At 42.0% G+C, this 144,179-nt stretch overlaps 1 protein-coding gene across 1 annotated transcript; it reads right to left on the reverse strand.

Annotated features, from left to right (window-relative positions):
- Nucleotides 1-32,611: 32,611 nt before the first annotated feature.
- On the reverse strand, nt 32,612-77,713 carry LOC124709100 (vasopressin V2 receptor-like). Its single transcript, XM_047240749.1, has 2 exons — nt 77,618-77,713; nt 32,612-32,905 (listed from the first exon to the last, which is right to left on the reverse strand). The coding sequence occupies exons 1-2, from the start codon at nt 77,711-77,713 to the stop codon at nt 32,612-32,614; spliced, it is 390 nt and encodes a 129-aa protein (XP_047096705.1).
- Nucleotides 77,714-144,179: the final 66,466 nt, after the last annotated feature.

The raw sequence follows: 144,179 nt of genomic DNA on the forward strand, positions 1-144,179 counted from the left end.
AAATCATGACTTCCACTGATAGATTTTGATGTAGTTCAAAAAACCAGTCATTGCTGTTGGTTCTTTTCAGTTGTTTCGTCTGACTCACTATCGGCAGCTTTCTCTTTAGGTTAGCGGGAGGTTCACCGCTACGTAATAATTGATCTTTGTATGGGAAATTGTCAGTATTAAAGCTTTTTGTGCGCTTTTTCATAACCAGGCCTCCAGTGATATGGCAGCTTCGGGAATAGGAGAAATGTCTGCAAAAGAACAGCCAAACGACTTGGTCTAGAAGCATTTTTTTTTTTCGATGTCCTTTGGAACTGTTGGTGGTCTATTGAGATTTCCAAGCGTGATAGTGAACATAAAGTCCCTTCCATCACTGCTGGTGGTGGTGCCGCTGTCTCTCTCACTACTGGTAACTCTTCATTGGATGGATCAGATTGAACCACATTACAGGGTAGAAAAGTAATGATCCTTAAAGTCATCTATATCCACCACTCAGACTCCAGAACGAGAAAATCGCTTAATTGTCGTCCCTTGAGCTGTTTTCCTCCCATGTACTTTACTAAAAACTGCTGAAGCATAGAACAGGATCACTACAGGTTCTGAATGTGCTCGTAGCCATTTTTCCATTTCATCTACGTAGTAAATCCTTAAAGGTTTGTAGAAAGGCACATCTAAAAGCTATAAACTATGCTTGATGTGCCTGGGAAGAGAATGCAGTAACACTCCATTCTCCCAGCTAGGTGCAGTGTTTCCAGATTTTTTTGTGTGGTTGTATGGCCACCAAAGAGGAGAAGAAACTGATGCCCCTTCGAAGGTTTTACTTTAGCAGTAATATATTTCAGGTATTTCAAAATTAATTGTCCATAGTAATAAATCTATTTAAACACTGTTTCTAACTCAACTTGCTAGAATAATTTTAAAGCGCTGGAATTAAATAATAATAGTAATATCATTTATTAAATATTTAATTGCAGTTATTGTTTACAACATACAATATTTTTACTTCAGTTTATATTTATGTACCGTTCAGAGGAACAAGAATTGCATCTTGCACGTATTTACTGTCAGTAAAATAAATAACTCCTAATACTGTGTGGACAGATGATATCCTTAAGTAATTTTACGGTATTTCCATGAATGGATCAGCGTTCCTTTCATGTGAACTAGCAATGGTTCAATGGTAGCTATGCTCACCATTAGATAGGAAGCTGCGGCAAACAATACAAATGTAAATATATCCATGAAAAGTAGATAAAATACAATTATCAACAGTGTACGCCAAGTTCACCTGGGATAATCAATCATCTGTTATAACCATACAAAATTCGATTTTAACGCGACGCTACATCAGATAACACAATTTCCTTCATGCTTTTACATCAGGTCTTCACTGTGACCTACAACTTTCGCACTAACATGATGGCATGTATGGCATGGTAAATATATTCAGCTTAGCCAGATGGCAGCAGCTATCAACCAAACAAAAATATAGCGATGGTCCATCCACGGCACTGGTATGCTATTGCCAATCTTACTCTATGTACAATACTCAAACGTTATGTTAACAGTCGAATTTATTGTACATCTATGAAATTAAATACTGAAGAACACTGTACTAATAGTGTAGGAACCACCGCTAATACTGTCTATTTTGATTTCCTTATGCAAAAAATATTTATTAATTATTGAAGCCGATATGTCGATAGAGACATGAGACTAAATATATACCCTACAAATATGGGCTATTGTTTGGAATCAAAACAAATGGAGAAATCAGATAAAATGCGAAATTTATGAAGATATAAGAAATTATAATGAAGTACATAATACATTTAAGTAATATCATTGAAGCATGCATGAAATTCGAAAAATCTTGGAACATGAAAGAAAAAATTTTTTCAAGTCAGTTATAGGTTTAGAATAAACGGTGGAAAGAACTGTTGTAATTGTTATAATGTTTTATTAATAAACTAATTACAAGCATACAAAATACCAGTGTAAAAGTTTAAATTACAGTTTTCGTCTAAAGTATTTGATTTATAGAGTAATTTGTAAAATATCTCTTCCTCATCAAACTAGATCTGCAAAAGTATGTAAATGCCTGCCTGTATGAATTATATTATTTTTATTGTTCTTAAATTGTAATATGATGTCACATCTAAAATAAATCTGAAAGTTGTTTTTGGATGAATGAAACCAATACTACTACTAACACGATCTGCTTCTAAGAGATGGGAATTTCAGTTGTGGTTACTATTTACTCATAAAAGTCTGGTACAATTATTAAACAGTTTTCTTTAAAAAGATCTGTCACAGCTACTTCTTCACAGTTCTGTCTGTTCATTGAGCAGACCACAAGAAGAAAATATCTTACAGCTAAATAACGTGCCCTTATTGTGCCATTTATAAATATTTTATATGAAGTGAAAATGTGATTTTTTAAACATGAAAATCTATTTAAAAATTTACTCTTCAGCCACTGTCACAACTTAAGGTCCAAAAATTTTGTCATCACGAAATCAAATAAAAGACCCAATTAACTCACTTCTGGCCTGATAGTAAAATATAAAATTAAAGGATAAATTTAATTCAGCATTTAATATTGAAATCTTTAGAATCTAACTAAAAGAGGCTTTCCAGTTTCCAAGTAAGCTCAGTGCAAATCTCCAAATCACTTGCATTAACTGAATTTCACAAAATTTTTTTACAAACATTAAGACTCAGAGTTTCTTCAGTCTTAGCCTTTAACAGTATAAGACAATAATTGCAATCAATAAATGACAAAAGTAAAACGCATAGTTTTATCACCTGGTCCATTAGGTTCTACCAGTTGAGTGAAAAGTACAAATTCAACTTTTCTATGAAAATGCAGTGGCTTCTATCACAGCTACAGACACGCATAATCACGCTCTGACTCCACCCACCTGTTGGTTCAACAAATCAGCGAGTTCAACGACACGTTAGCCTGTAAATCTCACCTGCTTCGCTTTCACTGCGCAAGCTCAGAAGCTTCCCTCGTTACGACTACTCATTCGTACACTACAAATGACATTAAATGCCAGGGAAGTGGTTGGTTGGTCAGAAAACAAAAACTAAACTCTTTTCGCAAAACATACTGTATTTTTGAGGCTTTGTGCATTTCAGTTAAATTTGGTGAATGTAAATATCATACTCATAATAAAATGTGCATTATCTGAATTAAAATAAGCCATTAATTCAGAGTAATCCTCTTCTCAACATACTCTCTAGGATCACGCAATACCAATGGTAGATAAAACACCCACGCGAGCATTACTCAAAGGCATTTGACGACGCGTTTATGGGGTATTCGGAAATTCCTGTTACAGACTTCTAGGACATGTAGAGTGGAGTGAGTACATAATATAATACTTTGAATGGGAACCTACATCTGGAAACTTAACGCTTCCGTTCAACGACTGTTTCAGTTCGGATGTTTAACTCATCCACTTCCGTTTGAGGAATAGAATTGGGTGTGACATAGCACAATTATTAGGCAAAAACTCGAAGTGAAACACGACGAAACATCCATTTACCACTTAAGCTGACTCATTTGTATTAACACCTAAATATTACATGTTTACATTACTCCAAAACAGGAAAGAACCCACCATTGTGTACAAACAGAACGTAATGTTTAAATGTTAATACAAACAAATCTGCTTAATTGATAAATGGGTGATTCGTGGTGTTGCCTTTAGAGTTGTTACCTAATAATTGAACTGCGTCAAAACTAATTCAATTCCTCAAGCAGAAGTATATGAGTTAAGCATCTGAACTGAAACCGTCGTAAAACCGAAACGGTACGTTTCCGGACATGGGTTCCTATTCAGACTATTATGTACTCACTCCCTCCTGCAGGCTCTAGAAGCTTTTAACGGGAATTTCCGAACACCGTGTATAATATTCTGCCACGTTGGACTTCGTGCACTAAAATATACTGCCTGGCACCGTTCACCTTAAGATTCCTTGGATTCTCCTGCTTACCGACTAAGTCGCAAGCATAAGGCCATTCGCAATTATCCAAAACAACATCGTACCAACAGCACAAAAGCTGGCGTACCGCTATTTATCTTTGCAGTTTATATCCATGATGCAGTGCAGCAGTATAAGCTTTGTTCATTTAATTTAACCGCGTCTAAGTCTGTAATTATTATCACCATTCAAAATAACACATTTAGAACCATCTGAAACTACTTCCTACGCGATTGTTCCTATTTCATTGGGCAAAATAGAACACTAATTCATCTAACAGAACCACTGATGTCATTATATAGTCTCCGCCTAAACTCGTCTCGATCTCCTCGACAACTGACGGCTTCCCCTAGAGTTAAACTTTTTCCTTCCTGTGATTGCAGATACGTCAATTTTCGTGATAACCGTAACCAAATGTAACGTAAACTTTTACCCACTGGGACCATCTATTACAAAAATTTTAGTATGCATATTTTTCATCCGATCATTTCCTTTAATGACGGATTGTTTCGTGTCTCCCTCTCTTCAAGGACATGGACAAGTCAGTTCCTCTGAGTCCAAGAGTTCTCCCTCCACTCGAACAGCACCTTACATTTCTTTTCGTCAGAACTGTATTCATAAGCCAACCTTCTAGAAGGCTCGAGAAGCCACATTGTCCCCTCCCTCCACACGATACATCTTCCGTCGACACCCAGCCTCCTTATAGCTCACCTTGCTGCTTCGCCTTTCACGCTCCGGAACAATGACAAACAGGGCTCTCTTCCAACCTCTGCAGTTCTGCTGATCGCTATATTTAATACTGCATAAAATTGAAGTCGTAAGTTCCATTTGCAAGCGAACTGCATCAATTGACTGGAAATTTTCCATTGCAAGTTTTCCAGTGTAGTTATCAGTGATTTATTTTTTGCCTTAGCTTACGTTATTACGCAATCTTATATTCGGTATTGAGCTTGGGCAGGGATATGAAATAACACTCCCACTTTTCAAGTAACGTCGATGAATATCTAAATCATAGCGTGTGTACACGCTCCCTGTAAAATTTTTATAATTCTACGGCTTGCGGCAATTCCTTGCAAGATTAGTAGATTGGAAATACTGTCATGTCCAACTGAGTGATGTTAATTTGACTTTTGTTGTTGGTTTACTGTGATCGGCAATTTGTTGCATCAAGTATGAACTATGTCTGACAACGTTTGGTACAGTGATAGTTGCTTAGTATAGATGAGAGTGAAAGATCATAGTATGAACACCTGCATCTGGTTTGAGAGTTCCCGAAAACTTCATAGAGTGATTTCAGTGCAGAGAATGACATTCTGAGTTGCTGGACGTGCACACCCAGACACGAAAATGGTCATTGGCGAACATCTGAGTTTTATTTACGACAAAGAACACTGACTGCAGAACACTTGTAAGGGTTAACTTAAAGGGTGAGCTCACACTCCGACTTGTAAACTTGTCTGATGGTTTCCCTTAGAATTACTGCAGTATGGCACCTTTACGTATTTGAATGGTACTCAGGTATTTCCAGTATATAAAGTATCGTACGGCCTTCATTTCTCCCCATCTGTTATGTACTCCTATTAACATAAACAACCAAACTTTCTTCTGTCAATGTTTATATCGTTTGCAATACATTTATCTGTTGACATTTAGTACTTAAACTGCTTGAAATTCTATTTACACGTAACTTCACTTAACTTTATTATTCATATTCGCATTTCAAGTGTTATAATTTCATTTAGGTAGTTAGTTTTCATCAGGGCACAGTTAATTAGAAAATGCAGTCAACAGATGCTAGCACATTAAATGCTTGTGAGCTAATTAGAACAAACCCGTACAATGAAAAACACCAACCGTAAGTTAAGCATTACGACTTTCGTCTAAACTTCTTTAAATTACCTAAAACTTATATCCTCCGCAATAATTAACATCTAAGATCACAAACAGACTTATTTTACATCGCAGATTTTTGTAATAACCACTGTTTGCTTCCGAACGTGGAGTACCAACTTTCGCTACCTTAATTTTTCTGTAGAGTATGACATAAACCATTAGCTAATTAACTCGCAGCGCTTCAGTCCAATTTAAAAGATTTTCCTCTGTATCAAGAGTAACACATATAAAATTGGAGCTTCAGGTACGCTTAAGAGAAATATTATTTATTTACTTATTTATTTATACAAACATCCATGTGATGCAGCGCTGCATGAACTTTGTAATTATTCCTCAGATAAAAAATAGAGATACATAAGAATGTGAAAGTCGTATATGAAGCCATGTACTAGAGTGGAAAGATCTCTGACTCGATGGCTCACCTGTTCTGTTAGTATCTTGTTCTCTTACGCTTTGTTTCTGTTATCAGTAGCAATACGAGGTTGTTGCTGTGCTGCATTAGTTCATGTAAGTGTCGTGAAAATTGGTTCACATTAAAATATTTAAGAAATAAATTTCCTGCGTACAGACTACTTTATTTAATCACCCTTTCAATGAAAAGAGTAGTGAAAAAGATTAACGTGAGTAAAAGTGAAAAATCTTAATGCGGATACTTTTCGTTTGGTTCGCGATCTCTTTAAATTTCATTTTGTGCGTGATTGCAAGTTGTCAAAGTCTTAGATCCCGAAATCATATTTATTTTGCGAAGTCCAATAATTTTTCCGGATAATATTCTCCGAAGGGAAAAATTTCTGTGTTCGCGGTCAAATAAAAACTGACAAACGAATCGCTCTGCAAGCAAGCTGTGGGCCGTAGCTATCTTCAGATATTTAGAAAATGAAAGCAATAGTGTTGCTAATTATTTTTGACTGATATGCAAATTAATGACGATAAATCAAAGAGAGAAGTTTCATTCTTCATATACAGTTACCACAAAAGGTATAATTTTTAATACCTTAAGTGGTTCACATAACTTCAGCTTTTACGATTATTAATTTTGATAGGTAAACTTGTAGCAACAACAACGCTGTACTATTGTACATATAATATTTTTTTCTTCTGATTTTCGATAAATTAGTGTAATCGATGTTCTGATTTCATTTCTTTTTTTTTCATGTCGTTGTGTTAAGAAAACTGTAAACAAATTTCGATGTGAGTATTAATGTTTATGTCAAATTTCAAGCAATATTATAACAGAATTGAAATGTAAGAAACGTTGAAATTATTGTAACATGTTTAAAATTGTAACTGTGCGTCTGGTCCATACGTAGGCAATGTATTAGGATATGTAGAGTGCAAAACCTCGGGTGAATACCCGGCTTCTAAGGGAGCGGTAGAAGGTGGATGGCAGGCGAGCGCAGGAAAATGCACACGGGCACTGCACGGCATAACGGGCTCAGCAATAGTAGTCGGAGTTGGGCATTGGTCTGAGCAACACGTTCTGGATCGAGGAGGCTCTCCTGGAAGACGTAGTTTCATTGAGCCTCGGATATGCCGTTCCGACGCCTATACAGCATGGCAAAATTCCATAGGCACTAAATGGAAAAGTATTGCGACGCTATGAAGAAGTAAAGTGCCGATACATCAAGAGCCATTGCTGTGGTTGTATGTGTGCTCCGTGCCTCGCCATCTAGCCGCCCGCCAACCGCCGCACCGATACGAACAGGTTGAAACTTTTAGTACTGTATTCGTGTGGACCAGTGTTACTTTTGTTCCATACTGTTCAATAACAACTTAAATTTTACCAGAACAGTCCTATCATTTAATTACCCTCACAACTAACCTAGACAGGGTCCTTCCAAATATTGCGCAATCCGAGTGTCACGAAATGAAGAATTAAAGTTTATGATAATAACAATTACCTGCAGACCTAGCTATGTTAGAATGATGTTTAAAGAACTGTTTTGTTAATGAATCAATAGAGGAATAACAAAGGTCTGACAAAGTTGGAAGATAATTTTGATATTGATTGAGTAGTGAAGTTTAACCAATTCGAGGCAGGTATAATGATATTTAAATGAGCAGGAAATAAGATTAAAAGAGTAGTAACTCATATATTGGAAATCTTGAGTGCATAATGATTTCAATAAGTAATAGTTTTAATACAGTGAGCATAACAGTTTCAAGGTTCCCCCCCCCCCCCCCTTTCTTATTCATTTGAATTCTGAAGTGTAATGAACTGATTTGACCAGCAAAGATAAATCCAAAATAGAAACCAAAATTTATCAGTGTTTTACCTTAATCAAAATTGACATTGTGTGTGTGTTTCGAAAGTGCTATTTCTAGGGGAACCTATGCCCGATTTTAATCAGATCAATAGACAGTACGAAATTTTGTAGTAAACATTATAGTGTAGTGTTATGTATTTATGGTTTATCCCTATCAGTACAGAAAGCGAAATTATCAGTTCAATAGATTTTCTGGTTCTAAAATGTACCATATTATGCTGTGTTACTACGTGTTGTTTTGCTTGAACGTACATCAACTTGTACAGGGAAGAAACTCAGTTAATGCCTAATTAGGCTGGCGACCGTATTATTAACAAATTGGTAGCATCTTCTGTTTTGTTTCTTGTCCGTCCTGACGTGTAGTTTCATTTCGGACTTGCTTGGCGTATCATTGTTGTTACAGAGTGGGTGTAAGTCTGATTTGCCTCCATTCAGGTACACGCGGTCAATTTCTATACAAAAATCCTTTCTCACATGGTGAAGCCCGTAAACTTACCATAGTACAGGCTTCAAGGAGTATCGTGTGCCCCGAAAGCGCAGCGTTACGAATCCAAGTGTTACTCCAGATTAGAGGTGCTAACGTTAGAAACTCTCTAATTAGTAATTTGAAGTAATTTATCATGATTGCCAATGTTGCGCTCATTGCTGTAACCCAGGTGGATTCATACTGCGTAAGCATGATAGTGACCATATGACTTTTTTCTAAATTTCTCACCAAGAACATTTTCTGTAAATGAAAATAACGTTAGTTCTTGCAGTTCATCAGAAACAGTGAAATCCAGCATAGCTAAATTATAAAGCATTCTGTAGTTTCCGAAACGGCAGGTTTTTTCAGCGGTCAAACGTTGGTCTTTACACGACCACCTTAGTCATGTCATTACCAGCACACGCGTGAGAACTTCAAGCAACATCGATGCCGGGTCCGCTCCCTGTGTTGATTCGCACCACATTTGTGAAGATTTTTCATGCAAAAATTCGCGCACCAACAAGTGCGAATCTTAAGCACTTTTACCTGTAAAAACATTCCTGTGATTTTGTAACCTCACTTAATGGATATTTTAAACAGAAATTTAATGTAAGCAGCAAGAGTGGGGAACCTAATTGTCATTCGGCTGAACAACTGCTGGACTCAGTGATTCATGAATGGTTTAAACGTACAAACAGGAACTGCAATAGGTGTAAGTTGTGTGGTTTTCATATAAATTTAAATTTTGTTTTGTACCACAACTGAAATTCAGCTTCACCACTACCACTTAAGTACTGTGGGTCCTGATTTGAATATGGTCACTAATAACTTTCTGTAGTGTACGAACTGGTCACCGTAGTTAATAACTGAACTTCGAAAGGAATAAAAGGTGAGTGTTACTGTCATGCAGTGCACGGTGTTGTGTAGATATTTGAGCAAACACAATCCCGCACTCATTTAAACTTTCGACTTATAGGTGAGCGAGACTGGTGCTATTGGAAACGAGACTACGAAATCCACGTCAGATCCGTCACTGAGGAACTCGAGATAAGCATACGCCTGTCCCTACTGGCGCAGGGGAGCTTGCAAAATTAGGTCACCTTTTTTTCCGAATTCATACATTCTTACTTCATATTTAAAGTGCGCCGATTGCTTACGCCTCATATTAGCCATAGAATATTCATGTTGGCGTAATGTTTTGTGAGACTGAATTCATTTGGGAAGTTTAGTTTTTGATACTTTACTCGTTCGTATCAGAACGCGATTTACCATTATGCTCTTTTCATTAACGTTGGCACGTTCAGTCATAAGCTGGATTATTAAACTGTGGTGCAATGCACGTCAGTAAGACGGGGCGGCGTAATAGGGAAGAGATGAGGGCACCAGCTGATGGGGAGCAAGCAAACGCAGGGAGGCTCAGTGGGAGATGTGAGGGATTCGATTTTTACCCTTGAAAGAATGAGGAGCTTTACTTTCGGGACGCTAGATTATGAAGTTTGAGTTTGATTTTCTTCCTAAGCGGTAAGTGGCTGCATAGTACAAGACCTTATTTCTCAAGTCCAGTTGTCATCCTGAATTAGAAATATTTTGAGTGTTAGACCACAGACCAATTTTAGAGTTTATTTACGTAAATGTGCTGATATACATTGAAGACTCAACAGTTTGGATATTTTATTCACGAACTGCGAAGGACATTATGACCAGGTAACTTTACTGAGAGAACAAGCGACATTGCATCAGAGTTATGTTTTAGTGAATAAACTAGTGAACTTTAGAGGCATGCGGTGATTTAGCAGCACATGGTACATTTGATGTTTCGGTCCACATCTCTACATCTACATGAACGCTGTGCAAACCACTGTGTAGGGTATGGCAGAGAGCACGTTCCCCCGCGCCAGTCCTTAAGGCTCTTTCCCATGCCACGTATGTATCGAAAGCGAGAAAAATGATTGTTTAAATGCCTCTGTGCCCGCTGCAATTAATCTAATCTTGTCCTCAAGACCCCTACAGGAATGATGCGTAGCGAGTTGTAGTAGATTCCTAGACACATCAATTATAGCTGAATCTTGAACCTTTACAAGTAGTCTTTCTCGGGGAATCTTACGAATATCTTCAAGAATCTCTCAGATCAGTTTATTCAGCGTCTCTGTGACACTCTCCCTCAAGCTGGACAAAATTATGACCATTCGTGCTGCCCTTCTTTGTACACGTTCAATATTCTCTCTTAGAAGTGTTTGCTACAGGTCCACTGGAGCAATATTGTAAGGTGGGTTTCAAGAGTGATTTGTAAACCGTCTCCTTTGTACACTTATTTAATTTCACCAGTATTCTACCACTAACGTGACAAATGGTTAAGCCTATGTGGTCTTTCCATTTCATATCCCTAAGAAGTGTTACACGCAGGTATTTGGCATCTGTGTATGTGGTGTCTTCCTGTTGTGGCAGAGAGTGCATTAGCCTTCAAAGTACTTAAACAACACCACTGCGAGGCGACGAGTGGCCGTGAGTGACAGTGGGAGTTAGACTGTGGTCTGACAGTGGAGCGGACACAAGTTGGAGCCAGCAGCGCGGGCCTTCGGCAGCAGGTGCAGGGCAAGACCTCTTGGGTGGAGTTGGTCCATGGAGGACACGGCGTCCAGTCCTGTTTACATCCTAGAGTGACTGCTCCCTGGAGTTGTCCTGCGAGCAGCAGCAAGGCCTGGTCTCAGAGTGGATGCTTGGACAGACATGTCATTGTAGCAAGCTTGCAAAACAAGCAATTCGCCCTATACGCTAGAGGCATGGACCAATTTGTGTTGTTTGGTGGCCGGGCAGTTGGTCGGACAGCAGTGGAGCTGCAGAGTTGGGCAGTGAGACGCGTGTGGTGGTTTGTTGCTGTCAGCTGGAGATGGTGGCCACTTATATATGCAGAAAGGGCAACTGTTGTTATCGAGTGTATTTTGAGCTGAAGTGTGAGTTAGTCTGTGGAGAGCTACCAAGGAATGACAACAAGGGAACAACAAAGCCGGCCGCTGGTGGCTGAGCGGTTCTGGCGCTACAGTCAGGAACTGCGCGACCGCTACGGTCGCAGGTTCGAATCCTGCCTCGGGCATGGATGTGTGTGATGTCCTTAGGTTACTTAGGTTTAAGTAGTTCTAAGTTCTAGGGTACTGATGACCTCAGCAGTTGAGTCCCATAGTGCTCCGAGCCATTTAAACCATTTTGTAACAACAAAGATAGGTCCGAGCAGTATGGACAGAGCTGTAAGTTCATGTGGACAGCAGCGGCATAGCCTGCTGGACTCAGGGCCTGAGATAGCATCTAATGGCACTTGTTGTCAGATTATGCACTTGCGTTCCTGTTCTGGATTCGGTGACTGTCACTGGTCTTTTGACTATAGAGGACACCACGCCAACTATGCACAGGTGAATGCGATATCTACGAAGTCGTCCTGAGTTGTGGTGTATAAGATCTGTATTAGGCCAGTGGTGCGTCACGAAAACATTCCTTGTTCAGTAGCTTACATTCTGGTTGTGATTCACAGTCAAACTAGTCGTCCGACTTACTGTTTTCCTCATGGTGAGAGACGTGGCAGTTTTATGACTGTCCATTGTACATGCTCACTGTATGTCTATCCAATGACTAGATACAGTAAAATAATGAAAGAAAGAACTGAGAAAGTACAAGCAAGTTTAGACGTATAGAGAATTTTAGTAGATTAAGTCTACCGAAAACCACAGTGTGAACCGAGATCGCGAGATATTCAAGTTTCACTTCAGCTGGTCGATCTATATTCTCGTGTGCCAAAGAAAGCAGACTCCTCCCGTGTCACAAAGTGTGGTGCTGTTGACTGAGGAAGACCAAGACACTGGGACCTGACTGAAGCCAAGGTGTCGACGAATTTTCGATGGCTGACTGATGTATGTGAACTGTTACCTAACTGAAAATAATGCATAGTTCGCAGTAGCAGACACCCTTTTTTTCCAAAGGGGTGTAAGAGTCAAAAATGACGTAAAAAGTCACATGACAATTAGAGAATAATAATGTTGAGAGTGGTAATAGGAGAAAAGTAAGTTTCTGTCAGGTATGGTTATAATAGGAAAACATTAGCAGTTCTTAAAGGTGGTGGTGCGATGCAATTGTTGTCCCGGTTGGGGAGTAATGGGGAAGACGCACCACTGTTCAGGAGAACGCGACTGCAGCCTGGATCTCCCGGACCTGTTGTGTGAGGGGGCTCCGCAGTTGCGTCAAAATACGTTTTGTCTTTGCGCCTATTACAGAAATAACATATTTTCAAGCCAAATGTCGTAGCAAGTGACTTTTTTTATTTCACGACAAATTCACACAATTTGACAATGCGGGACAGAGAGCCAGGTTTACGTCACAGTGCCATCACTACAGTATTCGTAGGTAAATTCCGGGAGGGGCTGGTCTTTACTATCCCAGTGTCTACTACTTCCTTGTTGTCATTTTAGCGTTGCTGATGACCATTTTGCAGCGACAGGGAAATAATATGAGTATATTGTGTTTGTTCAGAAAGTTACAGTATTTCCTAAACTATCCTGGTAGTGTAGTAGCAAAGCCAGCATGGCAAATACTCGTTTCGGAATAGTGGAATTGTGCAGATAACGATTGACTATTCTGGTACAAGTACAGTTCTCTTACTTATCGGTAGACTCCGGGAGTGAGTCAAACGTTCGCGAGAGCACTGTGACTTTTGATCGTCGCAGCAGGAACTTTTGTTCAGCCGCCGTAACGATTGTACACACACAAATTGGAGGACGCTGGGCCTCGACAATACATCATCATTTCACCAGATTTGTGTGTCGTGGATTTGAGAGTATAACCACTTCTCCAGAGTACTATTTTCGTAGTAGTTTCGATCTCAGAATTCAGAGGCTGCTGTGCGACGTGCACTTGGCAGCGCTATTGGTAAGATGAGGTGAGTCTGTCAAGCGTGGATGGTACAGCTGAAAATCGAAGATGCAGAACCGTAAAGGCAGGCCTGCTATGTATCAGATCCTAGGATTCCTGATAGAGTATCGATTCCTGACACAGGCAGTTCACTTTTGGTACCTTGGTCGTGAGTGTTTGGATTGTCGCTGTCTTCTGTCGTAGCATACCAATTCTTTTGTCATGCTGGACACTAAAAGGGAAATAATCTAAGTCACGTAAAATACGACGGGAGGAGCAAAAAGATTACAGTTGGGACCTTTGCTAAGCCCAGTTCTGTCTGGCTGAAATAGTTACAGTTGTTGCACTTTTATTGAATTTACCACTCGGTGTGTGTTGTTATATTACTCCTGTGTTGAAATAGGTGATCTTATACCTAATTGGATGACCTAGTGTTTGAATTTACTGGTCCTGTTTTTTTGTGTACATACCGTCACGGCCTTTTTCTATGTTTCTGAGCTGATCTATTTCATGCTTCCTTCAGTTGGCTGGGAGAGTTAACATTAGCTTTAGGGGTTTTTATGTCAGTTTTCACTTTGTAATTTATTGTGAACTGTGTCCTCAAGTCCGCATCTCGTGGTCGTGCGGTAGCGTTCTCGCTTCCCACGCCCGGGTTCCCGGGTTCGATTCCCGGCGGGGTCAGGGATTTTCTCTGCCTCGTGATGACTGGGTGTTGTGTGATGTCCTTAGGTTAGTTAGGTTTAAGTAGTTCTAAGTTCTAGGGGACTGATGACCATAGATGTTAAGTCGCATAGTGCTCAGAGCCACTTTGTGTCCTCAAGTTATGTCTTTCTATCCTATTCCATTATTGTCCCTCCCATTTCGTATAGTTGAGACATTATAGGCTTGTTCACTTACCTTGTGCTCTCTTGTTCTTGAAAGGCTGCATCTGCTTCGAAGGCAAGCAGTTTTGATGAGTTGGCAGTTTCTGTCGAATACTAAGTTCGTGTGTCTTTTTTGGATCTGAAAGCAAGTAATGTTTCAGTACGTTTTTATTATGCCCGTGCTCTATGATTTGTTGGACTGTGCTATTGAGACATGTTTTTAAACTCGATAAGTATTTCATCTGTCACAACCCCGAATTACTTACCCCTCCCAACGTTTCACTGCGAAAAAAAATTAATTCCTTGTAGCACGTAGCTCATTTGATCCATAAATTCCACCTACGATAATTAATTAATTCATTCATTCATTCATGTTGTACTTACCAAGTCTGTGAACAACACTTCAGTCTTGCTACTGTTAAGAGGAAGTGTTCCGCAGGTACGTGTAGTCGGTCTCCAGACGGAAACTGATGTGTCAAATAGTCGTACTACTTCAAGTAAATCCGATTTTGAATATACACGGGGGCTGTTCAGAAAGTAAGGCGACTTTTCAAATTGCACTGGAACTTACATTCGATTATCGATCCTTTCTTTTATGTTGGTACACATGCCCGAACATATGTTGACAGTTTCAAATGTACAGCATACCTTGTTTCTGACAGATAGAAAGGTTTTATGTGTTTTAGTGAGCTCGGTGTTATTCGATTATTATAAAAACGGAGCAATGAATTTGCATCAAATTTTGTGTGAAAAATGGAATCAAGTGCTCTAAAACACTTGAAATGTTGACAGTGGCATATGTTGAGTCTGCTCTAAGTAAAAAAAAATGTTTACATGTGGTACAAGCTCTTCCAAGATGGCCAACAGAATGTCAATGACGAACCTCGCTCTGAACGCCCCAGCATATGAACAACAGATGATTACGTCGAAGCTGTGAAGAAAATTGTTTTGGAAAATCGTCGAATTACCGTAAGAGAAGTTGCTGAGGATGTTGGCATATCGTGCCATGCATTTTTTTTCCAGTGTTTTGGCATGAGACGTGTGTCAGCTAAGTTTGTTCCAAAACTTCTCAATATTGATCAGAAGAACCACTGCATGAGCATCGTTCAGGAGTTCTTGAATGACATCAAAGACGGACCTGATTTGCTCAAAAGGATCATAACTGGGGACGAAACATGGGTTTAAGGTTATGATGTCGAAATCAATGCCCAATCCTCGCAAAGGAAGCATCCCGGAGAGCCAAGACCGAGAAAAGCACGCCAAGTCCGATGTTTTTCTCACTGTTTTTTCCATTTACAGTTATGTAGTGCACCATGTATTTTTGCCTCAAGATCGTACGGTCAATAAGGAGCATTACCTCGACGTTTTGCACCATTTGCGAGAACCAATACGCAAAAAGCGTTCGGAATTGTGGGAAAACAATTAGTGGCTTTTCAATCACGACAATGCACCTGCTCATTCATCGTTGCCTGTGAGAGATTATTTGGCCGAAAACAACGCGACAATCATGTGTCAGCTACCATATTCATGAATTTGGCCCCTTGAGTCTTTTTCCTGTTACCAAAACCGAAGAGACCTATGAGACGAACATCTTCAACGATTAAGGAAATGAAAATTGCATTACTGGAGGGACTCAAGGCTGTACCAAAAAAAGCATAAGAGAAGTGCTTCGAGGATTGGGAGAAGCCTTAGTACAAGCGTATTGTATCTGAGGGAGGTTACTTTCAAGGGGAAAACATGAATAATGATGAATTAATAAATATTTTTTCATAAAAATATAAAGTCCGTTTGCTTGCAACACCATTATTGATAAAGAACACTTTGAATTTTTCAGAAAAAATTGCAGATATCATAATTCAATAGGCAGATTTCTTTATGCAGGTGCCATTCGAAGGCGAAGGATGTAGATCCAATCGTACTAGTAAATACTGTAGAGCCGAAAATTAATTTCATCTCGTCATTATACAGTAAGCCTATTACATTGTTCGGGATTGAACTCAAAATTTATGTACAGTGTTTCGATAGGTACTTCGGCAGATCAATCACAGAGGGTTGTCGAAATGATTTTATTATCACCTTAGAATAAACCATGCCTTAACCAAGAGCTTGGTACTGTTGTAAGTCACTCTCTACGCGTTCATTCGTCAATACGTCACATTTACCCGACGGTGGATGACTTAGTGGGGGGCTTGAATGAAGACGTCTACTGTTCGGATGCTCAGAAAACGTTCTCACTCGAAATTCGACTTGTCATCGTTCTGAAGGTGACTGCCACGGAATGATTCCATCACCCACGGAAAAAGGAATTAGTCACTGGGCGCATTGTCAGGAGAACACTGGCTTGGAACAATGTTTGCCAGCTCAGGCAATAGGTCGTTCGTGTGTGTGTTCTGCACAGAATTACTTGCAACGTTGTCATGGGGAAAAAGTACTGCCCCTCCCTCTCCCCCTCCCCTCCCCCTCCCCCTCCCCCTCCCCCTCCATCCCGGACATCCCGTGAAGCTTCGAATTTTCAAAATTAAAGTAAATTATTTCTAAGGAGGAGAGATACAAATAGACCAATATTTACGACTTTTAATATTAATAAATTGTCGATAGGTAAAGTGATCGAAGAATTATGCATTAAATCTAATCTAGCAAACCTTGCTCGTGAAACGCTCACAGACACCACTTCAAAAGTAAAGTTTAGGGGTGAGATATCTAGGCATTCAAAATAGAAACAGGTGTAACACGAGGTTACAGCCAGTCTCCACTCGTCTTCGCCTTTGTTCTAACGAAAATAGTAAGAGAATGGAAATAAAAGCTAAAAGAACGTAAGCTTTCACCGGTAAGAGTGGGGACTAATACCAAAGATGTTGAAATTCACTGTCATGCACGTGCGGACGATTTTGCCATTCTTTCTGAAAACACAACAAACTCAATGATATAAATCAATCTCTTCGAAAAAAATAGCCAACAAGGCAGCTTTAAGAGACTGAAAAAAAATTATAAGCTTAAGAAATGCTCCAGAAATTCTTGTAACAGATATTAGACAGAAAAAGAGCGCTGATAAATTTAAATATCTGCCAGAAAAGATCAGGAAAATTGCTTACAAAAATGGAAAGAGCATATGGTATAACCAGGAACTTTTACAACAAAAGGTGTCTGTCTAAAAATTTGATAAAACAGCACTACATCACAATAGTACGACCAGAACGTAGTTTTGCAAGTGAATGTTTAGTATTGAATTACAAATTACACGAACCTAAAGTCCTAGTATGAAGAATCATACAAAAAATACTATGTCCGTTAAGAAAGACAAAGGTATGGAAATTAAGTAGTAATGAAGAAGTATATCGCATCATAGAAAACGTAACAGCAACGCTACAGAAGAGGCGACTGCTATTTTTGGACATTTATACAGAATGAACGGCAACAGGTAAACCGAACAGATTTTTAAATATCTTTGGGACTAGAAGTCAACAATAGTCTGGATTCATGAATTTAGGAAATACTTGGAAAGAAAAATTATAAGTGAAAAAAATGAAACAAGAAGAGAGATTTTTAGTACGAAAGTCTTAGAAATTGGAGGCGTCAAAATGGTCTGAGGAAGGAGAACGGATACATAGTGAGAAGATCAAAGAATACTGGAAGAAGAAGAAGAAAGAAGAACAAAGGAGAACACTGAAAATCGGGCGTGTACCTTAGATGACCGGAAAAAGAAAAGGAAGAAGAAGAAAGAAGAAGAAGTATTGTCTCTATCTGTAAACAAATGTAGCACTAACTGACTAACACCTTCCCGCACCCGTCCAGCCTCACTGGAAAACAATTGGTACGGTAATGGCCGTATCAACTCATCATTCATCATACAGACTTGTCTGACCACACTGGAAGCATCTGCGCCACCTCAACATCGTGTCACCCAATGATGGTGCAGTGTTACCGTGCTCTATTGCCAACTCGGCATGGGTTGTTGTAGTGTTCATTAAATTCTTCGCGTCTAACAATCCGAGTCTTTTCGAATAGAACACTCGAGCTTCCGACGGCTGTCTCGGCCACTACGAGGTGCCAAAAGCCACTGACTGCCGTGTCTGGCACGGATTTCCCCTTAAAGGGGGACTATCTCGTCATTTGGAAGCAATCGGACAGGGTCGAAGTGACGAGTGCGTGCAAGACCAGCTATGCAACTTTAGCACCTACGGTCGGCCGCAGACGAGGTCCACGAGAAAGGAAGGCCGCGGTGCGTGCGTCACGAAGGTAGACCTGAGCTCGCTCGCTCGATCAGTTCATTAGAGTAACTGCATTTCTAAACCTGGTAACTCGCAGCTGGGCGTGTACTTACTAACGCGAATTACATCTTGTACTGGAATCTGCTACTATAAAGTCTTACTGATTAACAGTACTACACCAAAATTTGAGATCTATGCTCGATATGAATGGTATAACGGCTTCTTTATAGCGTTTAATGTCATCTGCTCAACAGTCCTCATTTCATACAAGAAATGGTGCCTTATGCAACTGATAACAATTGTTGCATGATTTTAATTTTATTGTACCCCAGTACAGCCGTGTGAAATTATTAGTAGGCCTACGGACTTCCGTCTATACAAGGGCGAGGTACTTGAGGACAATATTATAGAAATGGAAGAGGATGTAGATGAAGATGAAATGGGAGATATGATACTGCGTGGAGAGTCTGACAGAGCACTGAAAGACCTAAGTCGAATCTAGGCCCTGGGAGTAGACAACATTCCATTAGAACTACTGACGGTCTCCCAAAGAAATCAGGTGTTGACAGATATGAAAGTTACCGAACTATCAGTTTAATAAGTCACAGCTGCAAAATACTCACGCGAATTCTTTACAGACGAATGGAAAAAGTGGTAGAAGCCGACTTCGGGGAAGATCAGTTTGGATTCCGTAGAAATGTTGGAAAACGTGATGCAGTACTGACCTTACGAGTTATCTTAGAAAAAAGATTAAGGAAAGGCAAATCTACGTTTCTAGCATTTGTAGATTTAGAGAAAGCTTTTGACAATGTTGACTGGAATACTCTCTTTCAAATTCGATAGGTGGCAGGGGTTAAATACAGGGAGCGAAAGGCTATTTACAATTTGTACAGAAACCAGATGGCAGATATAAGAGTCGAGGAGCACGAAAGGGAAGCAGTGGTTGGGAAGGGAGTGAGACAGGGTTGTAGTCTCTCCCCGATGTTATTGAATCTGTATATTGAGCAAGCAGTGAAGGACACAAAAGAAAAATTCGGAGTAGGTATTAAAATCCACGGAGAAGAAATAAAAATTTTGAGGTTCGCAGATGACATTGTAATTCTGTCAGAGACAGCAAAGGACTTGGAAGAGCCGCTGAACGGAATGGACGTTGTCTTGAAAGGAGGATATAAGATGCAATTCAACAAAAGAAAAACGAGGATAATGGAATGTAGTCGAATTAAGCCGGGTGATGCTGAGGGAATTAGATTACGAAATGTCACCACCAAAATTGTTTTGCTGTTAAATCTGATCTCGGCCGCCTCCTTTATGAGGGAATCTCAGTATGAAGGCACATGAGGCAATACTCTGGTCTTCCATATTGTTTTCATTTTCCACTCAATGCTAATCAGCTGTGGCCGACTTCTCGAACTCTGTTTAACATGTCACTTGTGCTCAGTAGACCATTTCACAACAGTGGGAATTGTTTAAACTATATAGATGCTAACGCATCCGCAGGGGAAACTATAGTGCCTTCAAATGCACAAAACGAATTACCGCACAGTACTGCACTGTATCAAATGGGTTGCACCCTTTCATTTTCGATGTTCTAGAGCCGTTATACGGTATTATGCCGCAGGGATGACACTGAATACTAGGAATGTACCTGAAAACTAACACCGAAACAAAATAATTGCGTAACTTTAGTTTTGACTCCTATAATTAAAACCTTATGACTACACCTCGTGGTCTTTTAAAAACTTATGACTACACCTAGTGGTCTGTTGCAAATGTTTAATCAGCTTTATTTCGGAACTTAGTTTTCTTTGATGAGCACACCCTGATTGTAACCGTTTCTTGGACCCCCATCCCTAATGGAGAGGCCGGTTTTGTGTACCTTGGCAGAATACTTCCCCTATGAGGCGATCACTCCTCGTTAGGTTGATCTCTGATAAAATTTTCGAGTTACGGACTGGGATAAAACCAGTGATCACCCAACTGTTAAACATCCGAACTGCTATGTATAAAACACCTTCAACTTTGTGATTTCTTTACAAATGAGTGAATGTGTTAAAACACTTGACGTTAGGCGAAAGAAAGCTTAGAGAACATTTTAAATTATGTTTAAATTGTGCTGGAAGTTATTATGCGCGCTGTTCATCAAACATCGTATGCGTACATAGTTTGGGTAATTTGCCCTTCGTTTTAACCCTTTTTTACTGATCATATTGAGGAGATCACTGATTACGCAAGTAATTATCCACAAAGTTAATGTAACGTACATTTGAGTTTGTACTATTGCTGCTATGAGTGATTTCGAAATGAAACCATTTATTAAATTTTAAGGCAATTTTTTCTCCTTATTTAGGAACATAATTTGTTGCAGGAAGTACGATTCCATGGAAGTTTCGAAGTGTGTTGTGGTTTTTAGGCAAAATGCAAAATTTCTTTCGCACATGTAGCGTGAATTGATGAGTGGTTGAAAACTAAACGCTCCAGTGGTTCTAAAGTCAAACCACAACTTTAAAATAATTGATTGTTTTCTTTTTGACCATTTGTTCTTCTACTCTTTGTGTACTATGATAATAAGAGTTAATTTTGTGAAAATATTTATTATTTCAAAGCGAAACTACCTCCTTACAATAATTGGTTGTTTCGTTTGTGCCAATTTCTTCTTGTATTCGTCATTTACTATCAGGGTAAAGGTCGGTTTTGTAAAAAAAATTTGAAGTTAGATATTTGAACTGTTAGGACTCATAGGGAAAAGCAAAAGCTAATTTATCGCGAATGTAGTTGTATCTCCTGAAATTGGGGAAAAAAACACAATTCGCACCCACCTACAAGCAGGAAAGTAGAGGCGATCCAAAAAAAACTACCTTTCAGTATCATTGACATTGAGTTGTTGTACAGTCTTAGAACATATTCTGATCTCAAACATAATGAGATTTCTCGCACAGAATGACCTCTTCCATGCCAACCAGCATGGATTCTGGAAACATCGATCATGTGAAACATAACTCGCAATTTTGTTACATGTGATAATGAAAGCTTTGGATCAAGGTAGGCAGGTAGATGCAATATTTCTTGATTTCCGAAAAGCATTTGACTCAGCAGGACACCTATGCTTACTATCAAAAGTGCGATCATAAGCGGTCTCAACTGAAATTTGTGACTGAGTTGAAGAATTTTTGGTAGGGAGGACGCTGCATGTTATTTTGGATGGAGAGTCATCGTCAGATGTTGAAGTAACTTCGGATGTGCCCCAAGGAAGTATATATTAACGACCTTGCAGCTTTTAATAGTAATCTGAGACTTTCTCCAGATGTTGCTGTTAACTGTTATGATGTGCTGTCTGAAGGAACTTAGCATAAATATTCACCCAGAACTTGATAAGACGTCAGTGTGGCGCAAAGGTTGAAAAATGTGAGATTTTGCACTTCACAAAACGAACAAGCGTAGTATTCTATGACTGTAATATCAATGTGTCACTGTTTCAATCGGCAATATCAATGTGTCACTGTTTCAATCGGCCATTTCATACGCATACCTCGGTGTAATACACTGTGGTGACATGAAATGGAATGATCACACAGGCTCAGTCACGGGTAATGCAGGTGGTAGGATTCGGCTGATCGGTGGATTATTGGAGAATTGTAGTCAGTCCTCATAGGACCGGTTCTAGGATATTGATCAAGTTTTTTGGAAGCATACCAAACAGGACTAACACAGGACACTGAACGTATACTCAGAAGGTCAGCACGACTGGTCATAGGTTTGTTTGATCCGTAGGTGACTGTCAGGGAGATACTGAAGAATCTGTACTGGCTGGCCCTTTAAGATAGGCATAAATTATCCGAGAAAAGTCTACTAATAACGTTTCAAGAACCGACTTTAAATGATGACTCTAGGAATATACTACAACCCCCTACAGATCGTGAGGTTATACAGGGTGTTACAAAAAGGTACGGCCAAACCTTCAGGAAACATTCCTCACACAAAAATAAAGAAAAGATGTTATGTGGACATGTGTCCGGAAACGCTTAATTTCCATGTTAAAGCTCATTTCAGTTTCGTCAGTATGTACTGTACTTCCTCGATTCACCGCCAGTTGGCCGAACTGAAGGAAGGTAATGTTGACTTCGGTGCTTGTGTTGACATGCGACTCATTGCTCTACAGTACTAGCATCAAGCACATCAGTACGTAGCATCAACAGGTTAGTGTTCATCACGAACGTGGTTTTGCAGTCAGTGCAATGTTTACAAATGCGGAGTTGGCAGATGCCCATTTGATGTACGGATTAGCACGGGGCAACAGCCGTGGCGCGGTACGTTTGTATCGAGACAGATTTCCAGAACGAAGGTGTCCCGACAGGAAGACGTTCGAAGCAATTGATCGGCGTCTTAGGGAGCACGGAACATTTCAGCCTATGACTCGCGACTGGGGAAGACCTAGAACGACGAGGACACCTGCAATGGACGAGGAAATTCTTCGTGCAGTTGACGATAACCCTAATGTCAGCGTCAGAGAAGTTGCTGCTGTACAAGGTAACTTTGAACACGTCACTGTTTGGAGAGTGCTACGGGAGAACCAGTTGTTTCCGTACCATGTACAGCGTGTGCAGGCATTATCAGCAGCTGATTGGCTACCACGGGTACACTTCTGCGAATGGTTCATCCAACAATGTGTCAATCCTCATTTCAGTGCAAATGTTCTCTTTACGGATGAGGCTTCATTCCAACGTGATCAAATTGTAAATCTTCATAATCAACATGTGTGGGCTGACGAGAATCCGCACGCAATTGTGCAATCACGTCATCAACACAGATTTTCTGTGAACGTTTGGGCTGGTATTGTTGTCTTGATTGGGCCCCATGTTCACCCACCTACGCTCAATGGAGCACGTTATCATGATTTCATACGGGATACTCTACCTGTGCTGCTAGAACATGTGCCTTTACAAGTACGACACAACATGTGGTTCATGCACGATGGAGCTCCTGCACATTTCAGTCGAAGTGTTCGTACGCTCAACAACGGATTCGGTGGCCGATGGATTGGTAGAGGCGGACCAATTCCATTGCCTCCACGCTCTCCTGACCTGAACCCTCTTGACTTTCATTTATGGGGGCTTTTGAAAGCTCTTGTCTACGCAAACCCGTTACCAAATGTAGAGACTCTTCGTGCTCGTATTGTGGACGGCTGTGATACAATACGTCATTCTCCAGGGCTGCATCAGCGCATCAGGGATTCCATGCGACGGAGGGTGGATGCAAGTATCCTCGCTAACGGAGGACATTTTGAACATTTCCTGTAACAAAGTGATTGAACTTACGCCGGTACGTTCTGTTGCTGTGCGTTTCCATTCCATGATTAATGTGATTTGAAGAGAAGTAATAAAATGAGCTCTAACATGGAAAGTAAGCGTTTCCGGACACATGTCCACATAACATATTTTCTTTCTTTGTGTGTGAGGAATGTTTCCTGCAAGTTTGGCCGTACCTTTTTGTAACACCCTATATATATATATATATATATATATATATATATATATATATATATATATATATATATATATGTGTGTGTGTGTGTGTGTGTGTGTGTGTCGATGGACTGTATGTCGTTCGATGATATAATTTTGCATCTTCGTTCACTGGTATGTGTGTATACCGTCTCAGAAATACAGATCACTTGGGCCTGAAGAAGGTTACTAAAGCAAATAAGGAACATTGCTGATTAGGACTGTTGTCCTGCTGTAGGAAAAGAGCATTGTGAAGAAAATTCTACTTACCAGGAGTCCCAGTTTACATTACTGTACCCCTACCAAAGTGTTACCTTCCCGTGTCAGCATACAGTGTTAGGGCGACAACCCTGTCACGTCGCCTATAACTTGTTCGCAGTGAACTCCGTTGAGACATGATGATGATGATTTTTCAGCTGTTGACTGCGGTGTGGAGCTGGAAGAGAAAAGGCCGATTTTCGCACAGCTTTTAATGGAAAAACAAGAAAATGTCTTTTCCTCTTGTCGTACTGCGAGCTTTTACACGTCCCATACTTACCTCCAGTTCTTTATGATAAACCTAAGAAACGTCCAGACTTTAAACTTAGACGTAACAGAATATTGTTCTTGGAATTTTATCTGTGTGTGTTTGACGTCGATGTTCCACATATAAGGTAAAGTGGTGCTTCTGGGGAGAAATAAGGTTGAGAACGTAGTGCAGTGATTTGATACACAAGGGTGAAAATGTCATCAACATATATATGCAAAGTTGCACAAAGTTTATGGTATCAGATACTAATATCATGGCGTGACTCACATAAAGAACTGATAAGGTATGAGGAGATGGGAACTGTTCGTTATTAACAAGTTCAAGCATTACTAGAAAAAAATCGTATTTCTTCTCACAACTAATACTTCGCATAAGCTTGCGCTATTCGATTACTTTACTTCGGTAACACTGTCGCGGAAGTACTATTACTATTATATCATAATAACAAACCCTTATAGAGGCCGGCCGGTGTGGCCGTGCGGTTAAAGGCGCTTCAGTCTGGAGCCGCGTGACCGCTACGGTCGCAGGTTCGAATCCTGCCTCGGGCATGGATGTGTGTGATGTCCTTAGGTTAGTTAGGTTTAAGTAGTTCTAAGTTCTAGGGGACTTCTGACCACAGATGTTGAGTCACATAGTGCTCAGAGCCATTTGAACCTTATAGAGACAATGAGTCATTGCTCTTTGTTCTGCAAGGCACACTGATGTATGTGAATGCGATCGTTGAAGATCAATTTACGTTTTGGGAAGATGAAGGAACTCGAGAAGCAATAATAAATTTCGGAATAATGTATGAAAACAAAGTTTTTGTAGGCTCCATTGACTTAGAAAAGGTTTTCGATAATGTAGACTGGTCTAAAATAAAAATGTAATCTACGTTAAGTTGTTCCACTGAGACTGGAAAATAATACAGACTCATACAGAAGTTCTCAAAATTAATCACAGAGTGAATACAGTGTTCGCCAGGGATGCAGTATTTAACCGTTACTCTTCAACATACACGTTGAGGATACAATAAACGAATGCAGGAGACGTATGTTGAAGGAATAACTACACATGAAGGAAACATACAAAGGCAGATGACACAGCAGGGTTAACCAAACTGTAAAGGCAATAGAAGGCCTGAACAAGGCACTTTAAGAAAGATATAAGGTCAAAATCAAGAACAAGGGAAGCGAAGTCTTCGTATGTAGCTAATTTCCAATAGAAACAAACTTGTGTCTATCAGGAGAGATTTTTAAGCAAGTAGCCACCTATGATGGAAGGTCATAGTATGATATTAATACAGAAGCGCAGTAGCTAAGGCAGAGTTCAAAAATATGAAGAAGCTATTAACATCAGCAAATATTGGTTTACGCACCAGGAAACTAAATGTAAAACTTTTGTTTGGATCCCTGTCTGGCTTAGAGACATGGTTAGCGGGGAAATCATAACGGAAGGTGTGTGTGTGTGTATGTGTGTATGTGTGTGTGTGTGTGTGTGTGTGTGTGTATGTGTGTGTGTGTGTGTGTGTGAATTCCTAAGGGACGAAACTGCTGAGGTCATCGGTCCCTAGACTTACACAGTACTGAAACTAACATACGCTAAGGACAACACACATACCCATGCCCGAGGGAGGACTCGAACCTCCGGCGGGAGGGTCCACGCGATTCGTGACATGGCACCTCTAACCGTGCGGCCACTCCGCACGGCATAGCGGAAGGTCATAGAAGCTTTTAAGAAATGGTGTTGCAAAAGAAACCTAAAGATTCCATGGACGGAGGGAATGGAGATTCCCAAGTAGAAGTAAAATGCCTGGGAAGAGCGTCAAATAATGAGTACATCAGAAAGATTTTTTAAAAAATTGAAAACGTACTCTCGGCTGAAGAGATTACACGAAACAGAGCATGACTGAATACGAAAATTATTGCAGACCAATGCATAGAATGAGAATAGCAGAAGAAGACGATTAGAGTCTCGAAACGCATAGCTATGTAATAGTTGCGCGAACAAGATTTCAGTCGCCAAAGTTTCACATTCACGAAATGTCATTGCGGTTAATTTAACAGAGAATAAAGCCGTCATAACTTACTTGAGGCCGTCCTTGGGGTACTTTGTTACCTGTTGACAGGAACCAACTATTATCCGTGTTGTTCTCTCTGGAATTGTTTAATACTCTGCGCAGCCATTTGAGTGCTTTGGTACAGTACAATAGTTTTGCTCTAAGCGTCAGAGAGTTGAACGTCTTAGTACTGATATAGATTGTTGCAGCATATGGACAATTGCATTTGTGTGTTCAATTAGCCGATTGTAAAGGATGTCAGTCCCTTTGAATGGACAGAAACAAGTACATATCACAGCGATTGGGTTTTAATATGGAAATATCAGGTGGACCAATTATTTCACAAACATTTATTAAGTCTGAATAATATACAATAAATTTCTTGAAAAATACATGTAGTCGGTTCCATATAGCTCTATATTACAGCAAAACGGTACCATCGAAAGACATTGTCGGGTAAAACAGCAAGGAAATGGTGGTAACGCGCTCTCTGAAAACACTAGTACAGAGTACGAAGTGAAAAGTACGTACTGGCACTTCTACAAGCGCATCCGTGCCGTCCTCGATGGCATGAATCGCTTACAAACCTGTGTCAACACTGTTCCACAGGCAGATCTAAAACTGGCGTGGATAAAAAGATAGAAACAAACAAGGTCTGGCACAGAAAAAAAAAGTTAGGTACATATTCCATCACAAGCTACGATATGACTCATTGTTCTTAATGACAACTAGGAAGAGCAAATTAAAATATTGTAAGTCCTCTTTCATTAAGGAAGTGTCTTGCAGGACAGCAAACAGTTGGCTTGAATGACCACGTACTTGGTTTCTATTATTTATTTCGTAGCATTATGAATATAAGCCATCTTTAACAGACCGCTTCACTGAACACTGTGTCGTTCTTTTATGGTAGCATTTCGATACGAGGTTTGCTGTGGCATTGGGGACGAAAACGATGAACGTTTCTTGTTCTGAATAACTGGTCCAGTGAGAATGTAACAGTAGTCAACAGAGACGGACATTATCCATTTCTTTTTTTTTCTTTTTTCTTTTTTCTTTTTTTAGTTAAAGCTACGTCATTTCAAATGTTTCCTTCTGTTCGTGGATACTCCGAAGAGCTGCATTTGTTACAGATAAATGCAGAGGACAGACGAATAAAGGTAACCTCTAGACGGCTCTTTTTTCATTTTGTAGTGATGTGCTGCTGAGTTCACTATCATGTTATACACACACGTAGATATAGTTCATCACACAAAATGACTCATTTCGGTAAAAATTCTGAAACACTAAGTCACTTGGAGTTCTCTCTTTCGTGACGTAAGCCATAAATAAGAACTGTCTGATACAAGCGATTGGGTATCTTAAGAAACATTCTGTGTGTACTTAAAATATTTTATAGGAAGGACACTCTTTCCTCGAAACGTGACATTCAATACACTTATTTTTATAGTAGGCATCACACGCGTATACTCTAGAACTATTGTCACAAATTATTAACAATTACATGTTACCCTTTCAAAGGATTAATTTTGTAGATGAAATATATTTACAACAGTTATAAGTACACTTCCAAAAACTTTCTACCAATCACCAAGAAAAATATTGTTCATCGATCCGTTTCAATGCGTTTCTGCCATCTCCCAAGATTACTTTCATTTTCTTTAAATATAACACCGAGAAACAAGTTGCATTTTAACTTGTTCCGTAAAATTCGACCTTCTGCTAACTGTTGTATAGTAAAACACTATATGATTCATATGACAAGCCAAGACTGGGCTAAAAGGAAATGGAATGAGCCATCAGTCATTTCTTTGATAACCATGCGTAAATGTTGGATTAATAGCTTTTAGTAGCTTTATCAGTATGTGTTTGTATAATGATCTTAAGTGCAGCGGTCGTTCTAAGTATGGTCAGTGACATCTCTGGTACATTTAGTATAACTGTAAGTTGGTTGTATTCATCCCTTGTACAGCCCAATTTTTGGTACGTGTCGATAACAATCCAGTACTGACTCTTCTTTCGGCATTACGGCATTGCGCTACTACATACAGTGGCATTTTTAGTGGCTCTGTTAACAGAGATTCCGTGAAAGATATAATTTATTACTTCACTTCCAGATGAGCGATGCGCTAGTGTGTTGACGCAATTGATACTTATTTTCAGTTTTTGGAACTTTCCTTCTTAACTATGGCGATTCGTATGTTACGTTCTTCTGCAACAATTCACTGATGTATTTTCTAGCGTGGGCTGTCATTCATTTGTAAATTGTCTGAAATGACGGGTAGTTTAACAGATAGTTAAGTTATCCGTAAGTTAACAAAATCGTCTCGTCATACAGCCATCTTGATCTACTTCTTCGAAGTTGGATGGCAAGTTTCCTCACATATTTCCCTTTGTAATACGACACACATATTTTCAGTCTCTGATGTGTCACTTACTGTAGCAACAAAGTGCGTGTGGCACCGTACGAATAACGCCATATAAGCTTAGCCGTAGGCGCTCACTTGTATTGTCGATAAGGCAATAAACATAATCAGTACTAAGAAAAGGACGTTCGCTGAGTTCCCTGTTCTGTAGGACGCCTTGAGCACTGGTATACAACAGCGACTTCCGCTATGTTCTCTTGCATACCGTGTCCGTCTTATGTTATGGAGACTCTGATGCTTGAGAAATTCTTTTTCCTGCTCATACTTCATCAATCTCTGTCAGTAATATTGGCTACATCACCCATCACAATCGCAGATTATTACCTAAAAATCAGAGACCACGGACCTTGCTGGTCACGAAGCACCGACAGCTTTTAAGCCTGGGTAGGTGAGCGCAGGACAGGTGAGTCTAGACGTACCACAGCTCCATAATTTCTGGGTGTAGTGCTGCCACTAAAGGTCTATGTAAAGATATCTTCATGCTCACTCATATCACCAGTAATAGTTATTGTGCGTGGATAAGAATATCCACGGCTTTATTTGCAAATATTCGCAATAATTTGTGGCGAACGAACGTAGTTACGATAAAGGACGTATCATTTAACGGTATGCTACATATGACATTTTGTATCCCGTCTTTATTTGACTTTCCAGTGTCTCGAAGATACTCCACAGTCAATTTCACTCAAGCCTCTTCAGTCATTACGAGATAATGTTACAAACTACGGAAATTACCAGGAGTGTGGCAGGCTATGTTGTATTAAGATGATTGCTCTCGACTTTCTTTTCCTACAAAAGGTAAATTACAAAAGATAAATTTCCGTAAAAATGTTGAAAAATGAGTACTAAGTTACTCATCAATAATGTGCATTAAACACAAATAAGGAATCAAAATTTTTGTAGTAGTCCCAGGCGCAGAAAGACATAGGTGTAAATTTGACGTGAGTGACGTTGTAATATATTCTGGCATTAATTCGCAGCAAGGCTTCAAAGCCGAGTGCGGGATTCAGCACACGAAAATTCAGGCCACACACTAATCTACCATCAGAGAACGTGCGTACCGAACAAGTCCCCTAAGAGCTGCTGATAAATAATTATTTATTCAAAGAGAGCCAGTGGCCTTGCCTCGAACACGCCAGTTCTCGTCAGACCAACGAAGTTAAGCAACGTCAGGTGTGGCCGGTAATTGCATGCGCAGCGACGTGGGCGCATAACGTGCCATTGGCTGCTTTACTTTGCCTTTACGGCAAAGCGGAGGAGTAGTGGTGGCAGAAAGTTCCTGATCATTACACTTTGCGTCCATATCCAGGATTCAATTCAGAACCTCTCTACCCTGTCTCACGAACTGAGCGCATGTGGCAATTTTAACAGCGATCCGACCTTCGAATGGTACTTTTAAGCTCGGTGGACCCCATGGTGTTATTCGTGAGGAGTAGGCTATGTGCGGGAACCGGATTTCACCCTCTAACTTCTCTCATCGATACTGAAAACAAACGCGACACCATACTACGAAAACCCAGTCACCCACACTTATCAGACACGCTTAAAAACATGACACACTTCGTGAAGGGCAGGTGGCATTGTGCGCCAAGGATAGGAAAAAGCTTTCCAATTACATGGCTGCACCCAGCCTTACAGTAAAGAATACCATACGACTTTACATTTACTTATCAGGACACGTTTTTATATTCCGATGATTGCGCTGAGTGCTTCTATGCAAGAAGTTGGAGCACGACAGCAATATGCAGACGGAGGTTGAAAGCGCTGTGACATGGGATGGATTTTATGTTATTTGACGGCAAGGTTTTTAATACTTGCAACTACACCGCTTTCAGTGACTTTAGGAGGCCTGATGACGATATGTGAAGATCGAGTGTCTTGTGAATAAATAACTATTTTGTCAGCAGCTTTTACTCTTCGCAATTCGACATTTTTTACGCTACTAGATCTGGGGTACAACTTTCACAAAATACAGGGTGATTTCGTGACGATGATACAGATTTATAGGTATGATAGAGAACGGTAAATATATCAATTTGAAATGACGGACCCCAGTTCGGAAACGAACAAGTAGAAATTTGTGAACAAAAATAGTTTTGACCCTGGGATACATGTACCGGTACTGATGTGTTGCTACGATTATACGGCAGGTAACTATCAGAGGTAGAAGTGTGATCCAAAACAAGAGGAAATATTGTTGTAAGCATGGTCTCCAATAAGCATACTTAAGAGCTATTAGCACTTGTTCTGGGGTACACAACTCCTCTACTACCTGTTCTACGATGTAATATTTTCGGAAGAAGTAATGTGGACCAAAATAAGAAAAAACTATCCAGTACTGGCGGGTTCTAAACTGCATACCTGAAGAGCAATGAGCGCTTGTTGATCTTTGTTACTGTGAAACACATCTCTGTTACTGAAAAGATGTTTATGGCTCTTAAGTATTTAGTTCACATGTTTTCTCGGCATTTTTTTCCAGTTTTGGTCCATACTATCTCTCCCCAAAATATGAAAAGCCAAGAGATTGCAGTAGAAGGTAATTGCTTCGCAGTATCGAAGATGAACAAGTGCTCATAACGCTTAAGGTGTGAGTTTTAGAAGTTTACTATAAATTTTTTGGTTTATTAATGACTTCCAAGTCAAGAAAAGAGCTGTCTCATTCATAAAAAGCTGTCAAGTAGGACCACGTATGCTTTAGATGCGAAATCAGTTTGCTCATGTCACTACATATCTGCTTTGTGTTAGTTATAATCTGAACCTCTACATATAAGTGATCGTCTGGATTGCCTATCCCACAGCTGTAGCAACGACAGTAGCAGTACACGTGTACCAGAGTTAGAGGTATCAGAACTATTTTCGCTAACAGCTTTCGACTAGGTCGTACCGAGAACCGGGCTCCTTAGTTCAGATTGAGACATTTACTGTCCTCGAACATCCTTGTTCATTTGTAACACCATTACGGAATCTCGGTGTATAGTGGGTTGGACTGCTGTACGGAACTTTAGTATCTGCAGATGCGGGTACAGTGATGATAGCGTTTTTCTTTTGTGCACAGAGCTCTAACTATGAACTGGGGGTCACTTTTGATAGCTTATGTATAGCACTCGGAGCATTTCACTTGCTAGTGACTACAGGTGATAGATAATTGACGGTCCACATACAGTAACAAATATCGTGTACCCAAACCAATCTGGGAATCTCTCAATTACTGAAGTGATTGGAAATATTATCAACAGCTCATTGCAATCTCAGAAGAGCACTGCATCACTGCGAATGTCCTAACAGATGGCAGAGAAACTGTATACAGACTCCAGTCTCACTATCTGACTGACGGATACAGTCGAAAAGGAGAGGAGGCTGAACAGAGAATGTTCGTCCACCGTGACCCGGTCACAAACGAGGCCGACGGGTGACGGCTACGGGACGCCGGTCCGCAGTTGGCGCAGTGGGTGTGTGGACTGCTGGGTCGGAGCCGCCCACACGTCACCACGGCGGCGCCGACGCCGCTGGCGAGGGGCCAGCAGCAGCAGCAGCAGCAGCTACGGAGGACGGTCAGCGCGTGGCGGGCCGGTGGTGCGAGCTGGACGCGGACGAGGACGTCCTGGAGGCGGCGTCGGCGGTGGCGCGCCAGCTGATGGCGGTGGGCGGCAGCGCCCCCACGTGGCGGCGGCGCGGGGGCGGGCGCGTCGCCATCAGCAGCGGCTGCGCCACGGCGGCGCGCTCGCGGTCGCGGCGGCGGTGCAGCAGCGGGCAGGAGCGCATCGCGTACGAGCCGTACACCAGCGGGTTCACGCACGAGTTGGACACCGCCATGATGAAGAGCGCGTCCTGCAGCCGCTGGTCCACCTGCCGGCAGACGGGGCGTCCCGGTCAGCGACCTCGACAGACACTGCATGTTTTACTCAATAAAAACAACTGCATAAATAAAACTCAATGCCGCATGTACGAGAGATCATCACCTGCGAGTAGCATGACAGATTTGTTTGATTTTTCTTCCTTATTATTCAGACAAGTTTATTTGAAAGAAAATATTTGGAAAATGCAACGGAAAAGTCTGAGATTAACATTATTTCCGCATGTATGTGACATCATCAATTACGAATGGCTCGACAGATTTGACTGATTTTTCCTCTTTGTTGTGTTTGTAATTGTCAGGAAAAAGTACACATGAAAGAAATTTTTTGGAAAGTCCATCAGAAAGGCCAGAAAATAAAACCACTAAGAACGTATTGACCGATTGGCTGATTTTGTGTGTTCGGAATCGTGGATGGTGACAGCATTTTTGGAATGAAAATTAAGAAAATCCGTTTAGTTTCACAGTTCTGGTGTCATAAGTTTTCATAAAAAAATAGTTTGACACACACACACATATATACGAGGGCAGTTCAATAAGTAATGCAACACATTTTTTTTCTCGGCCAGTTTTGGTTGAACAAACCGGAAATTTCTTGTGCAATATTTTCAAACATTCCTACTTCGTCTCGTATAGTTTCATTGACTTCCGACAGGTGGCAGCGCTGTACGGAGCTGTTAAAATGGCGTCTGTAACGGATGTGCGTTGCAAACAACGGGCAGTGATCGAGTTTCTTTTGGCGGAAAACCAGGGCATCTCAGATATTCATAGGCGCTTGCAGAATGTCTACGGTGATCTGGCAGTGGACAAAAGCACGGTGAGTCGTTGGGCAAAGCGTGTGTCATCATCGCCGCAAGGTCAAGCAAGACTGTGTGATCTCCCGCGTGCGGGCCGGCCGTGCACAGCTGTGACTCCTGCAATGGCGGAGCGTGCGAACACACTCGTTCGAGATGATCGACGGATCACCGTCAAACAACTCAGTGCTCAACTTGACATCTCTGTTGGTAGTGCTGTCACAATTGTTCACCAGTTGGGATATTCAAAGGTTTATTCCCGCTGGGTCCCTCGTTATCTAACCGAACACCATAAAGAGCAAAGGAGAACCATCTGTGCGGAATTGCTTGCTCGTCATGTGGCTGAGGGTGACAATTTCCTGTCAAAGATTGCTACAGGCGATGAAACATGGGTTCATTACTTCGAACCTGAAACAAAACGGCAATCAATGGAGTGGCGCCACACCCACTCCCCTACCAAGAAGTTTAAAGCCATACCCTCAGCCGGTAAAGTCATGGTTACAGTCTTCTGGGACGCTGAAGGGGTTACTCTGTTCGATGTCCTTCCCCATGGTCAAACGATCAACTCTGAAGTGTATTGTGCTACTCTTTAGAAATTGAAGAAACGACTTCAGCGTGTTCGTAGGCACAAAAATCTAAACGAACTTCTCCTTCTTCATGACAACGCAAGACCTCACACAAGTCTTCGCACCCGAGAGGAGCTCACAAAACTTCAGTGGACTGTTCTTCCTCATGCACCCTACAGCCCCGATCTCGCACCGTCGGATTTCCATATGTTTGGCCCAATGAAGGACGCAACCCGTGGGAGGCACTACGCGGATGATGAAGAAGTTATTGATGCAGTACGACGTTGGCTCCGACATCGACCAGTGGAATGGTACCGTGCAGGCATACAGGCCCTCATTTCAAGGTGGCGTAAGGCCGTAGCATTGAATGGAGATTACGTTGAAAAATAGTGTTGTGTAGCTAAAAGATTGGGGAATAACCTCGTGTATTTCAATGCTGAATAAAACAACCCCTGTTTCAGAAAAAAAAAATGTGTTGCATTACTTATTGAACTGCCCTCGTATATATATATATATATATATATATATATATATATATATATATATATATATATATATATAGATGTAATATATAAATGGAAACCTATTTACCGAAAAATCTCGAAGAGTTCTTGACCGAATGACTATAAACTTTTACACCGCACTCTAACAAATGGACGGACGGATGTTGTTGTTGTTGTGGTCTTCAGTCCTGAGACTGGTTTGATGCAGCTCTCCATGCTACTCTATCCTGTGCAAGCTTCTTCATCTCCCAGTCCCTACTGCAACCTACATCCTTCTGAATCTGCTTAGTGTATTCATCTCTTGGTCTCCCTCTACGATTTTTACCCTCCACGGTGCCCTCAAATGCTAAAATTGTAATCCCTCGATGCCTCAAAACATGTCCTACCAACCGATCCCTTCTTCTAGTCAAGTTGTGCCACAAACTCCTCTTCTCCCCAATCCTACTCAATACCTCCTCATTAGTTACGTGATCTACCCACCTTATCTTCAGCATTCATCTGTAGCACTACATTTCGAAAGCTTCTATTCTCTTCTTGTCCAAACTAGTTATCGTCCATGTTTCACTTCCATACATGGCTACACTCCATACAAATACTTTCAGAAACGACTTCCTGACACTTAAATCTATACTCGATGTTAACAAGTTTCTCTTCTTGAGAAACGCTTTCCTTGCCATTGTCAGTCTACATTTTATACCCTCTCTGCTTCGACCATCATTGGTTATTTTACTCCCTAAATAGCAAAACTCCTTTACTACTTTAAGTGTCTCATTTCCTAATCTAATTCCCTCAGCATCACCCGACTTAATTTAACTACATTCCATTATCCTGCCGTTTTGCTTTTGTTCATGTTCATCTTATATCCTCCTTTCAAGACACTGTCCATTCCGTTCAACTGCTCTTCCAAGTCCTTTGCTGTCTCTGACAGAATTATCTACTCCAAATTTTTCTTTTGTTTCCTTTACTGCTTGCTCAATATACAGATTGAATAACATCGGGGAAAGGCTACAACCCTGTCTCACTCCTATAGGGTATAAATTTTTGTAATATACAGTACATACCTATATATATATATATATATATATATATATATATATATATATATATATGTATGTGATATATAAAGGGAAAGCGCAGTTACCAAAAATCTAGCAAAGTTCTTGACCGACAGGCTTCCAATTTTTACAAGGTACTGTAATGGATACTCGGACGGATATAGGCTACGTATTTTTTGTAATATATTAAATCAATACACAAGTATGTAATGTTATAAACAGGTATGTATTGTTACCAGATATCTCGGAAAGTTTGCGATGGATTCACTTCAGAGTTATAGACGACACTTTCTTGAAGACAGAGACTAGTGGACATAGAGAGGGGGGGTGAGGGGGGAGATAGAGGTGGCGTCGAGGCTATGCACAGAAAGATGGGGCGAGGAGGAGGTGTAGAGAGAGAGGGAGTTCGGATCAGAAGATTGGTATGGAGAGGGGGAGGAGGTGCAAGGAATTTCGAATGTGTATTCCACCCCCCCCCCCCCTCCCTGATATGGAGAAGGGACAGGATGATAGGACATCTGCTAAGACATGAGGGAATGACTTCCATGGTACTAGAGGGAGCTGTAGAGGGCAAAAGCTGTAGAGGAAGACAGAGATTGGAATACGTCAAGCAAATAATTGAGGACGTAGGTTGCAAGTGCTACTGTGAAATGAAGAGATTAGCACAGGAAAGGAATTCGTGGCGGGCCGCATCAAACCAGTAAGTAGACTGATGACCAAAAAAAAAAAATTCCAGTCCTATACATATTTAGCAACTGCGAAACACACCCGTGTTCGCTAGTTTTTATATGAAAAACTTCAACCGCGGATACCGTAATTCACATATACAATTAAAAAACGACCGCTACTTTCAGTTGTGTACAACAACCATCCTCAGATCTGTAAACAAGCACAGGAGAAAAAAAGTAGCGTAAGAAAATTTAGTACAGCAAAGTATAATACAAAACATGTACAAAATCTGAACAAAATATTAGGAGGATCCATAAGCTCCTAACATTTTTGTTTCGCATGCTCCTGTTCCGATTCCTATACGTATATTTATCGATTCTCCTTTTTTATTTGTAGTTCACTGTTGCTATTCCAGTTTACATGTTGACGTATTGTCATTTGGAGGTACTGAGTGGAGCTGTGGACAATAGAAAATAGAGTACCAAGGAGACAAATCGAAACACTTCTGAGATATTCTTCTGTTTGAGTTCAGTAGAGGGGTGACAACAGCGTAAGCAACCAGAAACATTTGTACCGTGTGTGGGGATATTGCCATTAGACAGAGCACACAGCAAAATGATTTTCCCGTTCTAAGCAGCATCGGTTTGACATTAGTGACACTCTCCACCTTGAGGAAGACCTTCGAGGTTTGATGATGGTCGTTTAAGCGCATCACTACGTAAGTGTACTCTAGAACTGGCAAATGTGATGAACGGTGTGCGTTACACCATCGTGCGGCAATTTTGCTTTATTCTGACACAAGGAAAATAAAGGAATGTTTGAGCCCAAACAAAGCAGCTGCGTATTCAGAAAATGTCAGGCATCTGGCGGTGCAGCGGCGAAGTGGTGTACTACGAATTGCTTTCCCTAGGTGTAACCACCACTGCTGACCTTTATTGTCATTAACAGAGACGTCTTGCAGACGCAGTCCAAGAACAACGACCAGGAGGACTGCGTGAAGTGATGCTACACCACCGTAACTCCAGCCCGCTCTCTGCAATTCTAGCAAGAAACGGTATACAGGGGTTGGGAAGTCATTCCGCAACCACTGAATTCACCTGATCTTCTGCCATCAGACTTTCAACTTTCGCGATCTTCCATTCCGGATGAAAATGCGCTCCGAACGCGGCTCGACGCAGGCTTTCACGGCCGGCGCCTCCATTAATTAAAACTTCCGCGCTAAGGAGGCCGCGATCGAACACTAGAAATTCTTCCTCCTGCGCTCTGTACAAAAGGTTCCCCCACAGCCCAGCAGCCAGTCGTTGACACATTTCGGAAGATGTTGCCCGCGGTTGCAAACGAAACATCAGAAAGAAGAATTTCTAGTGTTCGAGCACGACCTCTTAGCCAGGAAGTTTTATTCAATGATGGCTCGACGCGCTCTTCGCCTCAAAATCACGAGATTTCTATGTACAATCTGGAAGTTACCCCAGCTCTGCGAGACTCTTGTAAATAGTCGACGATAATATATGACTGACGACTAAAGACCCAGTAATCTGTATCTGTTTTGTTTATTAAACTTACGGAATAACGCTACGAACTTACGCAACAACCTAGTTTATGACGAGAGCTGATTCCAGAAGTTAAAATGAACGTAATGAAATCCACATTGCAGATTTTCTTTATTTATGCTACAGATATAAAACCCACGAAGTCAAGATCGCACATCAAATCTCCTTTATTTGGATACCTTACTACTTTTTGGTAACAATCTAGCCATCTTAAGATCTAAGACATAAACAGACTTTATCTCATGTGAAACACAAGTACAACAGGTTATAGAATTTCACATTATGTTGCAGCAGGCTTCAAGAGTGTATACACGAATTAGTTGCAGAGCAGGTACCATGAAACGTTCTTTATTAGTGTTGGTGCCATTACGGCGTCGCAAGTCGCTAAAATCTTTCTTAAAATATCAACAACCATACACGACATCATTAAAAACAGCTTTTCATCGTCCGTGGCGAGTACATTAATACAGAGACCAGGTAGTGAAAATAGAACACTATTTGCATCAGGAACTTTCGACTACAATAAGTTAATGTAAAAGATATCGTCTTAACAAATGCGTTACACCGTTACAACTTAGTAACTTACACAATCAGTACCTTTTACATTTACTCATTGCAGTCGATAGTTCCTTATGCAAACATTGTTTAGTTTTTCACTATCTTTTCTCTGTATTTACTTACTGGCCACGAACGATGGAAACTTGTTTTTAATTGCGTCGTGTATGGATGTTGTCATTTTAAGACAGATTTTAACGATGCGTGAAGTTGTAATAGAGCTCGCCGCGTGGAGTGGCCGCGCGGTTCGAGGCGCCACGTCACGGATTGCGTGCGTCCTCCCCCCCCCCCCCCCCCCCATGGAGGGAAGCCTCCCTCGGGCATGGGATTCTGTGTTGCTCTTACCATAAGTTAGTGTAAGACAGTTCACGTAGTGTGTAAATCTAGGGACCGATGACCTCAACAGTTTTGTCCCTTAGTTCTATAAGCTGTTGTATGTTGCTAATATGAGAAAAAGTCATGTTTTATAATTCAGACCTGAAGACGACTCAATTGTTTGCTGAAACTAGTAATCAATCCAAAGAAAGAAGGTTTCATATGCGGACTTCATTGGTTTTCAGTCGATAATATAAATAAAGAATATAGATGTTGTTGTTGTTGTTGTGGTCTTCAGTCCTGAGACAGGTTTGATGCAGCTCTCCATGCTACTCTATCCTGTGCAAGGTTCTTCATCTCCCAGTACCTACTGCAACCTACATCCTTCTGAATCCATTCAGTGTATTCATCTCTTGGTCCCCTCTACAAATTTTACCTTCCACGCTGCCCTCCAATACTAAATTGGTGATCCCTCAGAATATGCCCTACCAACCGATCCCTTCTTCTAGTCAAGTTGTGCCACAAATTTCTCTTCTCTCCAATTCTGTTCCATACCTCCTCATTAGTTATGTGATCGGCCCATCTAATCTTCAGCATTCTTCTGTAGCACCACATTTCTAAAGCTTCTTTCTCTTCTTGCCTAAACTATTTATCGTCCACGTTTCACTTCCATACATGGCTACACTCCATACATATATTTTCAGAAACGACTTCCTGACACTTAAATCTATACTCGATGTTAGCAAATTTCTCTTCTTCAGAAACGCTTTCCTTGCCATTGCCGGTCTGCATTTTATATCTTCTCTACTTCGACCATCATCAGTTATTTTGCTCCCCTAATAGCAAAACTCCATTAATACTTTAAGCGTTTACACAAAATATACGGATTAAACTCTTGTATGAAGGAAAACGCAGATTTTAATGCCCATTGATGGCATAAAGACTTGCAAAATTTTCCCGCCATAAGTAGATGTTCTTCCCCCCCCAGCTCAGTATCGTGGTGGTGTTTCTGAACGCAAGATTAAATCAAAATTGGCAGTCATAGTCAAGTGCACCACTTGGTACCCCCTCTTCAGCATATGTTTTAATGAACATTGAACTATTTAGGCTGATACTATTCCGCCCTGGCCGAGTTCGCTTTCAGTGTCTTTGCTGATTTGCTGAACTTGTTCCGCGTGAGCTCTAGCAATTAAATGTAATAAGCATGGGTTTAGGTATAATTGTGTGCCTGCATAAAATTACATTGAATCCAGGTCTGCGCTCCCCTCTCCCTTTCCATAATTACGTGGCGAAAGTGAATCATGTTAACTACAGAGACCAGTTGTGATGAGGTATATTCCAACAGACAAACGGCTAGTTGTTGAAATGACATCGGTATTGAATAAATATAAATGAATCTCTAGCCTCGAGTGATTATTTCCTCCCTTCATCATAAAGAATAGGTGAAAGTTAGTCACTACCAGAGTCGAATGCTGGGTCGACAAATAAAGAAAATAAAAGCTCTGTGCTGCCTATTAAGCCATGCATACGTGCCTTCTGTAGTGGTCCTAAAATATTGAATTATCCGTTGCATTCAAATTTTTACTGGTTTGTTAAACCTATCCGCTAGAAATTATTAATACCACAGCTGTAACTCGCAGGGACTGTAATTTCGTGGACCACACAGAATTACAGAAGGTAGCTTGCAGGAGCTGTAGGACGTGATAAGCGACAGTAATCTTCCTACTAGGTCATGTTGTAACTATACCACCAGTAGTAGAAGGTTACGTTGCAATATATTGTGTTCGACCATTGTGAGTTATCACGGAGAAAACGATTTATTGACGAACAGCCAACACGGATTCATAAAATATCGTTCTTGTGAAACACAACTAGCTCTTTACTCTCACGAAGTAATGAGTGCTATTGACAAGGCATTGATTCCATATTTTTAGATTTCCAGATGGCCTTTGATGCAGTACCTCACATGCGACTTCTAATCAGATTTCGTTCCTATGGACTATCGTCCCAGTTGTGGGACCGGATTCGTGATTTCCTGTGGAAAGTCATGGAGTAAAACGGAAATATTTGTCGCACGTCAAGCACTATAGGCCCTTTGCTGTTCCTGATCTACATAAACGGCTTACGAGACAATCTGAATGCCACTCTTACATTGTTTGCAAATGATGAAGTCATTTACCGTCCTATAAAGTCATCAAAACACCAGAACGAATTGCAAAATGATTTAGAAAAAATATCTGTATAGTGCGAAAAGTGCCAACTGGCTCTAAGCAATGAAAAGTGTGAAGTCATCCACATAAGTACCAAAACGAACCCGCTAAATTTCGGTTACTCTACAAATCACAAAATATAAAGGCTGTAAAATCAACTAAATTCTTAGGGACGACAGTTACGAATAACTCAAGTCGGAAAGACCACATATATAATAGCCGGCCGTGGTGGGCGCTACGGTCGCAGATTCGAATCCTGCCTCGGGCATGGATGTGTGTGATGTCTTTAGGTTAGTTAGGTTTAAGTAGTTCTAAGTTCTAGGGGACTGATGACCTCAGATGTTAAGTACCATAGTGCTCAGAGCCATTTGAACCATATATAATATTGCGGGTGTATCAAATCAGAGACTACGATTTACTGGTAAAAGACGAAGAAAATGCAACATGTCTGCTAGAGACTGCCTACACTACGCTAGTACGTTCTCTTATGGAGCAATGCTGTGTAGTGTGGGATCCGCAGCATATAGGATCGACGGAGGACTTCGGAAACGTTCGAAGAAAGTCAGTTTGTTTTGTACTACCCCGAAGTAGGGGAGAGCGCCACAGATATGATACGTGAATTTGGGTGGCAATCATTAAAACAGAGTTTTTTGTTGTATCAGGACCTTCTCATGACATTTCATTTACCAAATTTCTCGGACATCATAATAAAAAAGAGAAATGAGAACTCGCACAGGAAGATATAGGTGTTCGTTTTTTCCGAACGCTGTTCCAGATTGGAAAAACAGAGAATTAATCTGAAGGTCGTTCGATAAAGCCTCTGCCAGGCACTTAAGTGTGATTTGCAGAGTATTCGTGCAGATGTAGATGAAAAGTTTGTCAGAAATAAAACTTTTACAATCAAAAAGCACCATGTGCAATGCCGCGAGGGATAGCCACGCGGTCTCAGGCGTCATGCCACGGTCCGTGCGGCCCTCCCCAGCAGAGGTTAGAGTCCCCCAACGGGTGTGTGTGTTGTCCATAGCGGAAGTTAAAGTTAGTTTAAGTAGTGTGTAGGCTTAGGGACCGATGACCTAAGTACTTTGGTACCATAAGCTCTTACCACAAATTTCCAATTTTCTTGTGCACATGGCCATTTCCGTTTAGGTAGCGCTCACAGATGACTGTTAAGTCTTATAAGCACAATATAGAGGAAAATATACAGTAGCATATCTCTTCCCGTCGGCTTTCTCGATTGATGTCGTCGTCTTACTCCCGTCTTCAATCGGGTTACTGAAACAAATACACTGCGCAGCACAATCGAACAATCACTTTTCCGAAACCCCTTAGTCGTCTGCCGTTACCACGCATAAATTTCAGATTTGGATGAGACATATCTACAGTCTTCCTCTGGAAAAGCGTTGAGCCCTGTGATTCCACTCTCCGGCTCACCGACGCTTCAAACAGTGATGTCGGCACATGCGAAAGAAACTCAGTGCTCGGAAGTTCACGGAACATGTTGAATCAAATGTGGGTGAAAGAACGCCGTAAATGGGCCAACTGGAGCATGGGAGCTAAAGAATACGTCTCCAGGACTACATGCATGAGCTAACACTGCTGGAAAAATTAAGTAACATTGAACGACACTTTGACAGTTGATTCAAACCTAAAATACAAAAAAAAACACCAAGAGAAAAATATGACAAAATTTAACATAGCAACATACTGTAACTACCAAATAATGCGTTTTTTATACGTATAAAAAGAAACATGTGTTATAGACCACTGAAAATACTTCACAAATAAAAGAAGCGAAACACGTAAGGCAATAAACAATTAGTTGCATAGACGAAACATACCTTCACGATTTATTGTATGTTATTCATATGTTTAGTGCTACACTGAAATTTGAGGTCCTTTTTCTCAGTTGCAAAGTATTTGTCTTTAACATGTGACATTTTGGTGGTTAACTATGCCAGACAGCTTCCCTGTTTTCATTTTTACTTCATTACCTTGCTATGTGTATAGTTTAAAATTTACTGCTAGTTACGTACAAGCTTTTTAGTCTGCTGTTATCTCGGCAGGTTTACAGTGTAACTCGCTCCCGATGACTTGTCGTTGGCCCCTAATACGTATGCTTATCATTGTATGACTTTTCGTAATGGTGATGTTTTTCAATGCATCTTCCTCTCGTTTTCACAGTTTGAATGGTTAAGTCGTCTTAAACCCAGCAACATAGTACCATTACAACACTGTTAAGTGTTGAGTTCTTTGACATTGTCAGGAGATACGTGATATGTTGTGAATTTTTTATTTATTTTCCATGAATATCAAGAGCTCAGATGGAAACCCAGTTCTAAGCAAAGAAGGGAAAGCAGAAAGGTGGAAGGAGTTGGTTCAAATGGCTCTGAGCACTATGGGACTTAATATCTGAGGTCATCAGTCCCCTAGAACTTAGTACTACTTAAACCTAACTAAACTAAGGGCATCACACACAGCCATGCCCGAGGCAGGATGCGAACCTGCGACCGTAGCGGTCGCGCGGTTCCAGACTGAAGCACCTAGAACCGCTCGGCCACTTCGGCCGGCGGTGGAAGGAGTATATGGAGGGTCTATACAAGGGCGATGTTCTTGAGGACAATATTATAGAAATGGAAGAGAATGTAGATGAAGATGAAACAGGAGAAATGATACTGCGTGAAGAGTTTGACAGAACATTGAAAGACCTAAGCCAAAACAAGGCCCCAGGAGTAGACAACATTCCATTAGAACTACTCATAGCCTTGAGAGAGCCAGCCCTGACAAAACTCTACCATCTGGTGAGCAAGATGTATGAGACAGGCGAAATACCCTCAGGCTTCAAGAAGAGTATAATAATTCCAATCCCAAAAAAAGGTGTTGACAGATGTGAAAATTATCGAACTATCAGTTTAATAAGCCACAGCTGCAAAATACTAACACGAATTCTTTACAGACGAATGGAAAAACTGGTAGTAGCCGACCTCGGGGAAGATCAGTTTGGATTCCGTAGAAATGTTGAAACACGTGAGACAATACTGACCCTACGACTTACCTTAGAACATAGATTAATCAAATACCCGCAGCATCACCCGATTTAATTCGGCAACATTCCATTAGCATTGTTTTGCTTCTGTTGATGTTCATCTTATATCTTCCTTTCAAGACACTGTCCATTCGGTTCAGCTGCTCTTCCAAGTCCTTTTCTGTTTCTGACAGAATTACAGTGCCATCGGCGAACCTCAAAGTTTTTATTTCTTCTCCATGGATTTTAATACCTACTCCGAATTTATCTTTTGTTTCCTTTACTGCTTGCTCAATATACAGATTGAATAACATCTGGGATAGGGTACAACCTTGTCTCACTCCCTCCCAACCACTGCTTCTCTTTCATGCCCCTGACCTCTTATAACTGCCATCTGGTATCTGTACAATTTGTAAACAGCCTTTCGCTATCATATTAATACTATGTCACACACATGTCCAAGTTGCGGTAGCCAACAGAAATGCAAAAAATACGGACATACAAGATTATTCTTTCCGTATAGACTCACCCACTACCACATGGTCATTCACTCGTCTACGATACATTTTTAGAGCGACACTGCACTTTACGAATGTGGTGGTTGCTCCAACCGATCACGTGGCTGGAAAGCAAGTACACAAGGAAACCATATGAAAAATAAAAAAAAAATCCCCAAAATACTACTGTGAAAGAAAGATGATATTAAAATGCATTAACCGGTTAACTTCTGTTAAGCACAGAGCAATAATACGACCTTCAGCTTAAAGCCCACGGTGCATGGCCTGACCAAGGCACAAACGCAAAGTTATTGCTGAAATTTGACTAAATTATGAGACTATACTCCCTTATGACGGTTTAGTGGTAATCTCACGCCTGATTTCAACATCTGGACCTTATTAACGAGCAGATTTGAAACATGGTAATACCTTTGTTAACATTACCAAAATCGAGTGCTGTCCAACGCCGCTATCCAGGAACAAGTGGACCTGCGGCCACATCGCCTAACCGTTGTTCGTTCAAAAGGTGGTGGAGGGGATGGTTCGCCAACCTGACAGAGCCAATACCCGTGCTTTCGCGACCTCTCTAGTCTGACTTGCTCACGTTCTTTGCCAAACCTGTTCGCGTTTACGGGGCTCGTACTATCCTACCACAGAACCAGTCTACTCATGCAATACTACAACCTCTGACCGAAGCTTTATACTACTTCACATAATATTCATACAGTCCAGGTCGCTCAGGGGAAAGGATGCAGGGAAATGTTGCACACAATAAAATCAAAGAAAATGGTTCTAATGGGTCTGAGCACTATGGGACTTAACTTCTGAGGTCATCAGTCCCCTAGAACTTAGAACTACTTAAACCTGACCGTAGCGGTCGCGCGGTTCCAGACTGAACCGCCTAGAATCGCTCGGCCACACTGGCCAGCTAATAAAATCAATCAATAAATGAATAAACACCGCTTGTCTATTCTCTCCTGTTTGTTACCAACTGATCCTCTCCCGCAGAGTGGAATCACTCTCGCTATAATTCTCTGGTACGGAATTTATAGAGAAAAAATATGTAACGGGACAAGTTCCGTTTCAAAATGTTCCCAAATCCCCTTTCAAATTGACGTTAGCGATACGGGTCTGTAATTTAGCGAGTTACGTCTATTTTCATTCCCGCGCAACTTCCCAGTCCTTAAGTACGAGTCTTTCAACGAGTATATGGCTGCTAAATATGGAACTACCAGTATTTAATAAGCATACTGTGACAGGAATCTGACTGGTATTCAGTTACCGGAGGCCTTGCCTTAATTAAGTGATTTAAGATGCGTTACTCATGTTGGCAGCTGTTCTTGGTTCTAATTCTGGAATATTTACTTCGCCCTCTTGAGTGAAGCATTTTTGGAAAACCGTTTCCAGTAACTCGCCATTAGCGGCACTTTCATCAGTAACATCGGCATTGTTATCGCGCACTGGAGGTTGGGGTTGGGTTATTTGGGGAAGGAGACCTGACAGCGAGGTCTTCTGTCTCATAGGATTAGGGAAGGACGGGCAAGGAAGTCGGCCGTGCCCACTGAAAGGAACCATCCCGGCATTTGCCTGGAGGGATTTAGGGAAATCACGGAAAATCTAAATCAGGATGGCCGGACGCAGGATTTAGCTGTCGTCCTCCCGAATGCGAGTCCAGTGTACTGGAGGTACTGACTGTGTCTGTCCACTGGCGTGCTTTACATATGACCACAATCTCTTTGGATTTTCTGCCAAATGTCGAGACAGAGCTTCGAGGTGATATAGTATTAAAATCATCTCGCATTAAAGTTCGCGCTACATTTCTACTTCCTTTAAAAATTTCTCCAGTCCATAGGGAATCCGTCCTTCTAAATTTGGCATGCTTTTTTCTTTGCTTCTGCAACAGTGTTCCGAGTTATTTACTGTACAATGGGATATTAGTACCACCTGTTATTGATTCATCTGGTGTATGACTCTCAGTAGCCGGCGATACTACACTGATCAGCTAGAACATTAACACCGCCGACCTACTGTCGATATAAACCTGTCCAGGTGATAACAGCGTCACCTGGACGAGGAATGACTGCTAGTTAGATGCATGCACGGTGCGTGTAGTATCAGCGAGCGTGCTGTCCGTTTGTAGAATGGGGCAGGCGCCCGTTCTATCTTGAGTTTGACCGAGGGCAGACTGTGATGGCACTGAAGGACTTGCCGGGTGTTAATGTCTTGCACATGTGGCTAAACCGAAGTGAAACCACGTCCCGACGTCTTGTGGTCGGGTTGCCACCCCCCATTACAGACGCCGTACGTCGTAGGCTGGGCAGACTGGTAAAACATCGTATTACATGTCGACTGTGCCTTTGGTTCTCAGGACCAGGAATCATCGTAAAACAAATGAGTCGAAATCTGTTCCACTGTGGGTGAAAGGTATTCACAACTGCAGAAAGATCGCACTCGTTGGTGATCTGACTCACTATTATAGAAATGAAATAAAGTTCCCTTCCTTATCCTTAATCCTTATCTATTAAAAAAACTACACATTGATCTTGCCAAAAGCCGAGAAGCGATTCTTCTTGGTATTGTACCTCTCTGGGACACCCTGGGATGCTCTCTGGGGCGCCCTGGGATGCTTTTTTTTTTTTTTTGTCATCAGTCTACTGACTGGTTTCATGCGGCCCGCCACGAATTCCTTTCCTGTGCTAACTTCTTCATCTCAGAGTAGCACTTGCTACCTACGTCCTCAATTATTTGCTTGACGTATTCCAATCTCTGTCTTCCTCTACAGTTTTTGCCCTCTACAGCTCCTTCTAGTACCATGGAAGTCATTCCCTCAGGTCTTAGCAGATGTCCTGTCATCCTGTCCCTTCTCCTTATCAGTGTTTTCCACATATTCCTTTCCTCTCCGATTCTACGTAGAACCTACTCTTTCCTTACCGTATCAGTCCACCTGATGCTAAATGCTCATTAATATTTGTTGATATCGGCGAAAATCTAGTCTCAAAAGTGTAGCTGGTTGTATATCTGCCGCGCCAGGTAGACGAAGGAACTAACATCAGAATCGTAACGCCGGTGGAAGTAGCGGTATCGAGTAATTGACAGTGTGGGATGTTATTCTGTGCGCCTTATACTGATCTTGTCTTGCCAGAGTCTTTCTGAATGTCATACTATTTCCTACATTCGTTGCTCTAATGCGGCATATGCTACTGTGCGTGGGAAAAGTATTGTGGGTCCGAAAACTTGTACTACTTGGTAGTATAATGACACAAAAATTTCTAAAACACTGCTACTAGCATCCGAGGGGTTTTACTTAATACTGTATGTTATGTACGTACGGCCTTACATAAAGGTACAAATATTGTGTGAGTATTTAACTGATCATCCAAATATGGTGTGAATACTATGATAAGTGAAATCGAGGATGAGGAAATTCTTGTTAATGCTCTCATTGTAATTATCTTGTAACTTGGGACTCGCAGTGGTTATCATTTTTATGCATGACGCCGCCACGCCTTATTTTCATTTTGAAGTGCGGCGTTACCTTAACAACACAGCCCCACAGCTTTGTATTAGAAGTGGTAGACAAGACCTTGTTCATTATTTTTGGCCTACCAGGTCACCAAACCTCACACCGTGCGATTTACTACTGCGCGGCAACATAAAATACAAATTCTTTGTCCCACCTATGGCAGGTACTCTCTAAGAATTGAGAAACCGAACAGCTAAAGCTGTCGATTCAATAAACAGGGACCCGTTTACTCGTATGTGAAATGAAAAGCACTACAGTTGCAATGTTTTTCGAGGTTCGCGCTGGGTGTATGCTATAGGACTGTGTGAACATAAAACTTTGAAACTTTATCAGTCCAGCGACATATGGAATGTGTTTCTATCTTTTATAGCTTCAGTGCAATAAAGAACTGGAGTATCTCCTTTTTTTGGATCACCCTGTGGAATGTGGACGTATGTGATGAGTGTTAAAATTCATTTTTTACATCACCTCACACTGTGTTAATCGCAGAAAGTGTAGGAATAAAATGTAATAGAATTTCACGTTAACGTCTTTGGTACATATAATGTTTGCCACATAAAATGTTTCTTATTTTCATGGGTGGTGAAGTTGTAATTTTCTTTGTTGACCGTTTCGTATTCCAGCTTAACAGTAGGGGCAAATTTACAGTATTCTCTAAGAGAAATTTCTTCCCTGTCTGCTCTAAGAAGTGCCTTTACCATTGCAACGAGACATCAACTTCGTGCACGACAGCATTCCTCCTCGTATTGCAGTTCACACCACTCTATTTCTAAGCAAGATATTCCATGACTGATGGATAGGAAGATGAGGAACAATCCTTTGTCCTCCACGTTCTCCATAGGAAGCAGTGCTTGATTTTTATTTGTGGATATTCGAAAGATCTTGTTTCTAATATAAGGCATTTGAACAGTTAAAGTAAGACAAAGAACTAGAAAGTTCTGTTCCTGGGGTTCTTCTATGGTTAATATACCATGAAGAGTTGTAGAAAAGATTCTTGCATCGAAATAAAGCACTTCTGGGTCCATGTACGTACAAGATTTTTTTCGCATACGCACGAGGAAAGTGTACTGAATATTTCTCCACGTCTGTTTTTTAAACCTTCTATTTCAGAAAGTTTCGAGCACCAACTCATACTGTTCCAGTGTACTGCGAAGAAGAATGGAAGAATGTGAGGTTGGCTAAAGGGAAGGGTGGCATTGCTTTAGTAGACAATGGAAATACGATACTTGTTGTTAACTTGTGACAGCCAATGGAACCTCAAATCTTCTGTGGAAAATGAAATACTCTAAATTTCGAACATACTTAGAAAATAATATAAAAATTAATTCTGTGTTGCTAACTGGAAAGGAAAGAGAGAGCCTATTTTGATGAACCTCACAACTCTACGACTCACGGCACAGCTAATAATTTACAGAGAAGTGCAACCGATTAGCCCTGTTGACAATTCTAAGAACAGTCCAGCTTACAAATTAATAACAGTATGAAATGAAATATTGAGAGCTAAATTAGTTTTCCGATATCATAGTTTGGGTTGCAACACAACGGCAATCCTTAATGAACTTAAAGCGAAACACATAGAGGACGAATTGTAGTTTCTAGCTCCGGATATAAACAACTGCTGCGTACATGTGCCTGTTCACGAATGTGTCAAAGTCATCAAAGTCATAATATGCCGAAATACCGGTTTCAACAAAAGAAAAGATCGAATTTATAGGAGGGGCTAGAATTGATTTTAATACATATGTTCTCATTTGCTCAAAAAATGGCTCTAAGCACTATGGGACTTAAGATCTGTGGTCATCAGTTCCCTAGACTTAGAACTACTTCAACCTAACTAACCTAAGGACATCACACACATCCATGCCCGCGGCAGGATTCGAACCTGTGACTGTAGCAGCAGCGCGGTTCCGGACTGAAGCGCCTAGAATCGCTCGGCCATTTCCCATTTGCTAATAACTTTTATATGCAGTACAATGGTTTAGCAATGCTCAAATTCAAATGGTTCAAATTGCTCTGAGCATTATGGGACTTAACATCTGAGGTCATCAGTCCCCTAGAACTTAGAACTACTTAAACCTAACTAACCTAAGGACATCACACACATCCATGCCCGAGGCAGGATTCGAACCTGCGACTTAGCAGCAGCGCGGTTCCGGACATAGGCGCCTAGAACGGCTCGTCCATTCTGGCCGGCTTTAGCAATCCCATCTAGTTATCTGAAACTATTGCGAACATATTCATTGAGCATGTTGAAGGGAAATTGCGGGAGAGCGCAGCATCAACAAAGTTAATAAATTGTAGATACAAAAACATTTACACTGGGTTATGAAATTAGTTGTCAGTGACTTAAGAGAAGCTCCAAGAAACGAGATGGAGCGTATACCTTCGTTGTGCTACAGCAACTCATTCGGCGAAACACAGAGGTTTATGCAACTCTAACGTCCACGAGGAAGCAGCCTTTAGGCATGCAGCTCATACAGCACCTAAATCACCAATGAGTAATGAAGGAAGACTGCTATATCTATAATAAATCGGGTGAAAACGTAGTAAAGTGTTGCAGCCTGTGACAGGGAGTACACTGAATAAACAGAGAGGGCTTTTAAAATAAGGAAGAATGAGAACAAATATGAACTCTGTCATATAATTTCGACAGATCTACAGTACTGAACCGTATTCGTTAGACAACACGCCGTCTCATGGAACTGAAAACAGATTTCGAGTTGCAGCATAAAGTAACTGAAGGAAAGAGTTAACACTTGCTTAAGAAATTAGAAATCCATACTAAGCAACACCACAGTATCCAGAATGACCGGATCACGACTCACTCCAGTATCTGCTTTAAAAGGCTTACGAGAATTATACCCTGAAGAGCCAAAGAAACTGGTACACCTGCCTAATATAGTGTACTCCCCCCCCCCCCGCCCCCCCCCCCCCCCAAGCACGTACGAGTAGAAGTGCCGCAATACGACGTGACATAGACTCGACTAATGTCCGAAGAAGTGCTGGAGGTAATCGTCATCATGAATTCTGCAGCACTGTACATAAATCCGTAGGAGTACGAGGGGGATGCAGATCTCTGAACAGAACGTTGCAAGGCATCCCAGATGTGCTCAGTAATGTTCGTGTATGGGGAGAATGGTGGCCAGCGGATGTGTATAAACTTAGAAAAGTGTTCCTGGAGCCACTCTGTAGCAATTCTGGGCGTGTAGGATGTCGCATTGTCTTTTTGCCAAGTCTGTCGGAATGCACAATGGACATGAAAGAACGGAGGTGATCAGAAACGATGCTTACGTATGTGTCACCTGTCAGAACCGTATCTAGATGTCTCAGGGCTCCCATATCACTCCAACTGCACACTCCACACACCATTACAGAGCCTCCACTAGCGTGAACAGTCCCCTGCTGACATCCAGGGTCCGTGGATTCATGAGATTATCTCCATATTCGCACACGTCCATCCGCTCGGTAAATTTTAAATGAGACTCGTCCGACCAGACAACATGTTTCCAGACATCAACACTCCAATAGTGTTGACGGGCCCAGGCGAGGCATAATGCTTTGTGTCGTGCAGTCATCAAGGGTACAGGAGTGCGTCTTCGACTCCCAAAGCCCATATCGATGACGTTTCGTTGAATGGTTCGCACGCTGACACTTGTTGATGGCCCAGTATGGAAATATGCAGCAATTTGCGGAAAGGTTGCTCTTCCATCACGTTGAATGACTGTCTTCGGTCGTCTTTGGTCCCGTTCTTGCAGGATCTTTTCGTGCCGCAGCGATGTTAGCAATTTGATGTTTTACAGGTTTCCTGATACTCACGGTACATTCGCGAAATGGTCGTACAGGAAAATCCCCACTTCATTGTTACCTCGGAGATACTGTGTCCCATCGCTCGTGCTCCGGCCATAACACCAAGTTCAAACTCACTTAAATCTTGATATCCTGACATTGTAGCAGCAGTAACCGACCTAACAACTGCGCCAGGCATTTGTTATCTTATACAGGCGTTGCCAACCGGAGCGCCATATTCTGCCTGTTAACATACCTCTGTATTTGAATACGCATGCCTATACCAGTTTCTTTGGGTCTTCAGTGTACAAAAACTTCAATAACAGGAATACGTAACGGTACAGGATGCATATTACTGATAGCTGTTTAGGATGAATATTATTACGTCGTGCTAGGAGCTCACAGCTCCTTGCTTACAGAATCAAAACTTCCGAATCTACGGGTATTTGTAAGCATTATATAGATAATCGAGACTATATTGTGTCATTACTGGCAGAATACTGGCATTTATAAAAGAGTCTAAGAGCCCATGTTGTGACACATCTGGTCATACGTCTCATACACTGCGATTGCAGAAGGCCAAGTGACCAATAAGCTGAATGCCATATCACAAACAGGCGAATAGTTTGTTTATGTTGATTTGTAACAAAATTTTTGGAAAAGAGAGTTTATGTGACACAGTAAGTTGCAGCAATAATAAAACGAGACACCATGCTTGTCATTCCTTACGTCTCTTTAAGGCATTCAAAGGTATGACACATAACAATATACAGCTCTTACGTTATGGTTCTACTGTAACCTACAGATGTCAACTAAAGATTAATGTTTCTTTTTAGGGATAGTAAAGGCTAATAAATGGAAGAAAAGATGGGGCATGAGTTCAGGGAACCAGGATTTGACAGAGCGATGTGGCGCAGTGGTAAGCACGCCTTAGGCTCAAGTGGCTCTGAGCACTATGTGACTTAACTTCTGAGGTCATCAATCCCCCAGAACTTAGAACTAATTAAACCTAACTAACCTAAGGACATCACACACATCCATGCCCGAGACAGGATTCGAACCTGTAACAGTAGCGGTCGATCGGTTTCAGACTGAAGCGCCTGGAACCGCACGGCCACTCCGGCAGGCAGCACGCCTTACTCGCATTCAGGAGGACGAAGGTTCAAACCCGTGTCTGGCCATTCTGATACGAGTTTTCCATGATTTCCCAAAATCGCTTCAGGCAAGTAACGTAATGGTTCTCTGGAAAGGGCTCGGCCGACTTCCTTCCCCAACCTTCTCTAACTCGATGGGACCGATGACCACGCTGTATAGCTCCTCCCGCAAATGAACCAACCAACCAGTTTCTGTACTCGGAAAACTGGTGTGGAATTCTATACCTACACTATTTAAATTACGAAATATATCAGCACAGCTGCTGACGCACACGTGAAGCTTATCAATTATGGGTACTATAGAACAAGTGATTGCATTGAATATAATTGCAGAAGGCACGGACGACTGGAATCAGTCACTTTAAGTGTCTGATCATAGTACTGCGTACGTAAACAACAACACATCCATGATAATAGAAATTTCCCATACAGAAGAAGCTAGCTGCACAGTTGCTTCTGCCGCAGATCTAGAAAAATGAGGCACACAAACATCACAATGTTCAAGATTCTGAAGACAAAGTATTTAGATGAAATAAAATTATTTGTTGTTGTTGTCATGGTCTTCCGTCCAGAGACTGGTTTGATGCAGCTCTCCATGCTACTCTATCCTGTGCAAGCTTCTTCATCTCCCAGTACTTACTGCAACCCACATCCTTCTGAATCTGCTTAGTGTATTCATCTCTTGGTCTCCCTCTACGATTTTTACGCTCCACGCTGCCCTCCAATACTAAATTGGTGATTCCTTGATGCCTCAGAATATGTCATATCAAGCGATCCCTTCTTCTAGTCAAATTGAGTCACAAATTTCTCTTCTCCCCAATTCTGTTCAATACCTCCTCATTAGTTATGGGATCTACCCATCCAATCTTCAGTATCATTGTGTAGCACGAAATTTAGAAAGCTTCTATTCTCTTCTAGTCCAAACTATTTATCGTCCGCGTTTCACTTCCATACATTGCTACACTCCATACTAATACTTTGACAAAAGACTTCCTGACACTTAAATCTATACTCGATGTTAACAAATTTCTCTTCTTCACAAACGCTTTCCTTGCCATTGCCAGTCTACATTTTATATCCTCTCTACTTCGTCCATCATAATTTATTTTGCTCCGCAAATAGCAAAACGCATTTACTTCTTTAAGCGTCTCATTTCCTAATCTAATTTCCTCAGCATCCCCCGATTTATTTCGACTACATTCCATTATCCTCGTTTTGCTTTTGTTCATGTTCATCTCATGTCCTCCTTTCAAGACACTGTACATTCCGTTCAGCTGCTCTTCCAGGTCCTTTACAATGTCATCGGTGAACGCCAAAGTTTTTATTTTTTCTCCATTGATTTTAATTCCTACTTTGAATTTTTTTTTGTTTCCTTTACTGCTTGCTCAATATACAGATTGAATAATATCGGGGAGAGGCTACAACCCTGCCTCGCTCCTTTCCCAACCACGGCTTCCCTTTCATTCCCCTTGACTCTTATAACTGCCATCTGGTTTCTGTACAAATTGTAAATAGGCTTTCGCTCCCTGTATTTTATCCCTGACACCTTCAGAATTTGAGAGAGAGTATTCCAGTCAACATTGTCAAAAGCTTTCTCTAAGTCTACAAACGCTAGAAACGTAGGTTTGCCTTTCCTTAATCTATTTTCTAAGATAATCTGTAGGTTCAGTATTTCCTCACGTGTTCCAACATTTCTACGGAATCCAAACTGATCTCCCACGAGGTCTGCTTCTACCAGTTTCTCCAGTCGTCTGTGAAGAATTCGTGTTAGTATTTTGCAGCCATGGCTTATTAAACTTATAGTTCGGTAATTTTCATATGTTTCAACACCCGCTTTGATTGGGATTGGAATTATTACATTCTCCTTGAAGTCTGAGGATATTTCACCTCTCTCATATATCTTGCTTACCAGATGGTAGAGTTTTGTCAGGACTGGCTCTCCCAAGGCTGTCAGTAGTTCTAATGGAATGTTGTCTACTCCCGGGGCCTTGTTTCGACTCAGGTCTTTCAGTGCTCTGTCAAACTCTTCACGGAGTATCATATCGCCCATTTCATCTTCACCTACATCCTCTTTCATTCTATAGTCCCCCTATATACTCCTTCCACCTCTCTGCTTTCCCTTCTTTGAACTGGGTTTCCATCAGAGCTCTGGATATTCATGCAAGTGATTCTCTTATTTATATGTTGAGAAATAAGTGAAGCGTAATAATGTACAAACATAGACTCTGTGTAGAACTATTCCCTTACATCTGTGCAGAATTATTATATGATAAGGGAAGTGGCTACAATAACAAGATCAGACAGTCATAAAACATCATACAAACGAAGTGAAGAAAGATAACCACTTTTAAAAATAAATATTGGATATAAAGCACTCCGTCTTCAGGCCACGAGTGGCCTGCCGGGACCATCCGACCGCCGTGTCATCCTCAGAGGAGGATGCGGGTAGGAGGGGCGTGGGGTCAGCACACCGCTCTCCCGGTCGTTATGATGGTATTCTTGACCGAAGGCGCTGCTATTCGGTCGAGTAGCTCCTCAATTGTCATCACGAGGCTGAGTGCATCCCGAAAAATGGCAACAGCGCTTAACTTAGGTGAACTCATCGGAACCGGTGTATCCACTACGGCAAGGCCGTTGCCCAAATATTGGATATAGCTACTTAAATAAAGACACTCTTGATTTATTGTTAAATCAGATACGAACGCGATTGGGGGTAAGACTTGGGCAAGACTGAAAGAGAAAAATGTCCAAAGAATTTGCAATTGTGTGAACTTAGGAATCTTTACTATCTAGACTCCGATACACCTAATGTTGATGTACTTAAAAGAATGGTAATGCGCTATCTGGAATTTGGTACGAACATGAGATCCTAAGCTAGAGAATTGTTACAAAATCAATTAATAACAATATTTTAAAAACAGTAGGTAATGAAAATAGGTTTAGTTAAACGCTACCTACTTTTCAGGAAAATAAAATCAAAATAAACTCGTGGTTTATTACAAAAGTTCGACCAAAAGTTCGACCTCGTAGACAGGAAAATCAACAGATTGACACTACGAATCTAACATGACAGACTCGTGATCAGCGCCTTTATGGTGTTCTCAGAAGGATAGCGGATTCAAGCAGTACATTTCTCAACTACATGAATAAACGCCACGGACCTGAATTTTACTATTCACTGGTTGGTTGTCCGAACCAACATGGAAAGAACCTATTCTTATAACTGGAATCCAGCGGCACTGTGGCGACGGTGTACCGTTATAAAGTGGGAAACTCCCGCCTAACGAGCAGCCACTGCGCGATACGCTCACCAATACCTTGTCGTCTCGATGGAAGTGGAAACGTGGGTGAGCACGAGATGTGCACCAGCTCAGGATCTGCGGATCGCTCTGAGCCGTAGGCACGGCGTCAGAGAGCAGAACACACGAACTTAGGCCCCCTCAGCGGTGGAGCACGTGAGGTGTCCTCAGTGACGACCGATCCCAGAGAGATGGCGCGCTTCCGACGACACTTTTAACCTACTTCCTGACGGCCCAGCGCGACATGTACCAGAAAACCTATTACCTACCATTACTATCTTATTCGTTATTATGCACAAGAAAACAATTCCCTGTTTGTTACAAAAATAGCTCCCACAACCAAGTCAGAAACCAAATGTTCAGTGTACTCGGCAGTAATATTAACTATTCCAGCGTAATACTCTTGCCATATACCTCGTTTAAATTAAATTTTAACAGTAACTGAAGAATATATTCAGTATTAAACTGTCTTTGCAAGTGAATAGGTGGTGAAACGAATACAACACCCTTGCAAAACCTTCGTATGAAATTTCAGGACGCGATTTACGTATCGCTGAATATCGATTCTGATTCTTGCTGATGCTTGAAGATCAATCCACTGAAAATTACATCAATGGGTCTATTTTTCATTAAAACATCTTTTTAAATTTACCGATTACTACAAATACGCTTCGCATGACAAGAGTCCACAGAAACGATGCAAAAACTAGACAGAAAAGTTACGGGAAGTGTCGAAGTGGTTACAGCGCAGCTGAGGGTGAAATGAGTTCCGGTCACGTGCCACGGTAACAGGTTTTAGGATTCTCAGGAGAGTACGTCGGCGGCGTGGCGTGCTTCCAATTCCGAGCAGCCTGGAGAAAGTGTCTCCCGGCGATATTCTGAATGCGCGAGCCAGCACGAGGGCGTACGGTAGTCACACAGCGTGACGTCAGCAAATTTCGGTGGACCGTTCTCCACCTTTACTCGGCTTCTGAGCTGTACCATAAAGTAGACAGCATCTCGATTGCATCAAGCAAAGTACTGATGCATGAAAACTGATGACTCTTTTCAAATAGTAGCACGACCACTCCTGCTTGTTGCAACACACTTACAGAGATCGTTTGAAAAATTTATCACACGCATTGTAGCTAGCTCGTTTATTTTTTGCTTCGGAGGGATCGAAATGAAATACGTAAGTTCTGCCTGTCACCGCCCTACCTACCATCAGGTTAGAAGCACCTCAACTGATGAGCTATTGATCACAGCGCAATGTCGTAGGATCCTTCTTCAAGTACCAGGTGATCAAAAAGTCAGGATAAATTTGAAAACTGAATAAATCACGGAATAAAGTAGATAGAGAGGTACAAATTGACACACATGTTTGGAATTACATGGGGTCTACCAGAACCCAGAAAATACAAAAATTCAAAAAATGTCCGACAGATGGCCCTTTATCTGATCAGAATAGCAATAATTAGCATAACAAAGTAAGACAAAGCAAAGATGATGTTCTTTACAGGAAATGCTCAATATGTCCACCATCATTCCTCAACAATAGCTGTTGGCGAGGAATAATATTGTGAAAAGCACTGTAAAGGATGTCCGGAGTTATGGTGAGGCATTAGCGTGGGATGTTGCCTTTCAGAATCCCTAGAGATGTCGGTCGATCACGATACACTTGCGACTTCAGGTAACGCTAAAGCCAATAATCGCACGGACTGAGGTCTGGGGACCTGGGAGGCCAAGCATGGCGAAAGTGGCGGCTCAGCACACGATCATCACCTTACGACGAGCGCAAGAGATGTGTCGGACATTTTATGAACTTTGCTTTTTTTGGCTCTAATAGAACCCCATGTCATTCCAAGCGTGTGTGTCAATTTTTACCTCTCTATCTACATTATTCCGTGTTTTATTAAGTTTTCAAATTTATACTGACTTTTTGATCACCCGGTACTTCAGGGATATCGATTGCTGACTGAAATTAATTATATAATGAAGAGAACACGAAAGTGTGGACTAAAGATTAGTAACAGACAGCTAAAAGAAAAAAAAACCAGATATGTTCTCTTAAACACATTGCAATGAAAAGCCAGTCTCCATACGAGTAACTGATAACCAGCCAGTACACGATTTCGGACTCCACAGGCGATCGGCCAGCTTGCTGTGGGCCAGGTCACAACAACATGGAAAGACACGACGTATGGACCAACATAACGAGAACTACTCCAGTGTCTAGATAAAGTTTTGAAGCAGCTTAACAAAGATGAGCTCCAGGATCCAAATCACAAGTTAAGGTACAGAGCTAAGAGTGGATACATATTGCGAGCACACTAATGGTGGCATCAGGGCGAACATAGCCGAAGTAACAATGATCAGCCTGGGAGGGTGCTCTCTCATGGTTCAAACCGAATATTTACATTTTAAACACACCCGGCTTTGCTATCAATATTCTACCGTGAATGACAGGCTCAAAAGTGAGCTAACGATCGTCGGTTGCATCCAAGGCGGTGGAGACGAACACGTGCAGCGCAAAGCGGCGTATATTGCGGCACTTTCAAAGTGCCATTAGCAAGTATTACACAGTGCCTAAGATGGCATACTGTCGCATTTTAATTACACATTGTCTAATACAACGTGCCTAATAGTGTATTTTAAATACGTCAGTTTGCCATTTTAGGCCTGTATAACACATAAAAAGCTTCATAATGGCACTTGGAAGCCGAAATCATGATCGTGTAAATGTAACACTGCAAATAAAAAAGTATAATGCCGGTACTGACTTTAAAGAAAGATCTATATACGTTTCGTCTGAAACATTTTCTTCATTTCGCCACAGATTGCGCCGTAATCGGAGGAATAGAAATGGGTACACAATCGTAATTTACGACACGCAACTAAATGGCCTTTGACTGTCCTATGACACGTGTGACCCGATCTCCATGCTTTGAGAGTAGGACAGGACAGTATTTCATAACTTCTAATTGGAGCCCATTCGCAACGTTGTATTCCTCCGACATATCGAACAGGGTATCACTCGATGCACCACCATTGCCGTGCAGAGAACTGCGACGTCCCATGACAGTCACTACACTGCGGCCAGAGCTCACGTATCGTGCAGACGCACAACAGATAGCACCGCTAAACGTTACAATACTTGCACAGTGTTTATTGCTCGCATACCTACCTATCTTTTCGGGAACAGACGTCCAAGTCGACGATGAACGCTGCAAGCATTGAAGAAACAACTGAAATGGTTCTGATTTGCGAAGAATATAGGAGAATAATTTAAGTTCCTGTTGTATGCCGAGCGCTTTCCATAGAAAGCTAGCTCTCGATCGTTCTTTCGCAAGACTACGAACAACTACATGTCTGATGGTGACGTACAGACCGGCAGAGGCAAAGGAAGAGTGCATATCACAGGAGAAGCTACTGACCGTGGTAGCGTCAACCAACATAGCACGCATGCATTACTGGAGTGTAGAAAATTCCCGCTGGTTACGGCAAGTTGACCATCAATGACCTTATAAGAATTAATTGAACACCTTCAGTTGCTGATGGGCGTTGATATATACTGGCGAGGACAGGTGAAAATGTGTGCCCCGACCAGGACTCGAACCCGGGATCTCCTGCTTACATGGCAGACGCTCTGTCCATCTGAGCCACATAGGGCACAGAGGATGGCGCGACTGCAGGGACTATCTCGTGCACGCTTCCCGCGAGACCCACATTCTCACCTTGCATGTCCACACACTACATTCGTAGTGTCCCACCCTACTACACTCATTGCTCGTGGAAGACATTCTTACCAAGTCCCGTAAGAGTTCGGGCAATATGTGTGCATCCTCACAGAAGAAAAAGGTCGTGGTCGGTATTTCCAGAACTATAGACTTATATGGATATGGTGTCTGTTCTTTCGGACATGTCCTTGGTCGGTTAATGCATGGCGTGGCATGATGGGGGACAAACTCTTAGGGCTGTATTTTATGGATGGTACGTTGAATGGAATGAAATGCTTTTAGAACAGAAACTACCGGTACTACTGCAGGATGTTGCCCCGGATGTTCGACAGTGTATGTGGTTTCAGCAAGACGCTTGCCCAGCGCATTACGTTATGTAAGCAATGGAGTTATCAGACCGCGTTTTACACTGGTTGGTGGATCGACAGATGTGGCCCTATTACTGGCCCGCTAGGTCGCAGGATTTTACGTCCCGGATTTCTTTCTGTGGCGATATTTTAAAGATAAAGTGTACCAGTAAGTGCAACCAGGCCGTGAACACATGGTCGACCGCATCACAAGCGCCTGTGCTGACATTCCTGCAGATATCCTTCAGTCCTGAGTACGGTAATTAGAACTCGGATCACCAGCTGTATTGAAGTGGTACAGCGTGTGAACACTTCCTCGGAAGAGTTGGAAAAGTTGAGGAGCTCTCGTATCGGGCCACTGAGACAGTTGCGCGTCGAAGAATACAACGTTGCAAATGGGGTTTCCAATTAGAAGTTACAAAATACTGGCGGCTCCTGTCCTCGCAGCATGGGGGTGGTGGCCCATGTGCCATTGGATATTCAAGGGCCATTTAGTAGCAAGTCGTAAATTAGGATTGTATATCCATTTCTAGTGCTCCGATCACAGTGCCATCAGTGGTGAAACAAGGAAAATGCTTCGGACAAAACATTTGTAGGTTCTGCCGTAGAATCGTAATCTGCTATAAATAAACACGTGTTCCCATTCAAGATCTCAAAGTTGCCTCCCCCCAACCCCTCCGGAGAGGGAGGGGGGAGGAGGAGGTCGAATGTGGTATTGTTGGATGTACCCCTCCGAGACAAACAAATTGGAATTATAACTTTTTCTGCTCAGATGTGTAGTTTTCGAGATATTTCAATGTCTTCCGTTAAACCTGTACAACGAGAGACTTAGTCTCTACCAACTCAACATACGAATATCTTACAGGAAGTGAAGCGCCTGTTGTTACATTCGCAATTCCATCTGTCGTACTGTTATTACTTGCCAATCACAATACAATAGGATCTTTTGTTAGGTCTCCGAATGATATCACTGAAAATACACTAATGGAGAAAATCGCAATACCAAATAATATTTCATGCATAGAAATGACATTTCTGGACAACACTTGTCTAGGTAACAGATTTAAATGATTGTAGGATCACAAGTTAATATAAGCGTGAGATACGCCACTCCAAATGTGAAATGCTGGTACATCAATAACCGGTGTAATTGCCAAAATGTTGGATGCATGCATGCAAACGCGCACCGATTGTATTTTACAAATGCTGGATGTCAGTTTGGGGGATGGAGAACCGTGACTGATGCACTTGGTAGGTCAATTAAGGGACGGATAATGCTGGTCGTAGATAACGCTGGACTTGTCCGATGATATTCCTTAGCTGCAGATCTAGTCATCGAGCAGGTCAAAGCGTCATGACAACTCTCTGTAGAGCATGTTGGGTTACAACAGTGTGCGTGGACGAGCGTTATCCTGTTGGAAAAAATCTCCTGGAATGCTGTTCATGAATGGCAGCACAACAAGTCGAATCACCAGACTGCCGTAGAAAATTTGGAGTCAAGGTGCATACGAGAACCACAAGAGTGTTCCTGCTGTCTCACGAAATCCCACCCCAGACCACAACTTCAGTCGAAGGTCGGCTGAGTCCAGTAGGCAGACAAGCTGCTTCGAGGCGCTCAACTAGCCGACTTCTAACCAATACACGGCCATCACGGACACCGAGGTAGAACCAGCTTTGATTAGAAAACACAACAGACCTCCACCCTACCGTGCAATGAGACCTATTTTGACACCACTGAAGACGCAAATGGCCGTGGTGTGGGGTCAGTGGAATGCACGTTACAGGACACTTGGTTCATGGCTGTCCTTGAAGTAACCGATTATAACAGTTCGTTGTGTCACTGTTGCGCCAATACCTGCTCAAACTGCTGCCGCAAGTGCAGTACGATACGACAGAGCCATAGGCCGAACACGATTGTGTTCCCTCTCGGTAGTACCACTAGGGGAGGTAGCGTTGCTCACGTCCGTAGGTTTAACCTTAAAATACCCTACACGTGCCTCCTGGGTGGTGCTAATTGAGCAACAGTGATTACAGGCAGCCAGACTATCCATAGGATCTCCTGGCAATGACATATCAACTAAATAGCAGTAACAGTTCTTTTCAGAGCTCATTAACAAGAAACATTGGACCAACTATCAGACTCCTTCAACTGAATATCGAAAGCATTAGCAGGGCAAAGTGTGACTACCTGTCAAAATTTTTGCTGGACAACGATATCGATGTCGTCGCCATTCAAGAAACTCGTGTTTCCAGCGAAGAAATATTCCGAAGCCGAGTTCGAATTCCTGGATATTCTGCACTTGGTGTAACTTACCACGAGGTGTGTGGAATTGCTACGTATGTCCGTAACAACATAAACGAAGCTTCGCTGATTTCTGTAAGTGTGGAGGCAGATATACATACAGTTGTCATACAATTGCACGGCATTACTATTACAAATGTTTACAAACCACCCAAAACAACATAGCCCGATTTTGTCCTACACACAGCAGAACATCCTGCAATTTACATAGGAGACTTCAATAGTCACCATGAAATTTGGAAGTACTCTCAAAATGATGAAAATGGGAGCATCCTTGCAGAATGGATCGAAGAGAATAATCTTCATCTAGTGTTTGATGCCAAAGATCAAGGCACTTTCAGGTCAGCTGCTTTGGGACAAGGATTCAAATCCTGACTTATGCTTTGTTAGCTGCAACGAAACTGGCTTTCCCATCAACACCACAAGGAAAGTGATAGATGCCTTTCCTCACAGCCAACACACACCTGTAATAATACAAATTGGCTGCACTGTTCCTGTCATACGATCAACTCCGCATGCTCGATGGAATTTCCAGAAAGCCGACTGGATGAAGTTTTCAACGGAACTGGATAAGACCATTCGATGGATACCTCCATCACATAATAACTATCAACGCTTCACTGGTACAGTAACAGCAACAGCTAAAAAGTGTATGCCAAGAGGATACCGAAAAGAATATGTTCCAGGATGGAATGAGGAAAGTGAAACACTGTACCAATACTTCCAGCAAAGTGGTGACCCAGAGATAGCTACGGAACTATTGTCCAGCTTGGACATGTCTCGGAGGCAGAAATGGGCAGAAACAGTCAAAACTATGGACTTTACCCACTCGAGCAGGAAAGCATGAAGTCTTCTGAGAAAACTGGGAGGAAGTGCACCAGCATGCAGAAAAAATTTCGAAGTAACACCAGACCAAATTGCTTCCCACATCATTACCACCTCAAGAGTACCTCCTGACAAGAAACATACAAAACATATCAGACGACAGCTTCATGACCTTAAAAAGAAGGCATCTCCCTCATCTGAGTATACCCATCCCTTCACAGTTTCAGACATTGACTCTGGACTGAAGGACCTCAAACCTCTTAAGGCACCTGGATTCGATGGTATCCACCCAGAATTCCTGATCCATATGGGAGGAAAAGCTAAGAAATGGCTGGCAGAATTCTTCACTGACATCCTGCTGACTGGTCAACTTCCATCTGAGTTTAAAAAGGTGAAAATAATACCTGTTCTGAAACCTGGCAAACCCAGCAACAGGGTAGAAAACTATCGCCCCATTTCCCTACTCAGCTGCTGCTACAAGTTTTTTGAAAGGCTAATATATAACGGAATAAGTAGCGCTATCTTAGAGAACGTTCCAGTTGATCAGGCAGGCTTCAGACCAGGGCGTAGCTGCTGCGACCAAGTATTGTCTCTCACATCCTTCACAGAGTCAGGATACCAAATGAAGCAGAAAACATCTGTGGCATTTGTTGATCTAACTGCCGCCTTCGACACTGTGTGGAGGGAAGGCCTTATCTACAAATTTCTCCACATCATACCCTGCAGAACAATGGCTCGACTGATTAACAGCATGCTAAGTGATCGGAAGTTCCAGGTAATTACTGGAAGCAACATAAGTAAGGAGAGGAAGCTGAACAACGGATTGCCTCAAGGATCAGTTCTCTCACCTTTACTGTTCAACCTATATCTATCTGATCTACCTGACACTTCGTCCAGAAAATACTGCTATGCCGATGACCTGGCTCTAGCCGTCAAACACCAGGAAATGAAGACAACAGAAGAGATTTTAGCCAATGACCTGTCCGCATTAGACAATTACTTCAAAATCTGGAGACTCCAACCCAGTGTGAGTAAAACAGAAGTGTGTTGCTTCCATCTAAATAACCAGTTGGCGAACGTAAAACTGGAGGTAAGTTTCAGAGACAGAATTCTTCGTCACAACTGGAACCCAAAATATCTTGGTGTCATCCTGGATCGTACACTTTACTTCGGACTCGAAACAACATCCTCCATAAGCTATGCGGAACTACCTGGGGATCTTCAGCAACCACCCTGCGAACTTCAGCTCTGGGCTTGGTATACTCAAGTGCTGAGTATTGTGCACCTGTTTGGATGAATAGTCATCATATAAGGCTTGTTGATACCCAGCTGAATACGACAATGCGCATAATATCTGGCACAATCAGATCTACTTCAGTTTATTGGCTTTCACTGTTAACCGGTATAATGCATCCTTATCTACGCAGATGTACTGCCCTTACGAGAGAATTCCACAAGATCTCCAGGAATTCTAACCTACCCGTGCATAGCGACCTGCCACTTTTAAATCGCAAGAGACTGAAATCACGTCATCCAACACTGTGCGATGCTGCTGACATGGTTGCTAAGAATTTCAAATCTCTTGAAGAATGGATAGGTCGGTGGGAAGCAGTGACAGATGTGCACCTGCATAACATCTTCTCAGGTGCTAAACTTCCAAGTGGATTCGACTTACCACGCAAGACGTGGTCTACTCTCAACAGAATCCGTACCAGCCATGGGCGATGCAGGGATGCTGTCTTTAAGTGGAAGAAGCTGCCTGATCCAGCTTGTGACTGCGGGGCTCCATACCAGACTGTTCACCACATTGTCAGTGAATGCAGGATTCGAGCCTATCACGGCGCCAAAGAGGACTTCCTGCTAGCAACTCCAGATGCAGTGCGCTGGATTGAAGGACTGGATATTCAGTTGTAAAGACAAACTTAAGTTTCTTGTGTGTCAATATGTACATATGTATATGCAATTTCATGATATGTCTGTATTAGCCATACGCTAAATAAATAAATAAGTACCACTAGGCTGTCTGAAGCCCAATCTTCTTCTGTCAGTACATTCCCGTGACCACCGCTAACAGCAGTCATCATCTACAGAGGCTACATTCCTCTCAAATATTTCGCCAAAATCTCAGAAGGAACATCCAGCTTCTTGAATGAGATTTTCACTCTGCAGCGGAGTGTGCGCTGATATGAAACTTCCTGGCAGATTAAAACTGTGTGCCCGACCGAGACTCGAACTCGGGACCTTTGCCTTTCGCGGGCAAGTGCTCTACCCACTGAGCTCCCGAAGCACGACTCACGCCCGGTACTCACAGCTTTACTTCTGCCAGTACCTCGTCTCCTACCTTCCAAACTTTACAGGAGCTCTTCTGCGAACCTGCAGAACTAGCACTCCTGAAAGAAGGATATTGCGGAGACATGGCTTAGCCACAGCCTGGGGGATGTTTCCAGAATGAGATTTTCACTCTGCAGCGGAGTGTGCGCTGATATGAAACTTCCTGGCAGATTAAAACTGTGTGCCCGACCGAGACTCGAACTCGGGACCTTTGCCTTTCGCGGGCAAGTGCTCTACCAACTGAGCTACCGCAGAAGAGCTCCTGTAAAGTTTGGAAGGTAGGAGACGAGGTACTGGCAGAAGTAAAGCTGTGAGTACCGGGCGTGAGTCGTGCTTCGGTAGCTCAGTTGGTAGAGCACTTGCCCGCGAAAGGCAAAGGTCCCGAGTCCGAGCCTCGGTCGGGCACACAGTTTTAATCTGTCAGGAAGTTTCATCCAGCTTCTTGTTGCCCCATAGCACCACCTTGGTCAAACTCAGTGAGGTGTTGATAATTCAGTCTTTGTCGTCTTAAAGGCATTCTTCACTAACATCAACTCAGAACGTCCAAGGTCAAAGTAAAAAAACGCTCAGGACCGTTACAGCGTGTGCTTACAGCAAACCTGATTTTCATCCCCATTACGAGATACTAGCGCCAGTCTTATGGGACTGGAGCGAAATTTGAACAGAAATAGTCTTTTATATGTAAAATATGCCTAATAAATTCCGTATACGTTGCAAAACCTCTTCTTGCTGTCGCCATTTCTTTTTCTGTCAGTGTATTTCGATAACGGACAATTTAGAACAGTCCACTTCTTCAGTTATCACAGTCACTTCTGAACTAAAGCTTCCAATGGTGTCTAACTGATATAAGATCTTTAAATCCATATCTGAAATTCCAGTCCGTTTCGTCTTCTGCTCACGATTCAAACAGCGAGCGACTCAGCGCTAAGAACTTTTTCTCTTGTGTACATTAGACGCCATTAAAACTAATTAGGCTGTCCAGCGATTTGCAGGGATCTGAATCTAATCTGGTTTAGAACAGCGGAGACTTTCAGAATTTAATTATGAAACTGGAGTAATATAATATTACACAGAAATGAGCCCGAGACGGAAAAATTAGTTGTCTGGAGAGCGTTTCACTTGGCCCTCTGTTTAACATAGTACGAATGTAACTGCTAATTAGCTCTAGCTTTATTATTTAGGCGGCATTTAATTAAATATTTTACTTGAATTTTGTGTTGCCGTCTTCCCCGGAATCCCAGTCCTCTTTCAACATACACGGATCAGCCAGAAAATTATGACCACCTACCTAATATCTGGTATGTCCGCCTTTGGCACGGATAACAGCGGCGATGCGTCGTGGCATGGAAGCAATGAGACGTTGCTAGGATGCACCACACCTGCACATACAAGTCAACTGTTTCCCGTAAATTCCGGGGAGACTGCGATGACATCTGACGCTACGTTCAATGACACCTCAGATGTGTTCAAAGCGGTTCAGATCTGGCGAACTGGGAGACCAGCACGTCAATCAAAACTAGCCACTGTGTTCCTCGAACCATTACATCACACTTCTGCCGTTGTGACGCGATGCATTGCGTTCTAGAAAAATGCCACTGTCGTTGAGAAACAAGATCGTTGTTACGCGGTGTACGTGGTCTGCAACCAGTGTACGATACCCCTTGGTGGTCATCGTGCCTTGCACGAGATACACTGGACCCATGAATGCTCACGTGAATGTTTCCCGGAGCATAATGGAGCCCCCGCCATCTTGCCTCCGTCCCGCAGTACAGGTGCCTAGGAGCAGTTCACCTGCAAGACGACGGTCTAAAGTACTCATCTGTAATTTTGATCTAGATTATGCAATTAATAACGACGAGAAGCCTACCAGTAATAAATAGACGTACCGTAGATGCCCTGCAGAACCAGGAGCGAAAATCGCCCCCATCTCAAGTAGAGATTTGATGAAGATTTGTCATCAAAGCACAACTGCCAGGGGAAAGATGTTCCCTTACGTTCTCCGATGTATGCAAGGACCACACTGGAAATTTGGTTGGATTCATCAAAAAAGTGTTGATGAGCTGATTCATAAATTAAGGAAATGAAATTCTGGCCTGCACGAAATCAGGGAAGTTGACGAAAATGCCGTACGAAGAGTCTTTAAATCTGTCATTCTTCCTTACGCAGGACAAGGGAAATTACTTTTCATTTTATACACATGCGGAGGGAGACTGATAAGACACTCGGCGATGAAACCTTTGCAGATGCAAGGTGTGAGTTAACGAACATTGTACTCTCATTTCAATATATGGCCCAAAGAGTCAGCCTACAGGAATTGTGAAACGAACCCTGTCGTCCAGGACCGCGTGCCACAAAGGGCGCACATTCTCCATTAGATGGGGAAACTTACAGGCGTCTATTGTCTATTGAGGCCTAAGCGTTGTAGTGAGCGAGTGAGACAGATGAGAACTTAAGTCATAGGGAAACCCAGTAGAAGGCGTTTGTGGCCACGGAGACGTAGCAGTGTTAAATATGGCAGACCTAAGATCGGTCATAATGGGAAACATTTATGGAAACCACTTAATTCTGTAGCAGTTGAGGGAATGAAGCCACAGTAATTTTAATCTAGCATCCTCCATAAAATTTCATGGTAATCCCAATAAAACTTCAATATTGTTCATATCTACGAGGGTTATACCAAAAGTAAGGTCCGATTGATTGCCAAATTGAAACCACAGTGAACATCAGAAATGTTTTACTTGTAACAATTAGCTACACCTTTCAGCTACTTCTCTACGTAGTCGCCGTTCTGACTTAGACTTTTGTCATAGCGTTGTACCAACTTTTCAATAGCCTCATCATAGAAGGCAGCCGCCAGTGCTTTCCGCCAATTCTCCACGCTGGCCTACACCTCGTTGTCTGTGCCAAAATTTTGTCTTCAAAGACAGCGGTTCATGTGACCAGAGATGAAACTCAGGGGGAGACAATTGTGGAATGTATTGTGGGTAATCTCACATTTCCATTTGAAAACGATGCAGGAGCATCTTCATTGCCCCTGCAGAATGCGGCTGAGAATTGTCGTGAAGACGAAACAGCACGACAGTTATGTAATGTTGGCTGCATAGCTTCAGGCGAAATTTCTCACCAGGCCCTCGTACTTGGCGGCAGACACTATTTTCTAGACATCTTTACGCACTCACTGCGAGCTCAGAAATGAGAAGAGCGACGTGATGCTAACTGGGGTTATACTAGAGACACTACCCAACACATCTGTGCAAAGCTTTATCGGATTTTCATAGTCGTTTCCATTTCGCGACCGATCGGACCTTACTTTTGGAATAACCCTCGTATAATAGCTTAGGATTTTCTGTTAAAGTGAAATTAACAAGTTTTGTAACAAAGACGTTAATGCTAAAATCTGAACCCTTTGATCGACCTTAACGATCGGTACTTCATATAGAAGAGCATCATTAAAATGACAAATGTTGTAAATAACAACTCTGTAACTAGTGATGGGGAGCTCGTGAATGAGTCGTTCAAATGAACGCTTCACTCCAGTGAAGTGTGAACTAACCACTCAATTTCAATGAACTGGTACTTCAAACTCTTCACAGATAACACACTCCACACTTCCTTCAAGTTCACTCACTCTCTTCCCCTCTCCCTCATCCCATTACATCGGCGTGACGTCACTCATTCTCCCTTCACTTCAGTCCCCCCTTACTGCCTGTCGACGAATCGCGCGGCGTTTGTGGGAAACTATAGGTTTGCGATGGGTTGGGGAGGTGAGGGGCGATGGGAAGGCAGCGTCAGCTGCTTCCTGCGGTGCTGACATCATTACCCGTGACTATTTGTGCAGTTCAGTTATACTTCGCGTCTACCGGTAGCCCACCGTTGGCAGCGCTTTCGGACAAATTAATATTACAGATACAAACGAGGAGGCTGGCTGTGTATGCACGCACAGCCAACATGAAAATAAAAGTTTTGTTAATAACACTGAAAGAGGGATTTTACCTGAAATCGTATCAATTACTACAGGTGACAGTTTACGTTTTGAATTTGGAGGGTTATATTATTCTCAACAAAATAAAATCTACAGGAAAACTTCTGAATAATTACTTAACGTAGATATATAGACTTTGTGACAGTGGTAAACATACTCACTCTATTTTGAACTAAATTTTAAAAGGAACATGAAATTGGACTGCATTTTGTTGGTAGCCCTAGTTTTTTAGTCCATGAATACAACAAATAATGTTTCACTTGGCTGATAAAGACTTTTTTGGGCGTTTCATGAGAAAATGTCGAGCAAGATTAAATGTAATACCTTCTTTATATGTGACAGGCTTCTCTGTTTATGTTTCCTTTGTCCTCTTCCACCATGCTCTATTTATGTTAACTCAGACGCTGTAAGAGCGTAAAACATTGCGTGCACGTTACTGCACAGTTAGCCATCTGTTGGTAAAATTATGAAGTATTAGGAACCTTTATTGTACAAGCGAGGCGAAGCGAGCGTAGCCGCGGCTGAGCGGCGAACTGGGCAACTAAGCCAGGCTTCCGTACTTCATGAATGATCTACTTCATTTGAACGCTTCACGGCAAAGGGTGAAATGAATGAAGTAGTTCACGGGAATCAACGAGTTCGACCCATCTCTATCTGTAACTGTAGTTGTTTAAAAAATTATCAGTATTTTCAGTTAAACATTAGATCTTCATTTCCTCCACACAAAACACATTGAACGATGACAGCATGACACCTTCTTGAATCATTAGGTAATAGGATATTTCTTGTAAAGTTTAATGCAGAATAGTCACTTTTATTCCTTATTTATTTATCAGAAAGAACATTGGTGCAAGGCTACTGACCGTGACATTCAAAGTTAAGAAGGAAATTGTATTGGTTTTATGTAAAAGAATTTAACGTTTATTATGTAATTGATATTATTGTTGTTTTATTTAGAACGTGAAAGTGGTCAAGCTTTGATTATTGAAATATGTTAAAATGTAAAATAATGTAGAATAAGCTGTAGCCAATCGGATGGACGAACTCAAGGAAGGCAACAGCCCCAGTCAGTTGAACGAAGATGTTCGGCGCGCGGGAGAGCATGGCCGGGAACGGCCACAGATGAACAGTTTGGACTGAGACGCGAAAGTGGACAGTCGGTCTTTAGGCAGCCAGCAAGTGAAACGACATAGAAAGTTTCGCGTTGTGTGGTATCGCGGGACTAAGTCTCTGAGCGGTGAGCAGCCGCGCGCCTGGTGTGAACTCTAACTTGTCCCGTAGTTAACGAGGCGGAATATTGGACTTCTAATTCGCGACGAGATTGTGAATGATCGAACTGTGTCAAATGGATATGCGCTCGAGTGTAACAGTAACTCTAAATACGACCACTTTCGCTATTAGTTTGCTTTCTTAATAAACATTATTCTAGCCAAATCGCAACTGAGTGGCCTAAGTCATTTATGGATCGTTAATTTAGTTCCCGATATTATTATTAATGTTATTATATGTTGTATTAACTTTGAATTTCGCAAACTTGCCATCACACAGACAATTTATCCAAGGGTCACAAGTGTCTAATTTAGACGGGTCTGAGTCAAGACATTTCGATGAAGGGGAAACGCATGTGAGCCAGAACATGTTTGGGATGTTAGCTCGCAAAGAAATGCAGGCAGCTGCAACATGAAAGTTATCCCACCAAAATTCACTGCACTTAGCCATTTCTGTGATTTTTATTTTTACAGATACTGTAAAATTTTCACGAAAAATATTCATAATTCCCAAGATTAATGGAGAAATAGCTTCATGGCAAGACCCACAAAATTCATTGCTCAATTCTGCATCAGTTTTGTTCACCTGCTTTCACTGGAATGATCAAATACACGTGGTTCGCACGATGTTAATTGAAGAAACAAAAATTTTTTCGAAATTAAACGAATATATATATATATATATATATATATATATATATATATATATATATATATATATATATATATATATATATATATATATATGTGTGTGTGAAAAAGAACCAACACGCTGTATCTTGAGAACGTCTTTATTCTGTCACACACCTAGTTTCGGCAGGACATTGCGCCCGTCCTCAGGCCCCACCAATACCAAAAGAGTATTTGATATCCCTGGCGCATTTACTCGTACTATGGGATCCTTGTTACTAGCACACGTGGGCTAGTTTTCGTCGGCAGTCTATACTCACTGCATTGCAACAATACGGTGTCGAGTATAGACCCCTGATGAAAGCTAGTGGACATGTTCTAATAACAAAAATGCCACTGTAAATGAGCCACGGAAACCCAATACTCTTTTTACAGATACGGGACTTGAGGATGGCGATAATATGCCGCCGAAACTAGAAATGTGATAGGTAATAACATTCTCAAGATATTGCTGTGATGGTACTTTATGTCATATGTATCACCAGCTGAATTCCCTCGCCCATGCAATGAGATGTACATCCACAAATTAAACTAATGTAGTTCTCGCTTCTCAAAAATCCGTGTGCTAGCAACACACAAGCTTTCATTAAATGTGCTTGGTGCTCTACAAATTTGTATTTCGGTTGCTTCTACGACAAATCCCATCCGGAAGCGATAACAAGCAAGACGATTCTGCAATTTCAAGAGTGAGCTGTAACGATTAATAAATGAATGAAATCACCACGGGGAAACGTCTCTTTTTGAGTAATTTTTCATGCCATGTAATATTTAACGATCCTCTGTACGATAAAATAGAAAAAAACCAAAGAAAAAGTACGTAGGCAGGATTGGAACACGTACCGCCGGCGGGGTAACTGGATGCTTTACCCACTGCACTTCGCTCACTTGGTCGAATCGTGATTAACCTTACGGGTATAGGAGACACGCATAAAACTTCAACCTCGATTTGCTCGGACACCAGAGGCTTTCACACCTAAGACTTACCAGAATTCATCATTAACATATCTAATGGGCCCCTTGTTAGTTTATTAAATGATAGGTAGGGATTACGAAGCTTATTGTGTGAATTTGTTTTTCAGTATATACTGAAGTGCCAAAGAAACTAGTCTAGGCATGTGTATTCAAATACAGCGATATGTAAACATGCTGAATACGGCGCTGCGGTCGGCAACGCCTATATAATAAGTGTCTGGCGATGTTGTTAGATCGGTTACTGCTGCTACAATGGCAAGTTATCAAGATTTACGTCTGTGCGGCTAGTCCCGGCGGAGGTTCGAGTCCTCCCTCGGGCATGGGTGTGTGTGTTTGTCTTTAGGATAATTTAGGTTAGGTAGTGTGTAAGCTTAGGGACTGATGACCTTAGCAGTTAAGTCCCATAAGATTTCACACACATCTGAACAAGATTTAAGTGAGTTTGAACGTGGTGTTATAGACGGCGCACGAGCGATGCATCTTCGAGGTAGCGATGAAGTGGGAATTTTCCCGTACGACCGTTTCACGAGTGTACCGTGAATATCAGGAATCCAGTAAAACATCAAATCTCCAACTTCGCTGCGGCCGGAAAAAGATCCGGCAAGAATGGGGCCAACGACGACTGAAGATAGTCGTTCAACGTGACAGAAGTGCATCCCTTCCGCAACCTGCTGCAGATTTCAGTGCTGGTCCATCAACAAATGTCAGCGTGCTAACCATTCAACGAAATGTCATCGATATGGGCTTTCAGAGGCGAAGGCCCGCACGTGTGCCCTTGATGACTGCACGACACAAAGCTTAAAGCTTGCCTGGCCACGTCAGCACCGACAGTGGACCTTCGATGGCTGAAAGCATGTGGCCTGGTCGTACGAGTCTCGTTTCAAGTTGTATCGACTGGGTGGACGTGTAGGGGTATGGAGATAACCTCATGAGTCCATGGACCCTGCATCTCACTCTTCTGAGTATAAACACTTCCGCTGGCCGCCAAATTCCCCAGACATTAACATTATTGAGCATATCTGTGATGCCTTGCAACGTGTTGTTCAGAAGTGATCTGCACCTCCTCGTACTCTTACGGATTTAAGGACAGCCCTGGAGGATTCATGGTGTCAATTCCCCTCAGCACTACTTCAGACATGAGTCGAGTCCATGCCAAGTCATGTTGCGGCACCTCTGTGTGCTCGCGGGGGCCATACACGATATTAGGCACATGTAGCAGTTGCTTTGGCTCTTCAGTGTAGAAATCTTACTAATCGCCACCAAAAGGCACCCAAGAATTCAACATTCGACTTCGGCGACAAAAAATTGCCCCCCAACCAAACGTCAAGTATCTTGCAATCCCTCTAATCGAATTCTTAAATTCGCAGGAAAACACGACTGAAGCATACGAGGCAATGTTGTGCAACCTTAGCAGGGACAAGATCCGACTATTCGGGAGTAGGATCTTACAATCTGAGACAGTGTCCCGAGACAAACTTCCGTCACAATGCCCGCTAACGTGACGTCAGATCCGCCAAGCAACAGCGATCTGAACGCCCATTGGCTGTGTGTGTGTGTGTGTGTGTGTGTGTGTGTGTGTGTGTGTGTGTGTGTGTAGAAGACGAGAGAACTGTCCTTATTGGCTGAGGGAGAAACGGGGGTCTCTCTTCTCCTTCGGGAAGACAGGGTGAGTTAGTAGGGAGGCGCCACTCAAACCACACGGTCGAGTAACCGGGGCGGCGATAAAAGTATGGTCGCGAGAACACATTTCAGCCGTGATACAAGATATACAGTGACGTTATTAGTTACCAGAACGCCACGTGTCGTGGGCAGGATCTATCATTATGTCAAGTCGGAAAATTGTGTTAATGTGTTGTAAAGGGTCGAATATAACGGCGTAGCCCAGAGCCGCCATATTGCAAATTCTGATTCTGTGACGTGTGTGACAAAGCAATTTCTGTATTTAAACAAGTATAGCACAAACGTTGTTGACAATTAACAACTGGAATCCCTAAACACTCCACTTCAGCAGGATCACCAGCTACATGGAATCTGGAGACTAAGCGCTACTACTGTGCTACGAGGGACTTACCGAGACACCAGGTTAGTGATACCGTTCAGAGAAGTAATTTCTTCTCGCTACAATGCCACTGAGGATGTTGTAAACTGCTACAGAACAAGACAATATTCTCCACATCGACTGAAGAGTGACGTTTTTTCATCTGCCACGGGATTCAACGGAAAGTTTCTACATCAACAAAATTCCTAGATCGGACCACTGAGATAATATGAAGATACATGACCCGAACAACAGACAACCAATCCCGGCTGGGGTTTTCTTCGACCGAGAGGTTTCTACCTCGGCCGTAAGGCAAATAACGGGATTTGGAACAAGGGAAATTTAATGAGCAACACCTTCCTCTCAACTACCCACCTACATGCAATCAAAAATTCCACAAAACTAAATAAGCACCCACATGCCACAAGAACACAAACTATAACTCTCTGCAGAAAATGGTTATGCTCTCCTATACCCCACGGTCTCCTTCACAGGTGCAGTGAAAAATTTAAAAAAAAGTATGTTGTCCCTTCCGTACTGGCATCTCTTTAACAGCAAAGTGATGAGCTTCCACAGCAAGACAACCCACCTCGTTATACGGCTGCTCTAACGCAACGTCTACTTTGTGGTGTGCAGCAACTGGCCAGCTACTACTGGAGCCATTAAACATGTACGGGAAATGATGGGGCGGAAACTTACTCGTTCTCCCCTAGCTGGTGTGCATCGTAGCATATCGATACTGCCCGGAGGCTGCGCCTCGACAATTCCTGCGGGCGCCGCAACTGGCCCTTTGAACATCGCCAGCAATGAAGAACGTCCAGGCCGCCGAACAATGAAGACCATCAGGAAGATGTTATAAGTCGAGGGTAGATAGTCACCTGTCCGCTAGCTCAAAATTTCTTCCAGTTGCTAGTTGGTGCCGGAAGTTACACTGAGTTGCCGATAGTTACCTCTACAGGCAAACATTGCGTGTACTGAGACAGAAGACCGCGTTGGGCCCCAGCTTCTGGCTATCCACATGTTGTCAACAGTGTAGCGTTCTTCCCCCAAAAGTTGAGTACAACAATATTATTAACAGTTTACTTGTGTCAAACAATCGTTTGCCTGGCTGTTCAGGTTCCTACGGCAAAAGGTTCTTTGGGCACCTTCCATCCATTTATCACTAGCAGCGAGGGCGTATAACATTTGGGTCCTCAGAACATAATGGTTACCGCATCGCATGATAACATATGGATGAAGATGCTTGGAATAGTGTATCACAGGACGCCATTCGTGACCTTTGTGATCGTTTGCATGTTAGACTAGATGCCTGCGTAGCCTCTGGACACGGATACACTGTGTATTGCTATACTGGTACACTGATGTACTATTTGTCACATAACTTATCAATAGAAAAACCTTGTCCTTCAGTGTGTTGCTTCTTTTTTTTCAGTACTGTCTGTTAGCTATGAAGCTCTCAAGAACAGGAGTTTTAGACAGTTAGAAGGGAAACATACAACACATTCAAAACCTGTTAACCAGAAGATTCGCCACAGTCCTTGGCGCCAGATGTCATTTCAAAAATTCATCTTCATACAGAATGAGAAGGGTGTAAGTGAAGAAATTTTTATATTTGGTACATCAATATCTAAACACATCAGTGTGTAGGTTGCATTTTCTCTGTGTGAAACAGTCTTCACACAAACGCATCAGAAACTTTACGACCTGATGTTTTCTGCCCAGCCGTACTGCACAACTGAGTGGATGACGCCGGTCAGTATAGACTAACCGCTCTACTTCCATTTGTCCAGACTTCATCACCTCACCAGCTGCCCAGGCGAAAGTAAGCATTAAAGGCTTGACAACTGAAAGAAAAACAGCCTTCGGTCACTATTTTTAACCAATTAACCAGGTTTCGACACTTCTATGAATGTATTCCTCAGAATTTAAATCAAAGAATGGTCTATATTCTATAACATGGTCACAGAATTATGACTAAAAACGTATGATAGAGTATAAGTACGGAATTATCGTGAAATACTCTATCATACGTTCTTATTCATAATTCTGTGACCAGGCTATTGAATATAGACAATTCTTTGATTTAAATTCTGAGGAAGATACTCATAGAAGTGTCGAAACCCGGTTAATTCGTTAAAAATAGTGAACGAGTGCTGTTTTTCATTCAATTGTAACTATTCACGGTCTCTGAACGTGCAGCTAAGTAAAAAAAAGTAATAAATAAATAAATAAATAAAATTAAAGGCTCGCTCTTGTCACGTGTACTTGGAGGTACTAACCAACTTAAAAACATACGACTTGCGATAGCTACAACTATTAGTCTCCCTGGTCCCGCCGGAGGTTCGAGTCCTCCCTCGGGCATGGGTGTATGTGTGTTTGTCCTTAGGATAATTTAGGTTGAGTAGTGTGTAAGCTTAGGGGCTGATGACCTTAGCAGTTAAGTCCCATATGATTTCGCACACATTTGAACACATTTTTATTAGTCTCCAAATGACCTAAGTACTGATGTAATATTGTCCAAAACACTATCCCCAAAAACCAACAGAAATATCAGCACTTCTGCCGCTTCATCCTGTATTAGGGAGTTATTCTGCAGTCAGGACGTGAAGGGCTACACTGCCACTTTACTTAAATACAGTTGGTGCCAAGCTCGCCGGCACAAACACCTGTCATCAGCAACGTACATGCAGCCAGACGTGTACACACACACAGACGGTACGCAGAGTGGCGGCTTACCTTCTTCGCCGACTCCCGGTCGAACATGTACCAGAGCGTCATGACGACGTAGGGCGTCCAGCACCAGATGAAGGCGGCCACTATGGTGATGGTCATGCGCAGCGTGCGCGCCCTGGCCCGCTCTATGCACGAAGCGTCGCTGCGGCGCAGGCGCATCCGCGTCGCGCTGCCGTTGGCGCTGCCGGCGCCGCCGCCGACGCCGACGCCGCCGCCCGCCTGTGACGTGTGCAGCGGCGCCTGGCTGAGCGGCCGCCGCAGCGGCGACGCCGCCGCCCCCACGGCGGCCGCGCGGGGCAGCGTGCAGCACGACGCCGAGCGCGGCGCCACCTCCACCGCCGGCGGCGTCGTCGTCGCGCACGACGACTCTGAAACACACGGCCGTCCGTCGTCTACCACCGTTTCTCATGTGTGCACTGTCGTATCGGCCGCCGCACAGCAGCCGTCAACTCGGCGCGGCGTGGTACAACACCCGCGGCACACAGCGAGTACCACTGGCGCCGCACACGATGTCGACAACTGGCGCCAGTGAATGCGTCGTCGCGGGGTTAGCGGCAGCGTACACACCACTATCGATAAAGATTACCCTGGCGGCGCTGCCCTCGCCACCAGAGTGAGCAACCGTATAAGGGCGCCACCTACCAACACTCTGATTGGCCGGACCTGCGGATTTAAGCGAGCTCCCTGAACCCGTTTAACGGCCGGACATGGGGGTTACACCCCTCTACCATCCTCCACACCTACAAATCCTTCATCCGTCCCATCCTCTGTTATGCCAGTCCTGCCTGGATATCTGCCCCCCCCCCAAATTCTATCAGTCCCTCCAGATCCTTGAGCGTCATGCACTCCGCCTCGCCTTCCGTATCCGCCTCCCGTCCCCCACGCGGATCCTCTATGATCTCATTCCTTTCCCCCCATCTGCTCCTATTCCTCGAACATATCCGCATCCTCTACACCTCCCGCCGTCTTGAACCCCCTCACCCCCTGGTTGCTCCTCTCCTCTCCCGTCCCCGCCCCCTGCCACGTCTTCACCGTTGTGTCCCCCCTACCCTCCATTCTACACCCTTCATCTCCTTTCCCAAGGTGGCTTCCGTCACCTCCCCCTCCCGGATGATGCCCTCTCTCCCTCCATTTATCCTTCCTATCAACTCTGATCCTCAATCGCCCTCCTTTCCTCTGTCCTTTCCCTGGGCTCCCTCTCCGCCCCCTTCTGTCCTGTTTTTCGCCCCACTAAACCTCTCCCTACCTCCCTTCTCCCCCCCAGTCCTTTTGTATTCCCCTCCTCTGCCTACCCCACTCCCTGTCGCGTCTGCCCCCCACCCCTCTTATGGGTCCTCATCCTCCTTCAGCCCCTTTCCTGGCTCCCCCCTTCGCTTTTACTCTCCTTCCCCCCCCCTTTTTTGTTTTCCCATCTTCTGTCCAGTTTCCCCCCATCTGCTCTCGACTGTGGTGTCACATTTGCCAACTTTTTAGTGCAGTGTTCCAGTGACTATTCAGTGTTGTTTGTCTTTCTCGTGTTGCGAACAGAAACCATGCTGTCGCTCGGTGTGAATTTTATTTCCTTTGCGAACAGAATCCAGACTGTCGCGCGTGTTTTTTTTTTTTTTAATTGTCTATTGTTTTCCCTGTCTACTTCGTATGTATTTTTACTAGCGTCATCATCCCTGTGTTGTTGTTTTAAGTTCCACGATTTCTTTTCGCCTTGTTACTTTCTAAGTCTCCGATTTTATCGCCTGTTTTTTATTATTTGTTCTCTTGATCTTTGTCACAAAATCTGTCGGCTGAAGAGCGGCGTACTAAGCTGCTGCCAGCCCGCCCCCGTCGGGGGGGAATTGAAATTCAATAAATGAAAAAAAAAAAAAACCATTTAACCAGTTCAACCTTCGCCGATGACTATGTTACTACCCGGCTGCTGGATTCACGACGGCCGAACCGTACTGTGGCCTCCCTGGCTGAGTGACTCTGATTACTCCTTGGCGCTACAGCCAGCGAAGTGTTGAGGGGCAGAAGGTCAAATAAATTTGGCTATCACGGAATATTTGTTGTGTTATAGTGCGGACATAACATGCACCAACAAACTGGTACTGCTGTGGACAATTAGTCTGTCAAGAAATTATTAGTACAGCCTTCGGTGAGCTATATAGCAAGTGGTAATCTACGAGGGCGACAGTCAAAGTTTGTAGAAAGTCAAACATGGACAAGTTTTTAAAAATTTAAATGATTTGAAGGGTCTTGAAAGTATTACTCTTTAACAACAGTTCATTTTTTGCATTATACGAAACCAGTCCTTAAAGCAATGATGCCACTCTTCCTGAAGATCTTAAGGAACCAACTTTCAAATGGTCCAATTATATACATGTGACCACCACCTATGTTCGATTCCAGCAGCATTAAAAGGTATGAGAGTTTCACTCTGCAGCGGAGTGTGCGCTGATATGAAACTTCCTGGCAGATTAAAACTGTGTGCCGGACCGAGATTCGAACTCGGGACCTTTGCCTTTCACGGGCAACTGCTTTACCTTCTTTTTTTTTTAACTTTGCCTTCGTGGACCAGTGCTCTACCAACTTTTTTGTTTTTTTAAATATTTAAATAAATAAACCTCTTTTTTTAAATAAAAGAAAAATAAAAAAGCGGTTCCTCCGCTTTATGGTCCATCAACACGACCACTATTTTTTTTCTTTTTTTGTGGAACAGGAAGGCAGGGTAAACAAAAAATCTTTATTCGTACAATTGTGCTGTCCAATGGAGAAGAAAAGCATCGAGACAGCAAAAACAATTTGGAAACAATAAAATCAACGTAAAGGCCGCCCTCTTATTGTTATTTTTTTTTTAAACATGAATAAAGTAAATGACAATCCTAGTCACTGGCGGGAGTGAAAATGAAGTTATCATCTGCATCACAATCCCTGCAGCACGCGGTGTCGCATCACAAATCTCGAAGAAAGCCATACAATCTTGACCATTTCTGCCATTGTGGGCGGTATGTATTTCTCCTGCGTCGATAATTCATTCGAAGGACCATTATCTGAGGTGGTTTCGGTGTTTACCAACGTTGTGTTTTTTTTCCTACTTTCCAAAGAAAGGATATTGCGGAAACATCCCCCAGGCTGTGGATAAGCCATGTCTCCGCAATATCCTTTCTTTCAGGAGTGCTAGTTCTGCGAGGTCTGCAGGAGAGCTTCTGTAAAGTTTGGAAGGTAGGAGACGAGGTACTGGCAGAAGTAAAGCTGTGAGGACGGGGCGTGAGTAGTGCTTGGGTATGTCAGATCGTAGAGCACTTGCCCTCGAAAGGCAAAGGTCCCGAGTTCGAGTCTCAGTCCGGCACACAGTTTTAATCTGCCAGGAAGTTGCATAAACGCTCAAGGACGGCGGTTGGCGCCACTCGTTGTGGAGAGTACATAAAGTGTGTTGTGGGAATGCATTAAGCAGTGCAATTGTTGTAACATGGAAACAAAGTGATTTATCTGACGCCCGAATGGACCTGATCACTGATTTCCAGTCCAAAGATGGAAGCACTTCCTACATGACTAAGTTCGTAAACTGATTGCATGCCGCTTTGTTTACAGTATAGCATGCATAGCAAAATGGCGCTATCAATACCCAGTCCTGAGACAATTGTGGTGCACCATGGGATAAAGATGACAGGCATGAATGTCAGCTGCAGAGATGTGCAAGTACTGATGATGATGATGATGTTTGGTTTTTGGGGCGCTCAACTGCCCAGTTATCAGTGCCTGTACAAATATCCAACCTTTGCTCAGTCCATTCTCGCCACTTTCATAAATGATGGTCAAATGATGAGGACAACACAAACGCCCAGTCATCTCGAGGCAGGTGAAAATCACTGACCCAACCATGAATCGAACCCGGGACCCCGTGCTCGGGAAGCGAGAACGCGACGGTGAGACCACGAGCTGCGGACATGCAACTACTGAGAAACACATCATCCAAATCAACGAAGGAGCTACCAACAGTGTTTCCTCAACAACTGTTCTGCCATCATTGGTGTGTATGGGTCTCCATAGCACACGTCTGGTTGATGCTCCCATGCTGACTTGCTTATCGACGACGAAGGCACAGTACCGTAACTGTGCACCCACAGAGTGGCGACAGGTGACCACTTTGAATGTATCACGCTTCATCTTCCATCAGACAGGTGGCCACTGTGTCTATCGCCCTGCGACAAGGTATGAAATATCCAGGCTGGAGGAAGGAGGGCTGTGATCTGGAGAACGTTTTCGTCGCATTCCCTGCGGGATCTGGTCATCAAGGAAAGGAAAATCGATCAACACAAGTATACATCTATTCTCAGGGACTACTTCCACCACCAAATGTCCTTTACTTTTTCCCCAGCATAACGGCTTCTACCAGCAGTATAATGCTGTGTGCCACACAGCTCGCAGTGTACGTATGTGGTTCTAACAGCATTAGAATGAGCCTATTGTTCTTTCCCCCTGGCAACCAAATCCCTGGATTTAAATCTTGGCCAGAAGCTGTGCAACCACCACTAACATGATGTCTGTGCCATGGAACCTCGTCCAAGAAACCTTGCGCAGCTAACCACAGCACAGGAGTTGGCATTGTTCCACATCTCTGTCAGTGTCTCCCAGAACCTCAGCGATGCATTTCCTGCAGGTCCATTCTGCAAAATATAGTTATTTAGGTTTTTGACAGGTGGTGACATTTATGTGACCCGATCATACGCAGTATTCCGCTCCTTTACCTTATAAGGGAAAAGTTATTCCACCAATTTGATGTGTAATTTCTCGAAACAAGTACAAATCAGAATGTGCGTGGTAACTGTAAAGTAGACAGTCCACGGTGCTGCTCTAAAGAACATCCACATACTGGGTTGTTAGTTTTGCTCTAAGAAATGATGTCTTATAGTGATGTAAAAAGATTTTTCATTTGGACAGTAATGCTGCATCTACCACCTAATACCGTAGTAGATAGTAGCAGTACGGTCCATTCTAAAAAGGTGAATTTTCGAGAATCAGCAGATGTGACATAAATGCCCGTATCTTTTGATTATACTGACTCAGAAGCATAAATTTTTAAACTGCCAAGGGACCACAGACCTTGGTACTCGACGTAAGTTTCAACGTGATACCTACCCCCAGTTCTTGAGAAAAGGGTGTATTAAGAGATGGACAGAAAAGTGACCCTGTAAGGGCACGTTTATGCTGCACCCCAACTGCTGGCTCCTCGCTGCTAGCGCATCGCACTTCGCTGCTCATCGCGTGCCTTGTTGCATTTACGCTACAGTCTCTTTGCTCGCTGCTCGCCGGGTGTAATTATCCTGCAGCTGTGTCCGCCTGCTTAGCTGGGTGGTACCGTGCTTCCCTCTCATGCAAGCGGGCCCAGATTCGATTCCCGGCCGCGTTGCATATTTTCTCCGCTCTTGGACTGGGCATTGTGTTATCTTCATCCCCGTCGCCGAATGTGCCGTCGAATAAAATACGTCTTGCACCTGGCGGCCGAAATTCCCCGATGGGGCCTCCCGGCCATACGCTCTTTTCCACTTTTTTTAAGCCTGCAGCTGTTCACATATCGAGCAGAATGCCAGCAGCCTCAAACAAGGAACTGCTGGGGTGACCTTGAAGCAGACAATCATGGCTCAAGTTTCGGGACACATAGCGATAGTCACAGCTTGAAACAAAAACCAGCCTGAGATCTTCGGCAGGTGAGAATTGCAGCGAGCAGCGACAGTGAAGGTTAAATGGGCTGGTGAGACTGAATGGGCCTGATTCTTCATTGCCCGGCCATGCTGTTGAGCAGCAACCAGCGAGGTGGCAGCATAAATACACCCTAAACGTACTTTTTTTTACTGATTGAGGTGTAGAACAACAGAAATTGCAATGCACTGCAAATTCGTACGACCATCGTAGGCTTTTGTAAAAAATGGCTCTAAGCACTATGGGACTTAACATCTTAGGTGATCAGTCCCCTAGACTTAGAACTACTTAAACCTAATCAACCTGAGGTCATCACACACATCCATGCCCGAGGCAGGATTCGAACCTGCGACCGTACCAGCAGCGCGGTTCCGGACTGAAGCGCCTAGAACCGCTCGGCTACAGCGGACGGCGGCTTTTGTAAGGTTCGAAACATCCATTGAGCCAATTGACTTTTCTTTTAAGGAGCACAAGAATAAATCCACGACCTATAACAAGTAACGTCATCGTAAACCAAACTGGAGCCTTTCCTCTATCTTTCTACGCCGCTAAATGTGTTGTTTGCTGTTGATCAGGAGCGAGTTTATGTGTAATTCGTCGACATATAAGTGTGCTCACAACTAACTGTTGAAATAAAAGATTGGATTTTTTAAAATTAAATCATTCCACTTTAATCTGTTAAAATATAGTCTGTTGCGATTGAAATTTCGACTCATGGACATTTTCAAGTATTATAAAATTGACAAGCGTTCAAAAGTGAAAAATTAGAAAGATATCTACGTGGGATGTTGTAATCCTCTTAATAATGTAAAGCTGTGACAAACTGGAACACAGCTTCCAGCAGTGTAAACACAAATACATGTGGTAGAGTGTAATTATCATCTGTTCCATACACAATGTGAGCACGCTTTAGAACGTCGGTGAAATGACAGCAGATACATTAGTAAAAAATGAAGTAAAGATTTTCGTGTGACTTGTGTGGTAGATGGAGCACAATAGTGGAAATATGAAATGTGTAAATATACGAAGATCTTGAGTCTTAGAATGTAAAGATGTTAGTATATAGAGTCGATATTTTTGTAACATGTGTGCGCAGAAAGGAGGAAAGTAACAGATATATGTGTTAAATAAAGCCGAAAGCAACAAATTACACTGAAAATGTAAATTAAATGCGGATAAAAAGATGAAGTGACTATTGAGTCACAATAAAAGCTACAAAAATAATAAAAGAACAGGGTCTAATACCTCAGATATAGAAGAAAGCAGCGGTTCGCAAACGCAGGACAAGTGCAAACAATCAGACTGTGATATAATTCATACGACCGTCGATTTTCTTCAAGCACTTCTCACAGAGTCCCACTATTTTAATTACTAACAGCAGCTCTTGGACGACGTTCTCCAAATTCATCAGTAAGATAAAAACTGATCTCTCTTGAATTTTTTGTGCCAGATGTAAACTGTTAACTCAGGAGAGGGTAGTTCACCAAATAAATTTCTAAGTAGATCTTAACATTATGCAGGTATTAGTGCCGATTTCAAATGCTAAAAGAATCACAATTCGGAAATGTTCTCTATTCAAATTTATTTCTCGGTGTACCTATATATCTTACCCCTTAAAATTCCAACAATACGAAAAATACAAATTTAAAATGTTTCACAAAATTAGCCTTCGTTACCTTAGTAAGCAACGATTCAAGAAAAAACACTTGTGTCATTGCTCTCCTGTCGATCATTTTCGTCGATTCAGCAAGTACTGATGGCGTTCTGGGCAACATAATACATACAAAAACATACTGATTCTTCACACAGCATGGTACATTTTATTAACTATTTCTTGGTTTAATATTTTTAAATGATACACTTTTTAAAAAAATTAAGTTTACATTAACTGAAAAGAAATTTTCTGTTTATTTTCATAGCTCCGGAAATGTTTGTTTATCAACGAAACCAGTAATCAGCGTATTGTAAATTTTTGTGATCAAGATTGATAATTTTTGAACAGACAATAGAGATCGCTCTTTCTCCTTCATCGGTTGATTTCAGGACTCAGAAACAAGAGTGGAACGCCAAACAACTTCTGTTGCTGTGTTACCTCCCCCTCAACTCACCACACATACAGGCTTACGACCGAGCTACAGAGGTACCTGCGGCAAGAAGATCTCTATCGGCTTTTACACGAACCAATATATTACAAGTGGCGCCCAGTTAAACTTCTAGTTTCGTTGCGCAACTCAAAATTCAGAGCAAGTTTCTCTCTTCATTCACTTAGATGATATACTCTTGTGAAGTCTGATGACTCACTTCGAAGCACACTGTCCAGTACACGAATTTAGTCCTTTTGGTAGCAGTAAGAGATGTTTCAAACACTAGTTCAGACAATGACGAACAGAACTTTAGTGTCGAAAGACTTTATTTTGAATTTCGACTTGCTTTGGTTCTAAACCTGACGCCACTGAGGGAAGTAATTGATTGTGTGAATAAATAAATGAACGAATTGTATGCAGTCCGTTCAAGAGACCTTGTGTCATAATATACCATTTCCAATTTTCGGTCGATGATGTTGTACTTAACTATTTTTCATGAAAGAGATCGACGAAACAGTCGACGAAAGTAACGCGAGAGTAACAGTGTGTCCTCGGAGGACTTTTGACGCTCTTCTCACGCCACTACAGTAGTGTGAGGTGACGCAGCGCAACCCGAGCCAAACGGCCGCTGGCGCCGCCCACAGGCGAGATCGCGTTTCGGTGACAATGGTTGCCATGCCGGCGGACAATGGCACACACTTCGTCGTCGGCATGTGGCTGGCCACTAATACGGCGATCTGCCAAACACCGTTACTCTCTCCACTGGCGTTCCGTAAGTAAGTGTGTTGTTGGCACAAAGGCCGACTCATTCTCTACCTGATGTCCTGGTAACGTGCGTTTTCTGTCGTTACAAGGTAACCACCGTGGACTGTCCTTATAGCTTACTACACTAGTATAAGTGAAAACACTATTTCCCGACAAGTCATAGATACTCTACCTGACAAAAAAATATCCGGACACCTCTATGTAATGCAGAATTGACAACTGTTTATGTAACTAAAGGCATATATATATATATATATATATATATGAGGGCTATCCACAAAGTACATAACGTTTTGGAAATAAAAATTAATAAACTATTGGAAAACTTTTTTATTATATACAAATGAAAGCCACACTTAAATACTACTTTTCTACATAGTTGCCATTTAAATTAGGGCAGTTATCGTAGCGATGGACGAGATTCGAAATTCCTTCGTCGTAAAATTCGGCCGCCTGCGCCTTCAACCACCTGGTTACCTCTTCTTGAAGCTGTGCGTCGTCATCAAAACGCTCCACAGCCAACCACTTCTTCATTGCTGGGAATAAGTGGAAGTCTCTCGGTGACAGGTCGGGACTGTACGGCGGATGAGGAAACAACTCCCACTTAACAAAAAAATGGCTCTGAGCACTATGGGACTCAACTGCTGTGGTCACAAGCCCCCTAGAACTTAGAACTACTTAAACCTAACTAACCTAAGGACAGCACACAACACCCAGCCATCACGAGGCAGAGAAAATCCCTGACCCCGCCGGGAATCGAACCCGGGAACCCGGGCGTGGGAAGCGAGAACGCTACCGCACGACCACGAGATGCGGGACCCACTTAACAGATTCGAGAACTTCACGGGTGGCATTTGCCGTGTGGCCCAGGGCGTTTTCGTGAATCAGCAAGATCTTTGAGCCCAACTTTCCCCTGCGCTTGTTTTGTATTGCTCTTCTGAGGTTGTGCAGAGATTGGCAGTACCTTTGAGAGTTTATTGTAGTGCCTCTTTCCAGGAAATCCACAAAAAGTCCACCTTTTCTGTCCCAAAAGAGGTAACCACGTGGTTGAAGGCACAGACGGCCGAATTTTACGACGAACGAATTTCCAAGTTCGTCCATCGCTACGATAAGTGCCTTAATTTAAATGGCAACTATGTAGAAAAGTAGTATTTAAGTGTGGCTTTCATCTGTATATAATTAAAAAAATTCCGATACTTTATTTATTTTTAATTCCAAAATGTAATGTACTTTGTTAGGTTAGGTTAGTGTTGTTTTAACGTCCCGTCGACAACGAGGTCATTAGAGACGGAGCGCAAGCTCGGGTTAGGGAAGGATGGGGAAGGAAATCGGCCGTGCCCTTTCAAAGGAACCATCCCGGCATTTGCCTGAAACGATTTAGGGAAATCACGGAAAACCTAAATCAGGATGGCTGGAGACGGGATTGAACCGTCGTCCTCCCGAATGCGAGTCCAGTGTGCTAACCACTGCGCCACCTCGCTCGGTATAATGTACTTTGTGGATAGCCCTATATATACAGGGTGAGTCACCTAACATTACCGCTGGATATATTTCGTAAACCACATCAAATACTGACGAATCGATTCCACAGACCGAACGTGAGGAGAGGGGCTAGTGTAACTGGTTAATACAAACCATACAAAAGTGCACGGAAGTATGTTTTTTAACACAAACCTAGTTTTTTTTTAAATGGAACCCCGTTAGTTTTATTAGCACATCTGAACATATAAGCAAATACGCAATCAGTGGCGTTTGTTGCATTGTAAAATCTTAATTACATCCGGAGATATTGTAGCCTAAAGTTGACGCTTGAGTACCACTCCTCCGCTGTTCGATCGTCTGTATCGGAGAGCACCGAATTATGTAGGGATCCAAAGGGATCGGTGATGGACCTTAGGTACAGAAGAGACTGGAACAGCACATTACGTCCACATGCTAACACCTTTTTATTGGTCTTTTTCACTGACACACACGTACATTACCATGAGGGGTGAGGTACACGTACACACGCGGTTTCCGTTTTCAATTACGGAGTGGAATAGAGTGTGTCCCGACATGTCAGGCCAATAGATGTTCAGTATGGTGGCCATCATTTGCTGCACACAATTGCAATCTCTGGCGTAACGAATGTCGTACACGCCGCAGTACATCTGGTGTAATGTCGCCGCAGGCTGCCACAATACGTTGTTTCATATCCTCTGGGGTTGTAGGCACATCACGGTACACATTCTCCTGTAATGTACCCCACAGGAAGAAGTCCAGAGGTGTAAGATCAGGAGAACGAGCTGGCCAATTTATGCGTCCTCCACGTCCTATGAAACGCCCGTCGAACATCCTGTCAAGGGTCAGCCTAGTGTTAATTGCGGAATGTGCAGGTGCACCATCATGCTGATACCACATACGTCGACGCGTTTCCAGTGGGACATTTTCGAGCAACGTTGGCGGATCATTCTGTAGAAACGCGATGTATGTTGCAGCTGTTTGGGCCCCTGCAATGAAGTGAGGACCAATGAGGTGGTCGCCAATGATTCCGCACCATACATTTACAGTCCACGGCCGCTGTCGCTCTACCTGTCTGAGCCAGCGAGGATTGTCCACGGACCAGTAATGCATGTTCCGTAGATTCACTGCCCCGTGGTTTGTGAAACCCGCTTCATCGGTAAACAGGTAGAACTGCAACGCATTCTCTGTTAATGCCCATTGACAGAATTGCACTCGATGATTAAAATCATCACCATGTAATTGCTGATGTAGCGACACATGAAACGGGTGAAAGCGGTGACGATGCAGTATGCGCATGACACTACTTTGACTCAGTCCACCGGCTCTCGCAATGTCCCGTGTACTCATGTGTGGGTTCATGGCAACAGCAGCTAACACACCAACTGCACCCGCTTCTCCTGTGACGGGCCTGTTACGGACCCGTTTGCGTGCTACGACCATACCTGTTGCATACAGTTGGCGGTAGATGTTTTGTAATGTGCGGCACGTTGGATGCTCTCTGTCCGGGTACCGTTCTGCATACACCCTGCAGGCTTCAGCTGCATTTCGTCGACACTCGCCATAGATGAGTATCATTTCCGCCTTTTCGGAGTTCGAATACACCATGGCCACAGTTCCTACAACACTACACTATCACAGACGTCTGGTAACACGGTGTACTACAGTTGGTCTACATGCGGACACTGCGACAACTAGACCAAACCACAACACTGCACTACAGCCACACTCGTAAACACGGTCGTCATCGTAAACATGTCCCTGCAGATGCTGCTCGCCGACCGTGGCCCGTGAGCGTTACAACACGCAACTGAACGTCGGAGGTTTCAAACGTCAACTTTAGGTTACAATATCTCTGGATGTAATTAAGATTTTACAATGAAACAAACGCCACTGATTACGTATTTGTTTATATGTTCAGATGTGCTAAGAAAACTAACGTGGTTCCATTTAAAAAAACGTAGGTTTGTGTTAAAAAACATACTTCCGTGCATTTTTGTATGGTTTGTATTAAACAATTACACTAGCCCCTCTCCTCACGTTCGGTCTGTGGAATCGGTTCGTCAGTATTTGATGTGGTTTACCAAATATATCCAGCGGTAACGTTAGGTGACTCACCCTATATATATATATATATATATATATATATATATATATATATATATATATATATATAATGTGTGTGTATCTCCACCAAAGCCGGTGCCAAGCCCGGTTGAAAAAGGAGGAGGGGGAGGCGTAACATCTCGTCAAAAAACCTTGATTCAGCTGGCCCGGGTGAAAGTACACTACTGGCCATTAAAATTGCTACACCACGAAGATGACGTTCTACAGACGCAAAATTTAACCGAGAGGAAGAAGATGCTGTGATATGCAAATGATTAGCTTTTCAGAGCATTCCCACAAGGTTGGCGTCGGTGGCGACGCCTACAACGTGCTGACATGAGGAAAGTTTCCAACCCATTTCTCATACACAAACAGCAGTTGACTGGCGTTCCCGGATGAAACGTTGTTGTGATGCCTCGTGTAAGGAGGAGAAATGCGTACCATCATGTTTCCGACTTTGATAAAGGTCGGATTCTAACCTATCGCGATTGCGGTTTATCGTATCGCGACATTTCTGCTCGCGTTGGTCGATATCCAATGACTGTTAGCAGAATATGGAATCGGTGTGTTCAGGAGGGTAATATGGAAGCCCTTGCTGGATCCCAACGGCCTCGTATTACTAGCAGTGGAGATGACAGGCATCTTATCCCCATGGCTGTAACGGATCGTGCAGCCACGTCTCGATTCCTGTAGTCAACAGATCGGGACGTCTGCAAGACAACAATCATCTGCAGGAACAGTTCGACAACGTTTGCAGCAGCATGGACTGTCAGCTCGGAGACCATGGCTGCGGTTACCCTTGACGCTGCATCACAGACGGACTTCAATGCGAGATGTCTTTAATAGGTTCCACAACGAAACATTGTCTCGAAATTTGGTAGAAAATTCGAAGAAATTCTGGTCGTATGTAAAGTACACAAGTGGCAAGACGCAGTCAATACCTTCGCTGCGCAGTGCCGATGCTACTGTTACCGACGACTGTGCCGCTAAAGCGGAGTTATTGGACGCAGTTTTCCAAAATTCCTTCACCAGAGAAGACGAATGGAATTTTCCACAATTTGAAACTCGAACAGCTGCTAGCATGAGTTTCTTAGAAGTAGATACCTTAGGGGTTGCGAAGCAACTCAAATCGCTTGATGCGGGCAAGTCTTCAGGTCTAGATTGTATACCGATTAGGTTCCTTTCAGATTACGCTGATACAATAGCTCCCTACTTAGCAATCATATACAACCGCTCGCTCACCGATAGATCTGTACGTACAGATTGGAAAATTCCGCAGATCGCACCAGTGTTTAAGAAGGGTAGTAGGAGTGATCCATCGAACTACAGACCTATATCATTGACGTCGGTTTGCAGTAGGGTTTTGGAGCATATACTGTTTTCAGACATTATGAAGCACCTCGAAGGGAATGATCTATTGATACGTAATCAGCACGGTTTCAGAAAACATCGGTCATGTGCAACGCAGCTAGCTCTTTATTCGCACGAAGTAACGGCCGCTATCGACAGGGGATCTCAAGTTGATTCCGTATTTCTAGATTTCCGGAAAGCTTTTGACACCGTTCCTCACAAGCGACTTCTAATCAAGCTGCGGGCCTATGGGGTACCGTCTCAGTTGTGCGACTGGATTCGTGATTCCTGTCAGGAAGGTCGCAGTTCGTAGTAATAGATGGCAAATCATCGAAGAAAACTGAAGTGAAATCAGGTGTTCCCCAGGGAAGCGTCCTGGGACCTCTGCTGTTCCTGATCTATATAAATTACCTGGGTGACAATCTGAGCAGTTGTCTTAGGTTGTTCGCAGATGATGCTGTAATTTACCGTCTAGTAAGGTCATCCGAAGACCAGTATCAGTTGCAAAGCGATTTAGAAAAGATTGCTGTATGGTGTGGCAGGTGGCAGTTGACGCTAAATAACGAAAAGTGTGAGGTGATCCACATGAGTTCCAAAGAGAAATCCGTTGGAGTTCGATTACTCGATAAATAGTACAATTCTCAAGGCTGTCAATTAAACTGAGCACCTGGGTGTAAAAATTACAAACAGCTTCAGTTGGAAAGACCACATAGATAATATTGTGGGGAAGGCGAGCCAAAGGTTGAGTTTCATTGGCAGGACACTTAGAAGATGCAACAAGTCCACTAAAGAGACAGCTTACACTACACTCGTTCGCCCCCTGTTGGAATATTGCTGCGCGGTGTGGGATCCTTACCAGGTGGGATTGACAGAGGACATCGAAAAGTTGCAAAAAAGGGCAGCTCGTTTTGTATTATCACGTAATAGGGGAGAGAGTGTGGCAGATATGATACGCGAGTTGGGATGGAAGTCATTAAGGCAATGACTTTTTCATCGCGGCGAGATCTATTTACGAAATTTCAGCCACCAACTTTCTCTTCCAAATCCGAAATTATTATGTTGAGCCCAACCTACATAGGTAGGGATGATCATCAAAATAAAATAAGAGAAATCAGAGCTCGAACAGAAAGGTTTAGGTGTTCGTTTATCCCGCGTGCTGTTCGGGAGTGCAATGGTAGAGAGATAGTATGATTGTGGTTCAATGAACCATCTGCCAAGCACTTAAATGTGAATTGCAGAGTAATCATGTTGATGTAGATGTAGAACGCCTGCGATGGTGTATTCAACGACGAACCTGGGTGTACGAATTCTAAAACGTCATTTTTTCGGATGAATCCAGGTTCTGTTTACAGCATCATGATGGTCGCAACCGTGTTTGGCGACATCGCGGTGAAAGCACATTGCAAGTGTGTATTTGTCATCGGCATACTAACGTATCACGCGGCGTGATGGAATGGGGTGCAATTGGTTACACGTCTCGGTCACCTCTTGTTCGCATTGACCGCACTCTGAACTGTGGACGTTACATTTCAGATGTGTTACGACCCGTGGCTCTACCCTTCATTCGATCCCTGCGAAACCCTACATTTCAGCAGAATAATGCACGACCGCATGTTGCAGGTCCTGTACTGGCCTTTGTGGATACAGAAAATGTTCGACTGCTGCTCTGCCCAGCACATTCTTCAGATCTCTCACCAATTTAAAACGTCTGGTCAATGGTGGCAGAGCAACTGGCTCGTCACAATACGGCAGTCACTACTCTTGATGAACTGTGGTATCGAATTGAATCTGCATGGGCAGCTGTACCTGTACACGCCATCCAAGCTCTGTTTGACTCAATGCGCAGGCGTATCAAGGCCGTTATTACGGCCTGAGGTGGTTGTTCTGGGTATTGATTTCTCAGGATCTATGTACCCAAATTGCGTGAAAATGTAATCACATATCAGTTCCAGTATAATATATTTGTCCAATGAATACCCGTTTATCATCTGCATTTCTTCTTTGTGTAGCAATTTTAATGGCCAGTAATGTACCTCGTGAGGGCCCCTTACCAGGGATACGGTGAAGACCTCAACGGCAGTGAAGGCGGAGATGAAGATCACCGGTACGGCGAAACTAGCGTCTGTTCTGGAATCCAGCGGGTAGTGGTCAGCGTCTGTTCACCTAGTTGGTAAGGCTGCCCCATGCTCTTCTTGATCTCAACAATCAAGTCATAAACCTATATAGAAGATCACCACAAAACAAGTTTAAACTTGAATAAGCATGATGGAACAAAAGGGAAGCAATCCAGTACCCCAGGCAACAGTCTCTAGACTGAATCTTCCTGCTCATCGGAGTCTGGGGAACCAGGAACTTCATGCGCAGAAGAGTCAGAGCTTCTCAAAATCTCTAAGGTTAAAACAGAAAAACTTCATAGGAACTCTCAAAGCAAACACACTTCCCAAAGTAGGTAAACTCAAACAACTCACAAATACTTTGGAAAAATTCCACATAAAATTCCTTGCCATTCAAGAAAAGAAAATAATTTTGGTTTAAGAAACTTCAGAATCTACAAAGGGAAACCTGCAGTCCTGCTGAATAAGGGATCTAAAAAATTTGGCACAGCTTTTGTTGTGTACAAATCAACTGTTGGGAAAGTGATCGTTAAATGGAAATGCAAAGAAACAACCGCAGCTAAACCAGATTCAAGAAGACATCTTATAGGGGAGAGTCAAGCAAAGTGGTCATGGCGGACAAAGTGGCCACTGGGGTCTGGAGGCTATAAGGTGCTGGCGTGGATGGGGAGCTGCTTTCACTTATTCTACCTTCGAGGGTTTAGTCACCTCATGTCTGAAGGCTAACCTGCTTGCTGTGCCGCTCATTACAGTCATAATAATTATTTTCTGTGGATTTTATTTAGTCTGATGTGAGTTAAGTGGTCAGTTTGTGTATTTGTTGTTTTCTGTGTCGCTCATCAGAGTTATATTTTTTATTTTTTTTTTTTATTTTGGTTATTCTGATGTAAGGTAAGTGGTTAGATTGTACATTTATTGTGGAGTGGTAATGTAACTTACGTCTTTTTAATGAAATTTTGTTGAAGGTGTCATATGTTGACTCCATAATCCTACTTCAGGTACTGAAATTTCGGTCATGTCATTAGAGGGTATACAATTTTGTCCAACGGCGTCAGTGCGGGTGAAGCGGCCGTTTCAGCGGTGGCCTGTGGCCACTTTGCCCGCCAGGAACAGACTGTCTAGCGGGGAAACGTTACTCACGGGGAGTCCTCATAAGAGTAACCTAGAAGCGGCAAATAAGGAAAGAGAGGAAAAAGAAAAACGGAAAGCAGCTGAGAAGAAGACAGGAAGTAGATAGAAGAGTGCGAAGTGCAGAACTCTTTCTGACGACAACGATGAAAACAGCGAGTGGGTGTACTACCAAGAAAAGTTTTGAAATTCAATGGCAGAAGTGCAGTGGACTTTCTGCTAGCTGAGTTCTCTCTTTGGGTTAACGAAATCTATACAGGAATTGAGGAGTGCAGTTTGACTTTTATTTGTGAAAAGAGTGAATTCTTAAGGTCCAATCATATTTTACAGTAAATGTATATTAGGTTCTTAGTTAACACAATTTTTATCCCTTATTTTACAATTTAAAATTAAGTGACCACTTTGCCCGCTTATGTCGGGCAATTGGCTATTTTGCCACTTCGTGAAAATTGAATTGTTTAAAGTACTTAATCTGATCCTAAGGTAATAAAACTATTCGATATTTTACTTCAGTAACTGCACATTATAGTCACTGGTTTCTATGCACTTCCGTCTATTGCTAGTCAGCTTAAAAATGTAGGAACACCTTAGTCTTGCCACTTTGCAGGCCTCTCCCCTAGTGAGGGACGGGAACCGTAACTGTTGGAGACGATGACTGTAAATATCGCATGATAACAGAGGAAATGGCTAGTAAGTTCCAAAGTGCTAGCAGCAGGCCAGCTAGAAAAGTGACTGTACATGGGAAGTTGAAAATAACGGGGTGCAGTGGTGGAGCAGTTCCTCATAAGACATACATTTCTGTAAGTCAAAGCTAAGCAATGCTTGAGATGGTTGAAAGATAGACGCTACTGAACACTGGCTGACTGGACACGAGTGATGTTTCCAACCAATGGAAGGGTTTGCGTTCGGTCAATGCCAGGAGATTGTTAACTGGCACGACGTGTGGTGCCAACAGTGAAGTACGGAGAAAGTGGTGTTACGGTGTAGGGGTGTACAGCGTGGTTATGGTGTGGTCCCTAATTGAGCTTACTAAAATGCGAATGTGGAAGGACGAAATGGTTCAAATCGCTCTGAAGCACTATGGGACTTAACTTCTCAGGTCATCAGTCCCCTAGAACTTAGAACTACTTAAACCTAACTAACCTAAGGACATCACACACATCCATGCCCGAGGCAGGATTCGAACCTGCAACCGTAGCAGTCGCGCGGTTCCAGACTGTAGCGCCTAGAACCGCTTGGCCACTCCGGCCGGCGTGGAAGGACGTTAACACATTTTACAACATTGCGTACTTTTTACAATAGAGGAATACTTCGGAGACAATGATTGTTAACAGCATGAGGGTGCACTCTGTCATGGACTAGCATCTGTGATGCAGTAGTATGTGAAAAAAAAACATTTCTGAAGCGGACTGGCCTGACAAGACTAATAAGTTAGATGGTCACCTCCGTCCCAGACCCGAGAGCGTCCAATATTATTTCTGCTTTTGAGAAAGAATGGGCCGCTATTTCTCCACAGATATTCAAATACCACGCTGAAAGAGTACCCAGCATAGTTCAAGCCGTCATAAAGGCGATGGGTGGGCACATGCTTTGCTAATGTTTATTAATAGGTAGCCCAATACTTTTGATCAGATGGTGTAAGTCGACAATCCCAGTACACTATCGCCCGTCTACAGAGACATTTTATTTTATTTATAGCTGCTTCAGCTGACTGTACCGTCTTATGATTCCAAGAGAGGTTCTTTTATACTACACACCTATGTATTCTTTCATTATAACATTTACTGCACAATATTAAACAAATATAACTATATTTCTCTGCTATATTAACAGAAAAAACACAGACGAAACCGAGCGAGGTGGCGCAGTGGTTACACACTGGACTCGCATTCGGAAGGACGACGGTTCAATCCCGCGTCCGGCCATCCTGATTTAGGTTTTCCGTGATTTCCCTCAATTGCTCTAGGCAAATGCCGGGATGGTTCCTTTCAAAGGGCACGGCCGACTTCCTTCCCCGTCCTTCCCTAGTCCGATGAGACCGATGACCTCGCTGTCTGGTCTCCTTCCCCAAACCAACCAACCAACCACAGACGAAATAAATGAAGAAGACTGAAGTGAAAGAAAAACCTTCCACCACACTACCCTCTTCCCCTATTTTGTTGCAGAGGCAGACAATATTCTTGGTAATCTTTATCTACAGCCCCATCTATAATCCGCAAGCCCCTTTTCCCTGTTCCAGTCGGGAGCTGCGCGCGGGATACCGATTATTGGTAACAATCCGCTGAGCCCCAGTCTCCCTAATTTTACCTTCAAAGTCTTTTTGCTAAAAGTACGCAGCAGGAATCAAAATATTAATCAACTCTTCCAGGAACATAAGCTCTGGGAATTATAATAGCGAACCACACCGCGATGACGAGAGCCTGTCCTGTAAGGTAAATGTGTTGAAGTCATTAGAAAATAAAGTAGTTGACAAAATTTCTCGAGTTGAGGATAATTGCAAAAGATCTGTCACCATTGTAAAAGGTGAATTATCAGATGCTTTGAAAAGAGTTGCTATTGGAAACAAACAAAGAGTACATGAAATTAAAGAAGGTATACAAAAAGTACAGGTTAAAATAGCGGCTGTAGAATCTGTATGTGAAACTGATCACAAAGTGTTAGCTAGTAAAATCAGTTCTGAATCTGACAAATGTATGAATGAAGTGAAAACTGTGTGTGAACGATTGGATGAGTCTGATAAATAACCAGATAGAAGAGGTGGAAAGTAGATTGGATGAGCATGACAGTGGACTATGCCAAGTTGAAACTAACCTTAAACATGGAATTAACAGTAGTTGGTGTAGTTTTGTGGTAGAATCATCTGAAATTTCATATGTCACTAACAGACAGTTTTTACGTTTTGATCCAACTGGAAATGTGCACCCAAAAGAATTTTTGGATGATTTTGAAGGTGTTTTACCTAGTTTGTGGATATACAAACAAAAAATAGGTTTTATTACGTGTAACCTCCCCACAATAATTTTAGAAGAAATGTAATGGACAATACTTAATAGAAATGGGGAGCCAAGTGTAACCTCCCCACAAAATTTTTAAAGAAAGGACGATGCTAATTAGAAATGCTGATGGACATTGTGCTAAGCGTAACCTGCCCACGATGAAATGTACTGACAATGGCAACAAAAATGTGAAATTCGCAATCTGACTCAAATATAAATCCTTCAAAAAATTAAAGTCCATTCAGTGACAAGAAAATTCAATTAAACCGAAATATCGGTCTTTGGCCCTGTGTAAAACAATCAGAATTAAAGTCTTACCTCAGAATAAATGGATGTCACATATCTGCTCTTGTTGTTGCGCACCGCTTGGAGGAACTGCATTGCAAATAATAATATTCTCTTTTTTTTTGTGATTTTACTAAAAATTTTCTTGTAAAGAAGTGGAGTGAAATGGGAAGTGCAACGAAATCTTTAGTTCAGAAAAAATTAAATTTTTGAAAAAATGCTTTTGAAATAAAATTATTATTGGGGAACTTGTTGGAGAATAGTTACAATAAATAAAATTTTTCATTATCTAATGATTATATTAATTAACAGTATACCTTATTCCTCATCTTGACCAGTGTTGCCGACCGCCTACATCACACAACCGCACTGGGCTGCTACTACTGACCGACCGCTCTGCATGACGACTAAACCGAGCTACAGACTCGCAACGACTGACTGACAGACTGAGAACCGCTCGCAACACTCGCGCGGTCAAGCGCATACTCTCTGGTCACAGATGCTACAATGCCTCGCCATCGCTGCTATGTTACATACGTGTTTCATAACCCTCCACTGGGGGGGGCAAAAATTTGGCAGCGATGGTGAGTCATTTGGACTTGCCAAGCGCGGCAAAATTTTTCTTTAATTAACAAAATTCTACAACTTACAGAGTATTTAAATGTTGTGCACACGCACTAAGTACAAAATATATCAGACAAAGACAAAATGTGAGTACAAAAAAAAGTATATACAAATTATTTGACAGATAATAAAGTGCACATGCACTGAAAAAATTCTTTAGCATATGCAGAACAAATAAACAGAATGGCAAGAATAATTAGATGTAGTACATAAAGTAAATGTTGTGCACACGCACTAAGTACAAAATATATCAGACAAAGACAAAATGTGAGTACAAAACATAGTAGCAAATCAGAAAAACAGCTGCTCTGAAAGTCCATATCTTTCCACAGAAGTACAACACCAAGTGACACAACTTGAAGATCTTTTCCCATCAGAATTTATCAGTGTAGCAAAGACACTGAACTGTCGTAGTAATGTTCCATGTTTTCCTTTTGGCAGTACATTACGTACACCAAACAGTGGGACCATAATAACGTCTTCATTGCTCACGGTGGTGGACAGCATGTCGTGTCAACACCACACTCTTACAAGGCACACCAACGTAGAATTAGTGCAGAAACCAAATATAGTGCTCCATGATCACTGGGATAAACAGGACAAATGGACATTGCAGTAATTCAGGGTAGTCAGCTTATGAGGTGAAGGACATCAAGTCACATAATATTGACAATTACAGTCTTCATGAGTAGTTTGTGGCATTCATAGCCCAGTTATTGAACATTTCTGTACCAAGTATGTAGTATTACAGAAAAATGTTCATTAATTGTTGTACATAGAATCAGTAGCCTTTTTTTTTTCTGGTTACAAAGCATTATGAAATAATCGCATTCTTTTCAGTTACAGAGTATAATTAAGAATCATTAGCCTTTTCCTAATTACAGTTAATTAATCATTTGTCATTAATTAATCATTTGTCTAATTACAGTTAATTAATCATTTGTATAATTACAGTTAATTAATCATTTGTCGTTAATTAATCATTTGTCTAATTACAGTTAATTAATCATTTGTCTAATTACGGTTAATTAATCATTTGTCTAATTACAGTTAATTAATCATTTGTCGTTAATTAATCATTTGTCTAATTACAGTTAATTAATTAATCATTTGTCATTTCAATATAGTAAGAATTATTAGCCTTAATTAATTACAAAGCATTATTAAACAGTACCATAGTTAATTAATTATGTGTCATTCCAATCTATTAAGAATCACTAGTCTTTTCCTAATTACAAAGCATTATGAAACAGTCACATTCATTTCCAATAACAAAGTATGGCATCGTTAATTAATCATTTGAAATAGTAAGAATTATGAGCCTTCTCCTAATTACAAAGCATTATTAAACTGTCACATTCATTTCAAATTACAAAGTATCAACATTGGAAACAAGAGCTAATCAATGGCATAATTAATCACAATTCTTCAAGTGACAATTATTGGCACTCAGTGGCCAGCAAGTATTGAATAGAATCATCATTCAGTATTATGCAGCTTATTACGAAGTCATTATTAAAAATCAGGTAATTATAGTCATAGCATTAATAATCATGGGCATTACAAGTACTCATTACAATAAACAGTGTTCCTCATTCAGTAGTATTCAGATCATTACAAAGTCATTATTAAAATCAGTTAATTACAGTCAAATCATTAGTAATCACAAGCATTATAAGTAGTATCATTATAATAAACAGTGGCAGTTATTAGCTAGTGACAAAGCATCATTTTGAATATAGTCTCATTAAGAGGTCATTAATCAAGTGACATGCTATTCAGAGTTGATCAGTATTATTCAGAATTTTCTCAAACTGGTGACATTATGTGGGACTGGTAATACATTTTTTTTGGTAGCAATACATTGCGTTGGGATCGATAATTAGTTGCTGAAACATAACTATTTGCTTTTGACCTATTGCTGCAAATGAGGATAGGTAACGTCATTCGTCATGAGTCAGCTGTAGCAAGATTATGTAACAAGGCAGTACATGTGATCACATTTAGAAGTGATAAACACAAATGGGTAAAAAATATAAAAATGCAAGTACTAGAACAGGTATAATAAGTAACAGGTTTAGTAAGTATCATGAAAAAAACTTCTCCTGGAAAAATTACAAAAACGGATTATTGACCTGAAAGAAGAAACGCACACTATGCTGAAAAGAAGTGAACTTCGAATTAACAGGCAGTGAAGCGTGTATAAAAATGTGTTCCATAGCTGTCCTTTCCAAAACTTTCAGTCATCCTACTATGCAATGTAACACCTGCTGTCAAAGCAAACCGCAACAAATACTTAAATAACTACATAGTCTAAATACATAACTTCAACATTATCTTCATCTGTAAAGAAAACTTCATTATACATCTCATCATAACACCATTATCATCATCACCTGTAAAGAAAAACTTCATTATTCATATCAGCATATTCTTCATCATTATTCATCAGTATTCATTATCATCTGCAAAAAATCACTTCATTACTCATTACACAACTATTCCTTATCACTAGCATATTTCATCACTAAAAACCAAGATGTGTAGTTCTCTCTGACAGCCTGCATCAATCACCTTGTATTCTGAAAGAAAAAATTAGGTAAGACTGCTATTCTACGGTGAGTATAGTATATTCTTGTTAATGTTTGTTAATCCTGATCCATTTACTCTTCCTCATAAAGTTATCGCATCTCCTTTCGTTTATTCCGTAGGTGAAATTCCCATTTCTGTTGAATTTATTTCTTACATACATCATTTCTTTCTGAAATTGATGAACAGAGATTAATGTCTTGCATTTAAATCATATACCCACTAGATAATGACTGGTTTATGGTGACATAATTAACCATACAGCATAACATGACAGAAAACGTAATATGTTAAAGACGTTGACAGTGTTCAGATGCAAAAATGTACACAGAATAATACAATGCAGCAGCAAAAAAAAAAAAATGTAAAACAGTCACGATCTTGAGGTGTCATAGGGCAACAAAAAATGTCAAAGTCAACTGGTGTGTGTTATATCTTAACTATTTCACAGTACATACAAACAAAACTGGAGTACAGTCATATACAAAAAAATGGAAAATGTGCACGGTCTGATGTGTAACGACAAGAAGAGCGACCTGCTAACCTTACCTTGCCGGGCACTTGCCAAGAAAAAAATACGATAATCATCAGTAATTAGTCACGTGAAATAATTGCATTAGTAAATGGCATCATAGTGTGTTGAATCATACAGTGGTTTCATTCAATAAACGGTTTAATGTTTGAGATATGGTGATTGCCTTTCGATTTTCTGGTTCTCAAAGTTTCGACGTGTACAACATTGGGGTGAGGGATACTGCGAATCCGATATGGACCTGTGTATAGAAGTTCAAATTTACTGCACTTACCTTTTAATTTGCTGGATAAATAGTGTGTACGTACTAGTATCTTCTGTCCAACGTGAAAGTCGCGGCGTGTACAAACCTGTTTTTGCTGTCTTCTCCGGCGCTCTGCGGCACGTTTGATGTTGTTCAGCGCAATGTTAATTATTTCGTGGTGTCGTAGGCGACGACTTTTGGGGAATTCTATTAATTCTTTAATTTTGTTTGGCGGTTCAACGTTTTTCAGTATAACAGACGGAGATAGCATAGTGGATTCATTTGGTATGGAATTAATTACATCTTGGAATGAGAGTATGTGTGTATCCCAATCAATATGTCTTTTGTGGCAGTATATTCGGCATAGCTTACCAATTTCTTTCATTAATCTTTCACAGGGGTTCGAAGAAGCGTGGTACTTGGATATATAGATCGGAGAAATGTTTCTGGCTCGTAACATGCGTGTCCATATTCTACTACGAAATTGTGATCCATTGTCAGAAATTACTTTCATTACATGCCCTACATGAGATAGAAAATGTTTTACAAATGCATTTGAAACAGTTTTAGCAGTAGCTTTGCGTAATGGAGTGAAAGTAACAAATTTTGAAGTGAGCTCAACAGCGACAAAGATGTAGCAAAAACCTCTGTTAGTTCTCGGAATCGGACCAAAAATATCTACTGCGGCCATATGTCTTAATTTAACAGGTATAATGGGATATAACGGAGGAATATGTGAAGTGGTGTCTGATTTGGCTTTCTGGCAAATTTTACAAGACGCTAAAACTCGTCGTATACGTTTTTCCATGTTAGTAAAATAACAGTTCTGTCTCAGTATAAGAAAACATTTTCGTGCTCCGTAATGTGCGTAGCTTAAATGAGTGTACCAGATTAATTTGTTGACCAGTTCGTCAGGTATGCATAATAACCAGCTGTTGCTGTCAGGATGAGAGCGGCGAAACAGAATGTCATTGCGCACAGTGTAGTGGTTTCTAATCGTAACATTTTTTCTATCTTGCCAAAGGTGTTTAATTTCTTTCCACACATTGTCCTTATTTTGCTCTTGCGCTATGTCCTGTAATGACGATGAAATAAAATTTTCAAATGCAACTTGCTGAATGTACATGACACTGAAATTTGCTTTGCAGAAGTGGGTTGCTACGTCTTGCTGATTGTTGCTGAGAGAACGCGATAGTGCGTCTGCTATAACATTTTGTGTGCCGGGAATGTGAACAATCGTAAAATTAAATTCTTGCAAATAAAGTTTCCATCTGCTTAATCTATCGTGAGTGAATTTGGCTGAAAGCAAAAATTGTATGGCTCTATGGTCAGTGTAAACGGTGGTGTGTCTGCCATAAAGAAAATGCCTAAATCTCGTGAAAGCCCATACAACACATAATGTTTCCAATTCTGTAACAGAATAATTTCGTTCAGCAGGTGACAAAATGCGACTTGCAAATGCAATGTTTTTAATTACTATAGAACCATCTTCTTCTATTTCCTGGAAAATGTGTACGCCTAAAGCGGTGTTAGAACTGTCGGTGGCAATGGAAAAATTTCTAGTAAGATCTGGGTGCGATAAAAGTGGTGCATTCAACAAAGCATGTTTCAAATAACATTCTCGTGAACAAAATTCTGCGTGTCAAAAGTAATGTTTGCGTTACTGTAATATGCAATCTGTGCTGTATCTGGTTAAAATCTATCGTACGTGTTATTATTTACGGGAGAATGTTGTGGCATATCCATTATATGAACTGTTCTGTTATTTCTTATTGACGTGTTACGCTATCGATGACACCTATTGTCTGTTTCATTCATCATTATTCGTTGTTGCTGATGTTGTTGCTGCTCATAAGATCGACTGTTATTAAATGTACGCTGAAAATTGTGCTCGTTATTTTTACGTCTGTCATAATAGTAATTTCTATACGGCGCATTGCGATGCGAGTTGAAATAGTGTGTTGTCTGTACGTAGTTATTTCTTTGCTGCCGTGCGTTACTATTTGTTGGAGCTGGGACTATACGTGCACGCGGCGAAACATTAAAAGTTTGGTTGACCTTGTAGACTGCATTGTTGGTTACGTATGCTAAGCGGCTGACTTTCATGCTGTTGTGGTGGAAAACGTCTATTGTTACAAAAAATGCGTTTGCGACTGCCGAAAATTTTGTACATACTGATGATTACGATTTTATCTGTTAATAAAGTTACGGCGGTAGTTGTCATTACGGGAGTGCCTACTGAAAATTGTCACATTCGGTAAAGATTTGTCATATCCGGTTTTCATTACTCATTTCTTAATACTAGGTAGAGCAATAGATAAAGAGCAGTTTGGATAGATATAAAGGATAGTAGAAGAAAAGGCAGCAGTGCAGAAAACTAAAGATGAAACAGCACTACTACAGCTCGGGGCCCTATGCTCGCTACGGCACATATTCATTAAAGCGTAATGAATCCCCTGAGGTCCTTTACGCACTGCAAATAAATTTTAGCTTTTGTGTTACAGGCAATAGCGGTAAAATTTCAAAGGCAAATTGTTGTATCCGTGCTAATTCTAGTTTCTGCATTATAGGCAATGCTGTTGTAAATACAAAAATAAATTGTCGCATCTGGTTCAAAGCTAGTTTCTGCATTACAGGTAATAGCGGTGAATGTACAAAGATAAATTGTCGTTTACAGTGCAAAGCGTGTACCTGTACGCTGTTATTATTAAGTTCTTTACATTTTCTGGCGGATAAAAATTGCTCGTAATCTACGTTCTCGTCATTGAATTTGAAAACACGTTCGGGTTTGTGTGTGAACCTGTTTGTCTGTGTCGTTTCGTACTTCAAGTTGCGTAGCTTTTCAGATTTTAAGTCGCGTGGCTTTTCGGATTTTACGTCTCGTAGTTGCTGTAAATTGCTCACATTATACACGCTGCGTGACTCTGATAAATGCTCGCAAAGTGGCGGATTCTGTGACGTATTGGTGACTGGAATAATTGTTAATTCTGTTACTTTAATACTTTCGTCAATCTGGTTGTTGTGTCGTTCACTTTTCTCGTCAACTTCCGTATTCGGAGTGTGTGAAACTTCCACTGACTCTAAATTAATGTCGTCGCGAATCTGTACTTCGTTTTTAGGACATTCTTCAGTGACTGCATTAATTTCGTGTATCAGTGTTTCGTTTGCTGAACATTGTTCAGTGACTGCAATAATCTCGTCTTTATGTGATTCTGTTGTGTCTACACGTGTGCTATTTAATTCTTGTGCAACAGTGCCAACTTCGTTATTACTGTTTTTAGCACAAGTCTTAGTATCATCACGTAGTTGTTCCTTACTGTCCTGACATTGCACGGTAACAGCTGTAATCTGCTCACTAACTTGTTTGTTCTGTTCTTTACGGTCGTCTTGTTTTTTGTTTGTGAGATCGACACTTTTATCAATTGTTTCGCTAAGTTGTTTGTAATGGTTGTCAAAAATTTCATCAAGTTGTTGTCTGAGTTTTTTGTTATCTTGTTTGATATCTTCCCTAAGTTGTCTAAAATTTTCATTTTGTTGTTTGAACATTTTATTTAGTTCTTCACTGAGTTGTAGTAAAAATGCGATAGCTTGAACCTCAGTAACATTACCCATTTGTTGTGCCAATACTCTAATTTCATTCTTAGTAACATCACCTACTATATTCTCTGTGCTGTTTAGTGGTGGATCTGGAACTTTCTCGCTTACTGTAACCATTTGGTTATTCTGAGATTTAGAAAAAGGTGTGCCAGTCGAATGTACACTGTCGGTCATTATTTCTGAATTAAATAAATCCGTCGTACTTTCAGTACACTGACCATTTTCATTCGAAAAATTTGTCTGTACATTACTTAGATTTTCTAAATCGGGTGTGTTAACCTCGGCAGCGCTCATTACTATAGACCGCTCTGCGTCATCAATTGTCGTCAAATTAACAGACGAGACAATTGAGTTCGTTTGTTCATTATCAGGGTAAAAGTCATCACTAGTGGTTGGAATGCACTGATTGTTAGTGGACGCAGGATTGTCATGATTACACTGCGTGTCATTTGTCCTATCGGTAAAGTTGTTTGAGTCGGTAATTTCATTCAAAATACCTCGCGATACACTATTCACAGTCTTTCGCGGCATTTTAACAATAGTCAAAATTATTCACAAAACAAATAAGCACAATGCAAAAGTAACACACAAATACAACAGAGCAAAGAATTGCCGTTGACCTGTAGAAAGAAAGTCACAAGTTAATAAAAGCTTTGCGCCAAATCCTAATTATATCTAAGCAAATAAGAGCAGATATCTGACTGTCGCTCAAAAGACTCTCAACGAAATTCGATCCTGGACTGGGTGTCGCCAAGTGTAACCTCCCCACAATAATTTTAGAAGAAATGTAATGGACAATACTTAATAGAAATGGGGAGCCAAGTGTAACCTCCCCACAAAATTTTTAAAGAAAGGACGATGCTAATTAGAAATGCTGATGGACATTGTGCTAAGCGTAACCTGCCCACGATGAAATGTACTGACAATGGCAACAAAAATGTGAAATTCGCAATCTGACTCAAATATAAATCCTTCAAAAAATTAAAGTCCATTCAGTGACAAGAAAATTCAATTAAACCGAAATATCGGTCTTTGGCCCTGTGTAAAACAATCAGAATTAAAGTCTTACCTCAGAATAAATGGATGTCACATATCTGCTCTTGTTGTTGCGCACCGCTTGGAGGAACTGCATTGCAAATAATAATATTCTCTTTTTTTTTGTGATTTTACTAAAAATTTTCTTGTAAAGAAGTGGAGTGAAATGGGAAGTGCAACGAAATCTTTAGTTCAGAAAAAATTAAATTTTTGAAAAAATGCTTTTGAAATAAAATTATTATTGGGGAACTTGTTGGAGAATAGTTACAATAAATAAAATTTTTCATTATCTAATGATTATATTAATTAACAGTATACCTTATTCCTCATCTTGACCAGTGTTGCCGACCGCCTACATCACACAACCGCACTGGGCTGCTACTACTGACCGACCGCTCTGCATGACGACTAAACCGAGCTACAGACTCGCAACGACTGACTGACAGACTGAGAACCGCTCGCAACACTCGCGCGGTCAAGCGCATACTCTCTGGTCACAGATGCTACAATGCCTCGCCATCGCTGCTATGTTACATACGTGTTTCATACGTCAAAATTCTTAGGAGAGGCTAGAACTTGGGGGGGGGGGGGGGTTATTGTTACTGAACAGTACGATACTTTGGATAAATTTAACGAGACATCACAAAAGGGGTAGATGGTTCTTAATAGCGTACGTGATCACCAAGCATGTACAACGTGCCCCTTGCCGGTCACAAGGTTGGTAAGAAGTCCTCGTGTTAGGTGTTAGGCCACCGCGCGGCCAACAACTGATGGATGGACTTTGGTGCATTTGGGGTGCTGCAATACATCTCCCCAACGCCTCCCACGCGTTGTGAATAGGACTTAAGCTGGGGGAACAGGAAGATCATTTACAAAATATCATCTCTTCCACGAGCCCATCCACCTGCGCTGTTCGATGCGGTCGGGCATTGTCGTTCATAAAAATGAAATGAAAGCTCGAATTCAGCCCTATAGAGACGCAAATGTGGAAGCAGTAGTGTAACATTGACCGGCGAGTGTGCAGTGACAGATGTTTTGGAGGTCAGTATGCTCTTAATGAGCTTGTAGCCAGAAAGGGAGCACATTGCAGACAATGCATTTCCGACCGTGGTGATCAGACACCGTGATAAGAACAGTATCCCTCGTTTTGCTACATCCAGAGGACCACCGTAAATCTCAGTGACTTCAGTGTCGTTGAATGAGTCTCACTTCTGTTCGCCTCATTGTGTATTTCATTTACGTAGCTCCTGTTCTGTACTGTAGAAGTTCTTTCTCTGATGGTCGGAGTTTCATTGAGTTACGTTACTTGTCAGTGACAGATCATACGAAAGTTATTTTCGTCCTTAATTTTGCGCACCAATGTAATTATGGACTTTGATTAAGTTGGATGTCATACGAATGCACGGATAATTCCACTTTTTTCCAGTTCAGAAAACAAATGGAAAACAAAGTCCATAGCAAACGCATTGTTTTCGGCTAGCTCCCTCGTCAAAAGAGGCTGAACACCAGAAAAAGGCTGAAAAATTACACAGGTCACACCAATGCCCAAGAAACGAAATAGAAACATTCTGCTGAATTGCAGAGTCTTGTCACTAGCACCGATCTGCAGTAGGATTTTGGAACATACACTGTGTTCGACCATTATGAATTATCTCAAAGATAACGATTTATTAACAAATAGCCAGTACGGATTCAGAAAACACCGTTTTTGTGAAACACCACCAGCTCTTCATTCTCGCAAAGTAATGAGTGGTATCGTCAGGAGACGACAAGCTCAATCCATATTTTTAGATTTCCAGAGGGCTTTTGACACAATTTCCTCACAAGCGACCTCTGATGAAAAAGCGTGCCTGTGGAGAATCGCCCTAAGTTATGCAACTGGATTCGTGAGATTCTATCAGAAAGTACACAGTTCGTAATAACAACCTGGCATTCCCCAAGGACGTTTTACAGGCCATCTGATGTTCTTTATCCACAAAAACGACATAGGGGACAATCTGAGCAGCCCTCTTAGATTGTTTGCAGATGATGCTGTCACTTACCGTCTCGTAAAGTCATCAGATGGTCAAAATCAAACGCAAAACGACTTAGACAAGAGAGCTGTGAGGTACGAAAAGTAGCAGTTGACTCTAAACAAATGCTGCAAATTCAACTACAACATACTTAAATTCGATGTGGGGAAATGAAACCAAAGACTGCGATCTAGTGACAGAACACATAGAAAGTGCAACGGTTCTACTAAAGGGATTGCTTACCCCACGCTTGTCCGACTTGTTATGGAGTACTGTTGTGCATTGTGGGATCCGCATCAGAAGGGACTGACGGAGGACATCGAAAAAGTTCTAAGAAAGGTAGCCCGTTTTGTATTGTCACGGACGGAGAGATAGTGCCACGAAAATGACAAGCGAAATGTAGTGGTAATAATTGAAACACTGGAGTTTTTCGTTGAATCATGATATTCTCGTGAAATTTCTATCTGAAACATTATCCTTCGACTGCGAACGTACTTTGTTGGTGCCCATCTACATAAGCCATCGTAATGAAATTAGAGAAATCACAGCTCGTACAAAACGATCTAAGTGCTTGTTATTCCCTCGCGCCGTTCGAGAATGGAATGGTGGAGAAATAGCTTAAAAGCGGTTCGATGAACCCTCTACCAGGAACTTATTGTGAAACGGATAGCAATCATGTAGATGTAGTAACATATGAAAGATGTGAAACAAGCGTGGCAGAAGTAAATCGAGACTCAAAACTGGTTCACACGAGTGGTAAATACAAGTGAAACAGAATACAAATAACGGTAGTTTCCTAGACGGTGGTTTTGAAAATGGAAATGAAGTCCCATGCTTCTTTACAGAGCGTAGGGGAACGATGCGGGAGACCCGCACCGCCTTACTAGGCAAGGTCCTAATGGAGGTGGTTTGCCATTGCCTTCCTCCGACCGTAATGGGAATGAATGATGATGATGAAGACGACACAACAACACCCAGTCATCTCGAGGCAGGGAAAATTCCTGACCCCGCCGGGAATTGAACCCGGGACCCCGTGCTCGGGAAGCGAGAACGCTACCGCGAGACCACGAGGGGCGGACGGCCGGGGGTTTTACATAACCGTAAATTATGAATTATTTTGCGCTAGAGTCCTCATTACCAATTTTACGAATCTGCTCTGTCTTGGCAAGTGTTTGCCGAGAGGGCAGAGAAGCAGTTACTGGCAAAGTACTGTGTCGCCCGTTGGAGTAGCGTAAGGTGGGTCGGGAGTAGCTTGTGTATAGGCAGTTAATATCCGCTGCGGTGTAGGGCGGCGGCGTGTAGACGCTGCACACAGGGAAGGATGGCGCGGCGCCTAGAAATAGCAGAACAGGCCAGCCCGCAAAGCATCCGGGCCTCCCGGCGCCTTATTTACACCGACCTGTCGAGTCTGCCAGCTACACACACACACACACACACACACACACTGTGCACTCCGGTGGGGCTGCCGTCTCTGGCATTTCCATTCCAACGTCTCCGCTGAGAATGTCCTGCAGGGCAGTCGGCCACGGCATCCACAATTCCGGCAATGCAGTGTCCCTGGCGGGCTGTAGTATTGTTTTTTATGCGAACATTTTTAGGTTAGGCTTTACCGTGACTGTCACTGACATTAAGTGAAACAACAAGTTTACTGTTACCAGTCACCGTTTTATTTATTTCCACGACGTGTTTCAAAGGTTTAAACCTCCACCATCGGGTGGATTTACATTAGTTAGTACGACATTTGTGTGTGTCTAGTGGAGAAACAAGACACTATTTGAGAACATGGTTTTGGATTTCTTCTGACAAAAAATTAAGCTGATATCTAATGGTAAACATAAAATAAGTAAACTAGAGTACCTCCAGTGGTCACAGGTTCCTTTCGCTGTTGTAACACATCACATGTATAATGTCACATTTGTAAACAAATATGGCGTCTGGGAACTGCTGGTTGCAAGGTTCGTATAGCAGAAGAGAAGACATAAACGCAAAGTGCAAAGAATATACATCGTAACAATATTATTACAGAATAATTGTTTAAAGCATTTGGAGGTGTTTGTTTTGAGGTGTAAAGTATATGTGCGTGCACTTCAGGTGGCATATAAATCCAATTTTGAGAAGTTAAAACAGCTTAACATTCGTACTCGTTTATACAATGAGGTGAATTGTTAAAATGGCTTAAACTTCATAATTGTTAATAACAATCAGGTGAAATGTTACAGACTGATTGTATAAACGAGTACGAATGTTAAGCTGTTTTAACTTCTCAAAATTGGATTTATATGCCACCTGAAGTGCACACACATATACTTTACACCTCAAAACAAACACCTCCCAATGCTTTAAACAATTATTCTGTAATAATATTGTTACGATGTATATTCTTTGCACTTTGGCATTGATGTCCCGGTGTTCCAACCTGGGTAAGTTCGGCCGACGAATTGCAAGTCTTTTCTGTTGACGCCACATTGCGTGACTTAGCTGTCGATGATTAAATGACGATGAGTATAACACAACACCCTGTCCCACAGAGCGGAGAAAATCTCCGACCCGGCTGGGAATCGAACCCTGGCCCACTGCAGGGCAGTCAGACGTGCTGACCACTCAAATAAGGAGGCGGACTTTATGACTGATAACAAACAAGTCAGTCCAGAATGACTGTCAATCGACGACTGATTATACAACCTCATATTTTTCTTTTTCTTTCTTTGATAAAAATTCTGGTCATGGATGCTGTGCCCCTTAGACTGTCGGTGGTGGCTTAGACATAGTTAGCAGTGGACGCGAAGCAAATCTTTTTAAAATTATGAATAAAAGGATTTTTTCCTCCACCCGACCTTCTCCTACCACTATCTTCCCCTCTCACCTCGTAAGTCCACTCCTTCACACCCCTATCTATTTCATTCTTCCCCCTCCCTGTGTCCATCTCCTCATTCACACTCTTGCTCTTCATATCTTCCTCGCTTCTCTGTTTGCCCACATCCTCCTCATTCCTTTGTCTGTCCATCTACTCCTACCCCTTCTCTCTTCACGTTGTCACCCCCTCCCCTTCACCTATAGGAGGCTCGTGGTTCTTAACCTCTATATTATTTATTTCGAGATGGTAACTACTATGTGTACCAAATCTGATTGGGATTGTTCTATGGATTTAGAATGAGCTTTTCACCCGTGCATTAGTAGGCGTACGCACATGTCAAATATGTTTCACATGTATTTAATAAGTTGAAGAATATTTGTACAGATATTTCATCTATACCTCTAGCGAATTTCACCCTACAATTTCATTTTCACGCAGCTCAGTGTTTACGGCGTCGTATTCCTGATATATGTGTCGTACAGTGATATCATTTTCCAGGTACATCCAGTGGTATATTTGACTTGTTAGTAACATATAATATGTTATTCTTTGACATTGTCAATGGGGGACAGATGTGCGATGTGTGGATTTAAAAAAATGAGTGGATAAAAATCCTACATCAAGATCACTAATTTTTTTATAGTTTTTTTATTACGGTTTCGGCCGATTACCGAGCTATGGTTCAAATGGCTCTGAGCACTATGGGACTTAACGTCTGAGGTCATCAGTCCCCTACAACTTACAACTACTTGAACCTAACTAACCCAAGGACATCACACACATCCATGCCCGAGGCAGGATTCAAACCTGCGACCGTAGCGGTCGCGCAGTTCCAGACTGTAGCGCCTAGAACCGCTCGGCCACTCCGGCCGGCTACCGAGCTATCTTCAGATTTAAAATGCAGAAAATTACGAATAAAAAGTGAACAATAAAAAATACATTCAGTATCAGAATTGCCATTATGCAATACATAACAATCTAAGATGTTAAACAGAGTGTGACACTCATTCCACATCGTCGTAGTTCTTAGAACTAATACGCCCTAGTTAAATAAAAGATTCCACACGCATAACCGGGATATTTAAGAACGTGACAGAATAAAAAACGCAAAAATAAATAGGGAGTAATATGATAAACCTTACCTAAAGTGACTGTATTAGTTGGTTGTGCAAAGTGACAACGTTAATCACTATTAAAATGTTGTTCAGTGCCCATTTTGGCACACGTATGTACAAACGATTGACGCAATGATAGATGCAACGGCCATTAGAGAATGAAAATAAGGTATCATTTCTAACATTCATATCAGGAACATCAAGCGTCTTTGAGACAGCTGTCAGCTAACTGGGTAAAGTGTATCGTCATGCCTGTTTTAAATTAGTTGGACGGTAGCGCTATCTGGCAGGCAGTGTTTTCGTATAGCCATAACGCTAAACGTCAGCCACATAGTCACACAGAATCTTCCTTGTTCCTGATATAAATGACAGAAATGAGAGAGATAGTGACAGACGAGAGAGCGGCCTTCGGTAGCAATGGATGAGGTAATAGCAGCAACAGAGAGCAAGAGGGCGATAGTGACAGTGAGAGGAAACGGTAGTAGTAGTAGTAGCAGCAGCCGCAGCAGCAGTAGTAGGACAGAACGAAGGGGATACACAAACAGATATTGACAATGCGTTGTTCTCAGTGAGTGAGCGAGCCTGGCCAAATGGGAGTGGATGGGTATGAGCGACTTACAGCGTTGCACTAGTGGGAGTGAAAGTCGAGTTACATGTAAGAAAGAAAGCGTCTATCTTCCCTTTTTTGGGAAAATTTTTTAGGGTACTGAGGAAGGTAGAATGAGGCAGCACCTACCCCACTTTTGAAAGTGTTTTAAACAGGAGCACTCTCGGCTTTTTGGCCTACGGTAGGAGCTTTTTCCCTATGGTAATATAACACTTATCCTCTTATCAAAAGATAGATCTAAAATATTTCAGATTGTCAATTCGTTGGATTGCCTATGATCTGTGTCAAGATACAGAGGTCGCACTTTCATGTCACTCGCTGAACGGATGAACCAAAAACTACAGTCCATTCAAGCAGTGAAGCACAAAACCGTAATTTTGTTTGAGGGGATTACAAACAGATGAATATTTGAATTGAAAATGCACGGATTAAACTTAGTTCAGCTCCATGTTTTGTTCGCATAACAGCGTCTATATGTGATTTAAAAAAAAGTAAAAACTAGAATAATCAGCCTGTTTGTATTTAATAACATCTTCCGGAGTTCTTTTTTGTGAAAGTCAACTTACAAGTACAGTGTTATCGATACAAGGGAGCATTTCATAAGAATTTATCTGCTATTTATCTTAGAACGCATGCAGACTTCCTTACGTATAAGACAAATACTGGTTTGACTACTTTTTCAGCGAAAGTGTACATATTAATCTCAGTTCTCGGTACCAATAATTTTCTTCTAACAAAGACTGCAATGCAAGGAAAGCCGTGGGGTCTAGTATCCAACATTAATACACACATTATTTAGTACCGTCTGAAAATATAGGGAAGACTGTGTTGCTAATACGGCACAATTTTTTTAATTTTCTGTTGATAAACCCAATTCACTTAAGATGTCTGTATTCATAGTGATTTCTAAACATAAAGCAACCCCTGGAGTATCAACAACATAGTGCTATAATATTGTATAATATATTGATGGTTGGTTCCAGACAGCGAAGCGATGTTATGCAAAAGTTTACATCATATTTCGGACGCGTATTCACTGCAAATGTTGACACTTGTTATTATTCGAGCTCTAGGTAGGGAAAACCTGAAAACGTCCGCTCGCATATTTGCAGCCTTTCAATTAAAGGTTATAGCTATGAGAAAAAGGATACTCATTTGCAAGTTACCTTACATTATCTACAACAGACAATACATCTGAAGATCTAAAATTCATAAGTGCAGAGTTTATCACAGTCAATAAGCGTATTCGTGATGGAGACGTGTACAGCTATTATAGAAAGCCTGAAACATTACATAAAACAAAGGATAGGAGTATATCCATATTTAACGATGAAATTGAGAGTATATTTAATTACTTTTGAATACATTATGGGAGTGATAGTGATCAATGTGTTACAAATATTTACTATTAAAAAAGTCTTGATAACAATTTATTTATTACAGTGACCGGTTTCGACCACTACTGTGGTCATCTCCAGACCAATGAGTAATAACCTCCTTCTGCTGGAGAATCACTACTCTGACAGAAGGAGGTTCTTACTCATTGGTCTGGAGATGACCACAGTAGTGGTCGAAACCGGTCACTGTAATAAATAAATTGTTATCAAGACTGTTTTTAATAGTACATGAGAATATATTTGAATCAGAAGGGAAGTATTCCTTCGCAAAAAGTCATGGCATCAAAGTACAAAAGTGTTGGCTCCAGTAGCTTGTCACCTTCAGCTACGCTTTGTGTTCCATTTGTAATTATTTTCAGTTCTTTCCTGTAATTCGTCTCCAATAAAAACTTTACTAATTGAAGTCGCCCTCCTTTCGGGTACATTTTCCTACATTTCGACTACAATTGGTCACATTTCTCGATTTTACAGGGTGACAGTTATTGAACTGTATGAAAAAACGCACATTACTTACAAACTACTGGATACTCACACTTTATTCGACACGTAAACGTCACTACAGATTTTCGGATTTAGGTTATGACATTTTCAATACATCTCTCATCATTGGAGATGATGTGGCGCAAACGAATGGCGAATTCTGCGCGACCCGCTGAAGTGTCAGAACATCGACGCTGTCGATGACCTCCTGAATGGATGTTTTTAGCTCAGAAGTTATTTTGAGATTATTGTTGTACACCTTGTTTTTTTATATAGTCCCACAAAACGGAGTCGCATGTGTTCAGATCCAGAGAATATGGCGGCCAAACGAGGCCCGTCCCAGTGGCCTCCAGGTATCCTAGAGCTAGAACGCGGTCCCCAAAGGCACATCCAGGAAATAAAACCCTCTCCTGTTTCGATTGGGTCGAGAGTACCACATCTTGTCGAAATCAGTGTCACTTTGGATAATGGAGATCAAATCATCTTCCAAAACCTTCATGTACCGTTCGGTAGTCACCGTGCCATCAAGGAATATCGCACCGATTATTCCGTGACAACACTGCACACCACACAGTCATTTGTTGAGGGTCAAGAGACTTCTCGTCCGCTAAATGTGCATTCTCAGTCCCCCAAATGCCCTCAGGCCGTGACATTCTCACGTGCAAATGACCGACAACAATAAGGCTCGTGAACATGCGCGTGCTATTCCCATCATGCTCTGCGGCCAACGGTGAAGTTACAACGTCTTAACGCAAACCATTCAGAGTTTGTGTCAGTTTTATTTGATACAGTTCAGTAATTGTGACCCTGAATTTTGACGGGTACTATACTCGTTTGATTTTACACTCCATAAGGCTGTCTGACGCCAGCAGACTTCGAATAATTCCAATATGAATATGAGTTCCGCTGATTTCCAAGGTATTTCCACAATTCGGCTTACACAACGCACGTACGGAATCAGCTGGAGAAAACGTACAATATTAAAATCAGATGGCTCTGAGCACTATGGGACTTAACGTCTGAGGTCATCAGTCCCCTAGAACTTAGAACTGCTCAAACCTAACTAACCTAAGGACATCACACATCCATGCCCGAGACAGGATTCCAACCTGCGACCGTAGAAGAAAGAATTATGACTGTAACTACAGAATATACAAGAAACTTAAGCAATATCAACAGAAATGAATAAATGAAGGAAAACGTACGAGTGCGAGGGAACGTACAGTAAATACAATCTTCGAGAGTGTGCTGGTACTGCATTATAAAAGGTAAAAAAGGCTAAACAATACACAAATACAAAAGGAACAAATAGGAAAAGCACTAATATTATACTCAAAACTTTGACTATGTAACTGAACCAAGTAAAATAAAACAAATAACAATGAGACAACTACATTACTAAACATTGAAAGTAATAATACAAGTACCAGTTAAAAGAAAGCCTTAACAATTGAAATTAGTCTATATGGATTACATACACGGTTTCAGTAAAATAAAAGAACGCAATGAATTTTGAAGAACGGAGTATTAAGAAGTAACAGACAGTGTGGGAAGTAATGAAAAACAGATAGGGTTATATGAAGTTTACGAGAGGGGAAGTGTTGAGCAGTGTCTGATCATTCAGGATTAGATCTGAACTGTGAGATAGACGTTTGATAATTTCCAGAGCTTCCAGCAGACTGAGTTTATGCCCTTTGTTTGCTGACTGAAGAACGTGGGACTCTGGCTGGTAGTTGTGGCCCTCACTCAGTACATGCTCAGCAAATACGGAGCCATAATTCTGCAACCTTCAGCTGCGTTCATGTTGAGCCAGCCTACTTGCTATATCTCTGCCTGACTGGCCAATGGTAAACTTGTCACAATCAGAACATGTAATTTTGTATACCCCACTATTGGCTAATCCTGGAACTTATCTTAGGTATTGAAAATACATTCTGCTGTGGTGTCCTTAACATAGTAGGAATGCCTATACGCGCAGACTTTCAGTGCTTTGGCTACAATCCGCCATACCTCTCCTAGGTATGGTAATGAACACCATTTATTGCAAACATTGGATGTTGAAGCAGATGGAGCATAGAGGAGGGGAATAATTTTCCTGTTTTGTTTCCTGTGCAAGATGAGGTCAATAGGGATTGAACTGTAGCCATTGACTCAAGTGATAAATTTTATTGTATCCAACTCTGCTATAAAATTATCTATAGACATGGACACAGATATGACACTGTGTACCAGGAATACAGAAATACAGGTCGCTGAGGAATGAAATAAATAGGAAGTGCAGGGAAGCTAAGACGAAATGGCTGCAGGAAAAATGTGAAGACATCGAAAAAGATATGATTGTCGGAAGGACAGACTCAGCCTTTGGTGACATTAAATGCAACGTTGGTAACATTAAGAGTGCGACGGGAATTCCACTGTTAAATCCAGAGGAGAGAGCAGATAGGTGGAAAGAATACATTGAAAGCCTCTATGAGGGTGAAGATTTGTCTGATGTGATAGAAGCAGAAACAGGAGTCGATTTAGAAGAGATAGGGGATCCAGTATTAGAATCGGAAATTAAAAGAGCTTTGGAGGACTTACGGTCAAATAAAGCAGAAGGGATAGATAACATTCCATCAGAATTTCTAAAATCATTGGCGGAAGTGGCAACATAACGGCTATTCACGTTGGTGTGTAGAATATATGAGTCTGACGACATACCATCTGACTTTCGGAAAAGCATCATCCACACAATTCCGAAGACGGCAAGAGCTGACAAGTGCGAGAATTATCGCACAATCAGCTGAACAGCTCATGCATCGAAGCTGCTTACAAGAATAATATACAGAAGAATGGAAATGAAAATTAAGAATGCGCTAGGTGACGATCAGTTTGGCTTTAGGAAAAGTACAGGGACGAGAGAGGCAATTCTGACGTTACGGCTAATAATGGAAGCAAGGCTGAAGGAAAATCAAGACACTTTCATAGGATTTGTCGACCTGGAAAAAGCGTTCGACAATATAAAATGGTGCAAGCTGTTCGAGATTCTGAAAAAAGTAGGGGTAAGCTATAGGGAGAGACGGGTCATATACAATATGTACAACAACCGAGAGGGAATAATAAGAGTGGACGATCAAGAACGAAGTGCTCGTATTAAGAAGGGTCTAAGACAAGGCTGTAGCCTTTCGCCCCTACTCTTCTATCTGTACATCGAGGAAGCAATGATGGAAATAAAAGAAAGGTTCAGGAGTGGAATTCAAATACAAGGTGCAAGGATATCAATGATACGGTTCGTTGATGACATTGCTATCCTGAGTGAAAGTGAAGAAGAATTAAATGATCTGCTGAACGGAAAGAACAGTCTAATGAGTACACAGTATGGTTTGAGAGTAAATCGGAGCAAGACGAAGGTAATGAGAAGTAGTAGAAATGAGAACAGCGAGAAACTTAACATCAGGATTCATGGTCACGAAGTCAATGAAGTTAAGGAATTCTGCTACCTAGGCAGTAAAATAACCAATGACGGACGGAGCAAGGAGGACATCAAAAGCAGACTCGCTATGGCAAAAAAGGCATTTCTGGCCAAGAGAAGTCTACTAATATCAAATACCGGCCTTAATTTGAGGAAGAAATTTCTGAGGATGTACGTCTGGAGTACAGCATTGTATGGTAGTGAAACATGGACTGTGGGAAAACCGGAACACAAGAGAATCGAAGCATTTGAGATGTGGTGCTATAGTCGAATGTTGAAAATTAGGTGGACTCATAAGGTAAGGAATGAGGAGGTTCTACGCAGAATCGGAGAGGAAAGGAATATGTGGAAAACAGTGATAAGGAGAAGGGACAGGATGATAGGTCATCTGCTAAGACATGAGGGAATGACTTCCATGGTACTAGAGGGAGCTGTAGAGGGCAAAAACTGTAGAAGAAGACAGAGATTGGAATACGTCAGGCAAATAATTGAGGACGTAGGTGGCAAGTGCTACTCTGAGATGAAGAGGTTAGCACAGGAAAGGAATTCGTGGCGGGCCGCATCAAACCAGTCAGTAGACTGATGACCAAAAAAAAACCAGTGAGTGGAACGATGCATGTTTGTGAACTATGGGGTGTTGTGAGTGAGAAGGCATTACTGTGTCTGCAGTTGCAGCTTTCCTAAAAATTTTGAAATAATGCGTCTGTGTACTGATGTCAGTAGTGAGATCTAAGAAGTTCACAGATTTATTGCCCACCATTGTGAATGGAATATTTTTGTGTTGACTGTTCAGGTTTCTTCAAAAATGTGTTGAGTTGACTGGTAATACGACTCCACGTACACAGGACATTATCTACACATCTAAACCGGTATTTGATATTTGCACTCAAAGGTTCTTTTTTCAGAAAATGTTCATATTGGTCCATAAATATTTCAGCCAACAAAGGATTAAGAGGGGAACCCTTAGCTAAGCCATCTAATTGTTTTATAAAGAGTCCCTTGGAACTGGAAATAGTTCTGTACCAAGCATGTTTGAGTAGGCAGTCTTAAGTCATTGCATTCCAAAGGACTGACATGAGACTTGTACATCAAGTTGTAATGCCTCCATGTGAGGCGTTACTTGGCTTGATACGTCATATACTGAAAACACACCTGGGTACCCTTCCAACACTCAAGGAAGATCAATATAAAATTTATTATTCGGAATTATGTTACATTAACACTTTTAGTATAGTCTCCAAATGTGAATGCGGATCGTCTGCTGACGTATGCGTGGGCTGTCTGCTGTGGATTCTATGAGTTCGGAGATGCAGTTTAACCAACCACTGTATTAAGTAGAGTGCTACTGCACTGGACCAGAGAGACATAAGTTCCCCACACGTTAGCAGGTCCCGTTAGGTTGGCAAATAGCCGCTGTGCAGACTCTGTAAGCCCTTCCGACCATCGTATGTGGATCGCGGACGAGGGGAAACGGTTAGGCATTCCCTACTGAGACTCTGGTGAGTATAGACGTACTACGTGATGGCTACTATAGCCATCTTAGTTAGGAGAGCTAGTTACGTTGCATAAAATTGCTGTTTTTATTCTGTATTACTGATGACGGGCCAGCATTCCATATAATCGTACTATTAAGTAAAGTGAGTGATCAAGGGGTAATTTCATGATTTTTATTAAATAAATGTTGTTGTTATAAAAAAATTTTAACTTGATATCTCACAGAAACGCTCTATTTCCGATACCATTCCCATTAAGTTATTCAAAGTTAAAACTTAACCGTGCAGTAGGTACGTGCTGTATCGTTAAAGGGTTAGGCGCGTTGGAGACTCTGGTCCCTCATGTGTGTTCCTTTATTACTCATTGAAATGATTATCAAATATCCTTTAGTTGCTTTTTCTGTGTTTGTATATGTATAGGGATGAAAAGAAAACACAAATTTCCAAAAAATATTTCAATAATTTATTTCAGAGAGAGCTGACACATACAGAATGCAAATGAGGCAAACACATCCACATTTTACATTTATGACACCATTAGAGGTTTCATCATTTCCCAGGCCAGCCTCTGCAGAAACTCCAATGTTTTCAATTATTTAGGTGCTCTAGAATATTCTCAGTATATGAACAGTGAGTTCTTCTGCTCCAGAATTTTCTCAATACATGCACAGTGCGTTCATGGCAGAAACATTAAGTAAATAATAGAAAACAACCATAGGCCACGTAGGAGTGTTTCACGACATTTTTTTTTTAAATTAGTTGCTCAAGTCAATCAACTCCAATCTTTGTCATATTGTAAAAAGTTACAATTTCTGGTTTCAGTGAGTCTCTTGTATCTTCATCAATGGTATCATCATGATGTAATGTAGATATCAAAAGAACAGCTTGATTTTTAGGACAGTATGAAACTAGCGTACAATTCTCTTGGAAGTCAAACAAAGAAGAATATGGAGGTCTGTGTTTATTAGGTAAAAACTCCTTGAGGACTTCCTTCTTGTTTTCCCGGAGCATTCCCACGTATGTCAGTCCCTGTCTTCTAGCAGGTTCTTAGCCAGTGGTATGCTGCTGAACCAGATGTTCAAAATGGTTCAAATGGCTCTTTGCACTATGGGACTTAACATCTGAGGTCATCAGTCCCCTAGAACTTAGATGTACTTAAACCTAACTAACCTAAGTACATCATATACATCCATGCCCAAGGCAGGATTCGAACCTGCGACCGTAGCGGTCGCGCGGTTGCAGACTGAAGCGCCTAGAACCCCTCGGCCACAACGGCCAGCGAACCAGATATCACCAGTAATGTTACGGTGAGTCCTTATGACAGGTTCCACTAACCTCATTACTTCATCTGTAGGAGAATTACTGTGCTTGAAAGGACCCTCTAGCTGAGTGCCAGCATAATTTTCTTATTTGAAAGCGTAGGCAGTTTTAGTATCTACCAAAGCTAATGTCTTAATGCCGTATTTGGTGAACTTTTTTGTAACACACTGTCTGAAAGGGCATTTTCCTCGAAAAGGAAGTAACTGTTAGTCGACAGTCAAATATTCACTTGGAACAAAGTGGTTTGAAAAATTATGAACAATACTCTCAAATATGTCACTAATTGGGAATAATTTCTTTTCGAAGGCTTCTTTCGCTTACGTCATCAAAACGTGAACATCTCAAAAGAAATTTATATCTTTTTTCATTCTTAGTTAGATAACAGGATTCTAAGCAGTTTCGCCTAGAGCTATTCCAGAGCATGCTAGTGTTTTTTCTAGCAGTTCGTAGGATTCCAGATAAGTAGAATATGCCGAAAAGTGCTGTTATTGCAGTCTCATCAGTGAGTCTAGCATTTCCATATCTCTGAAATTTGCTTTTCAAATTTCTTACATAAATATTTGTACAGTTAACTATAATTTTGCAAACACTTTTATCTGAGAAAAGATATAATAACCTATCTTCCTAAAGTATTGCTGATACTTGTAACTTGGAGCCAGGTAGATGAATTATTATATTCTCTGACCTAGTTCTCACGTTTCGCTTAGGAAAAGACTTAGACCATTTTGTTTTACTGACCTTCCCAAGATAATAGGAAATACTAGACTCACTGTTGTTATCATCGCATTCATCTGCAGATTGTTCAATTTCAGTATCGTGATCGCTTTCCATTAGTTGATCATCTACATTTGAATCAGATTCTTCAGAGTCAAAAATGTCACTTTCATCACTCTCTGCATCTTCTTATAGCCACCTCATCCATGTTGAAGACTGCATAAGTAATCACTTAAGTTATTTTATCCAGATTAATACAAATTTTAAACATTGTACTTACAACGAATTGAGTATGAAAAATGTAAAAAAAAAGCTCTATGGTAAGGAATTGCTACGTAGATGGGCGCGTGGTGGACAGTTGTACCCCAAGTCACTTCAACGTCCTGCTGCTGTCGTTTAGCTGTGCAACTGACGTTAGCTGTTAACGGATCTTCAACAATGCACCCATTTGAAAGCTACTGAGCGTGGGAACGCTGCAACCTTAAATGTAACGGAAATAATCACAATTTAAAACCGCTGGGCTGACAGATGTACCCCAAGCACCCACTCCAGAGTTAAAGTTAACCGATAAGCAGAAATATTGTATAGTGATGCTCGCTCATGCAAACGGTCGTAGGCGTCTTTCACAAAAGACGCAGGTGCCATTTTTAAATTGAGGATGCCTGCCAAGTCTTTGCGAAAAGTAAGTATCATGCAAAGTCTCAGATTCAAAAAAATGGTTCAAATGCCTCTGAGCACTATGGGACTTAACATCTGTGGTCATCAGTCCCCTAGAACTTAGAACTACTTAAACCTAACTAACCTAAGGACATCACACACATCCATGCCCGAGGCAGGATTCGAACCTGCGACCGTAGCAGTCGCGCGGTAAAGTCTCCGATTATCAATGCATTCCACTGCTGGTACTTTGGAAAACAAACTGCAGATATCAAAGGATACTAATTTTTCACTGTGTGACAAAGGTATAACTTTTTCTCATTTACAATGCCCACAGAATTTTAAGTACCATGCTTTGGTTTGAATTTAATCTTGATCTTAATTAAGATTTTCAATTTACTACTAAGATTGTAAGATGGAACAGTGAATGATGATACAACAGGACGAATAGGAACATCTTGATTATACAGTTTAGGAAGCCCATACACTCTGCGACGCTCCGGCTTTATATTAGTTAACAGTTTGGCTTGAAAATCAGAGAATATGATTTTCCATAAATTGATTCACATTTAACATCCTTTTTTAATAATTTAATAGGGTCTTTAGCAAGGACTTGGAAACATTTGGTATACAAGAAATCATTAACTTTATCCACATGATCATGTTTGTTCAAAAGCAAAATGCTGTTGCCTTTATCAGATTTTGTGACAATGGTGTCTTATTGTTGTGATTTCTGTTTTAAGGACTTAAGGGTGTGAAAATCAGTGACCTTTGGGATGTTACACTCAAATTAGTTTCTTTCTTTAGTGCATTGGCAGCTAAATATTTTGCAATGGGGTCTTTCGTTAAAGCACATTCAATATCTGCTTTCATAACATCCAGTTGTTTTCTGATGGAGGGTGGGAAAGAGTATATTTAAGACCTTCCTCAACCACTCTGTGTTTCGGTTAATTATACGTTGGAAAACTTTTATCTGCAATTTTAGATTAGAGGTGCACTCACATTCCTAAACATATATAATATCCCGTTCTGCCGCAAAAATACAGAGTGAATAAGGTGTTGTGTTGACTGTGCATCTTGTTTCAGTAATACACTACAAAAGAAGGATAGTTATGCTGTTGTTGCACATTTTATTTATTTACTCTTCAACTTTTTACTTTTTAAATTGCACTACCACCATATTGTCAAAGATGTTCTTTACTGTACGTTTGTGCTTCAATCTAGACATGTAACTTCTCTCCCAGTGTTGTTTAAAAACATTGTAACTTCTTTGCTGACAACACTCAGTAAATGTTTGAAGATGGCGTTGCAGTCCGAAAACCCGCAAACAAAATAAACGTTATACTGTAGAAAAAAAAAGCAAACTAGCGCTTTTCATTTATTCTAGGAGTTTTCGTGCAAAACATTCGGAGAAATAACTCTTGAGCACGTCCTGAATTATTATCACCGCTATATTTAAATATTTCCCACTTTTAAGTCGTTCTTTTTACTGTTATTAAGCAAAAAGAACAGTTTCGATCTGTTTCTACGTTCCAGAGACTCCTTTAAGTAGTATCCATGGAAAATGACCCACGTAACACAATGTTTTGCACAAAAGAATTTAATCAGTCGTAATAATCTGTTGCAGGTTTGTTTGCTTCATGTTTGTCATCAGTTATGACAGCAATACTAACCATCATATCAAGGACCTTAGAAGTACATTTTTCCATTGGTTACCGAATAAATAGTCTGGCCTTTTACCTAATTTTTAGAACTGCGGTTGATCTTCACACTAATGTTCCTTAATGTACAACACGCATTCTATTTTCGGCAATTTAATAACGAAGCAGGGCAACACATATTCCAATACGTGACAGCAGCCCATTGCAGGCGGCTTATCAGAAGTTTATAATTCCGCTCTGTCTCTGGTTCTTCTATCTAACAAGCCCGTTCCGCGTAATCTCCCTGCCCGGGTGTCCACTGCAGATTTTTAACAACGGGCCCGTTTTTGGCGTGCAGCATCTGCATGGTACACATACAAAAAGACGGAATATCGCATCTGGTGCTCCATACGGAGCCCTGAAATAACCGAAATATCAGGAAAAAAAACAGCGCCTAGCGTTTTGCCTGCGGACTCATGGAGTACCTTTGTGATATTAAATCACGTACCCCTAAAATCGTAACAGAAATGATATGAAGACTTAGGGACTGTCTGAAAGCACGTGGTATTTCCTGCTGCCCTAGCGGGGCTGTGCCATTACCTAAATTGCGGTGCACTCTCATTCCAATGCGCAGAAAAAGTTAGCTCTGAGCTAATGTACCGTGCCACAGAGTGAATAACAAAATTTCTTCCTCGAATTTCTGGCGGTGTACTGTTACCGCTAGTGCCTTAATCTGTAACGTAAAAAGCTAGGCAAGGCGGGGCAGCTACGCCAGAAACTCGGATGCCCTTTGTGGAGACTTGGTTTGTGTTCAGTAGTAATTTAAAATTTCACTGGCAGGAGAACTTCTATGAGCGTGAATTTAGGGTCGTGAGTAATCGTCAAAATGAAACTTCCTGGCAGATTAAAACTGTGTGCCAGACCTGGACTCGAACTCGGCTCTGGCACACAGTTTTAATCTGCCAGTAAGTTTCACATCCGCGCACACTCCGCTCCAGAGTGAAAATTTCATGCTGGAAGCGTCAAAATGTTTTGCAGGGCTAATAATTCATTGTAACCCCATTATGGCTAATATTTTGTGGTTGGTTTGGTGAGAGGCTCTACACGTATCCCACAAGCAAGCACTCCGTCTTCAGGCCAGAAGTGGCCCATGGGGATCATCCGAGCGCCGTGTCATCCTCAGTTGAGGATGCAGTTAGGAGGGGCGTGTGGTCAGCACACCGCTCTCCCGGTGGGTTTCTTGACCGGAGCAGCTATTATTCGGTCGAGTAGCTCCTCAATTGGCATCATGAGGCTGAGTGTACCCCAAAAATGGTGACAGCGCATAGCGGCCTGGATGGTCACCCATCCAAGTGCCGGCCACGCCCGACAGCGCTTAATTTCGGTGATCTCACGTGAACTGGTGTATCCACTGCGGCAAGGCCGTTGCCTATTCCAGAAGCAACCAATCGTTCAATCCGTTTACGAGGTTCACGAGGTTCAGTGAAGTCTAAGTAGACATCGCATTTTCTTCGTAATGCCTTCGATGTGGTTCTCCACCGACGTTCACTAAACAACATTCGCAATAACGGAGTAACGAAATCAGCATTTTCTTTTTTGCCGATATCCCGTTACTCCAGCGAGATGGATAATAATTCAGAGAGTGGCGGCGATCATAAAAATGCTACTCATCTATGGAGGATGTATGTAATATTTACTTATTTGCAGTACGGGCACCTGTACTACAGTACAGTTCTTCTTTTAAGCGGTACTATGCGTGCAGCAAAAGCAGCCTCTCATCAAAATGTAAGTCTCTACCTTCTCTTCCCTGGCGTGCATTCTACTCACACAAACCTTCTACAGTAAACAGTCGACTGAAAGAACTCTCAAAATCGACGGTGTTGTGTTTTTGGCACTTACTGTTCTTAGCGCCTTATTCAAATTTATCGCAAAGGGGCTGTTTAGGCTAAATAAATGACTTACACGTTTCAGAAACACCTTAAACCGCCAGAGCCCCTCAGACATATGGACAAACAAATCTGAAAATTTTGGTTAAATAATACCGAGCATCGAGTTTTCGAATTTTTATTTGTATTACTCGGTACCCTCAAAGGCCTTAGAATACATAGTCCACTACCAAGTAATCAAGTACTTAGCCTCAAACAACACACTAGAGAAATAACAATGAGTCTTCCGCAAACATCGCCGCGCAACATCTGCTTTAATATAAATAACAGATAGCCTAAAGTTTGTCATGGATAGACTGTAGAAGATCTCTCCAAGTACAGTGAAATAATTTCGCTATTATCTGACGTCTTGCCATCAATACTTTAAGTTCTACACCGTAAGTAATAACGGAGACGTGCAGTATAATGCATCCCCCTGTGCTCAGTATTAGGTCCTTTATTCTTTTCATTGCATGTCAATAGTTTTGTACTACTGTAAATATCACATGTATCCAGATTTTCTCTTGTTGTATCTAAGTACAGAACCAATACATTTGAAGGCAGCTACCGATAATTTTTGTACTGACCTGTGTGCACTGTCGAATTGGGCACAGAATATAGGATTAAAGCTGAACCCGTTGGAATTCCAGCGTTCCTGGTTGATCATTCAATTCTAATTTGCTCTAAATATTGGGAATCTCTACCACATTTACAATGAGGAGACAAAAGTCAGACAGAGGTATGCACATATTCAGATGGCGGAGGTTTCGCGTACTCAAGGTACCAAGGGGCAGTGCTTTGGCGGAGCTGTCTTTTGCACTCAAGTGATTCACATGAGAATCTTTCCGACGTGATTACGGCCGCACGATAGCAATTAACAGACTTTGAACTCGGAATGTTTTCTGGAGCTAGACGCGTAGAACCTTCCATTTTACAAATCAGGAGGGAATTCAGCACTGCGAGATCCACAGTGTCACGAGATTTGCTCGCAGTTGTCAGTACTAACAAACAAGCAGCATTGCCTGCAATAAGCGAAGAAATTAATGCGGGACGTACGACGAGCGTATCTGTTAGGACAATCCAGTGATGCCTGGCGTTATTGGGCTATGGCAGGAGACGAACGATGGTAGTGCCTTTCCTAACAGCAATGACGTCACCTGCAGTGTCCCTATCTGTCGGGCCCTAGATGACTGGGAAACCGTGACCTGACCAAACGAGTCCAGATTTCAGTCGGTAAGAGCCAATGGTAGGGTTCGAGTTTGGCGCCGACGTCCCGAAGCCCTGGACCAAAGGTGGCAACAAGGCTCTATGCAGGCTCCACAATGGTGTGAGCTGTGTTTACATGGAATTGACTGGTGCTCTTGACCACATGAACCGATCACTGACTGTAAATGGTTATATTCGGCTACTTGGAGACCATCTGCAGCCATTGATGGACTTCATATTACGGATGACAATGCGCCATGTCGTTGGACCACAACTATTCGCGATAGTTTTAAGTGCGTTCTGGACAATTCTACATCTACATCTACATCCATACTCCGCATGTCACCCGACGTTGTGTGGCGGAGGGTACCTTGACTACCTCTATTGGTTCTCCTTTCTATTCTGGTGTCGTATTGTTCGTGGAAAGAAAGATTGTCGATATGCCTCTGTGTGGGCTCTAATCTCTCTGATTTTATCCTCATGGTCTCGTCGCGAGATATACGTAGGAGGGTGCAACACACTGCTTGACTCCTCGGTGAAAGTACGTTCTCGAAACTTCAACAAAAGCCCGTACCGAGCTACTGAGCGTCTCTCTTGCAGAGTCTTCCACTGGAGTTTATCTATCATCTCCGTAACGCTTTCGCGGTTACTAAATGATCCTGTAACGAAGCGCGCAGCCCTCCGTTGGATTACTCTATCTGGTACGGATCCCACACCGGTGAGCATTATTCCAGCAGTGGGCGAACAAGCGTACTGTAACCTACTTCCTTTGTTTTCGGACTGCATTTCCTTAGGATTCTTCCAATGAATCTCAGTCTGGCATCTGCTTTACCGACGATTAATTTTATATGGTCATTCAACTTTAAATCACTCCTCATGCCCACTCCCAGATAATTTATGGAATTAATTGCTTCCTGTTGCTGACCTGCTATATTGTAGCTAAATGGTAAAGGATCTTTCTTTCTATCAAATCGCAGCACATTACACTTGTGTACATTGAGATTCAACTGCCATTCCCTGCACCATTCGGCAGTTCGTTGCAGATCCTCCTCCATTTCGGTACAATTATCCATTGTTAGAACCTCTCGATATACTACAGCATCATCCGCAAAAAGCCTCAGTGAACTTCCGATGTCATCCACAAGGTCATTTATATATATTGTGAATAGCAAACGTCCTACGACACTCCCCTGCGGCACACCTGAAATCACTCTTACTTCGGACTTGCGGAAGTCAAGAAACACGGCATCTACCTGGGAACCCGTCTCTATGGTCCTATGAGTCTCGTGGTCGAATAGCGCGAGCTGGGTTTCACACGATCGTCTTTTTCGAAATCCATGCTGATTCCTACAGATTAGATTTCTAGTCTACAGAAAAGTTATTATACTCGAACGTAATACGTGTTCCAAAATTCTACAACTGATCGACGTTAAAGATATAGGTCTATAGTTCTGCACATCTTTTCGACGTCCCTTCTTGAAAACGCGGATGACCTGTGCCCTTTTCCAATCTTTTGGAACGCTACGCTCATCTAGAGACCTATGGTACATCGCTGCAAGAAGGGGGGGCAAGTTCTTTCGCGTACTCTGTGTATAACCGAACTGGTACCCAATCAGGTCCAGCGGCCTTTCCTCAAATCAATGATTTGTCCATCGAGGTCGTCCGACATGAATCGCATCGAACATTTATGGGACTAATTTGTGTACAAAATCTTGCACGGTTATGGAGGCTGAGTGGCTCTATATTTCTGCAGGGGACTTCCAACAACTTGTTGACTCCATGTCACGTAGATCTACTGCACAACGCCGGGAAAAGGAGGTTCGGCACGACGTTCGGAGGTGTCCCTTGACGTTTTCCACCTCAGTGTAATCCTAAACGGGACAAATGCCAATTATTCTCCACAGGAAACAGTCTAGGAGTAATAACAGGTGAACAAGTGGGACTGAGTACACAGCTACAGTATGGCTACAGTATGCAAGGTGCTATCTGCTTTGTACTGTGCCTTACGAAAATATACAACAGCCCTTTCCTTTTGAACTGAAAAAGTTGAGATAATGCTTATCCTTCTAATTGTTGATATCCTGTAAGATTTTTCTCGTGAACGTTCGCTGCGCCTGGTACTAGTGATGGTCGCCTGCGTTCGATACGTCTGCGACGTTCGATTCTTTTATCATATTTGACCTTCTTATGCACTGCTATTCTCGCTACATGCTGTCGAGAACAGAGATTCCTAAACACCCTGCTTCCTCTACTGTCTCATTAATCTACAGGGTAGGTGAGAAGTCGCTGTACCCTCTTAACCCGTGTTTGGTATAAGACGTTACTATGCAGCTTAGTAGTTATGTTACTTATTATCAATTGTTGGAATCAATAGCCGGAAGTCATATTTATATGTTTTTGCAGTTCCAGTCTCATTTTAATTTCTAGCCGTAACAGACGTCCATAGTTCCACTCCTGAGGAGCATTTAGTGACAAGTATGTGGTTGCACGAAAGACAACACAAAGGGCTGACAATGAGACAGATTATGGGAGCGTTCCAGGAGAGATTTAAGACTCCAGCGCGTAAAGCAACATTTCTGGATTAGGAAAGGTGTGCTTTTGCTTGTGACAGTTTTAAAGGACAGGCCTCGAAGTGAAAGGGAGAACACTCGAGAAGAAAACATATGCCTGCCAGAGTATGTACTTCGCTTGGACAATCTCCTATGAAGTCGACACAGAAACGTGCTTCGGAACTCGGTATACCGAGGACAACAACGTGAGATCACAGGAAACGAGACCTTTAGGTCAGGCCTTGTCGATCGACATTCACAAGGGAGTTATCAAAAAATGGCTCTGAGCACTATGGGACTCAACTGCTGTGGTCATTAGTCCCCTAGAACTTAGAACTACTTAAACCTAACTAACCTAAGGACATCACACACATCCATGCCCGAGGCAGGATTCGAACCTGCGACCGTAGCAGTCGCACGGTTCCGGACTGCGCGCCTAGAACGGCGAGACCTCCGCGGCCGGCGGGAGTTATCGGATACAGACCGGAATGAGAGCGTTTTAGCGTGCCGTGCTTAGATAACGCAATTTCTAGATGCAGCGAACCGCGACGAAGTCATATTTTCAGATGAATGTGCCACTTATAGCAGCTCACTTGCTAGGAACAATGTCGTTTGCGCCCAAGAGAGTCCTCATTGTGCAGTCGAGTTGGAAGGGATCCTGCCTCACGTAATGATATGGGTAGATATGATAACGCAACATCTGCTTGGACCGCACTATTTTATGGGACTTTGACTGGTGCAAATTATCTACACGTGCTACGAACAATGTTAATACTCCAGCTTGAGGAACGGGGACTCAATGAGCGCGTATGGTTTCATCAAGACGGAACGCCTCCTGATTACACTATCGCAGTGCGCGAGTTCCTGAATTAATATCTTCCAGGACGGCGGATAGGTCGTGTTTCATCGCACCACCAGCTCCCTGGAAATGGCCACCAAGAAGTGCTGACCTCACCACCCCTTACAACTCGTTATGGGCAGTCTTTAAGGCATTCGTATCTGCAAGTCATTACGGCACAAACTAAGAGGTAAGCAATGTTGTCAGGATGTATTTGGTACTATAAAACAGCACATGCTCAAAAATACGTCAAGAAGAACATGGTAGCTCATGGAAATGTCTTTCCAGTGTGTTGGTGAAAACACTGATCTGCGGGACACTTAATAGGTTATTTGTACTACATTACTTCCAATCAATAAGCACTGGATACTAGTGGGAAACTAGCGGGTACGGGAACTTCTAGCACGTCATGTACAGTATTCCTTTTATCTCCCCTCAACCTTAAAGCTCTCGCTTGCACAACGTGGCAAAAGCACCGTTCTGTCACTCTCCATCTGTCAGCCGCTTTCTCTGAATTCCTTTCGGTAAATAGAAGACGTCATACACTACATCAGAGAATTCAACAATATTGTCCGCTTCAAAAAATGACCTAACCAGTGAAGCAACAAAAATGTCTACCTCTGTCCAAACACGCACTCGTTACTCCATAACATCCATCTTTCCGACCAGATCTTCCTTATTTCACAATGCTCTTAGCTGGTACCTAAATTTGCCTCCCTCAGAACTCACTGTCAGAAAATACCGCATTTGTATATCTACAAATATTTATTTATTTATTTATTGTTCCGTGGGACCAAATTAAGGAGAAGTCTCCATTGTCATGGAACGAGTCAATATATGAAATTATAAGACGATATCAGAAACAGATAAAATGAAGTATAAAAAAAACATATTCAGGTGACAAGTCGTAAGTTTAAATAAAGAAAATCAACAATGTAACACTGGAATTTGCTCAATTTTTTTGCTCTTCCAGGAGCTCCTCGACAGAATATAAGGATTGAGCCATGAGGAAATTCTTCAGTTTAGACCTAAGAGTTTGGGCTACTGCTAAGATTTTTGAATTCTTATGGTAGCTTATTGAAAATGGATGCAGCAGAATACTGCACACCTTTCTGCACAAAAGTAAAGGAAGTGCATTCCACATGCAGATTGGATTGCTGCCTAGTATTAACTGAGTGAAAGCTGCTAACTCTTGGGAATAGGCTCATATTGCTAACAACAAACGACATTAAAGAAAATATATACTGTGAGGGCAATGTCAGAATTCCCAGACTATTGAATAGGGGTCGACAAGAGATATTTCGTATCGGCCAGTATCATTATTACTATTATTTTTATTGTTGATGTTGTGTGGACTTCAGTCCTACGACTGGTTTGTGCAACTCTCCATGCTACTCTATCCTTGGTTTGTGCAGCTCTTCATGCTACTCTATCCTGTGCAAGGCTCGTCATCTCCGAATAACTACTCCAACTTACATCCTCCTGAATCTGCTTACTCTATTTATCTCTTGGTCTCCCTCTAGTACTAAATTTGTGATCCCTTGCTGCCTCAGACTGTGTCCTCTTAACTGATCCCTTCTTCTAGTCGGGTTGTGCCACAAATTTCTTTTCTGCCCAATACCTCCTCATTAGTTACGTAATCTGCCCACGTAATCTTCAGCATTTTCCTATAGCACCACATTTCTAAAGCTTCTATTCTCTTCTTCTCTTAGCTGTTTATCGTTGATGTTTCATTTCTGTACCTGGCTGCACTCCACTATCAGTAAATACATGCTAATGGTGAAAGTTATAATCTATGTTAATAAATTTCTCTTCTTGAAAAACGCTGTTCCTGCCGTAGCATTTCTACATTTTATATCCTCCCTAGTTCGGCCATCATCAGTTATTTTGCTGCCCCAATACCAAAAGACATATACTGCTTTAAGTATCTCGTTACCTAATGTAATTACCTCAGCATCACCTGATTTAATACGACTATATTCCATTATCCTTGTTTTTCTTTTGTTGGTTGTCATATTATATCTTTCTTTCAAATCACTGTCCATTCTGTTCAACTGCTTTTCCAAGTCCTTAGCTGTCTCTAACAGAACTACCATGTCATCAGGAAACCACAAAGTTATTATTTCTTCTCGTTGAACTTAAATTCCAACGCCACATTTTGTTCTTTGTTCTCTTTTAGTGCCTGCTCAATGAGCTTCAATAACATCAGGGATAAGTCAACACCCTGTCTCACTCCCTTCTCGACCACTGTTTCCCTTTCGTGCCCCTACACTCTTTTAACTACCGTCTTGTTTCTGAAGAAGCTGTAAACAGCGTTTCACTCCCTGTATTTTACCCTGCTATCTGTACCTTCAGAATTTCAAAGAGAGTGTTGCAGGCAGCAATGTCAAGAACTTTATCCAAGTGTCTACTTGACTGAGAAGTAGCAGCTCCGGTCACGAAAACTGACAACGGCCGGAAGAGCGGTTTGCTGCCCACATCGTCCTCAATATCCGCATCCAGTGGCGCCGACAGGCTGAGGATGAGACGGCGGTCGGTCGGTGACCGCTTGGCCTTTTGATGCCTATTGGAAAGGAGTTTCCTTAAATTTTAGTTTTTCTCAGTCTACAAATGCTACAAACGTTGATTTGCCTTTCCTTAACCTGTCTTCAAAGATACGTTGTAGCGTTAGTATTGCCTAGCATAGTCATACATTTCTCTGGAATCCAAACTCATCTTTCCCGAGGTCGGCTTCTGTTAGTTTTTCCATTCTTCTGTAAAGAATTTGTGTTAGTGTTATTGTTATTATTACTATTATTATTACTAGCAGCAGAAGCAGTAGTAATAGTAGCAGTTGTATTAGTAGTGCTAGTATTACCGCTACTATTTTCTCTATTAGTACGTGGTAGTTATTCACCGTTTCTCTACATACATACAAATCACTGTTAATTTCATCAATGTCGTCCTATTACTATTTATCATATTAAACTTAATCTCATGTTTTTAGTAAATAGCATTTTAAAATATTGTATATGTAAAACAATGACCCTATGTAAGGGAGGGTGTGCAGGCCCTAAACTGAACACTGTAAAAAAATAAAAATAAAAATATAATAAATATTTTCATCCCTCCCAACACAGTGAGCGTACAAGACAGTCTTGTTTTCTTGAACAGGTTTCCCTAAGCTATCAGCTAAATAGTTTACGGCGAGTGCAGAGTTGGTTCCTTTTGAAGTGTCACGGCCGGGTTTCCTCCTTCTCTTTGCACAACGCTATCAGCTCTTTGAACCTAATAATGACGTCGAGACCGGACTTAGTTACAAACCATCCTTCCTTGCCTGTTTGCTGCTAGCAGCACTTTTTGGGCCGCGGCAGACGCACATGTGTGAGCATTCCACACCATCGCCTCACTAGTCCAGAGCACTGCGTAGCGGTGGACGCGGGTCGAGATGACCTCTCTCCGCGAACCGAGCGGCCTGTAGTCACGTCACAGTGTAATTAATTGACCACAGGACATATAAACCTAATATACACCATGTCGATAACTACGTAAACCGATTCAATTACGTCTATCCGCCCATCTGTCTGTCGATATCTCGGCTACTCACACATCAGTGTATCACATCAATTTGCGAATCCAATACTACATGTACACACCTTTTATAAGCGAAAAGGTCAGTATGGCTTATTATAAAGATAAGAAAAACTCCTTCTTTTGCAACTGAATCTATTATTTGCGTCCACCAAACATGTCTCGTCTATTTATGCTTTTCATCATCAAAGGTCTGTAATATAAAAACAATATTTAATTATATACCTAATAATGTTTAAATGTGACCAATCAAACTGTACTAAGCAAATCTACTACATACAGGCCACTAATGTTGCATTTTTGGTAGACCCAAATAAAACAGTTAGGTGCAAAAGGCTGAATTTTCTTACCCATATGATAAAGGCCTCTAGCATCACTGTGTTCTGAGAGCGTACGTTGCTAGAAGAGTGAACAAGTCAAGACAAGAAGAGTCCTCCTACGTACATCACGCGAAAAGAGCATGAAGATGAAATCAGAGAAGTTTTAGCCTACGCGGAGGCTTATTGGCAATAGTTCTCCCCGTGAACTACCCGCGAGTGGAACAGGAAAGGAGGGGAAGTGACCATGGTACGTAACCTGCGCCACATACCGCAAAGTGGCTTGCGGAGTGTGGCTGTGGACCTGGATGTAAGTTATAACTGAAATACGTAGTAGCAGGTCAGGTAAAACGGCTACAAATATTAACAACATAAACAGACAGTTGTATTTGTACTTTGTCTCACAGGCGAGGTCGGTATGCACTTAGTGTGATTCTTAAATAATGATTAAATTAACAAGTGACAAAATAAATCAGTACAAAAATCTGATTAAGTGGATGAGATGCAAAGAACTGCAATACACATAAATGAAACAAATAACTTTTAAAATTGTTTATGTCTTTTGATTCCATAAATAAGTTACAGTTTTCTTCGTTGCTTGTTTGTTTGTTTGTTTACTCTGTGATGAGAAAAGTCGTGGGACAGCGATTTGCACGTATACCGATGGCGTTAGAACGAACTTTCTGGCTGAAGGTAAATCCGTCACTTAAATTAATACCAAAATAATTACATCAAATGACCGAAGTTCATAGTAACCACATGGTCAAGATGAAGTTAGTCCATTGCACGATTGTTGGTTACAAGGCGTAGCAAACCAACTCTTCCGTTCAGCTTTGTGTTCCGGTATGAAGCGCGCTGCGAACAACAGAACAAGTGGGAGCACATTTGTCTCATAGGGCTGCTAGAATATCTACAGTTTGTTTAGTTAGACAACAACTGAGAAGATAGTGCGGTAGTTTTACGCAGTCAGAAACATTAGCCCTTTTTGCGAATTTTCGGTTAAATAACAGCAAATTAAGTCAGTTGGGTTTAAATATTCATTATAGTCAGTTGTATATTCATTACCAGTCCACTGCGTTTGTTTATTCAACACTGGTCACAGGCTCTCAAATAATCAATCATTACCCACATGTATGTAAGTATCAGGGCCAATCTGTTCCTCTTATAAATTCACTTTGTTTAAATAATATTAAATCAGTTACAATCTTTTCATCAACTCCAACCACAATCTCTTCAGACTTACAATCTGCACTTTTTCTGAATGTGGAGTGGTACTGTTAGAGAATTTAGAGGAAAGAGAGAACCAGGTCAGGAGAGAAGGATCACAAACTCTGATGGTGATTAGGATGGGGAAGAAATTGGGCCTTGCACTGTTCAGGCGAATCACAGCGGAATTAGTCTTAAGCAACGTACAAAATCCATGGAAATGCTAAACATGGTTCCAGGATGAATTTTCACTCTGCAGCGGACTGTACACCGATCTGAAATTTGCTGGTAGATTAAAAGCCTGTGCCAGACTGGGGCTCGAACTTGAGACATTGCGGTGCTTCCTCTTCTGCATAGAAAGGAAATTGTGAAGAAAAAGTTTAGCCAGAGCCTAGTTTGAGACATAGGTAAAGAGGTGCTGACGGAAGTAAATCTGTTGCGTGTGGTCGTCAGGCGTGATTGGATAGTTCAGTCAATAGAGCACTTGGCCGCAAAACAAAAAGATTCCAAGTTCAAGATGCAGACCTGCTTACAGCTATAATCGGACAAGTTCAGACAGGACTCTAACGAGTTATCCACCCCAGTGGAAGTCCACAACTTTCTTCAGTGTTCTTTATCCAGCTCAAGTCAGTCATTGTTGATTCGATTACATTCATGATTCTGTCCCATTAATGTGGTCTCCGCCTATATTCGACGTCAACGTGCAACAACCGCTCACAGACGGCAGGTGGCAGCACTAGCAGTGGAGGGCGTATAAAGCGTGTCGGGGGGGACGCAAAGAACAGTATATTCGTTGTGGTAACGCGTAAATCGAGCATTTTATCTGACGTCCAGAAAAGCAAGCGTGAAAGTATTTCTAAAGTGGCCAAGTTTGAAAACAGTTCATGTGCTGGCATGGTGGAAGTCTACTGTGCACGGCTAAATGACCTTATCGAAAACCAGCACAGAGGCAACTGGGCTGCACCACAAGCCATGAATGACAGAGGATAATAAAAATTGGAAATTCGTGGTAAGGACTATGAGACCAAACTGATGAGGTCATCGGTCCCTAGACTTGCGCACTACTCAATCTAACATAAACTAAGGACAACACACACACCCATGCCAGAGGGAGGACTCGAACCTCCGACGGAGTGAGCCGCGCGAACCGTGACAAGCCGCTCCAGATCGCACGACTACCCCGCGCGGCTGACAGAGGAATGACCGCTGATGGGATGTGTGCGGGCGAATAGACGTGCAACTGTTGAGAAAATGACCTCGTAGACGGTTCAGTGAACACTGGTACGTATAAGCATTTGCACCACGTGCCTTGGGTCGGCCACTCTGACCGAGTGGTTCTAGGCGCTTCAGTCTGGAACCGCCCGACCGCTACGGTCGCAGGTTCGAATCCTGCCTCGGACATGGATGTGTGTGATGTCCCTAGGTTAATTAGGTTTAAGTAGTTCTAAGTTCTAGGGGACTGGTGACCTCAGATGTTAAGTCCCATAGTTCTCAGAGCCATTTGAAGCATTTTTGAACCACGTGCCTTGTCCATGTAACAACTCTGATTGTTGATCATCGGCAACAAAGGCCGAAGTTTGCACACCAATACCGCATCTGGACATCTACCAAGTGCTGACAGGTGGTCTTTTCGGATGAATCATATTTTATGCTGCATCAGACTTCTCACAGTTGGTATGTACGACGTGAAACTTTTGAAAGCAAACAGCCTGCTACATTCGTCCGAAGGGTTCAAGCTGTAGGAGGCAGCGTTAAGGTCTCGAGGATGTTTTCGTGGCGTTCTCTGGGTGACCTCGAGTTCCTGCAAGGCACAATGTATCACACAAGAGTACATTTATCCTTGAGGGTCAAGTCCACACCTACATGTTGCTATTTCTCCTCAGCACGATGGGTTCAACCCGCAGGAAAATGTAACGTTTCTCAGTGTACATCCATGGTTAGAGGAGGAACATGATGAATTTACTGTACTCTTCTGGCCTCCAAAATACTCGAATTCAAACCCAATGGGAACCCGAGGGACCACTTAGATGCGTTTGTAGACGCCAGGGATCCTCAGCTGAGAAACCTAGCACAGCAAGACATGGCTCTGGAGTCAGCATGGTCCTACATCCCTGTCGGGGCTTCAAGAACGTCATTGATCCTCTTCCTGCGCGCATCGCTGCGTTTGGCGCTACAAAACTTTGTTATTCAGGGTTCTGACGTTAACGTGACTGAGCATTGTAGAAGTACCAGTTGACAGGTATCTTGATTGGTACGTTTTATCCGCTGCTCCGAATGCCCATAGACGTTTCTATAGGATTAAATTCGGGTGATTCATAGGTTGGTCGACGTGCGATGAAGTTTCTTAGCCTTCGTCCAACCAGGAAGGTACGTGTGCAACTCAACCATTGTCGTCTTGGAAGACGGGGGCGTCCACACAACACCTGTCGTTAAGATGTAGTACAATAGGTCATATCGTTCAATACTGGACGAATTTTAAGAAATTTTAACATTATGAGTGTGTTCCGTCCACCCTCTAAGACTAGGGCACTACTCGGCTCTGTGAAAGATGATTTGGGCTTAGGAAACCCGGTATATACAAAATTCCGCGTCAATGTGGGAAGGCTTTCATTGGCCGTTCGATTCGCGCATGTGTGGAACATCGCCGTCATAGGAGGCTACAACAGCCGGAAAAATCGGCAGTAGCAGAACACTGCTTAAATGAGGGACACAGTGTGATATTTGATGAAACTGTGGTAGTTGCCAACATTTCCGGCTTTTGGAACTGTCTATAAAGAGGCGATTGAAATTAGGTTGGCGGGTAATTTAATCAACAGAGACAACGGGTTTCCCCTTAGAAAGACGTGGAATCCTGTATTATCTCGCATCAAAATTGAACGTTCTTCGGTGCGGCCTGACTGCGACATATCGTTGCCAGCAGCGTTCCACTAAGGGCGGCGCCACCTCCCCGTCTTGGAGGGCATCAACCGTGACTGGCGGCGCATGCGTCGTGTACTGAACGGTGGCCTATATAGGACGTCGATTTGCAGCCTGGCGTCAGTTCTCAGCGGGACTCATCAGCAGAAGCAGCATTCTCCTGAAGATGGCGACCAGTTGGATCGCCGAAATATCGAGTCAAGTTGATTTTAGGATCAGGCAGCAAACCCGAAGAGACTTTCAAGACAATAGGTCATCACTTGGTCACACTAAGAGGTAAACATATATTGTGACCTTGTGCACGAGACCTCTTACTACATTTGAAAAGAAGCAAGATCCGGATAAGTAGGACCACACTACACGCTACCAGTCGAGCTCTCAGTATCTCTGTTGTTCGACCCATCAGTGAGGCGCACCTTTATGTGCCGCTGTCAGCTGTGACCTTTTACGAACCATCCGAATCCAAATTTCCGCTGCATGCAGTTCCCTTTGCAATGCTCATTCGGCAATTGGCTCTGATGCACCTAACAGCAGTAACTGTTGTCAGGTTAGAAAACGATTGTCATTGACAAGGCGTGACACATCTTTCTGTCATTTATCCACGTTGACCCGTTTCACGCCACATTTCTTGCTTAACCGACTGTCGCTTAAACGCTGCCGCATATTTCTACTGAATTTGCCGCTCTTTTCATAAGTCCAGATCGATTGCGACGACTTCTTCTGTTCCAAGTCGTTTGTTCCAGTTCACAACAGCTTTGACTATAAAATTTGTCATAGTAACAGTTGATTCCCGTGTGTCGTCACAGCCACCTTAGACCTCTTGATAAAATTTATTGAAATTATTCAACGCTTTCCATTTCGACCTTTTTGTTAGTATTTACTTATCAGCTTCCTTTGTCCTGGTTCAAGCTTTCATATCTGATTTATGATTTAGAAACTATACCTAATCTGATTAACACGTATTCGAAGTCAGGACCACCTGTTATTCACAGTGACATAATACGCTCACCATAGAAAAAATTAGTCGCCCTAGTGCGCACGCACAAACGAATGGTTGAGCCTTTACTGATGGCAATGTGATCGAACCCCGTGCTCAGCCACGCGCACACTGCTTCTACGTAGAGCAGGGCAGTGGCGATAACTGAGACATTTATGTTTCGTACCTGCAGTAAAATGCAACACCTACAGCTGTCCTTATGACTTATGGACTAAGTATGGTGTGTCAAGTTGCACGAAATGTTGGTCTTCCACAGAGAACCTATCAACGTATCTACAAGCAGTGGTATAACACACGTGGCCACAAAAAACGACCTCAGAGCTGTGGTCAGTGAAAGCTCCTGACTGTGAGTGACTGGACATGCATTTCACGGTGTCTGAATCAAAATCGCTTCCAAACCCGACACGAATTGGTGCAGGCAGTGAATGATGGTCCATCCCCACATGTTAGCGAGAAAATATAGCGTAGGGAACGGCATGCAATGGACAATTCGAGTCGATGATCTCGCATGAGGCCATTGGTCTCACAGGCACACAAAGACGACAACAACAATGTTCGTGGGGCTGGAAGAATGAGACTGGGTTTCTGAATACTGCCACACCCCATTACTTCTTGACTGGTTTGGAAAATTACTTGACCTGAACCACACAGAAAATCTGGGGGACATGTTGGAACGGCACTTAAAACACTGACATCAGCATCACCACAGTTTGGTACAAATTCTCGAACAGTTCTCGGCGAGTGGCTTCATCTAGATGAGACTTACTCGTAAACCCTTGTGGACTCACTTCCTACACGAATTCAGGTGGTTAAAAAATCCAGGGTCCGAATTACACGGTATCAAATGGTGCTTGTAATGATTTCTCTAGGTATGGCTCACTTTTTGTCTGGTGAGCTTATGTTTTCTGGGGTTCATCAAATAATCCTACGACGTGTGATGTGAGAGCACTGCTCATCTTAGTATGAACATTTGTTTTTGAAAAGCCTTTTGAAGCAATTGATGTATTTCAGTCGAAACATGAGGGCAAAATTCCTCAGTTTTGATAATTGGATTTACATAAAAAACTCTATAAGTTACTATGATTTAATTAAGACTTGGATAACTTACATAATAGATTGCCTAGATGAAATCTAATTTCAACTTGATAAACCTCTGATCAAACAACAGCGTTTGATACGAATCAAAATAACATTACGTGGGATTTTTATTTTTTAACTATTCCATTGATTTTCCGTTTTGTATGTTTTTAGCTCTCCAACAGAACCGGCAGTTTGAGAAGGCTCCAAATGTCATTTAGATGCACTGAGACTTAAAATCTTATGAAACATAATTTGATTCACAGAAGCGAAAGTCAAAACTTACGTTGTGGCCCAGACGTGTCATTCGGAATCGACCGACCATCGTGCGATCCTCTACCTATGGCGTCATTCGTTTTCGGTATGGAGAGGCGTTGAACGCCTGCTATCCCGGCCGTTTTCGGTTTCCTTGAGCTCGGAGCCGCTACATTCCACTCTAGTAGTTCCTTAATTGGCATCACGTTGCTCAGTGTGACCCGTTTCAGTCCTCTGAACAAACACAAATTTTTGGAAGTGCCAGGAATCCAAGCCGGCTCCTCCACAGATCAACCTGACGCATTGCTCACTGAGCTACGAGGGTGGACGATTTGATTCACAAGGCAATTCGTAATTCTGACGTAGCGCTTGTTGGAAGCCTGTAATGTCCCCACAGAAAATACCCTCTACCACGCACCAATTAATCATTTTCAATCAAACCATCGACATTAATTCACTTTGGAAAAGTTATCTGATCTGATTTTCTCGTAATATATGCGGCGACAGCTCGACGACGCCAAAGTATTTTCTAGTGCGTTTATTCTTTGAAATAACAGAGATGCATATATGCATTGTCCATGGTTGTTAGAGTGGTAGCTAGGACAGCTTCTGGAGTATCTGTTGAGGGATTGACGTGTTTCTGAGAGATACATATTCTGCTTTTCTTCTCGCTAAAGCGAGCCAATTAACATTTGTGCCCCTAGCGGTTTGTTTGAAGAGAAAGAGACTGTAAAAGGAAAATAATTAAGGCGTGGAATCACCGGAGATCTGGACATGTAATGGAGATGGATTTAATACACAATTTCCTTCATAAATAAGGTTTGTGACTTTTTTGTTCTGGAGTGAATGAGCGAATGAGTTTTTTCTGAATCATTTGATGATCACGTTGACCCTGTAATTAGTGGGGAAGTTTCAGATGTGTCGAAGAGAGCCTGCAATCACTGAGTCTGTGTTAAATCGTCCAAAAAGGCTTCGTACACATCTGGAATTCGCAATCTTTCGTAAAAGGAACAAATTGTCCAAACGATTGATTCTCCCGACTGACTGCAGTGTTTAATAGTAATAATAAATGTAAAGATATCTTACAGCAAGCCAGCCGCTGATTACCAAGACGAAGGACTCCACCAAAGATCCTATTTGGCTGATTTCTCGTAATGAAATATTATATTAACTGTACATAGACAAAGGAGAGAAAGAGAGAGAGTGAATGAAAATAGAGATACTACTAATAATCCTACATTAGTCTGATTTTTCGCCTGTCTTATTACGGATCAGCCAAGAACTGGGACGGCCTTACTTTACTGTATAGACATATGTGTGAAGGTGAAGGGATCTTAAAGGCCACAGAGACACGTCAATACGGACAAGACATTACACAGAGATAGCGGCTAGCTGCATTCATCATCTATTCTTAGATAAAGAGACGGCAACTTATTATCCGAACATTAAAATGTTAAAAGCCGTGAGAATGATGTGGCATGCCACCAGAACAAGAGAAAGTCACAGCTGAAGGAGGTCACCTGTGTGGACAGTATTGGAGTGAACCGAGTTAGTTAGGCCAGTGATCTGGATTTCCCAGTTTTATGAAACAGGTTGCCTTTTCTCCGCAGCTTCGACGGCATATGCATCCGACACATATTGCGTGATTATAATTAAACTGATGGTGTTGTGAGTGGAGCAGTGTGAGTTTTACAAGCTCAAACATCGTAGTTGCGTTGTTCATTAATCCGTGGGCTCGTGGAGTATACCAACAAAAATTACAGTTCCACTTCGTACCACCACGTGAAAATATGGCGCTGTAAGTCAATTAAACACAGAATAACAGTGGTTCTGAGAAGTTTATTAGGCCATTGTTTAATATGACCTCGCAGGCCAGCAACGTGCTATATACTTAACATGACATGGTCGCCAGTTATTTGCAGCATATCCAGCGTCATGACAGTGATAAGTCGTCTTGTGCCAAACTTCATATCAAGATAAGGCCGGACACGTCCCTTATAGGCACGAGATTTGAGATATCTCCACAATCTGAAGTCACATGTATTTAGGTCCGGGGATCTGGAAGGCCTAAAGTTGATGAAGTCGTTATCGAAAATATCTCGAAACAAATCTTTCACCTACTGAGCGACAGCTGGTATCGCCCCATCTTTCGTAAATAATAGTGTCGACAACGTTGCGTTCTTGCAGTTCTGGAATCACAAGGAGGTACTTATAATGTGCAGATGTCACTTTACACCTAACAGTTCCGCCAGATGTTATCTCCTCAAATAAAAACGTATCAAGGATGAAAGAGCGTGTGAAACCACACTACACAGCCACGTAAACTTAGTGCAGTGGATGTTACTGCATAACATGTGGCGGAGTAAACCTTCATAGACGAGCGTTCTGTGTATTCACGACACTGTGCAGTGCAAAATGTGCATCCTCCTCCCAAAGGATATTCCATAGGCACATGTCATGCGTTTCCATGCGTGCCAAGTATACGAAGGGCAAAGTCATGGTCTTGTAGCTTCATTTTGTACACATTCTGAATCTTATAGGGATACCAGCATAAAATGCACCCAAAATCTTTTGAACAGACAATCCCCATGACAAAGGTCGAGGAGTGGCTGCAGAATTTGACGAGTGTTCTGCACAGTCAGCTACAGCTACAGAATCTTCATCAACAATTGCCATTGAAATGGACCGCCTGCTTCTCCCTAATGCATCATCCAATTAAGTGTCTTCAAACTTTTTGATCATATTCTTTAGCCCACAGCAGTGCTCTTACTGCTGCCTTCTGATAAGACAACGTTACCAGCAGTGTACAGCAGCCTTTCTTGTCGACAAGCACTGCCTTTCATACGGAAAATTTCAACTTTCTTAACTAGTGAAGGCAGCAGAGGATCAAGTAGGTAAAAAGACGAGGGCTAGTAGAAATCCTTGGGTAACAGAAGAAATATTGAATTTAACTGATGAAAGGAGAAAATATAAAAATGCAGTAAATGAAGCAGGCAAAAAGGAATACAAACGTCTCAAAAATGAGATCGACAGGAAGTGCAAAATGGCTAAGCAGGCATGGCTAGAGGACAAATGTAAGGATGTGGAGGCTTATCTCACTAGGGGTAAGATAGATACTGCCTACAGGAAAATTAAAGAGACCTTTGGAGAAAAGAGAGCCACTTGTATGAATATCAAGAGCTCAGATGGAAACCCAGTTCTAAGCAAAGAGGGGAAAGCAGAAAGGTCTATACAAGGGCGATGTACTTGAGGACAATATTATGGAAATGGAAGAGGATGTAGATGAAGATGAAATGGGAGATACGATACTGCGTGAAGAGTTTGACAGAGCACTGAAAGACCTG

This window comes from Schistocerca piceifrons, chromosome 7 (genome assembly GCF_021461385.2).
Source record: "Schistocerca piceifrons isolate TAMUIC-IGC-003096 chromosome 7, iqSchPice1.1, whole genome shotgun sequence".
NCBI classification, from domain to species: Eukaryota; Metazoa; Arthropoda; class Insecta; order Orthoptera; family Acrididae; genus Schistocerca; species Schistocerca piceifrons.

What these genes read in the sequence shown, in the direction of transcription:
- LOC124709100 (XM_047240749.1), bottom strand. Translation starts at nt 77,713, where the DNA reads ATGACCATCACCATAGTGGCCGCCTTCATCTGGTGCTGGACGCCCTAC. An exon ending in ACCGGGAGTCGGCGAAGAAG is followed by an intron (nt 32,906 to 77,617) that starts GTAAGCCGCCAC and finishes GTCTGCCGGCAG; the next exon opens with GTGGACCAGCGGCTGCAGGA.